This window comes from Oryx dammah, unplaced genomic scaffold, assembly GCF_014754425.2.
Source record: "Oryx dammah isolate SB20612 unplaced genomic scaffold, SCBI_Odam_1.1 HiC_scaffold_3, whole genome shotgun sequence".
Taxonomy (NCBI): Eukaryota; Metazoa; Chordata; class Mammalia; order Artiodactyla; family Bovidae; genus Oryx; species Oryx dammah.
Window position 1 is genome coordinate 82,471,188 of NW_024070187.1, and position 121,896 is coordinate 82,593,083.

A 121,896-nucleotide genomic window follows, 5' to 3' on the forward strand; every position below is an offset into this window, starting at 1 on the left:
TTAAGGTAACTGTTGCTTCATTTTATGCCATTTCAGCTTAAAAGGGTTTCAAAGGAACACTCAACTTTTCAACAACGGGAAACCTGTCCTCTGGTTAGATTTCTATTACCAAAAATCAAAACAATACAATTTAATTTCAGAACAAAAATAATTAATGAACACAAAAATGTGTTCATCCTTTTCCTGAGATCATTCAAAACCTTCTAAGGAAAAAAAAAAAAAAAAACTGAACTCAGAGTTAGAAAACCCAGCTCTACCAATTTCTAGCCAGGAGATGATGTACGAGTATTTAACATCACTGAGCCTCAGGTTTCTAATCCATAAAAAATTGTTCTGGATGAAACAAGGTGACACAGCATGCTGACAAAGGAAGCAAACTTGCTGAAATTTGAGAAGTGAAAGTAGAATGAGGAATTTACTCACGTTGATCCCTAGTCCTGCAAGATAAGATCTGCGGTTAGTTGGAGAAAGAGAAGAAGGTACTGGTAAGAGGATCAATGACATCATACAATGGATATAGCCTGATGGGGAAAAACCAAAACCTAGACTTGGAAAAAAGATGAAAAGACAAGAGACCAGAGATCATAATGAAGTGAAAGAAAAGGTAAACTGTAAATAGGGGAGAGAAAGTTCCAGAAGGATGGAAGATGATGGTCAGTGGTTCATCCCAGAGTGTCCAGAGGATGACAATGTCACAAATGTGAATAAAGGTAAATGTCACAGGATTACAGGTACCACAAGACTGGGTGTTGGCTATGTTGTCCAGTGGATGTTGATAGCAGCAGGAAGACAAGACCATCAGCAGGAGTCAACGTCCTTATGAAAAACAAGGGAGAGACTAATTCAAGAAGGAGCAATAGAGAATGATGCAAGACACACACACACCCATATATATATGTATATATATGACCAAATACACATATATGACTTAATAGAAAGACTTCCTGACAGGAAGTCTTACAGTTGTTTTAAGCTTTACTAATTCCAAAATTATAAATGCTACCAACTTCCAAAACACATCATTTAAGGGTTTAACTATTTAAATTTTATTCATCCCTATTAAGTTCTGTGGTTTTTTAATACAAACTCCTAATTTTAATCTGCGATTTCAGTCAGCATTTGCCACCTTCAATAAGAGGGACTGAATACATTTATTCAGCCAAGGTGATTAAGACCATCAGACCTTCTAAGATTAACAAGAGTCCCTGTAATGGCAGAGGTGACTGTGGTCCCTACTTCATTTGATACAGGAAGGCTGAGTCTCCTTTACTTCTCAGTATGACCATCTTCATTTAGCAACACATTTTCACACCTTCACATATACACAAATATACAGAGACCAATTCAAAAGCCTGGAACATGGGAAGGCTTCCAAGTTTGTTCCTGGAGGTGCATAAAACAGCTCATCAGCTATTAAGATGCAGCACCATTTCAATTTCCAAAAATAAGGTTCTACTCCTGGAAAAATGCTGCTAAATGTCCCAGGAAATAGCATAGATTCCCTGGCTTTCAACTTGTCCTTTCTCCCTTGTAAAAGAAGTCAACTGTGTTAAAAAAAAAACAAAAACATATTTTAATAAAATTGCAGTCAATTTTACTGTATATAATGCATACGTTAGGTTGTGTCAGTATATTGTTCATATGTTATGCTAGGTATGAAACAAATTTTCTTATAAAAGTACAAAAACTGTGGGTATGCTATTTTTAGCTTGTGTTCAGGAGTGGAAGAGTAGAATAGCTGAAAGCAAGTACTCTGGACACTACCTGGGTTTAAAATGTTTCTTTTACTTATTGAACTAGGTAATCTCTGGCTAATTAAACACTTGAGCTCCAGTTTCTTCTACAGCAAAATGAGGATGGTAATAATACTCCTGGTAATAATAACCTGGCCTGGTTCAGCAATAATTTGAAGTGGAAAGTTAAACCTAACTTACTCTTGAATCTTTTCTTTCAAATCCACTCAAGAAAGAGTTATTCCCTTTCCCTTGATCTCTTCTCCCTATATATGAATTTGGGGCTAGAATGTAAGACAATTAACTTCGTATGAATTTCAGGGAGATCTTAGCATGTTTGAGCTCTGTGTCTACTCACTGTAATCAACTTAAAATGTTAGATTCTAACATAAGAATGTCAAATTCTCTTTAAACCAAAAAGAAATGTGGATTTATTCTCAGCAAGCCAAATCTTCATTCCTTGGTGTTCCTTGAACACAGACAAACTGGAGATTTTTCAAAGGTTAAAATATCTTTGGAAACTGTAACTATTATGCCCTGCTTTAACTAATTAACCTTCCCATTGAACTAATGACAGGGTTAATTAGCTCAAACAGATAAACAATTTAGATTGGAGAAGGAAAAAAGTGTAGGAGAATAGAATCATTCTTTTGCCATCTAGTGGTTTCACTCTGGTAAATAGATCTCTATAAAAGCTAGATGATACATTGTTCATCTATATAATTATTGTGTCTCCTCATGGTAAAAGAGCCTCTTGATGAGAATGAAAGTGGAGAGTGTAAAAGCAGGCTTGAAACTCAACACTCAAAAAGTTAAGATCATGGCAGCCAGTCCCATGACTTCATGGCAAATAGAAAAAGTGGAAACAGTGACAGATTTGGTGGTGGCGGGGAAGGCTTCAAAATCACTGTGGACAGTGACCACAGCCATGAAATTCAAAGATGCTTGCTCCTTGGAAGGAAAGCCATGACAAACCTAGACAGCATATTGGGAAAGCAGAGACATCACTTTGCCAACAAAGGTCCATAGAGTCAGAGATATGGTTTCTCCAGTAGTCATGTAGGGATGTGAGAGTTGAACCATAAGGATGAGCACCAAAAAATTGATGCTTTTGGATTGTGGTGCTGGAGAATACTCTTGAGAGTCCCTCGGACTGTGAGGAGATCAAACCAGTCAATCCCAAAGGAAAACAACCCTGAATATTCATTGGAAGAACTGATGCTTGAAGCTGAAGCTCCAATACTTTGGCCACCTGATGCAAAGAGCCGACTCACTGGAAAAGACCCTGATGCAACCTTGAAGGCAGGAGGAGAAGAGGGCAACAGAGGATGAGATTGTTAGATGGCATCACCAAGTCAATGGACATGAATTTGAGGAAACCCTGGGAGACAGTGGAGGACAGAGGAGCCTGGCGTGTTGAAGTCCATGGAGTCAGAGTTATCGGACATGACTTACCAGCTGAACAACAACAACAAAATAGTATTTAAAGCTGCCATTTAAAACTGCTAGATGGTTGCATTTGGTCCTTTTTCTAAACATGTAAGATACTCAAATGCTCACCATTAATATCCCTCTGAAGAAGAGAATGTTTTCATATACAATGGGTAATAAATGAGACAAGATGATGTGAAGAATAGCTCAGTTCACAAAGAAAGACTGAAAGGTGCTCAGTTCTGTGGACATCTTACTAGTAAGCTACATCCTCTGCAAGTGTATCATTTCTAGTTTTTATCAGGACAATTAAGGGTATCCTTGGAAAACACAGTGAACACAATTTAGACTATTTAACTTGCAGACAAAGTATTCTTGTTGTGTTACTGCTGTTAACTTTCCATTCTCACCCCATGATGGCCACTTCCTTCACATCCCCCACTTCTTTCTGTTAACAAGGAGAGAACCAGGAGTTACCCTTGTCTACAGAGACCTCTGCATTAACTCAGAAGACACAGCCTCAGGGTATCAGTGGAAGGTCAAGAAAAACATTAGATTCTCTAAATAGTGGTTCAATTTTATTTCTACCAGAGACTTGAAACATCCTCTTATTTACATAGCACATATAAAACAAAATTCTCCTGTTTCCATGGCTTCATAAAAGGACTACCAGAGATAAGCTTTGAAGCTAAAATAGAACCCACAGCTAAAACAAGCAAATCTATTATTCCGCCAAAACTCTAAATGCACATTGGATTACAGGCACATCTATCCTTAAATAACGACTTGGTTTATCTCATAGATAATGTTACAAGTGAATTCACTAGAAAAGACTTCCTAACTTGCACTAAAGAAAATGGTCATTACTTAGCTACTAAAGTAAATGATCAAGCCACTTATGATTGCCTAAGACTATTCATGACAAAACCTAAGGACTATATAATTATCTGAATTCATAAATTCCATTGAAACAAATAAAAGAAAGTGCTGAAGAGAGGAGAGGTAGAGATGGTGCTAGAGAGGAATAAGGCAAATGATTTTCCTGAAATACTTGCTGGGAGGTAGCCTGATAGAACTGAAAGAGCACCTGGGCTCTGTTACCAGCTCTAACACTTATTTGTTGGTTACCTTAGGAAAGAACCTCATATTTGAAGGGCAGTGCTTGCTCATGAAGTTATGACCAACCTAGATAGCATATTGAAAAGCAGAGACATTACTTTGCCAACAAAGGTCCATCTAGTCAAGGCTATGGTTTTTCCATTGGTCATGTATGGATGTGAGAGTTGGACTGTGAAGAAAGCTGAGCACCAAAGAATTGATGCTTTTGAACTGTGGTGTTGGAGAAGACTCTTGAGATCCAACCAGTCTATTCTAAAGGAGATCAGCCCTGGGTGTTCTTTGGAAGGAATGATGCTAAAGCTGAAACTCCAGTACTTTGGCCACCTCATGCAAAGAGTTGACTCATTGGAAAAGAGTCTGATGCTGGGAGGGATTGGGGGCAGGAGGAGAAGGGGACAACAGAGGATGAGATGGCTGGATGGCATCACTGACTCAATGGATGTGAGTTTGAGTGAACTCCGGGAGATGGTCATGGACAGGGAGGCCTGGCGTGCTGCGATTCATGGGGTCATAAAAAGTTGGACACAACTGAGTGACTGAACTGAACTGTTTGCTCATTTCTGTAAATTTTTTAAAAATGGATCTCAAAAATCCCCACCAAATCTTAAAAAAACAAGCAAACAAAAAAGTATGTGCTGACTGTGGAAGATCCTGATTTCATCATATAATAACTATGCATAATCCCCATCTTTCCCAACCCTCCCACTGCCCCGATTTCTCACCTATTCTGGAAAAAACTTTCCAAAAATATGTATGCATACACGATGGAATATTACTCAACCATTAAAAAGAATACATTTGAATTAGTTTTAATGAAGTGGATGAAACTGGAGCCTATTATACAGAGTGAAATAAGTCAGAAAGAAAAATACCAATACAGTATACTAATGCATATATAGGGAATTTAGAATGAAAGTAATGATTTTTACCCTGTATGCAAGACAGCAAAAGAGACACAGATGTATTAAACAGTCTTTTGGACTCTGTGGAAGAGGGTGAGGGCAGGATGATATGGGAGAATGGCTTTGAAACATATAAAATATCATATGTGAAATAAATCGCCAGTCCAGGTTTGATGCATGATACAGGGTGCTCAGGGCTGGAGAACTGCGATGACCTAGAGGGATGGGGTGGGGAGGGAGGTGGGAGGGGGGTTCAGGATGGGGAACATATATACTCTCATGGCAGATTCAAGTCAATGTATGGCAAAACCAATACAATATTGTAAAGTGAAATAAATGTTTTTTTTTTTTAAAGAAAGAAAACAAAAAATGAAAAATCCAGTTGAGCTAAGAGTGGTTGAAACATAAATGGGAGGATTCACTATGCTAATATTGGTAGTGAGTGAAAGTTGTCAGATTACAGAAAGACAGGCTGCCAATGGCAACAGTGTGGGTGAGGGAGGGGGCGGGGCTGGGCAGTGTAGGCAGGGTAGGAAGAGTGAAGAATGACAGCAACATGAAGGAAATAGTCTTCTCAGAAAATAGATGAGAATAAAAATGAAGAAAGTCAGTAAGACTTCTAGATAAACTCTTTGAATGGCTAATTAACTTCCTTGAATAGGGATTAGTGATTAGAAAAGGTTTGAAAGTCAGAATAGGAAAACAGAGCATTATATAGTTATCCTCTTCCTCCACCCCCACCGCAGGGAGCTGAACCAGGTTGAGTGCCAGAAAAGAAGCAATTCAGAGAAGTTTCTAGAAATAAAATTCCAGGAAAGAACCAATACTATTCTATTCAATAAATTCAACAAGTGTGTGTTAAGAGCCTACTTTATACCAAGAAATATTCTTGCAGTAAAAGAAAAAATTTAAAACACGTTTCTTTGTCCTCATGGAGCATTTTAGTACAAATTTTTAAAATTCACATGTGAATTAGAAAGTGCTATGGGGATTGAGAATTCTCTGGCGGTCTAGCGGTTAGGACTCCACACTTTCACTGCTGAGGGCCTGGGCTCAGTCTCTGCTCTGGGAACTAAGATCCCGCAAGCTATGTGACACAACCTAATTAATTAAATAGGTTGTATGGGGATACATAAAGCAGGAAAGGGGTTCCTGGGTGGGACTGGATAGACTCAAGTTTTTAACTGGGAAGTCAAGACTGGAAGGTTTCAAGAAGGTGGCATCTGAACAAAGACTAAGTGGTGGGAGTGGGGGTGGTTTCTGAGGCTGGCCCTCTAGGGAAACATGTTGAAAGCAGAGCATGCCACATGTCTTCCAGGACCTGCAAAGAAGCCAGGGTGGCTGGAATGGAATGAGCAGAGAGGAGAAATGTAAGAGAAAGGCGAGAGCTGGTGTAGGGAAATGTTGGAAGGCCACTGGAAGGACTTACACTTTCACTTGGAGCACCTGGAAAATGAGCAGATTGTTTGAGCAAAAATTTGACTTGATTGTTTTAGGGCTTTGGGTTCAGTCTGGCTTGGTTTGTTTCATAAAACTCTTTGTATACAAGAAGAGCAAACATAAAACAAAACTGAGATCTCCAAATCAGTTCACTCTTCATTCAATTAACGAATAACTGTTGACTGATCACAACAGTTCCAGGTGACACAGTGGTCAAGAATCCACCTGCCAATACAGAAGACACAGATATGGGTTTGATCCTTGGGTCAGGAAGATCCCTTGGAGTAGGAAATGGCAACAGACTCCAGTATTCTTGCTGGGAAATCCCATGGACAGAGGAGCCTGGCGGGCTACAGTCCATGGGGTTGCAAAGAGTCAGACCCAACTGAGCAATAACACTTTTACCAGTGAATTTAATGAAAATTTAGAAGTTAGAAATTGAAATTGTATTACTAATAATATCACTTTTTGCATTGTTAAGTTTATGATAGTTTACATTATAATCTGTAACTAAAATTACATCTCTGGGACTTTTACATAGATTTATTTTAAAACCAACAACAATCATCCCTTAGAAAATAATTGTAATAAATATCATAATTTGCAGTATAGAACCAAGAATAACAACCAGAGAACTGTATGACTTGAGACATACTGATCCATACTATTTCTTCTATCTTCTGTGTTCATCTTTGCAATTTTTTTTTCAGTAGTACTTCACATGTTTCTTCACATGATGAAGAAACTCAGTTTTCTTCACATGATGTCTATTGGTCATAAACTTTTTGACTGTTTTCATTCTAACAGTCTATCTTATCTTCACTTGACTGTGTGACTGGGATAGATTCTAAGTTCAAAAATCCTTTTATCTCAGACTTGGAAGGAATTTCCTTGGTCTTACACTGCAAAGTATTGCTGATGAGCTGTCTGAAGCTGATTCTTCTTCCTTTGTAAGGATCTTTTATTTGTCTCTGAAAGCTTTTAGAATTTCCTTTTTATCCTTAAGAGTTCAGAAAGTGTTATCAAAATGTTTCTAGATATATCTTTAATTTTTTTTCTCCTTGCCTCTTAGAGGATTCTTGCAATTTGAAGACTTTCTTCAGCTCAAGAAAATTGTCTCCTGTTGTTGCTTTTCTCCTTTCTACTATGTTCCTTCCTTACAGAATTTCTATTAATGCTGTTACCCACTGAATCTTCCTTCTCTGTCCCTTAGCTTGTCTATCATACTTAACATCTTTTTATGTATCTCTATCTTTCAGAATGCCAATTACTTTGTTGACTATGTTCTAGTATTTACTATACCTATTGAAGTTTAAATTTCTAACAACTGACTTTTCCCAATTGCTTCTTTCTTTTTTTTCCCCACCAATAGCCATGCTTGTTTTATGGATCAAATTTCTTCTTTCATAATTCTGAAGACATCAGCTGAATTTATTTTTACTTTTTTTATGTTTTCTTCTCTTGTCTAATAGGTTATTTCTGTCTCTTCCAAGATGGTTGTTGGATCAGTTCATCTTGATCTTTCTTTTTCGGGCTGTATTTTTTCCTCCTTAGATGGGTTTATTCTGCAGTTTGGCTGTCCATTCTCCCTAAAAATCCATTCATTTGAAGAGGAAGGTAGGTGTCACGTAAGGGCATGGCATTTATTATTAGGCAGGCTTCTCTGGATACCCTGGGAACAGCCAGCAGGCCAACAGGGCTGCCATTTGACAAAACAAGGACATGAAGTATTTTAGAATTTTGTACCCATGGATGCAGCTGTCTATCCTTTAAACTCTCCTCAAATCTATTTTTGAAGACTTAAGCTCTGTTCTACATCTTTCTCAGGACCCAACCAGGAACCTGTTCAAGAACTGACTCCATAATATTGAGATATTCTGCCTGGTATGTAACAGAAATACCAAAATTACCTAGCTGATTATTATTATGACAATTTTTTTAAGTAGCTTTAGGTTTACAGAAGAGTGTAAAGTACAAAGAATTTCCATATGCCTGTTCCCCTCCTGATATATATACCAATTTCCTCTATTATTAATGTCTTGTGTGGTGTATTTGTTATCATTGATGAACTATTTATTACCTTGCATTTTTAATTGAGCAGTTATTGTCTATGTTTGACACTATATTAGTTTTAAGTGTACAATATAATGATTTGATATTGGTTCAGTTCAGTTCTATTCAGTTGCTCAGTCATCTCTGACTCTTTGCAACCCCACGGACTGCAGCATGCCGGGCTTCCCTATCCATCACCAACTCCCCGAGATTGCTCAAACTCATGTCCATCAAGTCGGTGATGACAACCAACCATCTCATCCTCTACTATCCCTTCCTGCCTTCAATCTTTCCCAGCATCATGGTCTTTTCCAATGAGTCAGTTCTTTGCATCAGGTGGCCAAAGGACTGGAGTTTCAGCTTCAGCATCAGTCCTTCCAATGAATATCCAGGACTGATTTCCTTTAGAATTGATGGGTTTGATCTCTTTGCAGTCCAGAGACTCTCAAGAGTATTCTCCACCACAATTCAAAAGCATCAATTCTTCAGTGCTCAGCTTTCTTTATGGTTCAACTCTCACATCCATACATGACTACTGGAAAAACCATAGCTTTGACTAGACAGACCTTTGTCGGCAAAGTAATGTCTCTGCTTTTTAATATGTGGTCTAGGTTGATCATAGCTTTTCTTCCAAGGAGCAAGCATCTTTTAATTTCATGGCTGCAGTCACCATCTGCAGTGATTTTGGAGCCCAAGAAAAGAAAGTCTGTCACTGTTTCCATTGTTTCCCCATCTATTTGCCAGGAAGCTTACTCCTTGGAAAAAAAGTTATGACCAACCTAGATGGCATATTCAAAAGCAGAGACATTATTTTGCCAACAAAGGTCCGTCTAGTCAAGGCTCTGGTTTTTCCAGTAGTCATGTATGGATGTGAGAGTTGGACTGTGAAGGAAGCTGAGCGCTGAAGAATTGATGTTTTTGAAGTGTGGTGTTGGAGAAGACTCTTGAGAGTCCCTTGGACTACAAGGAGATCCAACCAGTCCATTCTGAAGGAGATCAGCCCTGGGATTTCTTTGGAGGAAATGATGCTGAAGCTGAAACTCCAGTACTTTGGCCACCTCATGTGAAGAGTTGACTCATTGGAAAAGACTCTGATGCTGGGAGGGATTGGGGGCAGGAGGAGAAGGGGGAACAGAGGATGAGATGGCTGGATGGCATCACTGACTCGATGGATGTGAGTCTGAGTGAACTCCGGGGGATGGTGATGGACAGGGAGGCCTGGCGTGCTGCGATTCATGGGGTCGCAAAGAGTCGGACATGACTGAGCAACTAAAATGAACTGAACTGAACTGAACTGAACTGAATAGGACCAGATGCCATGATCTTAGTTTTTTGAATGTTGAGTTTTAAGCTAGCTTTTTCACTCTCCTCTTTTACTGTCATCAAGAGGCTATATTTGTATATATTGGAAAATGATCACCTCAGTAAGTCTAGTAAACATCTGTCATCATACACTTACAATTTTCTTATGTTAAGAACATAAGATTTACTCAGAAAATTTCAAACATGCAATACAGTATTATTAACTATAGACACCATTCAGTACATTATATTCCCAGGACTTATTTATAACTGGAAATTTTTACCTTTTGACTCTCTTCACTCATCTGCCATCCCCTACCTCTGGCTATTACCAATTTCTTATCAATGGATTTTATTTTTGCTTTAGATTCTACATATAAGTGAAATCACACTGTATTCATCTTTCTCTACCACACTTATTTTATTTAGCATAACGCCTTCAAGGTCCATGTTGTCACAGCAAGATTTCCTTCTTTTCTACCTCTGAATAATATTCCATTTTATATATAGATGCATGTGTGTGTGTGTGTGTGTACCTCTCACATCTTCTTTAGTAACTCAGTAAAGAATCTGCCTGCAATGCAGGAGACATGTGTTTAATCCCTGGGTTCAAAAGATTCCCTGGTAAAGGGAATGGCTACCACCTCATGCGAAGAGTTGACTCATTGAAAAAGACTCTGATGCTGGGAGGGATTGGGGGCAGGAGGAGAAGGGGATGGCAGAGGATGAGATGGCTGGATGGCATCACCGACTCAATGGACATGAGTTTGGGTGAGCTCCAGGAGTTGGTGATGGACAGGGAGGCCTGGCGTGCTGCAATTTATGAGGTCGCAAAGAGTCGGACATGACTGAATGACTGAACTGAACTGAACCCCCTCTAGTATTCTGCCTGGAAAAGTCCATGGACAGAGGAGTCTGGCTGACTATAGGCCACAGGGTAGTCAAGAGGTAGATACAAATGAATGACTAACACACACACACACACACACACACACACACACACACACAGATTACATCATCTTTATTCATCCACCAATAGACACTGAGTTTGGCTCTATAGCTTGAACCTTGTAAATTATGCTGCAATGAACATGGGAGTGCAGATATCTCTTTGAGCTGGTGTTTTATTTCCTCAGATAAATATTCAGAAGCAGAATTTCTGAATCATATGTAGTTTTATTTTTAATTTTTTGAGGAGTCTTCACACTGCTTTCCATAGTGCCTACATCAATTTACTTTCCTATGAATAGTCAAATAAGGAAACTAACAATTTTCTCTCCATTTATGTTCCACGTGTTGACTTGATTACAGAGTAATCAGGATGCCTGAAAAAATAACTACCTATGAGTCCAGAAGGGCAAGGAATATCATCATAATAATAATATCAGAAGGCTGGAAAGATTGAAGAATTAAAATTGTGTCTCATCTATCATAAACTTGGCAAAGGAACATAAAACAATTTGGTAGGCATGAAATGAGCTTGTCAACTTCACATGCCAACTACTGTCCTAATGCTTTATACAGTGATTTTTTACTTATTAAACTTAATATAAACCAAGAACTATGACATAATATTTAGACCCACTTTCCTAACAAATCCTTTAAAATTGAGAACAGAAGACTATTTCCTTAACAATGTAAAGAATATGAAGAATATTTAATCTTAAATCAGCATCCCCCTTAACAATGTAAAACTAGATACTTAACTTTTGAAATCAGGAACAAAACTTTGCTCTGAAGCTTCTGGCCAAAGCATTGAAATAGAAAACCTAAATAAATGTAAAACTTTTTTATAAAAGAGAGCAAATACACAGATATGCACACATACAGACACACACACACATATATATACATGTATATAAATATTCTTTGCAAGTAACTTATAGACTGAATTTATATTTACTATATAAGTCTAAGAAAAGCAGCTGAAAGTTTATCAGAATTAACAAGTTCAAGAAAGTGATTAGATATTAAATATGGGAAATCAATTTTCTCTACTATCTTAGCATTAGCATTAAAATATTTTATGAGAAAGAGTAATTTTTTTCCAGCTTTATTGAGTTGCATTCAATTGTACAACCTAATGATTTAATACCCAGCACCTCACACAGTTACACATTTTTTTCTTGTAATAAGAACTTTTAAGATCTACCTTCTTAGCAACTTGTAAATATATATAATAAACTATTAATAACTATAGTCACCATGCTGTATATTATATCCTCAGAACTTGTTTATCTTATAACCAGAAATCTGTACTTTTGATTGCCCTCACCCATTTTGTTAAGCCTTCACTTCCCCCTCTCCACCTTCCCTCATCCTCTACCCTGCCTTTGGCAACCACCAGTCTGTTCTCTATGAGTCTGACTTTTTAGATTCTACATAAAAGTGAGATCTTGTAAAATTTGTCTGTCAGTTTTATTTTACTTCGCATAAAAATAATCTCTTAATAAAAGCAACAACAAAAAACAAAATTAAGTATCAAATGGTAAACTGCTAATAAGGCTCCAATTATTTAACCTTCCTGTATCCATGCCGTTTGCCATTTGACTTCACAGCTCCTCTTACCAAAGAGGTGGAGGCACTGTATTTCCCCTCATAAAATCTGGACTGCCCTTGGTGACTTGCTTTGGCCAAAAAAATAAGTCTAGGAGTTTTAGAAACTAAATATTTTTTCTTGCTTGCTCTTTTCCCTTTACCACTGCTAAAAGAACATACCTGGGACAGCTATCTACACTGCTAGAAGAAGAAATATATACAGAATGGCCAAGTTGTACTGATCACCCAGGCAAAGTCATCCTAGATCAGATAACATTCCAGGGACATCCCACTTCAGATGCAAGTGGCCAGCCAAGACTAGCAAATTTACCTAAAGTTGCTCAGTAGTGTCTGACTCTTTGTGACCCCATGGACTGTAGCCTACCAGGCTCCTCTGTCCATGGGATTTTCCAGGCAAGAGTACTGGAGTGGGTTGCTATTTCCTTCTCCAGGAGATCTTCCTGACCCAGGGATCAAACCCCAGTCTCCAGCATTGCAGACAGGCGCTTTACTGTCTGAGTCACCAGGGAAGCCCTGGTGGTTAGCAAATTTACCTAACCAACCAACAACTAACCATAGACAAATACGAAAACTCAGTCAAGACCATTCAAGTCAGGTCCCAATTAGCCAATCAATGAATATGCATAAGATAAATGTCACTGAAGTTTTGCAGTTTTTACAACAGTGCTATGATGACAATAGATAATACATACTATTTTAAAATATTACTAACATAGAAGCAAAGCCACTGGCTATGCTATTAACTGCCTCTCTTGAGACTCTGACCCTGTGTCCTGAAGGATGAGTATTTAGAGAATTCTTGCCTCTTGGGAAAGAGTTGCCAAAAAGAGGCATTCCGAAAAAGATCACCTTGGGACTTTGCATGAACAAAAATAAAATTTTACTATATTATTATTGATATTTTGTGGTTTTTGTTATAGCAGATAGCTTATCCTAAATAATATAATGTGTGTGTTCAGTCACATTCAACTCTTTGCGACCCCCATGGACCCGTAGCCCTCCAGACTCCTCTGTCCATGGGATTTTACAGACAAGAATACTGGAATGGGTTGCCATTTCCTTCTCCAGGGGATCTTCCCAACCCAGGGATTGAAACCACATCTTCTGCATCTCCTGCACTGGCATGCAGATTCTTTACTGCTGAATCACCGAGGAAGCTCCAAATAATACAATACCTAAGACCAAATTGACTTTCACAATCTTCTACTTACTTAAATTCAGTAACAAAACACTCTGAGCTTAATTATTCCCTGCCTTGCTTATATTCATCATGTCCTCCTTGATTCAGACCTTTCAATACATAATGAATTATATACAATATATACATAGAGGTTATATCCATATCATAAATATATTAACTATACAGATGTATGTGCCTTGAAAATAGATAATTTATATACTGAATTTATATTTATAATAAATATAACAATAATATAATAATTAATAATGTGTTCTTGAGCTTACACATTCTAATGTATCACCTAACAATAATAGTTGGTAAATCATTAAGTCCTTTGGGTCAAGGGGACTGATAAGTACCAACTTAAGCCAAAAGAGTGGGTGTCTAGGTCAAACCAAAGATAATTTTACTGAGAAAGTTGCTATTGTACACTTACTAGATGCCCAGGCATAAAATGAACATTATTGGAAGATACAAAGAACTATGCAGAAATGTCCTTATGTTGGCACATATATAGGTTATTTTCCTAAAAAGATGTAAGCTTCTTATAAGCAGTTACTGGGTCTTCTATATCATTTGTTTCATAGTTCTAAGCATTAGGCAGTAAACCACTAGCAAGCACCTGTGTGTACAGTTTTTCACTAGATATAGTATCTCCTACAAATCCTTAGAGTGGCTTTCATTAGTTTTGAATCAACTGCAAATAATCACAAAACATTTAAAATTTAAGCTAATTAAAACTACTCATTAGGAAAGAAAGTAAATTGAAAGAACATTTGGATTGCAATTTATAATGTGCAAATTCAAATCAAAATAAGTAGAGAAAAAGAATCTGTGGCTTTTTTGACACTGCATTGGCTATGATTTCTTGGATATGACACCAAAAGCATACATAATAAAAGCAAAAATAAACAAGTGGGACTATTTCAAACTAATATTCAAAATACATAAAGAACTCATATAACTCAATAACAAAAAAATGGACAAAAGACTCAAGAAGGCAAATGGCCAACGAGTATATGAAAAGATGTTCAGTAACACCAGTCATCAAGAAAATATAAATCAAAACCACAATGAAGTATCACCTCTCACCTCTTAGAATTGTTTTTATCAAAAAACAAAAGACAACAAGCCTTACAACAATGTGGACAAATTGGAACCCTTGTACACTGCTGGCAGGAATATAATATGGTGCAGTTGCTATGGAAAGCAATATAAAATTCCTGAAAAAATAAAAAAACAGAACTACCATATGATCCAGCACTTATTTGTATATATCTTAAGGAAATGAAAGTAGGATCTCAAAGAGATATCTGCCCTCCTTGAAGAATTATGTTCCTTGAAGAATTATTTACAATAGCTAAGATATGGAAACAAAGAGCCATCAGTGATGAATGGATAAGGAATATATAGTATATACATTAAAATGGAATACTATTTAGTCTTTAAAAAGAAGGAAATCCTTCCATATGCAACAATGCAAATGAATCTAGAAGACATTATGCTAAGTGAGATAAGCCAGTCACAAAAGGACAAATACTACATGACTCCACTCATTAGACGTCTGAAGTAGTAGTGGATTTTGCCACGATCTTATAGGTGAAACAGGGAGTTGTGGTTCAATGAATATAAAGTTTTACTTATACAAGATAAATATGTTGTGGAGATATACTGTACAACACAATGTTATTAATATGTCAACAAAATTATACTGTGCACTTAACATTTTGTTAAGAGGGTACATATCATGTTAAATGTTCTTACCACACAAAACAAATGGGCATAAGGAAACTTTTGGGGGTGATGGATATGTTTATTACCTTGATTATTGTGAATTTATGGGCATGCATATTGTGTCCAAACTCATCAACTGTATACATTAAATATGTGTAGTTTTTTAATATTACAACTCAATGTTGTTGTTGTTGTTGTTGTTGTTATTGTTCAGTCACCAAGTCATGTCTGACTGTTCATGACCCCATGGACTGCAGCACACCAGGCTTCCCTGTCCGTCACCATCTCCCCGAGTTTGCCCAAGTTAATGTCCATTGAATCGGGAATATCATCCAACCATCTCATCCTCTGTCACCCCCTTCTCCTCCAGCCCTCAGTCTTTCCCAGCACCAGGCTCTTTTCCAATGAGTTGGCTGTTTGCATCAGGTGACTAAGTATTGGAGCTTCAGCTTCAGCATCAGTCCTTTCAAAGAGTATTCAGGGTTGATTTCCTTTAAGATGCACTGGTTTGACCTCCTTACTTTCCAAGGAACTCTAAAGATTCTCTAGCACCACAGTTCAAAAGTGTCAATTCTTCGGCACTCTGCCTTTTTTATTGTTCAGCTCTCACATCCATACATGACTAGTGGGAAGACCATAGCCTTGACCATACAGAACTTTGTCAGGGAACTGATGTCTTTGCTTTATAATACTGTCTAGGGTTGTCATAGCTTTCCTGCCAAGAAGCTATCATCTTCTAATTTCATGGCTACAGTCACCATCTGCAGTGACTTTGAAAGTGTTAGTTGCTCAGTCGTGTCCGACTCTTTACGACTCCATGGACTGTAGCCTGCCAGGCTCCTCTGTCCATGGAATTCTCTAGGCAAGAATACTGGAGTGGGTAGCCATTTCCTTCTCCAGGGGCTCTTCCAGACCCAGGGCTCGAACCCAGGTCTCCCACATTGCAGGCAGATTCTTTACCATCCAAGCCACTAGGGAACCAGTGACTTTCGAGCCCAACAAGAGGAAATCTGTCACTGTTTCCAACTTTTCTCCTTCTATTTGCCATGAAGTGATGGGACTGGATGACATGATCTTAGTTTTTTTAATATTGAGTTTTAAGTCAGCTTTTTCACTCTCCTTCTTCATCCTCAAGAGGCTCTTTGCTTTCTGTCTTTAGAGTGGTAACATTCACATATCTTAAGTTGTTGATATTTCTCCCAGCAACCTTGATTCCAGCTTGTAATTCATCCAGCCTGGCATTTTGCATGATGTACTTTGCATATAAACAAGCTGACAATAACAGCCTTGTTGTACTCCTTGCTCAATCCTGAACCAGTCAGTTGTTCCATACGGGGTTCTAACTATTGCTTCTTGACCTGCATCCCAGGTTCTCAGGTGACAGGTAGGATGGTCTGGTACTCCCATCTCTTTAAGAGTTTTCCAGTTTTTCATGATCCATACAGTCAAAGGCTTAGCATGGATAACCATGACAGTGTAATCTCTCAGAGCCAGGCATTCTGGAGTGTGAAGTCCAGACATTCTGGAATGTGAAGTGGGCTTTAGGAAGCACTGTTGCCAATAAAGCTAGTGGAAGTTTTGGAGTTCCAGCAGAGCTATTTAAAATCTAAAAAGATGATGCTATTACAAGTTGATAAAGTTTTTTTTAAAAGTGAAAAAGATTCTCCTGTCATCCAATTAACCTGGAGTGTCTTATTAACCTAGGGTGGTTGAAACTGAAGAGGCAAGGGACTGCAATAGCTGATAAGTCATACGTATTTTTAAAAGGCTCAGATAAATGAATTTATCTAAACTATTAACAGGTGGCAGAAAAAAATATTGAGGAAAAATAAAATAATAAATGTAAAAGGCTGTAAAGGTTATAAAAGACAGAGTCAAAGGAGAATATATGTTGTATGTGTTGCCAATGGTGAAAGCAACATTAATGCAAGGGTTGAGAAGATAAATGGAAAGACAAGGACAAGCTGTTTTCAGATTATAAAGTATCCTAAGGCAGTTTTATAAAACAACATTTGGCAGTTTTACAAAGCGGAAATGACACTCAGCTGTGGAAGGGTCTGGTGGTGAAAGTAAAGTCTGATGCTGTAAAGAACAATATCACACAAGAATCTGGAATGTTAGGTCAATGATCAAGGTAAACTGGATGTGGTCAAGCAGGAAATGGTAAGAGTGAACATCAATGTCTTTGGAATCAGTGAACTAAAATGGACAGGAATGAGTGAATTTAATTCAGATACTACTGTGCACAGGAATCCCTTAGAAGAAATGGAATACCATTCATAGTCAACAAGAGTCCAAAATGCAGTATTTGGTGCAACCTCAAAAATGACAGAATGTTCTCAGTTTGTTTATGAGGCAAACAATTCAACAAGACAGTAATTCAAGTCTATGACTCAACAACTGATGCCAAAGCAGCTGAAGTTATTACCAGTTTTGTAAAGACCTATAACACCTTCTAGAATTAACAGAAAAACAAGAAGTTCTTTTCATCATAGGAGACTATAATGCAAAAGTAGGAAATCAAGAGATACCTGAAAAAACAAGCCAGTTTGGCCTTGGAGTGAAAAACGAAGCAGGGCAAAGGCTAACAGGGTTTTTTCAGAACACGCTGGTCATAGCAAACTTCCTTTTCCAACAACCCAAGAGACAATTCTATACATAGACATCACTAGATGATGAATACCTAAGTCAGATTTATTATGTGCTTTGCAGACAAAGATGGAGTTCTATACAGTCAGCAAAAACAAGGCATGGAGCTAACTGTGGCTCAGATCATCAGCTCCTTATTGCAAAATTCAGGCTTAAATTGAAAAAAGTAAAGAAAACCACTAGGCCATTCAGTTCAGTTCAGTCACTCATTCACGCCCAACTCTTTGCAACCCCATGGACTGCAGCATGCCAGGCCTCCCATCCATCACCAACTCCCAGAGCTTGCTCAAAGGTATGACCTAAATCAAATCCCTAATAACTATATAGTGGAGGTGACAAGTATTAATATAATCAAGGATTAAGTCTGGTAGAGGAAGCATCTGAAGAACTATCGACAAAGGTTTGTAACACTGTAGAGGAGGCACTGACTTAAACCATCCCAAAGAAACAGAAATGCTAGAAGGCAAAGTGGTTGTCTGAGGAGTCTTTACAAATAGTTGAGGGACGAAGAGAAGCAAAAGGCAAGAGAGATAGGGAAAGATATAACCAACTGAATGTAGTTCCAGAGAATAGCAAGGAGAGTTAAGAAGGCCTTTTGAGATGAAAAATGGAAAGAAACAGAAGAAAACAATAGAATGGGAAGGACTAGAGATATCTTCAAGAAAATTGGAGATATCAAGGGAACATTTTGTGTAAGAATGGGCATGACACAGGACAGAAAAAGTAAGGACCTACTAAAAGCAGAAGAAACTATGAAGAGGTGGCAAGAATACACAGAACTATACAACGTGTTAAGGACCTGAATAACTATGATGGTATGGTCACTCACCTAGTCTGACATTCTGGAATCTGAAGTCAAGTGGGCCTTAGGAAACATCACTACGAATAAAGCTAGTGGAGGTGATGGAATTCCAGCTGAGCTATTTAAAATCCTATGATGATGCTGTCAAAGTGCTGCACTCAGTGTGTCAGTAAATTTGGAAGACTCATCAGTGGTCACAGGACTGGAAAAGGTCAGTTTGTATTTCAGTCCCAAAGAAGGGCAATAACAAAGAATGTTCAAAGTACTGTACAATGCACTTATTTTACACACTAGCAAGGTTATGCTCAATATCCTTCAAGCTAGGCTTCAGCAGTATGCAAACCAAGAACTTCCAGATGTACAAGCTGGGTTTCAAAGAGGTAGAGAAATCAGAGTTCAAATTGCCAACATTTGTGAGATCATGGAGAAAGCAAAGGAGTTACAGAAAAAACTACTTCTGCTTCACTGACTATGCAAAAGTCTTTGACTATGTGGATTACAACAATCTATGGAAAATTCTTGAAAAGATGGGAATATTAGACCACCTTAACTCTTTCCTGAAAAAACTGTGAGTCAAGAAGCAACAATTAGAACTGGACATAGAACAATTGAGTGGTTCAAAATTGAGAAAAAGAGTACAAGGCTGTAGATTGCCACCCTGCTTATTTAACTTTTATGTCAAGTACATCATGAGAAATGAAAGGGTAGATGAATCACAAGCTAGAATCAAGAATGCCAGGCGAAACATGAACAAATTCAGATATGCAGATAATACCACTCTAACAGGAGGAAATGAAGATGAACTAAAGATCCTCTTGATGAGGGTGAAAGAGGAGATTGAAAAAGTTGGTTTGAAACACAACATTCAGAAAACTAAGATCATGGCATCCAGTCTCATCACTTCACGATAAACAAAAGGGTAAAAAGTGGAAGCAGTGAGAGATTTTATTTTCCTGGGCTACAAAATCACTGCCAACAGTGAGAGGAGCCATGAAATTAAGACACTTGCTTCTTTTATGGAAACCTATGACCAATGTACACAGCATATTAAGAAGCAGAGGCATCAATTTTCTGATGAAGTCAAAGCTATGATTTTTCCAGCAGCCATGTATAGAAGTGAGAGTAGGACCATAAAGAAGACTGAGCACCAAAGAACTGAAGGTTTTGGAATTCAGAGAAGAAAGTGTTCTCAGTGAATTTAGACAAAATGTAAGTTGAACTTTGATAACAGCCAGATGGGCTTTAACTTTCATTCATGCTTAAATTTCCACAGCTAAGAAAACTATGAGAAGTGCAATGCCTTATTCCATTTCTGACTGATTGTGAGCATGTGAAATGAGTGCAACTGTACGTTAGTTTGAACATTCTTTGGCATTGCCCTTCTTTGGGACTTGAATGAAAATTGACCTTTTCCAGTCCTGTGGCCACTATTTTTCCAAATTTACTGACATACTGAGTGAAGCACCAGGTATATTGTTACCCTGCTTACTTAACTTCCATGCAGAGTATATCATGCAAAATGAAATTGTGGATGAAACACAATCTGGAACCAAGGTTGCCAAGAGAAAGACCAACAACCTCAGACATGCAGATGATACCAGTCTAATGACAGAAAATGAAGAGCCTCTTGGTGAGGGTGAAAGAGGAGAGTGAAAAAGCTCACTGGAAACCCAAAATTCAAAAAAGTAAGATTATGGCATCCAGTCCTATCACTTCATGACAAACAGAAGTGTAAAACAGTGACAGATTTTATTTTCCTGAGCTCCAAAAGTCACTACTGACAGAAGACATGAAATTAAAATATAAAAAATTTGTCCCCTTTCCTCTCTTTCTCCAACTCCCATTACACTTGTTGGAATGCGTGTAATTTTATCATGGGTTTTCAGGGTTCTGTTCATTTTTTCAATCTGTTTAAATTCTTTGTATACTTTCTATTGATATACCTTCATAGAAATGATTTCTGCTATCTCAGAGTATCTCTATTTGCTGTTGAGCCCATAATTTTTAATTTAGCCATGCTTAACTCTATAATTTAAATCTGATTACTATTTAGTTTATATTTCTCTATGGATTATGTTATTTATATATTTTTTTGTTGACTCACTTTTAAATTTTTAGTTTTCTTTGAGCTTATCTATTGAAGTCTTTTCTAGTCTATCATCAAGGCCCATACAGTCTGTTTCCATTAATTGCTGCCTCTTTCTCTTAGTACGATTCACACTTTCTATTTCTTTCAATTTGTGGTTGAAAACTGGACAGTTTAGTTAATTTATTATAGCAACTCTACACTGTGTATCAAAGTAATGCTCAAAATTCTCCAAGCCAGGCTTCAGCAATACGTTTACGATGAACTTCCAGATGTTCAAGCTGGTTTTAGAAAAGGCAGAGAAACCAGAGATCAAATTGTCAACATCCGGTGGATCATTGAAAAAGCAAGAGAGTTTCAAAAAAACATCTATTTCTGCTTTATTGACTATGCCAAAGCCTTTGACTGTGTGGATCACAATAAACTGTGGAAAATTATTCAAGGGATGGGAATATCAGACCACCTGACCTCCCTCTTGAGAAACCTGTATGGAGATCAGGAAGCATCAGTTAGAACTGGACATGGAACAGACTGGTTCCAAATAGGAAAAGGAGTACGTCAAGGCTGTATATTGTCCCCCTGCTTATTTAACTTACATGCAGAGTACATCATGAGAAACACTAGGCTTGAGGAAGTGCAAGCTGGAATCGAGATTGCCAGGAGAAATATCAATAACCTCAGAGATGCAAATACCACCACCCTTATGGCAGAAAGTGAAGAACTAAAGAGCCTCTTGATGAAAGAGAGTGAAAAAGTTGACTTAAAGCTCAACATTCAGAAAACGAAGATCATGGCATCCAGTCCGATCACTTCATGGGAAATAGATGGGGAAAGAGTGGAAACAGTGTCAGACTTTATTTTTGGGGGCTCCAGAATCACTGCAGATGGTGACTGCAGCCATGAAATTAAAAGACGCTTACTCCTTGGAAGAAAAGTTATGACCAACCTAGATAGCACATTCAAAAGCAGAGACATTACTTTGCCAACAAAGGTCCGTCTAGTCAGGGCTATGGTTTTTCCAGTAGTCACGTATGGATGTGAGAGTTGCACTATAAAGAGAGCTGAGCACCGAAGAATTGATGCTTTTGAACTGTGGTGTTGGAGAAGACTCTTGAGAGTCCCTTGGACTTCAAGGAGATCCAACCAGCCATTCAAAAGGAAATCAGTCCTGGGGTTCTTTGGAAGGACTGATGTTGAAGCTGAAATTCCAATATTTTGGCCACCTGATGCAAAGAGCTGACTCATTTGAAAACACCCTGATGTTGAGGAAGATTGAAGGCAAGAAGAGAAGGGGACGAAAGAGGATGAGATGGTTAGATGGCATCATCGACTCAATGGACATGTGTCTGGATAAACTCTGGGAGTTGATGATGGACAGAGAGGCCTGGCATGCTGCAGTTCATGGGGTCACAAAGAGTAGAACACAACTGAGCGACTGAACTGACTGTGTATCAAGATGCTAAACAGTGTATTGAAAAGCAGAGACATCACTTTGCCAACAAAGGTCCATCTAGTCAAAGATACGGTTTTTCCAGTAGTCATGTATGGATGTGAGAGCTGGATCATAATGCAGGCTGAGTGCTGAAGAACTAATGCTTTCAAACTATGGTGCTGGAGAAGACTCTTAAGAGTTCCTTGGACAGCAAGGAAATCAAACCAGTCAATCCTGAAGGAAATCAACCATGAATCTTCATTGGAAGGACTGATGGTGAAGCTCCAATACTTTGGCCACCTGATGCAAAGAGCCAACTCACTGGAAAAGACCCTGAAGTTGGGCAAGATTGAGGGCAGGAGGAGGAGGAGGCAGCAGAGGATGAGATGGCTGGATGGCATCACTGACTCAATGGACATGAGTTTGATCAAATTCCAGAAGAAAATGAAGGACAGGGAAGCCTGGTGGGCTGCAGTCCATGGGGTCACAAAGAATTGGACACAACTTAGCTACTGAACAATAGCTGCCATAGTGAATTCTCCAATGGATCTGAGCAAAACAATTTGAAAACCTTCTGGAAAGGATGCCATTAAGAACATTTGTGATTCATGGTAAGAGGTCAAAATATCAACCTGAACACAGAAGTCTGAAAGAAATTGATCACAACCCTCATGGATCACTGAATGGTTCAAGATTTTAGTGGAGGAAGGAACTGAAGATGTGGTGGAAACAGCAAGAGAACTAGAATCAAAAGTGGAGTCTGAAGCAATGTGACAACTGCTACAATATCCTAAGATATCCTAAGATCAAGGCTGCTTAAGGATGAGAACAGAAGGTTGTTTCTTGACATGGAATTTATTCCAGGTGAAAATGTCAGAAAGACTGTCAAAATGACAGGACTGTTTAAAATGACAACAAAGAATTCAGAATTTTATCACTGATAAAGCAACAGCAAGATTTGACAGGATTCAGTACAATTTTGTGAGTTCTTCTATATGGAAAACTATCAAAAAACACTGGCATGTTACAGAGAAATCATTTGTGAAAGGAAGTTAATAGATGCAGCAATTGATCACTGTTGTCTTTTTTTTTTTTTTTAATGGTGGCAGTATCGTTAAGCTGTGCCTTAGTACAGATGCTGGGGCTTGCCTATGATGCTCTTTACAAAGACTGGACATTCTGCTAGTTTTTCTTGTGCAATGACATCAGAAAGTTAAGAGCTAAGTGGATGTTGTACACAAGCTCATCATCCATCATCTTCACATGGCCAACAGCCACTGACAGACACAGCATCTTCTTCATCTGAAACTTGATCATGGATTTAATGTCATCAGCTTTGGCCATCATGTTCTCATTGTGGGTTAGCAAGGAAGGGAATTTGCCAATGTTATTCAGGCGTCGGCCCAGGATTTGTGGGACCTGCTTAAACAGAGATTCTGAGGCCAAAAAGTCATACTTGTTAGCTAGCTTCTTGACCCGTTTTCTATTCTTGAGTTTCTTCAGTGCCTTGATATTCATGTGGGAGATTTATCCACAGCCTTAGCCTCATCACAGTGCTGCTGGTCTCCCAGAACATATACGGAGAACTTGGTAAGGGGAATGAACTTAAGCCTGACAGTGCTGAGAAGTGTTTGTCCTTCTGAGGTCACAGTTCTTCAGGCTGATCTGAAGATCCACCATTTCCAGAACATTTTGGCACTTGTGTTGATTCCCATGCAGAACTTCCTGCACTGTCTCATACAGGTGTCACAGGAGACTTCACTGCTCATGATGCCTCGTGCCACAGTAACTAGAAAAAAGTTGCTGTCTTATTTTTAAAAACTGCCACAGCCACTCCAAACTTCAGCAACCACTACCTTGATCAGTCAGCAGCCATCAACATCAAGCTAAGACCCACCACCAGAAAAATGATGACGACTCAATGAAGGAATCAATAATGGTTAGCTCCCTTAAGGTACATGCATTAATTTTTAGACATAAAACTACTGTACACCTAACAGATGATAGCATAATGTAAACATAACTTTTATATACACTGGGAAATCAGAAAATTCATGACTCACTTTATTACAATATCTGCTTTATTGTGGTTGTCTGGAATCAAACCCATCACATTTCCGAGGTTTGTCTGTATATCCCCGAGAGCAGTGATTTTGGTATTCCTTTCATGTTATTAAAAACTATGAATACGGGCATCACTACAGGTTATGTGCATATTTGTGGAAAAATTAGAAGATACATATGGAAGTCTGATGTTTATTGAAGCAAATATACAACACAGAAACTTTAAAACTTAACAATTACAAATATATCCACCTCAACTGCACGATGTGTTTTATACGTATGTATGTTTATATATATACACATGTACTTAAACTTTGCTTCATCTTTCAACTTTTTATCTGAGTAAAAAGAAGAACACTTTCCTCATTCAGGAGATTTTTGATGTTGTAATAATTACCTAGAAATAAAATAAGAAAATTAAAAATTACTTCCATAGGAATCATTTCCTTTTGATTAAATATTTAGTCATCATGTCAGTAATGATATATAGTGTTGAAAAAATTAACTCATCTAACCTCAAGTAACTCTTATCTAATTGTACAAACTGAAAAATCTAATAGTTAACCACTACCTATGATCTAGATAAAGCTTGAAAAAACACAAACTTCACATCATTCTAATAATGAATATAAAAACAAATTAGACAAAGGTGTAGGTAGGAAAAAAAATCTCCCTCTGAGCCCAATCATGTTTTAGGGTTGTTGTTGTTTTTAATTGAAATATAGGTGATTTAGGTGACTTCCAAAGTTATATTAGTTTCAAGTATACAACAGTGATTCAATTATTTTTGTAGACTATACTCCATTTAAAATTATAAAATATTTTCTATATTCCCTGTGCTGTACATTACATCCTTGTATCTTTTGATTTTTTCCTAGTAGTGTGTACCTCATTACTCTTCATCTGTCTTGTCCCTTCCCTTTATCCCTCTCTCTGCTGGTAACCACTAGTTTGTTCTCTATGACTCTTGTTCTTGCTTTGTTATATTTGTTTATTTTTTAGATTCCACATATAAATGAAAACAAACGGTACCTATCTTTGTCGGTCTAACTTACTAAACACAATTATTAGGTCTTTGAAACCACTATGGATTCCTCTAAATAAGATATAGACAATATATAAATAAGTATAAAAGATACTTATAAAAGATAAATAAAAAAGTATAAAAGTAAAATAAAATTTCAAAGTTAAAAGGCAGCAAATGTAACTCAAATAAATTAGATAACAAGTAACAGCAAATGCAAAATACACATGGACAGCTGCACATAAGGCAAATTTATAGTGCTGTGTACAATCCTGTGACTTTTATTAGACTTTTTATTAGAAATTCATACATATTAGGATTAACTTAATGAGTTTAAACTGTTCACAACAGTGTTGGCACATATAAAGGACTATATAAACTTAGCTATTATTATAGCTTTGTTTTTTCATTAGAATGTAAGCTACACAGGGCAGGGATTTTTGCCTGTTTGTTCATTGATGTATCCCACTTTCAAAGCACTGTTTGGTAGACTCTTAATCACATTTATTGAATGAACAAATTAAAATTCCTACCTTCAAAGACTTTTGCTCTTCAATAGCTGATGAAGGACACTATTCTGTATGTTTAAAATAACCAACTAAAAATTGTTTGATTACATAATGTCTTTGCAATAACATAGGGGAAATAATTTTACTTCCACACTGGATACAACATATCTCCTAACTAAGTATTTTTATATTCAGCAATTAGCAACTCATTCAATTTTCATGTACCAAAATACTAATATACCAACATTTATCTAAACAAAAAAATTACAATATGCACCAAAATGTTTGACATCAGTTGCATCATGCTTCATTTTGACCATTGTGGTTTCCATTTTCATGGTGTTCATGAGCAACTATACAAGTATTTAACTATGTGAAAGAAAAAGTTTGTAATTACTCTTACCTGAAGGAACATAGAATGAATCCCCAGTTGTTACTATATAAGGTGTTTCATGTAAGGTACATAAAAGGTAACCAAGATTAACATAAAAAACCTGTAAAATTAAAAATTAAAAACTCATTTTCAAATTGTAATACCACAACAACTATACTCCAAAAAACTTGAAGTACACATTGAAGGCAGAATAATGGTCCAATCTAATCACATAAACTTTACGTGAAAGTGGATAACTTTCCTGCTAGAAGTAGAGGGGGAAGATGAAGCAGAGGAGAAGTCAGAGAAATCTGAAGCATGAAAAGTTCTTTCACTGTTGCTAGTGCTGAAGATAAGACAACCATGAACCAAGGAGTGTAACCTATTTCTAGACACCCTGGCCAACAGCCAGTAAAGAAACAGGAACCTAAGTCTTACAATGACAAGTAACTGAATTCTGCCAACAAACTGAATGAATTTGAAAGCGGATTCATTCTAAGGGCATTCAGAGAGGAATACAGATCTTTGGACATCTTGATTCTAGCCTAGTGATACTCTAAGCAGAGACCTCAGTCAAGCTCACTCAATTTCTAACTTATACAACTGTGAGATAATACATGAATATTGTTTAAATTGTGTAGCAATTAAGTAAAGCAGTAATACAGAAAACTAATACAAGAAATTTCTTTTGTTATTATTTACTGTTTTTTTGGAAGAAAAGTTATGACCTTACTCCTTGGAAGGAAAGTTATGACCAACCTAGATAGCATATTCAAAAGCAGAGACATTACTTTGCCAACAAAGGTCCGTCTAGTCAAGGCTATGGTTTTTCCAGTGGTCATGTATGGATGTGAGAGTTGGACTGTGAAGAAAACTGAGCACCAAAGAATTGATGCTTTTGAAGTGTGGTTTTGGAGAAGACTCTTGAGAGTCCCTTGGACTACAAGGAGATCCAACCAGTCCATTCTGAAGGAGATCAGCCCTGGGATTTCTTTGGAAGGAATGATGCTAAAGCTGAAGCTCCAGTACTTTGGCCACCTCACGAGAAGAGTTGACTCATTGGAAAAGACTCTGATGCTGGGAGGGATTGGGGGCAGGAGGAGAAGGGGATGACAGAGGATGAGGTGGCTGGATGGCATCACTGACTCGATGGACGTGAGTCTGAGTGAACTCCGGGAATTGGTGATGGACAGGGAAGCCTGGCAACGTGACAGGAGGCCTGCTGCAATTCATGGGGTTGCAAAGAGTCGGACATGACTGAGCAACTGAACTGAACTGAACTGTTTTTTTAAAATTCAGAACCATTGTAAAGAACATCACTTAACTATATTAGAAGAGTAGCTAGGTTTTATGTATACCTCTATAAAGGTTACATGCTTGCTATATGTAACAATCTGAGGAATCTAAGAGAACAAAATTTTTTTTTAAAAAAAGTACATTTAAAGCATCAACATTAAGAAAGCAAAAGGGGATAAATGTAGTGCTCAACTGTACAGGCTTTCATAGTCAAGCAGGGCAAATTTTACATTTTACAGAGATACCACTTGACAATAATGTTTTATTTTGACAACTAAATACAAAATGTAGGGCCCTCAAACTTTGATGTTCAAATTCTGAGATAAAGCCATCAAGAATATTTGCTTCAGAGAATTATGCCTCCTGTTTCCTTTTCTTACCACTTTTGTAAAATGAGCCTAAAATACCAGAAAAAGAGCAGCTAGAGCTTATATAGTATCCACACCATGCAAGACACTGTTCTAAGCACTTCATTTTTATTCATTTAATGTATGCATCTATCAGTGAGATGGCACTATATTAAGAGCTTTTCACAGATGAAGAAGATGAGGCATGGAACAGTGTAAATTTCCAAGGTCACAATGTAAATGGAAGAGCAGGCATTTGAACTCAGGTACTTTGACTCCAGAATCCATGTTCTTAGTCACTACAATATACTCCCTCAAAGGAAAAAAAAAAGTTCTTAAAGTAGTTCTAAAGGTACTTTTATAATTTAATAAAAGAAATAAATATTTTTATTATATACCAAAAATAGCCTTTTAAAAAAAAAAGGTAACACATACTGTACCCAGAGGTCAAGTATACGTTTCTAAGTGTTGTTTGCTTATCTATTCAATTTGGCTCTCTAAGCATACCTCTCCCATTTCTGTAAATGTCCACGGAGATAAACACTGTCCTGAATTTTATATTTATTATTCTCTTGTTTTCATTACAGTTCTTACCAGGCAAAAATGGATCTTTAAAAAATAACTTTAATTTTGTATATTTCTGAATTTATATAAATGAAATTAGATTGAATGTATAACTCCTTGATTTGTTTTTCACTCAAGAGTATGGGCATTTTTAGTACAAGTTTATTTGCTTCTTATGTTTTTGCTTCTGTAAAATTTTTTTTCAATAACGTATCTTCTTTCCTATTGAGTTATCATTTTCTTTGAAATTTTAAAACATTTACATTCTGGATACTAAACACTTGTTGGTTATCTTTATAGCAAGTATTCTGTCCTAGTTTTAGCTTAAGCTTTCTTTGCTTAAGCTTTTTTGGTAGTCTTTTGAATAAGAGCTGTTGATATTAATTTAATCAAATAAAATTTTCTTTTTCATTTGTTAAAAAAAAAAAGAAATAAGGGTTTGTCTCAACTGGGATCCAACTAAGAGTCAGTGCTTGATCTATGGTCAGTGCTTGATCTATCTTTTAAAACACTCAGTCTATGGCATGGTTCTCAATTTGGGGGTGATTTTGCCCCTATGGGGACAATTGGCACTGTCTGTGGACATTTTTAATTGTCACAACTAGAGTATTACTGGAATCTAGTGCAGAGAGGCCTGAGATGCCTGTAAACATCTTACAAGGCACAGGATAACAAATAATAGTGCCATGGTTGAGAACCCTGATCTCTGTACATTCCACTTGGTTGTCTTTTTTATTCCTTGCATCCTATTTAGTAAGTAAATCAAGCAGCAACATTTGTTTTAAAAATCTTTACACAGCTGGATTTTGCTGGGCCCAGGGTGTCATTTGTAAAGTCTGCTATTCTTTACTTTCTATAAATTGGTTGTTAGATCCAAGGATTTAACTTCAGGCGGTATTATGTGCAGGTTTTGTTTTGTTTTTTAAAGGAGGTGGGGAAGACATGACTACTTCATATGCAGTGTTGTATTCTTCCATAGGAGGCACATAATGTTTGGCTGTGTTCTTTTTAGATGTTAGTGTATGATGATGCTAGATCCAACAGTTTATTGGGTGTTGTAAAATGGTAAGATTCCATCCTAACACTCCTTCTTTTACTAACTGGAATATTTCTAAAAGGGTAAACTTCCCTTCCTCTATTATTTGGTTACCTAGTAATATAGTTTATATGAGAACAGCAGAATAAATGTTTAATTATTTCCCTTTATTTGCCATATTTGTTGTTAAAGCGAGTTGGTGTCACAGTATTTGCCAACAGTGATGAAATAAGTTTTCCTTTTTGTAGTAGTCTTACAAATGCATGGATTTAGATATAACTGATATCTATCAACCCAATGAAGTTATTCTTATTGATACTCAAGTTTTCACATCTTTGTCCAGAGAAAGCAATTCTAATGGTTTTTGATAGTTTACTATTGGGTATGATAAAATATTCCAAGCTTAGTCCCAGGCCTGGGATCAGACATTTCTTGAGGAACTCTGGTTCCTTTAAGCGTGTTGTGTCCCCTTTTTGTTTTTTAGTTCTGGAACAATTATTGCCTACTTCTTCAAATATTTCTCCCTTTTGCTCATTTGGTTTTTTTCTCGATTCTGTTTTCATCTGTTCTTCCATATCATCTAACTTTAATATTTTCCATTTCTTAATATCCCCTTGTCTTCTAGGAAAGCCCCACAACAAACTCCCACAGTTAATTTGTTAATTTCTCTGTGGTGTGATTTTAATAAATCTACCACTACTACTTTATCCCTTATTAGTGGTTCTCCATCTTGCCCTTTTGCTTCTCAAAAGCATGTATTTAAAAGTGTACTTCATTCTTTCAAAAATGTAAAAATACTCCTGTTATTAAAAAATTTAACTCTGATTTTCATTATAAAAAGTTAAAGTCAATATTTAGAAGAAATAAAAATAAACTATAATCACTTACTAACATGTTATTTTTCTATAGTTCCTTCAAATTTCTGTCATTTTCACTTTTTATTTTAGTCAGAAAAAAACAAAAACTATTTTCTATCTTGCAATTTGTAAGATTAACATTTAAGGATAAACATTTAACCAAACTGCAGACAGAAAATCCTTCCAATACAGCTATTCTTCAAAATGTTTCATACAATACCTGGGATACATGTTATATAACTGATTATTATATGTGTGTGTGCTAAGCTGCCTCAGTCGTGTCTGACTCTTTGAGACCCCATGGACTGTAGCTCACCAGGCTCCTCTGTCCAGGGGATTCTCCTGGCAAGAATACTAGAGTGGGTTGCCATTTCCTCCTCCAGATTATTATATACAATGGTTTATTTCATTACTAAGTCAAAAGATAAATATAAGCATTTTCTTCCCACAGCACATTTCAGTGTTTTCCAATTTCAGAAATTACTCTCAATGTTAAAATAAGTAACTACCTATGTTCAGGGCTCCCTAGCTTTTATTTTCCAAGGAAAAAAATGTGAAATGATATTCATAAGTGAAAGTCTACAGATCAGTAATAGATTATAGTTATAACTCTACAAATTATAAATCAATAATTTCTACTAACTCAGTAATTATAAAGTATGCCTTATTTTTAATATGGATTACTTTGAATGTTAGGTTAAACATTTTCAAATATTTACTAGATATTCAATATTCCTTCCTCCTAAAGGAATAAAAACATATCTTATTAATACTATTAACAGTATTAATACTATTAGTTTAATGATGACATTTCATAATGCTTATTTTCATTATTAACTGTTTCTTAATTACTACACAGGGATTATCTATTACTTCAGTTAGTTTAATATGTTACTTTTATTCTTTTAATATGACCTGGAGATCTACAACATTTTAAGACTGGATTAAAGAAAACTTTTAAATACTTTAGATCTGGATTCTACATACTATGTGGTGGTGGTGGTGGTTTAGTTGCTAAGTTGTGTCCAACTCTTGTGACCCAGTGGACTGTAGCCCACTAGACTCCTTTGTCCATGGGATTTCCCAGGCAAGAATACAGAAGCGGGTTGCCATTTCCTTCTCCAGGGGTTCTTCCTGACCCAGGGATCGAATTCATGTCTCTCGCACTGCAGGCAATCTCCTGCACTGTAAGCAATTCTTTATCACTAAGCCACCAGGGAAGCCCAACATTGCTATATACAGTAATACACTGAAAGTGAAAGTCACTCAGTCATGTCCACTCTTTGCAACTCCATGGACTGTAGCCTGCCAGGCTCCTCTGTCCATGGAATTCTCCAGGCCAGAATACTGGAGTGGGCAGCCATTCCATTCTCAAGGGGATCTTCCTAACCCAGGGATAGAACTCAAGTCTCCACATTGCAGGCAGATTCTCTACTGTCTGAGCCACCAGGGAAATCCAAGAATAGTGGAGTGGGTAGCCTATCCCTCCTCTAGTGGATCTTCCCAACCCAGGAAGCCAAGAGGGGTCTGCTGCATTGCAGGCGGATTCTTTACTAGCTGAGCTACCAGGGAAGCCCCAAGTAATAGTAGTAACTAGTTCCCAGTTGTCAATCTGCTGTTAATCAGTTACATGATTTTGAAGTCTTTTAAATTCTTTATTTCTAAACTTCAAGATTAGAGAAATGAGATTTAGACTTAATCTCAATAATCCTCTCCAGCTCTAAAATTCTAATGACTTGTTTGCAAATCTAATTTTGAAGATACTTTTAAGACCATTCCCTAAACTTCTAAATCTCAAGGCTACACTTCTATGCACAGAGTCAGTACTTTTAAATAGCCTTCGGTTGACTGACTTTAAACAGATGAAAAAAACTAAAAAATTACCTATGTACTATAGTAACAGAATATCACTTCCGAGAAAATAAATTTTTAATGCTTCATCAAGTCCAATAACTCAGAGTTGTGCCAAGATCAAAACATATATATCAATATATGGAGAAATATACTCACCAATGTATCTAGGCCTACATGCTGCTTTCCCTTTTCTTGAAGTGGTCCTATTATCAATTTTCCACTAGAAAAAAACGGCGTATCCAATGTTTTGTATACTTTCAACTCATCATGTTCCACACAAAATTGGTATGTATCTCGTGGCCTTATAAGATCTAAAGGGAAAAAATTAATATAAGTATAAAGTAACAGCAATGACATTGCTCATTGATATAGCATATACACACATGTGTGTGCATTCTAAGTCACTTCAGTCAACCAACTTTTTGCGACCTTGTGGACTGTAGTAGCTCGCCAGGCTCTTCGGTCCACGGGATTCTCCAGGCAATAATACTAGAGTGAGTTGCCATTCCCTTCTCCAGGGGATCTTCTCAAACCAGGGATCAAACCTGCATCTCTTATACACATTCATAAATAAAAACATAAACCTGTCCTAGAAAGATAGATATGATTAAGAGCACTGACTCTGGACCTAAAAAGGTCACATCAAGTCTTTGTCTTGCAAGCTGAATGACCTTGGCCAAGTTGCTTATCCTCCATCTCATTTTCTTTTCTATAAAATGTGATAGCAATAGTTTGTTAGAGTTGGGAATATCAAATGAGTTAATGTGTAAGTATTTAAAACACTGGTACAAAGTAAGCATTCAGTAAGCTTTGTTAATAATATTATTTTATTATTTATTATTAACAATGGCAGTATTATTATTTCCCCTATAATAACTCAGATGGAAAACAAAATCAGCTAAGAGACAAGAAAAGATTCCTTATCCTTAAAAAGTTCAATATAACATAGCCACACTACAAATGTATCATCATCATGCCAATAAATACCTTTGTGACTGATTAATAATATTTTTTATTTATCAGGTAGAGGCTCTAAATAACCAATTCTAACTGTAGCTCCCAAATTACTATATCATTTTTTAAATTTCCCTTTTACTTACAAACTTTTCCAGACCTGTAATTAATACATTTTATCATCAGCTTCTGACTATACTCCCACAGACAATAGGATATAGACAATACATATGCCCAGGAAACAAAAAGTGATGAATTCTTGATAACACAACTTTTTTACTAATACAGTACAGCAACGTTTTCAGATCAGACACTTTGCTAAAAAAAATATTCTCTGTACTTTTCTCTCTATAGCCAAATCAACAACTGAATATAGAATATCTCTGTTACTTAAGATATCAATGGAGCCTATTCCACAGTCAAAATTTTAAGTGTAAACACTGTCTCTCTGCTTTGACTTATTTATCTTTTGATTTAGGCTAAATAGTCCTCAGTACTCACTAGTACAGTCATGACAGTTTTTAAAACACTTAAATATTTCCTGTATGTAAATATTGCGTGGTTGGGAAGTAGCTGAGTATCCACTACTTAACCCCACCACTCTATAATCCATCTCTTGGGACCTCCAATGGTATCCTAGAAACTAAATTTTTAATACATGTTAAGTGTAGGAGGAGGCTTACAGGACCCTATGCCAGCCTTAAACATGACACTTGTTTGACTGACTGATGTCCTTGCTCCACAGCACCAAAGGCTGTCTAAACCCAGCCACAATTCCTACCTGATCTCATAGTAAGACTGTATCCAGGAGTCTGCCAGTTAATTTGCTACAATTCCCCCTGAACAGGCTTCCTGATAATTCAGTTGGTAAAGAACCTGCCTGCAAGGCAGGAGACCCCAGTTCAATTCCTGGCTTGGGAAGATCTGCTGGAGAAGGGAAAGGCTACCCACTCTGGTATTCTGGCCTGAAGAATTCCATGGACTACAGTCCATGGAGTTGCAGAGAGTTGGACACAACTGAGCAACTTTCACTTTCCCCCTCAACAGCCCTTGTCCCCAAGTGTCCTCCTGATCAAAGAAGGCCTGGATCCTACTGGAGGAGGCAACATTCCTGATGGTAGCACTTGTATCATAGAGGACAAATGCATGGTACTGTATGTCCCTGGAGGTTGTCTACCATCAATTCCCTCACAGTAGTCCTCATACAGGCTACTTATTTGAATCAGACTAGCTATTGGACTTTGGCTCTGAAAGATCTGGGGAGAGAAAGGAAAAGTAGAAAAGCCAGCCTTCAAGCAAACAGTTTGTCCTTGCTGCTGCTGCTGCTAAGTCGCTTCAGTCATGTCCGACTCTGTGCGACCCCATAAATGGCAGCCCTCCAGGCTCCCCCATCCCTGGAATTCTCCAGGCAAGAACACTGGAGAGGGTTGCCATTTCCTTCTCCAATGCAGGAAAGTGAAAAGTGAAAGTGAAATCACTCCGTCGTTTCCGACTCTTTGCGACCCCATGGACCGTAGCCCATCAGGCTCCTCCGTCCATGGGATTTTCCAGGCAAGAGTACTGGAGTGGGGTGCCATCGCCTTCTCCGAGTTTGTCCTTACAAGATGTTAAATTAAGCATTTTCAGAATCAACACTGAGCTTACCCATAAGAACAGTCTCTTGTGTTTCTGGGTCCTTCACCCTTGTTGGCTGCAGAGGATCTCCCAGAGGTATATTCAGATTTATCATGAATTTATTCTCTGCAAAAGAAGTACCACTGAAATACTATTTATTTAAAACTCTTTTCCATTAAAAAAAAATCTAGTATGAAATAGAGCTAAGGACAAGTTGAAAAGGAAAATGGAAGAGGCATATTTCTTCCTGTTTATCAATGACCACTTTGATGCATGGAAGAGATAAGTTTCATTTGACAGTACAATTTACCCATGTGGAAATGTTTTACACTATGATATTAATGATTTTTTTTAAAGAATAAAATTAGTTTACTTTCAAAATCTGAAGAAAAGTTGACATTAAAAAGAGAATTGACCCTTAAGTACTATTATATTCTGAAGCCTTTAGAGGTATATTTCAAAATCTGCAAAGAGCTATTTTTCAAAATACTGTTATTTAAAATAAGGGAAAAGTTCATACTTCTTTCTTCATTTTCAAGACAGATTCTTTTCCTATTAGCTGTTGTAATGATTCTTCCCAAGTTTCCTTTTGCTTTCCTTTTAGATGATACTGTGTCTGGGGACAGTATTCCACCAATAACAAATCCTCCTGAAATTTAACCCCAAAAAAGGTAAATTATCATACCTAGCAAAGTAAAAATCTTGAAACAAAATTCATTACATTAATACAGCACACTTCCTTTCAAAGCACAGAATACATTATTATTACTACTCTACAGCTAATTCAAGTAACACAAATAGCAACCAATTTCACTTAAGTCTCTCTGCTATCCTAAATCTGGTGGCTCAGTCGGTAAAAAATCTACCTGCAATGCTGGAGACCCGGGTTCAATTCCTGGGTCAGGAAGATCCCCTGGAGAAGGAAATGGTAACCCACTCTAGTAATCTTGCCTGAGAGGATCCTAGTGGGCTACAATCCACGGGGTCACAAGAGTCAGCCACAACTTAGCAACTAAACCATCACCACTATCCTAAATCTAGACACACTGATGAAACATAACTGAATGATCTCTATTGCTTGAAATATAGTCATCAGTGGAGGTATAAAAAATGAAAGACACAAAGATTAGCAAAGAACTATTTATAGTAATCCACATGTCAGTTTAGTCCTTGTCTCAGAAATATTGATTAAAAAAAAGGAAGTAACTTTAATATAACTCTATTTTCTTTCCCATCCTCTATAATTTTTGTAGAGAAATAGAACAAGAAAATGGAATGAGAATAATAATGGGGAATATTTAATCTTTGCCAGTTAAAATTTTCTCATGTTCTGATCTAAGGTTTCATTTTATGCAATTAGAAATCTTATTGGATTGTATAAAAATAATGTGCTCCATGCTCAGTCGTATCTGACTCTTTGCTACCCTATGGACTGTGGCTTGCTAGGCTCCTCTGTCCATGGAATTTTCCAGGCAAGAATACTGGAGTGGGTTACCATTTCCTTCTCCAAGAGATCTTCTTGAATCAGAGACTGAACCTGCTGCATCTCTTGGGCTTCCTGCTTTGGCGGGCAGATTCTTTACCACCAGGCCACCGCGGTTAAGTGTTAGTCACACAGTCGTGTCCAACTCTTTGTGATCCCACAGACTGTAGGCCACCAGGCTCCTCTGTCCACTGAATTCTCCAAGCAAGAATACTGGAGTGGGTTGCCATTTCCTTCTCCCAGGGACAGAACCTGGGTCTCTTGCATGGCAGGCAAATTCTTTACCGTCCAAGCCACTAGGAAAGCCACCTGGGAACACTCTATAAAACTACAAAATCACTTCAAATTGCTAGCAAAGAGAAAAAAAAATCAGCATCTCTATAGTACTCAGAGAAACCTGCACTTGAACCTATTCTTGTCACACTGTTGGAGGATGATGATTAAATAAGGTAATGTTATAAATATGTAAGACAGTACTTGGCTTCCCTGGTGGTTCTGCCTGCAATGCGGGAGACCTGGGTTCGATCCTCAGGTCAAGAAGATCCCCTGGTGGGCTACAGTCCATGGGGTCGCAAAGAGTTAGACACAACTGAGCAAGTTTCACTTTCTTGGCACATCACGTATCTAAATAAATTACAGCAATTATCATTATTTTTTATTTTGAGACATTAGAACATAAATTTTACCTGATGGCCTTGCCTGATAATCTATTCGTTCCCCTCGCCAGTATTCCAAAGGTTTTGATCGTGTTCTCATAGTTCTGCGAACATTTGGTGTACAGGAGGGCAATACTGTAAAAGACATCAGACAAAAATATACACATATGTTGAGTTGGACAAAACTCTGCAGTGAAAAGACTGATATTACTTTCTAGAATAGGAATGCTTCTAGACGAAACAATAGAGAAACAAATTTTAAGACATATTTGGGCTAGTAAAGAAATGCCAATGGAAAAAATACTAGATTGGAAAGATTTAAAAATTTGGTAACATTCATGGTTAATGATGTTAAAGGTACACTGAAATTTTCATATATTCCTGATAGAAATATAAGCTGAAGACAATCTGACAATGGCTATAATTGTAATACTCTGAGGTGGCAATTTCATTTTTAGAAAATGAATTTGTAAAATATTCATAAAAATAGGCAAAGATCTAGGTATAAAAACATTCATAGTAGTACTGTTTATCATAGGAACCAAAAACAGATGTCAAATTGAAAACCATCTAAATGTTCCCAATAGGAAATGTGTTAATCAGGGGTAGTCTATACGCATGTGTTTATGTGTATACACACATATCTACTCATTTTATCTGACCAATGCAAAGTTCTATATGCTAAGTTTTCTGGCTATATAATCAACTTCCTATGTTCTTTCTTATTTCTGGTTTGCTGGATTTCTCCAATTCTGAAAGTGGTTTATCAAAATCTCTAACTGTATTGCTTAAAATCTCCTTGCTTTTCCTCAGGTTTTTTTATTTTTTTCTTTATACATTTTAGTTGCTAGGCTGTTTGGTACATAGTAGTTTATGATTTTTCTATTTTCTTCATAAATTGCTTATTTTATTATTATGAGTCCTTTATTCTGTTCACATTTGTAACTTTAAATTTCACTTTACCCAATATTAAAAATGCCTACTTCCTTCTGTTTATATTACTCTACTTAATTCTTTTTTATTTTAAAACCTGTTTTAAGTGTTTCTTATAAATATATAGGTCAGTTTGTATTGTTTAACCAAATCTGTTAGTCTCTATCTTACTCGAGGAATTCAATCCATTCATGCTTATTTAGTATAACAAATATGGTTCTTTTTATTCCTTCCATTTTACTTTATATTTACTTGTTATTTTACATCAATGATTTTTTTTTTCCCCTCCTTTTCATTGGTTTGGTCAGAATATCATTTCTTTCCCCATACTCCAAACCTTGGTCATTTCAAAGTTTTACTGTGCTTTTTCAGTCTAGTTTACCTTCCTATTCCTGACATTCAAATCATATTCATTTCTCTATGATTATATTAAAAACTATATTCCTTACCAAGATATCATCTTTCTTCTCTCACTTAGTAAAACAGAACTTTTAGACTACTTTTATCACCCTTCTGCCACTCCTACTCTCCTCCCCATTATACCAAGTTTTGTTAAGATAATGCAGATTTCAAACTATCATTGCAAAAATTCTTACTTAGTACTTATAAATCCTCAATCATATTAGCATTAAGCAGTAGACACACCCTTGGGTGTGAGCAATGAGACACCCCTTCCCTAGGATACATGTGGAACCTATGATATACTCAACTGAATATGGCAAAAGCAATGGGACGTCACTCCTGTGACTATGTCATCATTCTACACATAAGACACTATCTAGCAGAAGCAGAGAAAAATTATTCCTTGCTCACTTTGAAGAAGCAAGCTGCCACAATGAGAAAAGAGTCTATGAAAAGGGTCATGTGGCAAGGAACTGCAGGTGACCTCTAGAAATTAAGAGTAGAGGCCCATGGCTCACAGACACCAAGAAAACAGGTATCTCAGCCCTACAATTCCAAGGACCTGAATTCACCTAACAACCACATGAGCTTGAAAGAAGATCTTGAGCTCAGATAAGACCATGGTCCAGCCTGACACTTTTGACTGAAGCCTGTGAAACCCTTTAACAGAGAACCCAGCTAATTTATACCTGAACTTCTGTCCCATGGAAACCACAGGATAACAAACATGTCTGAACCACTAAATCTGTAGTAATTTGGCACATGGCAACAGAAAATGTATACATTATTTAAATTTAACCATATGTTGAGAATCATTCCTAATTCTCTCCTCTCTCTGAACGCAGTACTGATTTATATGCTACTTGGTAAAATAACCTCACATGGCTATTTTCCATGGAGGATGATAATCTTGCATTATGTGCAAAATAGATTCAGTTATCAAGAAGATATCTTGGCTAGTTATAACATGGATTGTAATACATTTCTGAAAGTAGGCTATTTTATTTTTCCAGAGTTACACAGATGAATAATGCTAGTCTTTTTTTTTTTTTTCTCTCCTTTGTATGTAACTTCTATCTGGAAGCTTTCCTCTATCCTTGAAATTTAGGAATTTTATTCAATTCTGTCTAGAGATGTATATTTTTCATTACTTTTTACTGGCAGCTGATAAACTCTCTCAAATTGCAGATCAAGCCTATCTTTATTCCAGGAAAGTTTTAAGTAGTATTTTAATTTTTCTTTTTTCTGAAAATTCTATTATTTGCATTTTTTATATGTTGTCTCCATGTTATTTCCATTGCCTATTTTTTCCTCATGGTTTCAATCTCTTTTGTATTTCTGTTCTGATAAATTTCTTCCATGTCAACACCAGCTACTAATTTAGCACTCAACAGTATTCATCTTTATTTATCAGTTGATGTACTGATTTTTTAAACTGAAAAATTATGCTTTACCAACCAGAAAGCCTTCTGTGATATAACTAAATTTCTGAAAATACTCATATTTCCTTCATTGTTAAAACTGTTATTTATCTACAAAGGTTCTGGCTTACTATAATTTGTGTACTGTTGATTTTTCTCTCTTGTGTGGTTGCAGACCCTCTCGGGGACAATTTTATTTCTCTTTGCCTACTCTGACTCACAGCATATTCCACTCCAAGTCAAGCAAGTGTGCGTTTGAGTGCACGCATGCAATTAGTTGTGTCTGACTCTTTGTGACCTCATGGACTGCAGCCCACCAGGCTCCTCTGTCCATGACATTTTCCAGGCAAGAATCCTGGAGTGGGTTGACATTTCCTACTCCAGGGGACCTTTCCGACCGGGAGAGAGAAGCTGCATCTTTTGCATCATCTGCATTGGCAGGTGGATTCTTCACCACTGCACCACCTAGGAAGCTAAGCATTAAACATTAAGAAGTACAGCAGTCTCTCTTCACACGGACCCACAAAATACTAACTGACAAGATGTGAGGTTCTAGTGGAAGCAATTAGAGAAAGCTTCATCCCTATAGGTTCTCACCAAGTATAAATGCAGAAGCCTTAAGTACAGGGAGAAAAACAAAAAGCCACTCCAATTCTGCAAACATGAGAGGTCGCATGAATCTTAATCCCCAAGTGGGCCTCTCCATGGGTTCCTTAGCTCCTGGCTTACTTATCCTACTTACTGTTTTGTTTAGGTGTGAGCTGGAAAAAATGAGAGAAGTTGTCATGGATGCCATCTATCCAGAAGTTACATTTTATAGAATTCTCTACCATTGCTTTCTTACATTAGGTAAGATCAGCTCCCTACTACTGGGCAATGAGTGAGTGGATTACAAGATTTATAAATGGACAATAAAGAAACTCTGTGGCATGTGATGATTTACCATGAATTAATGAAATGAAATATGAAGTTTTACATTACCTGACAATCCAAATAATATTTCCCCCACTTGAGAAAAAATTAAACTATATTTAGAAACAGAGGTCTTATAATAATATGAAAATATTAAGGGAAAAATAATCTTACCTAATTTGTGATGCATCTTGCTCTCTGGTGTTGAATCAGATATTTCTCCTCTTGAATCATCTGTAAATTGCAAAAGAAATATCATGAGCAATGGCTCCTAATTTCATGTTGAGTTAAAGTATGTACGAGGTCAACTTCAGAATAAATATTTAAAAAAAAATTCAACCCAATAATACATTTTATTACTCCCTTTGCTTTCCACTGTTAAGGATGAAAAGCTAATAAAACGATAATAACATGTCTAAAGGTTTTGTTACAATGAATATATCTTAAGAGGAAAATGGTTACAAGTAACGAAAACAAACAGGTTTTAAATTGCTTGTGGACTTCAAGTAAAATAAGCCACTGGGTGGGTAAAAATGCTGGGTGTGATTATGAACAACTGCTGAGTTAATACTGCAATCTATGATTCTTAAAGTTCTAAAACAGCACAAGTGTACTGAATTTAGTTGGCAGGGTGACAATTAGGTCAAGGGTTCATAACTTTAGTGTGGCAAACAGCATATAAACATAGCAGTCATTAATTCTTTTCCTTATCAACAAAGTTTAATTGTCTTCTCCTTCAAACTCCACTGGCCTCAGTGAGTTGCTTCACTAATGAAATGCAGCAGAAGTGACATTCTGGGGCTTTGAAGGCTAATTCCTCAGGTGACATTCAGGTTCCACCTAGATCTCTTGGAACTTCAGTCTGGGGAAAGACAATCACAATTATGAAGATTGACTAACCCAAGACTGCTGTTTTGTGAGGAAACCCAAAACAACCATGTGGAAAGGCCAAGTGAAGGAAAAAAGATGCTTGGCCAACCCTCAGTTATTTCAGCCACCCTAGCTGAGTATCAAATATATAAGTAAATAAGTCACTGTGGACTTCCAGCCCAGCTGACCTTTCATATGATTCCAGCCCCAGTGGCTTGCATCTAACTATAAAAGTATGAAAGAGCCAAAATGAGAACTGCCCAGCTAAGTCACCCCACAGAACTATGAGAGATAAATTGTTAAACTAAGGCACTAAGATTTGGATAGTAAGTTATGCAGCAATCTGAAACTAGTAACAGTGAACATACAATGAATTACCTGAGATTTTTAACACAATTTTTATATAGCATACATTTCCTGAAAAGCAGGTCTAAGCTTTCATTTTATTCCCAGCTAAAGAGTAGAAGGCTTCTTTTTGGGGGGATCATGAAAATGTTCTAATATTTACTGTTTTTTTTAATTTTTTTGCATGTGTGCTCAGTCATGCCCACCTCTTTACAACCCTATGTAGCCCATCAGGCTCCTCTGTCCATGGGATTTCCCAGGCAAGAATACTGGAGTGGGTTGCCATTTCCTTCTCTAGGGGAAATTCCTGACCCAGGGATCAAACTTGCATATCCTGCATCTCCTACATCCACAAGCAGATTCTTTACCACTGACCCATCAGGGGAGTCCAAATCTACTGTGGTGATAGTTATAAATTACTGAACTACATATACTATAAATGGATTAACTGTATGCTATATGAAATATATCTTAATAAGAGAGCCCTATCTTAATAAAGCCACAAGGGAAACTCTATCTTAATAAAGCTATTACCAAAAAGAAAAAAGAAAAATCCAGTCTCCCATGTAATTCCCACTAGAATAAGTAGAGAGCTAGTAATTCTTGGAAACCTACTAAAGCAGTTTGCCTTGGAGGCAGCTGTTGGGGCCAGAGAAGGAACAAAGCAAATGAGCAAATATACTGAAGATAATGGGAGTCAGGCTTCTCAGTATCTTTGAGAAAGGGTTTATTAAAATGGAAAAGGAAAAGTCTTTCAAATGTGTTGGACTGGAGTTGGAGGTACTGATGTGCATGCATGGTTTTTAAATACAGACACACCTCAGAGATATTGAGAGTGTGCTTCCAGTGTGTGCACGCTTAGTCACTCAGTCCTGTCCCACTCTTTGCGACTCCATGGACTGTAGCCCATCAGGCTCCTCTGTCCATGGAATTCTCCAGGCAAGAGTACTGGAGTGGGTTGCCATTTCCTTCTCCAGGGGATCTTCTCGACCAAGGGATTGGACACTCATCTCTTGCATCTTCTGCATTGGCATGCAAGTTCTTTACCACAGAGCCACTGCAATAAAACAAATTTGGCAATAAAGCGAGTCACATGAATTTTTTGTTTCCCAATACATTATGTTTACACTATTTCCCCGCCAGTATTTCCCAATACACTATATTTGTTTCCTAATACATTATGTTTACACTATAATGTAGTCTGTTAAGTCTGTAAAAGTGTCATGTCTAAAAAAAGTCAATGTATTTTAAATACCTTATTGCTAAAAAATGCTAAACATCATCCCGAGTCCTCTCTAAGTCAGAATTTTTTACAATAGTAACAAAGACCACTGATCATGGGTCACCATAATAATAATGAAATATCACATGAATTATCAAAACGTGACACAGACATAATAAATGAGCAAATGCCACTGGAAAAATGGTGCTGATAGACTTGTTTGATATGGAGTTGCCATAAAACTTCAATTTGTAAAAAATGCAAATCTGTGAAGTACAATGAAACAAAGAGCAGTAGAGCCAGGGATGCCTGAATAAATACAAAAATAGATATAGATGCTTATGTATGTACAGTGTACATATATGTGTGTATCTATTGCCTATCTCAGTCCACTGAGAGCCTAGAAGCAGTAATATCCCAGTAACAATGAGTACACCTAGTACCCAGATCTAAGTTTCTAAATGTCATCCCTCCACCAGGTACTTTTGGAGAAATAACTGATTCCAGAGTAGAGACAGGGAAAAGAGTCTGGAACATCTTATGCTAAAACATAAAAACATTAAAAAAAAAAGAAACATGACAAAAGATCACAAGGGCCAGCTGAAGAGATGCTTCCTCCTAGCCAAATCTGGCACAATTTGAGTACCGGAACAAATGATAAAGATTACAACCCACTGAATAAAATAGGAACCTAGTAATAGTCTGTAATAATATAAATAAATGAATAATGAATAAATGTTTAACATGCAAACTAATTAATAGAGAAAGAATTAGGAAAATATAGTAATTTGGTACCATCATTAGTGAATTCAGGTGGGATTTTTCAAAAGATATGAATATTGGTAAGTTTGAAAGGGACAAGTTATTAAAATAATATCACAATATCATTCCACAAAATACTTACAAATTACCAAAGAGAAAAACCCTATCTGAGTGGAGAAACCTGGAAGACAGTATCTTGAACAGGTGATGAAGATTAAAATCACCAGTAGAAGATAGGTCAGCCAGCACTGCTGCTGCTGCTGCTGCTGCTAAGTTGCTTCAGTTGTGTCCAACTCTGTGTGACTCCAGAGATGGCAGCCCACCAGGCTCCCCCGCCCCTGGGATCCTCCAGGCAAGAACACTGGAGTGGGTTGCCATTTCCTTCTCCAATGCATGAAAGTGAAAAGTTGAAAGTGAAGTTGCTCAGTCGTGTCCAACTCTTAGCGACCCAAACAGTCCAGAAAAAGACTAATAAACATATATAAACATTTGTGTAGAGGTGACAGAGAGAAAGATGAAACAAATATTATAAAATGTTGACAACTGTGGAATCTGAATGAAGACAATATGGTATTTGAGTAGATCTGAAATTATTTCCCAAAAAAGTATAAGAGAAAAAAAAAAGAAGAGAGAGATAATTCCAGAATTTCAAAGACTAACAAAGCCTAACAAGCATGAAAATTAAAGAAACAGGTTATCTACAAAGGAAAAAAGAAGTAAGGCTGGTTTAAAATATCTACTCATAAGCATTAACTATCATGAGGGAAAAAGAGCAATAGCCAAATAGCTTAAAGGAAAAAAGACTGACTCAAGACTTTCACTATTTGACTAGTTGTTTCTTGTATTTAAAAAAGAAAATTTTTGAGTGCCTGCTTGCTAGCACATGAGACTGTCTACCAACTTTACAAAGAAGTAACAAAGCATATTCATTAAACATTTATTAAAAGAAAAAAATACTGACAGAAAAAAAGTAAAAGGAAGAATGAAAATCTAAGAAACAAACCAAAAGAAAGTAGGGAGTCACAATGTTAATATTAAAAAACAAAAACACTACAAAGTAAAAAACATCAAGAAGGCAAATTTGAGTAAAATAGGTACATTCCATATGCAAATTTATATGCTCAGTAATAGCACTGAAACGTACATAGCAATGACTGCAGGAAATACCAGAGACAGACAGACCATTGCAAAGGGAAGATTTTAACTCTGGCAGTCCTTAATGGACCTCACAAGTGGTAAGGATACAAAGAATCAGAGTAATATAAAACATAGAATGTCCATATTTAAAATCCTGTTGTTTTCTACCCTAATCTGCTCCTTCCCTAGTGGTCTCCAAATCAAGAAATGATGTCATTTTTTCAGGGGTCCAGGCCCCAAAATTTAAAGTTCTTTATCCTTGACACCTCACTTTTTTTACACCCTACGTCCCATCCATCAGGAAATCATGTTGACTCTACCACCAAAAATACCTAAAATCCTACTTCTGCTCTCTCCACCTTCCACTACCACCCTAGTCCAAGCTACCACCTCACACAGGAATTAAAAAGAAAAGCTGAAGAAGATGTAGATGACACAGCACCCCCCAAAAGGGGAAAGAAGAGGAAGGCACAGAGCGAAGAGGAGCAGCCAGACAAAACTCAGAGGACACTTACATCCAAGGAGAGGAGGCGAGAAGCACGGCAGCAGCGATCTAGAAAAGTCGGCGTACACTACTATGAAACACATAACGTGAAAAACAGGAACAGGAAGAAAAAGAAGACCACCGATTCAGAAGGGCAGAGACACAGACACAAGAAAGCCAAACATAAGCAGTAATGTGTTAAAAGTTGTTTATTAAATTATGTAAAAATTAAAAAAAAAAAAAGGAATTACAAGTTTCACCAACTGGTCTTCCTGCTTCCAACCTTAGACCTGACTCCTTGAACTCATTAGTCCACCCCTAACATGCAGTCTATAGTAGCCACAATGATTGTTTATAGGTTAGTCACGTCTCTCCACTGCTCAAAATCCTCCAGTGGTTTCCCATACCCCTTGGTAAAGCCCAAACCCTTATAGTAGTCTTCACCATTGTATAAGATCTTTCATTCTTGTTCCCTCTGTGACATCATCTCCTACTACTTTCTCCTTTGATTCTCTTCCTCCTCCCCCTCCTTCCCAGCCTCCTTGGTGTTTTTCAATCAGAACTGAGTCTTTACCATATCAAAACCTTTGTCCTTATCTTCTGTCTGCATGGAGCACTATTTTCCCATACAGCTGCATCATTTGATTTCTCACCTCTCTCATATCTCTGCTCAAATTATCACTTCTTCAGTAAGACTTTTTCTGCCCATCTACTTAAAAATCTAACTCCTATTTTCTACCCCAAAAATATGTACTTTATTTTCTTACTCTTAATATCCCAACAAACCACAAATTTTGATATCTTTTTCCTGTAGAAGAATGTACAGTAAGTATTCCATAATATTCCATAAATATTTAAGAATATTTAATATCAAAGTATACTAAAATATATATTCACTTACATTAATAATGAGTGTATATACATAATTTCATCCACATCTGTACACAAAAAGGGGTTTCCCAGGTGGCACTAGTGGTAAAGAACCCTCCTGCCAATGTAGGAGACATAACAGATGCGGGTTCAACCCGAGTTGGGAAGATGCCATGGGAAAGGGCATGGCAACCCACTCCAGTATTCTTGCCTGGAGAATTCATAGACGGAGAAGGCTGGTGGGCTACAGTCTGAAGAGTCACAAAGAGTCAGACACAAGTGAAAACACTTAGCACACATGCATGTACACAAAAAGTAGCAGTATTTTTTTTAAGCATCCACAGAAGAATTATGAAATTCTTCCATGAGTTATGTGTTCTAAGCATATTCAAAGAATTAATAATATAGGCCAAAGTTATCTAGAACAATGAATCAAAACTAGAAACTATAAACAAAGAAACAAAACAAAACACAACTTCTTAGGATAACAGTGAACACTGCATATTTAACATACATCAGTGTTAAAACTAAGCAGAGGACTTCCCTGGAGACCCAGTGGTTCAGAATCTGCCTTCCTAGGCAGCAAATGCAGTTTCAAGCCCTGGTCAGAGATCTAAGATTCCATATACTGCGAAGCAACAAGCCTGCACACCCCAACTACTGAGCCCGTGGGCCACAACTAGAGATCATGTGCCACAACAAAAGATTGCCCATGACTCAATGAAGATCCAACGTGCCGCAACTAAGGCTCGACAAAGCCAAATAAAATAATATATTAAAAAAGAAACTAAGCAAAGAATGTATATTCATCTTTGGATCAATTCATATGATGAGAATTGGTATCATCATTTTATAAATAAGGAAGCTGAAGCTAAGAACACTTAAAAACCTTACTCAAGATAACATAGCTAAGGGTAAAGCTAGACTCACTTCTAGGTTCCTGACTATGGAGACCAAGCTCTTGATTAATGTACTCTTTTAAAAAACATTTGGGTCAAAGAAAAATCACCACTGAAATTTTGAGTATACAACAGTAAAAACACTCTATTAAAAAAAATTTTTTTTTAACTAAAACTATACTCCAGAAAATTCAAACTCTTTACCAAATTAAAAGTAGAAAAATAAATATAAAAAGCATTCCACTTAGTAGAGAAAAATAATAAAAGTAAATCTAAATAGAGGGAGAAAAAACTATTTAAAAGGAAAAAGAGTTAGTGAATTAGGAAAGAAAAAAATATATAAAAGATCATATGTCAAGCACATTCTTTAGGGGTATAAAAAATTATAAAACTATAAAGAGGCATTTTTTAAAACTTCAACATTTAGCTTCAGTAATCATCAATATATGGCGAATCTTTCTTCATTTATACTTTATCAGCCTGACATTTTAAAATACTGGAGTAGGCACCTTAAATGCCAATTATATTATGTTCTACTTCAAAGAAAGGACTGTCACTCATCTTACTCTTTCTCTTTCTCTTTCCCTCCCTCCCTCTTGCACCCAGTTGTAAGGTTTTACAAATCTCTAACCATAAAATAAGGCTCTTAACAGTAGGTACTCAATACATTTTTGCCATAAAAATGTCAATGGTGATAATTTAAATGAAACACAGCAAAGGGATTTCCCTGGTGGTTAGTGGCTAAGTGTCCGGCTTCCAATGCAAGGGGCCCAGCTTCAATCCCTGGTCAGGAACTAGACCCCACATGCTGCAACTAAGCGTTCACATGCTGCAACTAAGGCCCGGTTCAGCCAAATAAATAAATAAAATAAAAGATATTTAAAACAAAATACAGCACAACTTACTCCATATCCATAATGCTATAAAAATCAAGACAGTAGAAAATAAATCATAACTTACTCAAATTTTCTTGAACTACATTATCATCCACATCTGAATTGTTCTTTCCAGACGTTAAATAATTCTTGAGCCGAAAAGGTCCACTTAAGAAAAAAAAGGAAACCACAAAATTTGTGCTTGTAATATATGTATTTAATATAGCTATCTTTATGGTCATTTTTCTCCTAAAACTGCAAAAGATTTTTTTTCTTATAAAACCAGTAATGATGTTATAGGACATTAAGAATATACCTACTTGATTCATAAAACAAAGTCTAAAAATCTACAATTTAATCCCACGTTTGATTTAAACAAAATAACACTGAATTTTACAACCTTTAAACTCATATGAGTCAGAGTTACACACTCAAGTTAACTCAATAACACACTTTGATAAAAATCAAATCATTAAAAATAAAAATTAGAAATAAATCAGCTTATTTTAATTTTTTTTCAACTACTGGCAAAAACAAGTAATTTAAAATTGTTCAGCGATGACTTGGTTTATCCCAGTCCTAGATCCTCGTCCTCCTATTATGAGCCCAGGACAGGCCTAGTAATCAAGGGCTCTCAAACAGTAAAGAAATCTTAGTTATCCCTTTAAAGTCTGAAAATTTGCTATTATTTACCATTCCTTCATTTTGAAAAAGGGTTTATGACTTCAGTTATTATGAGAGTAGGGTAATTTGGTTTACTCGCTGAGTATGCTCTCTTTAAACATACATCAACAAATTCTTAGATAATGCTTCTTTCAAGAATATAAAAATAATATATATATATATGTATGAATCACTTTGCTGTACACCTGATACTAATCCAACATTGTAAATCAACTAATTTCAATAAAAAATTTTTAAAGAAAAAAAAAAAGTACAGCCCAATTCTAACTCCCTTCTGAGTATGATATAAACTGAGTGACTTGTTTCTAAACAGAATAAAATCCAAGACTTTAAAGACTAGGTTATTAAAAGACTATGACCTCTGTCACAGTCACACTTTCACTTGGATCATCTGCTTCGTGGGAAGCCAGCTGCCTTATTGAATACCCCAATGGAGACAGCCACATGACAAAGAAACTCTGGCCTCCAGCTAATAACCTGTGAGCAAGCCACTTGATAAGTGGATCCTCTATGCTCTAACCACGCAAAGGACTGCAAACTAGATAGATATCTTGATTGCTATACCTCATAAGAATCCCTGAGCCAGAACTAGCCAGCTAAGTCACTCTCAGACTTCTACCACAGAAACTGTGAAACAATGTTTGCAAGGCACTAACAAAATTAAAACGAACCTTTGGGAGTACTTTGTTATACTCAATGGGTCACAAATATAGTGAGTAAATCCTATTATCCTTAGGACACATGCATACCTTCCTTCCAAAACTGAAGTCCCAGGCTCTCCAGAATCCAAGTTTGACTTTGTTGGTGTTGTGCATGTATATACACTCATTTGAGACTTCTGATGAACATTTTGTGCAGCCATACTATCTTGATTCTTTGAGCTTCCTGTATCTCTATGAAAATGAAAAGTATGTAACTGTTCACATTTCTTCAAAAATTAGTTCTTCCATAAACATAACACAGGTGAGTAGACAATACAATACTCACAAATATCAGATAATCTTGTTCAGGTTCTAAAACTTAACAACTAGTCCAGAAAGGAAATCTGATTTTAGAATCTACTAAAAGTTTTAATTAAAAAAAACCTGATATAAGAAATGATAAAGACCTGACCTAACTAAGACAGAAGTGACTAACTGGGAGTAATTACCTACAGGCAGCTTATGATGTAGGAAATGGCAAGTCGCTCAGGGGTGTCCAACTCTTTGCAACCCCATGTCCATGGAATTCTCTAGGCCAGAATACTGGAGTAGGTAGCCTTTTCCTTCTCCAAGGGATCCTCCCAACCCAGGGATCAAAACTGGTCTCCCGCACTGCAGGTGGATTCTTCACCAGGTGAGCCACAAGGGAAGCCCAAGAATACTGAAGTGGGTAGTCTATCCCTTCTTCAGCAGATCTTCCCAAGCCAGGAATGGAACTGGAGTCTCATGCATTGCAGGTAGATTCTTTACCAACTGAGCTATCAGGTAGTTAATCTATCACAGTTTTTGTTGAAAATCCTTTAAGAACTGAAATTGTTTTCTTTGATATCTCTACCCAGCCTCCTGACAAACAGTACTGTTCAGAGGAACACAGGCTCACCTCTTTGGTAGCTGCCAACTAGTTAGGTTACTGCAAATACATGCAAACAAGATACATTGTTCCTAGATTATATAATCCTCTTCTCTCACATCTCCCTTACAAATCCCATGTTTCCTTTCTTAACTCAGTCTACCAGCTTATTCTTATCATTTGTGGGGATAAAACTGCAACATAACTAAAGAACATGCAAACTTCTGAGTATTCTTTGATAATTTATTTTTTGAGTTTCTAGTCTCCCTCTAGGTCCTACCATCAGTCAAAACAAAACAAAAGGACTGTTAGAGAATACTATAAACAACTGTATACCAACAAATTAGATAACTAGAATGGAATGGACAAATTCCTAGAAACACAAGAATTGCCAACACTGATTCAAGAAAAAAATAATCAATTTCAAAAGACTTAATTAGAGAATAAATCAGTAGAAAGAAAACTGCCCAGATGATTTCACCACTGAATTCTACCACCTTTCAAAGACTTAACAGGACTTCTTCACAAACTCTTCCAAAATAATAGAAAAGCACTTCCCAACTCATTTTATGAGGTCAGTGTTATCCAAACACCAAAACTGCACCCAAAAAATCACAAGAAAACTAAAGACCAAAAGAAAACAAAACCCCTCAACAAAATGCCAGCAACATAAAAACAGAATTATGTGTCATGATCAAATAGGATTTATACCAGAGATGCATGTTTGGTTTAAGCCAAAAATCAATTAATGTAGTACATTTTATCAATAATTAAAAAAAAGTATCACATGGTCATCTCAATATACTGATGCAAAAAAAAAGGCATTTGACAAAACACATTTTTTCACTATAAAAAACACTCAACAAACTAGGAATAAAAAGGAATTTCCTCAACCTGATAAAAGGACATCTGCAAAAACCCCACAGCTAAAAACATACTGAACGGTGAAAGACTGGATGTGCTCCTGTTAAGATTAAGAATGAGACAAAGAAGTCTACCATGCCACTCTTACTGAGCCCAGTATTAAAGACTTTAGCCAGAGCTATAATGCAAGAAAAAGCATCCGGATTGTAAAACACAAATAAAACTATCACTATTCACAAATGACATTCAAGACCTTTTACTTAGAAAAGTCCTATAAAATCTACTTTTAAAAGCTATCAGAACTAATACAAGAGTTTAGCAAGATTGCAGGATAAAGATCAACATAAAAATATCAAATGTATTTCTATACATTTGCACTGATCAATCCAAAAGTAATATTTAAAAAGCAATTCCATTCACAACAGCATGAAAAGGGATACTTAGGAGTGAAATTAACAACAGGAAATATAAAACTTATATTACAAAATGCTGTTCAGAGACATTTAAAAAGTCCTAACTAATAGGAAAAACAACCCTGTTCATGGATCAATAGACACTGTTAAGACAGCAATATTCCTTAAACCAACAGATTCAAAGCAATCCATATCAGAATTCTGACATCTTTGCAGAAACTGACATGCTGATTCTAAAACTTATATGGAATTGCAAGATTCAGAATAGCCAAAATATTCCTAAAAAAAGAAAACTCACACTTCCCAATTTCAAAACTTACCTCTAACCAATGATTATCAAGACAGTGTGGTTCTAGAACAATTGATATGTAAACAACAGAATAAAATTGAAAATTCAGAAATAAGCCCATATATCTATGGTCAGTTGATCTACAAAAAGGGTTCTAAGACTATTCAATGGGGGAAAAAAATGTCTTTCCAACAAACAGTTATGGGACAACTGAACAGGGTTGGACTCTTTACAGCATATAGAAAACTTAACTCAAACTGGATCAAAGAATTAAATTTAAGAGCTAAAACTACAAAACTCTTAGAAAAAAACACAGGGGTAAATCTTCATGAACTTGAATTGGACAAAGAATTCATAGATGTGACACCAAAATACCAACAGCAATAAAAGCAATGACAGACAAAACAGATAAATGGGATTTTATCAAAATTAAAAACTTTTGTGCTTCTGGTAGTAAGAAAGCTTTTGTGTGTGTGTATATATATACAGTATGTATAACATTTTAGAAAATTTATGAATTTTTACCAAACCAAAAAAATTTATGACATTTTGATTCCACTTGTTTGACTTAGTATGAATAGAATGCTAAATTTCGAATTTGTATTCACTCAAAACTTTGATATAGTTCCACGTATTTTGGCATCTAGTATTACTGCTAAAAGTCTAGAAAATTTATTATCTTAGTGATTTAAAAAAAAAAATTTGAATGAGGATTGAAACTTCTAATCCAATTCTGAATACTGTGTTATTAAAAAAAACCAGAAAATTAACAAGTGATACAGTATTATTAACTAAAGTACAGATTTTGTTCAAATTCACAAAACTTTATGCTACTGCCCATTATTTGTTTTCATAGCTTATTTAAGGCTCCACACTGTATTTAATTGCACTGAGTAGCTTCAGCTGTATGCAACAAATTCTGGTAAAATCTGTTTTCATTTTTATTCTATTGCAAATATTTCCTAATTTTCCTTGTTATGGCCTTTTAGATACACTCATCATTTAAAAGTGGACATTTAATTTCCAAATACATAGGATTCTGTCCAAAGTATGAATGAATGAAAGTCGCTCAGTTGTGTCCGACTTTTTGCGACCCCATGGACTACACAGTCCATGGAATTTTCCAAGCCAGAATACTGGAGTGGGTAGCCTTTCCCTTCTCCAGGGGATCTTCCCAACCGAGGGATCAAACCCAGGTCTCCTGCATTGCAGGCGGATTCTTTACCAGCTGAGCCACATGGGAAGCCCACAAGGGAAGGGAAGTTTAAAGTATCCTTAACATTAATTTCTTATTTTTATACTAATTTCCCACTTAAATGCTTTCTTCTCTGCAATCATCTTCTGTGTTTTTTTTCAGTCTAACTTTATTGAGGCTTTCAATGGCTAAGTTGAAGATCTCTTTTGGTAAATGTCTCCCTGTACTTGTGACATCATACTTGAAGATATGTGGGTTATTTTCAAGTATCTTTTGATATTGATTTCTAATATAATTCCACAGGAATAAAAGAATGGACTGTATGATTTCAATAACTTTAGACCATGAAATTTTTGCACTTTGTTTTACATCCCTGGATATGTTTCTGTGTCTCCTAGTTTACAGCCTATAGGAACTTGAATAGAATTTGTATCCTGCTGTTGTGTGAAAATTGTATAAATCTTAATTATGTTGAATTGGTTCACAGTGGTTTTCAGGTCTACTATATCCTACTTCTCTATATACTCATTCTATTAATTTTTGAGTTTTTATTGAAATGCCAACTAAAAATCTTAATTTATCTACTTAAAAAAATGTAATATATAGTGGAACTGTATGTAACCTTGCTCCATATTTTCTAAGTTTTCTGTAAATGTGTTAGCATACTTCCATATATTAAAAAATAAAAATTAAAAAGGAAAAAACAACTTTCATGCTTCAAAGAACACCATCAAGAAAATGAGACAACCCAAAGAATGACAGATTATCAAATATCACTTATTTGAAAAGAGACTTATATCTGGAATAAATAAAAACCTCTCAATACAATTCAATTTTTAAAAAAGACAATCCAATTAAAAATCCACAAAGGATCTTAGTCTTCACAGAATGAAAATAGAAATCACAATGAGATACAACTTCATACCAATTAGGATGGCTAGAATCAAAAAGCCAACAAATGTTGACAAGGATGTGGAGTCACTGAAGCCAACTGCTGATAGGAATATGAAATAGTGTAGATGCTTTGGAAAATGATCCTGCAGTTCCTCAAAGGATTAATGTAAAGTTATCATGTGACTCCAGCTTCTCTAATGGCTCAGTGGTAAAGAATATGCCTGCAATGCAGGAGACATGAGTTCAATCCCTGGGTCGGGAAAATCCCCTGGCGAAGGAAATGACAACTCACTCCAGTATTCTTGCTTTCTTGATGGTGTTCTTTGAAGCACATTCTGTTATATTTTGATTATCCATTCATCTATTGCTGGCCATCTGGGAAACTACCTTTTGACTATTATGAATAATGCTGATAAAAACATCTGTGTACAAGTGAAATTGCGTGACTCCGTGCATTATAGCCTGCCAGGCTCCTCTGTCCACAGGATTTTCCACCTTATGACAAGTAAAATATCAAGACAATTATGTGTTTGATCTTCTACATGTAGTAAGTAGACTATACAAATGTCTCAAAGATCTTCCTTTCTATGAATCCAGATACCCAATAGGTTTCCTAAGCAGATACTGTAATAACTATCAACTTTGGATGTTTCTAAATAGTCCCATTATATGTAAGATAGGGATACTAGATCAAATTCAGAAACTCAACATAAAAACTTTATTTTTATACCTTAGTATTTCTCTCAACCCATAACTAAGGCTTATCTGCTTTGTTTAATAAGACTGATTTATTATTATTAACACATTCAAGTAAAAGCAATTAGGTTAATAGAAGACCTAGGTACACTTATTTAAGTATACCTTCCTTACACGTAAAAATAGAGCTAATACATATCCTCTCAACCTCTCAAGATTCTTAACAAAAACCAAATGATACAAAGAATGCTGCTGCTACTAAGTCGATTCAGTCGTGTCCAACTCTGTGTGACTCCATAGACGGCAGCCCACCAGGCCCCCTCCCTGGGATCCTCCAGGTAAGAACACTGGAGTGGGTTGCCATTTCCTTCTCCAATGCATGAAAGTGAGAAGTGAAAGTGAAGTCGCTCAGTCGTGTCCGACTCCTAGCGACCCCATGGACTGCAGCCCACCAGGCTCCTCTGCCCACGGGATTTTCCAGGCAAGAGTACTAGAGTGGGTTGCCATTGTCTTCTCCTGATATAAAGAATAAGTTACTATAAATATGGAAGTCTGACGTAAGACAGAGGGAGTACTGCAAATCATTGGGGGTAAACGTACAACTCAGTGAACTATTTTTATAGATAGTATGCACCATAATGCCATATAGTAATGTATTTTAGAGTATTCTAATCATGTATTCACTACATCCCCAGCACCTGCAATTTCTCATACATAATATGCATTAAGTATTTTTTGAATGAATGAATAAGCAAATGCTATACCAAAAAGCAAAAATGCATAAGAGCAGTATTTACTAGGTTGTCAGGACTGATGAGAATTCATTGAAAGCATCTAGCAAACACTTGATAATAATAAACACTAAAATGTTAAATATTATCATCTTATTGGAAAAAAAATAATGCATTCCCAATTACTAAAATTATATTAATCTCACTTAAAAGAAAGCAACTTGGACTTCCCTAGTGGTCCAGTGATTAAGAATCAGTCTGCCAAAGCAGGGGACATAGGTTCAATCCCTGATCTGGCAAGATCTCACACGACGCAGGACAATGAAGACCTTGCACCAGAACTACTGAGCCTGCATTGTAGAACCCTAAAGCCACAACTACTGAAGCCTGCTCACCCTAGATGAGGTGTTCTGCAACAAGAGAAGCCACCACAATGGGACAACTGTGCATGGCAACTAGAGAGTAGTTGTCCCTGTTTGCTGCAGCTAGAAAAAGCCCACACACAGGACTAAAGACCCACTACAGCCAAAAATTAATTAATTAATTAAAGAAAATAAAAAAGAAAGCAACTCAAACAGGTACACTTAAAAACAAGATGGGGACTTCCCTGGTGGTCCAGTGGTTAAGAATCCAACTTGCAGTGCAGGGGACATGGGTTCAATCCTTAGTTGCAGCACTAATATCCCACATCTTGCAGAGTAACTAAGCCAAAGCACCATAACTACTGAGCCCACATGCCACACCTAGAAAGTCTGTACACCACAACTTTGATGCAAAGAAGATATGACCAAACATCTCCTGTGCCACAACTAAGACCCAATGCAGCCAAATAAATTAATTTTTTTAATTTAATGATTAAGATGATAAATTTTATCTGTTTATATCACAATTTAAAAAAAGGGATTGTTAGGTGACAATAACACCTACCTTATTAAATTTATCATCATACCTCATGTGCTATATATTATTCCCCATTTTAATATGAGTAAACAAATTCAGAGTACTATTTAGCCTGAGGGGTCATGCAGCTAATGACACACCATGGATTTACTACCAGGTCTGTCAGACTGTAGACTCCTTTATGCTAATATTGCTTTCTATAAATGAATGAATAACAGAGACATTTATTAAGTGTCGAACAAAAATAATTACTTTGTACATATAAGAGACATTACCCAGAAGGATTAGGATTTTTCTTCTTAGCCAGGTCTGCTTCATTGCTTCCCAATGACTCATTCTGGGAACCACCAGAATCTTTAGCATATAAAACCTCTGCTCCTGAGCTGCCTTTGTTAGCTCTCTTCTGCTTTTTAAATGGAGCAGCTTTTTTTCCAATATTCTTAGATGATTGGTTTGTTTTTTCAGCAGGTGGTTTTTGTCTACTGTTATGATACACTGACAGTTCATTTCTTACTGAAGAACTGCTAGAAAAAGAACCTACAGGATTAAATGATAACATAAAGTAAGTATACATTTGATTATCTGGCTCACTAAAATATCATTTATATTTTTTCATGTAAACATATACATGCACCCCAATCTCATAGTAATCTATATTTGTTTTCAAGTTAAATTCATAAACTATTCAGCTCTTCACTTTATAGATTGTTGTTGTTGTTAGTCTCTAAGTCTTGTGTGACTCATTCCCAAGATTAGGGTCTTTTCCAATGAGATGCCTCTCTGCATCAGGTGGCCAAAGTACTAGAGCTTCAACTTTAGTGTCAATGAATATTTGAGGTTGATTTCCTTTAAAACTGACTGGCTTGATCTGCTTGCAATTTACAGATACATGGACCAAATCTTTTAAATTGATCACAAGTTTTCAAAACCATCCTCTCTGGCTCTGCCCACTATTCTTCTTAACATCCTGGAATTTCCCCCAAGGTCCCAGTTTCATCTTCTCACTCTCTGTGTACTTTCTTTGAAGGATCTATCTATACAGAACTTTAATTACTATCTATATTCTGATATAATTATTATCTGCATGCTGATATCTATAATATTGAACTACCACTCTTCCCCAAATCTGCCACTCTAGTTTTATTTCCTATCTTAATGAAAAGTGTCACTATCTCAGATATATGAGTCATCTGAGACTCCTGCCCCCAACCACAAGCAATCCTAAATCCTGTCACTCTACTTTCTTTAGAATTGAAGTCGCTCAGTCGTGTCCAACTCTTGTGACCCTATGGACTATAGCCCGCCAGGTTCTTTCATCCATGGGATTTTCCAGGCAAGAATACTGGAGTGGCTTGTCATTTCCTTCTCCAAAGGATCTTCCCAACCCAGGGATTTAACCTGGGTTTCCAGCATTGAAGGCAGATTCTTTACCACTGGGCCACAAGGGAAGAATGCTTCTCAGATCCTCCTCTTTTAAGCACTGCTGCCTGTCATTAGCAGAGACCTTTATCATTTCTTTTCTGGATCCTTAAAACAGCCTCTAAACTGATATCCTTTCTCTATCCATGCCATTCTTCGATCCATCCTTTACACTGTTTTAAGAATCATCCTTAGAAAACACAAATGGAATCACTACAATCTGGTTAAAAATTTTTAGTGATTACCCATAGCTTAAGGATTAAGTTCAAATATGTTTGAGTGAAAGTGAGTGAAAAGTCGCTCAGTCATGTCCAACTCTTTGCGACCCTATATGGACTATAGCCCACCAGGCTTCTCCATCCATGGAATTTTCTAGGCAAGAGTACTGGAGTGGGTTGCCATTTCCTTCTCCACAGTATCATCTTGACCCGGGGAACGAAACCAGGTCTCCCGCATTGCAGGCAGATGCTTTACCATCTGAGCCACCAGGGAATCTCCAAATACGTTTAATTCCAATTTATTACAGAGTTGGACTGTGAAGAAGGCTGAGTGTCGAAGAATTGATGCTTGTGAACTGTGGTGTTGGGAGAAGACTCTTGAGAGTCCCTTGGACTGCAAGGAGACCCAACCAGTCCATTCTGAAGGAGATCAGCCCTGGGATTTCTTTGGAAGGAATGATGCTAAAGCTGAAACTCCAGTACTTTGGCCACCTCATGTGAAGAGTTGACTCACTGGAAAAGACTCTGATGCTGGGAGGGATTGGGGGCAGGAGGAGAAGGGGATGACAGAGGATGAGATGGCTGGATGGCATCACTGACTCAATGGATGTGAGTTTGAGTGAACTCCGGGAGTTGGTGATGGACAGGGAGGCCTGGCGTGCTGGGATTCATGGGGTCGCAAAGAGTCAGACACGACTGACTGAACTGAACTGAACTGAAGTGCTTTTTCATTAAGTGTAACTCAACACTCTTCTCCTAATAGACAAATCAAAAAAGGCAGCAGTACTGAACTATTTTCATTTTTCCAAAGCACTGATCTTAGTAGTCCAGCATTACCTGGGAATCTGTTTGAAATGCAAATTCTCAGGCCTTAGCTTAGACCTACTAAAATTTTCAGAGTAAGATCCTGTAATTTATGTTTTAACAACTCCCCCAGATAATTTTAACAAAACAATTTTAAAAGGTTAAACTCTCAGCACCAGATCTCTACACATGATACTTCTGCTTCAAACATTCTTTCCTCACCATAGCCAATCACTTAGCTTGCTCCTAATCATCCCATCATCAGGAAGCCTTCTCTACACCCCAAGGCTAAATTAAGCAGCTCCTCTCAGTCCTTTTCCCTGGGTCTGGAAGATCCCCTGGAGAAGGAAATGGCAACCCACTCCAGTATTCCTGCCTGGAGAATCCCATGGGCAGAGAAGCCTGGTGGGCTACAGTCCATGGCGTCGCAAAGAGTTGGACACAACTGAGCGACTTCACTTCACTCAGTCCTGTGATAATGTTTATCATACATCTTGATACATGTGAAGAGCCAACTCATTGGAAAAGACCCTGATGCTGCGAAAGAGGGCAGGAGGAGAAGTGGGCAGAGGATGAAATGGTTGGAAAGCATCATCAACTCAATGGACAGAAGTTTGAGCAAACTCTGGGAGACAGGGAAGGACAGGGAAGCCTGGTGTGCTGCAATCCCCGGAGTCACAATGAGTGAGACACGAATGAGCGACTGAACAACAACATACAGCTCATGTTTACTTACCACTCTCTTCCAGCAGACTGACACTCATTTAGACCAAGACCTATCTTTATATTCCTAATGTCTAACAGCAGGGGCAGGATTGTTATAAAGCAAGAGTAGCCTAGAGTAGTAAATAATTTTTCCCAGTTTTATTGATATACAACTGACAGATATCAGTTTTATCAATATATAACTGACATATATCATAACTGACTATGCAAGTTTAAGGTGCAAAACACAATAATCTTATATAGTATATATTGCAAAATAATTATCAGAGGGTACAACTTAAAAGTTCTCATAAAGAAAAAAAAAAATTCTAACTAGGGTGTAAAATTTAAGAAGGTGCTTACTCCAAGTTGGGCTTACATGATAGCTCAGTTGGTAAAGAATCTGCCTGCAATACGGGATACCTGGGTTCATTCCCTGGGTTGGGAAGATCCCCTGGAGAAGGGAAAGGCTACCCACTCCAGTATTCTGGCCTGGAGAATTCCATGGACTGTATAGTCCATGGAGTAGCAAAGAGTCCGACACAACTGTGCAACTTTCACTTCACTTTACTCCAAGTCAGTCACACAGCCCTAAGATCAAGTGTCTTCTTAAATTTCCCATTCTAGGTTGCTCATTTGATGGGCTCAGCCTAACACCATTCCTGCCTCACCATGGGTACACAATAAATGTTTCTTGCATGTACTACAGGCTGATCAAGAGTAAAGAAATATGGGTTCTGTTGTTTCAAATTCTAGCACAAAAGTCTCTGACCTTAAGGAGAACTTATGCTGCTTTTCTATGCTTCAGACTTAGTTTCTTCTTCCATCAGATGAAGGAGTTTGGACCAGGTGATCTGTAAGCATTCCTCCACTTTTGTGACTACCTACTTGACCCCAACATGTCTCAGGACTAATACATGTTTCAAGTCTTTTTTGGTAAATTATGGAGCTCAAGAATGCTTATCCCAGCTTTGTAAGAATTTTATTAATGCATATAATTACATCTTCATTTACCATAGTACAGTTTCCAGCAACCTGGGGCAAAAAGATGAGTTCTTGAAAGCAGTAACAGTAGTATTTAACATTTTAATACTAAATATATGCCATTTAATACGTATAACTTAATGAGATAGAAGTAATGGTAGTCACATTTTAAAGAGTAATAAACTAAACAAAGTAATCTACTCAAAGTTTACCTTCAACATTTATCCTCCCACCATCAATCCCACCAACCTACTTCTAAGTGTTGCCACATACTCTGCCTTTACCTTTTCACATTTAATGTCCCTGATTCAATCTAGAGCTAACCCTTTTATTCTAGGGTAGCCCACACTAATTCCTTGCCTACACAAGGACTGTGATCCTGTACCTTTCTACACAGTCATTTTAAAGAGCAGATGAGCTGATTTAATATCCTGCATATTATAAAAGAGAGACCGACCTTCTCTTGACCCCACATCTGTCACATCCCTTTATTTTACTGTCTCTTTGGTCTCACTTCCAAACTCCCTTGAACCCACCTCAATCAGAGATGTTTGGTCTCATCATTCTACAAAAATCAATTTTATCAAGGTGATAACCTCCATGTTGTCAAAATCACACTGTAAATTCTTAGCTCTCACCTAATTCACATCATGAAAGTGAAGTGAAAGCGAAGTCCCTCAGTCGTGTCCAACTCTTTGCGAACCCATGAACTGTAGCCTACCAGGCTTCTCCCTCCATGGGATTCTCCAGGCAAGAATACTGGAGTGGGTTACCATTTCCTTCTCCAGGGGATCTTCCCGACCCAGGGATCAAACCCAGGTCTCCCGCATTGGAGGCAGATGCTTTAACCTCTCAGCCACCAGGGATAGTTCCTCACCTCATCCAATATATCTATACTGCTGGTCTTCCTTCTGTAGAATGTAAGTCATATAACAGCAGCAATTTTTCATTTTTGGTTTTATTTTTCCACAGTTGTATCTCTATACCTAAAATACTATATATGATAAAGCTTCATGAATATCTTTATAATTAATTGATTTAATATTTCTGTCGGCGATCCAATTTAATTTTTTCCTCATGAGATTTTTCTCAAGGGGACAGGAATATAAATCAAACACAGAGCCTCTCATAGAATGAATATGATTTAAATAAAAATACTTACTCTGCTCTGATTTTACCACCCACCAATCAGATGGGCATCTAGAAATTCTTTGACTTCTTCTGACAGTTGAAGTTAATTCTTCAGGTTCAATTTTGTTCTTCTTGGACCCACTTGAAAAATGCTTCTTTTTGCATTCCTTATCTTTTTTCTGATTCTTTTTATGAGGAACATTGGTGCTACCTTTCTTGCTTCCTAAAATAAAGAATAAAAATAAAAATCTACTGAACCAAAGAATATTCAGAAAACCACAGCCAATTAAAAAACAAACAAAAAAGACCTCTCAATTATAGAAACTTCTTAAATTTATCCTATGGACTTCTTTTTTCTTCTATTTTTTAAAAGTCACGCATTCTCAAAATCTACAACTTCCTCTCAGCTAAATGCAAACTTTGCACATTGCTTGATAAGCAACATATACTCCTGAGTCAAAAAGAAAAGTATAGTATGTAAAGGAAAAATGCAATATATGACTCCTTCCACTACTTAAGAAAGTCCCACGTAAGAAAAGGTTAACCACTTCTTTTCTGTTTTAAAATAATTCATGACTTTAGTCAATCTAATTTATGGAAGAGAATACTTAAAGGAAGTTTTCAACAAAGATGTATTTCCTACCTGAAGGAAAAAAGAATGCTTCTTTGAATAGAATTTAAAGAGGAAAAAGAATTTAAACCAAGAATGAATATGGAAAGCAACAAAAATTTAAAGGTGTCAATAGTAGTTTTACTACAAAAGCAGGTAGAGAAGAAAAGATCTAACAAAAAGGAAAGATGAATTCTAATTTCATTTTTGAGACTGACAACCAGGAAGAAGGGGAAATCAGAAATACAGGCTATTTTAATACAAACATTGCATCTACAATAAAATGTGTACAATCACCAACATGAGTTTAACAATGGAAATATTTTTTTTCAGAAAGAGATTAAAACATTAGATGTTATATAATGAAAAATTTTCTTGACCACCAAGTCAGTCAAGAAACCTGCATTTTTAAGTTTCTGACACAAATATTTCTACGAGATCCAAAGAAATTAAAATCATTATCAAGTAGGAAACTCATATGGTAAATAACCTGGAAGATCCTGAGCTCACCTCCTCCCACAGGCATACTAAAATTACAACTACTATTTACAGAGTAAATATTGATGAGAACAATTTGAAGGCTAGCAGAAAAGACCGTCTACAACTAAAGACATAAAGAGTCACAAGACAGGTAGGAAAGGCAGAGACAAGAGACAATCAAGACCCAGGGTGGGAAACCTATACACAGAAGAATAATTACAACTGCATGGTTCTCCTCAGGGAGCCACACAGGTCTGAGTCCCACACTGGGCTCCCCTGCTTAGGGTTCCTGCACCAGGAAGACAAGCCCCCCTGAAGTTTGACTTTGAAGGCTAGTGAGGCTTACTTGCAGGAGAATCTGAGGGCTATATAAATACAGACACCACTCTTAACAGGCAAACACATTGTAATTAAAAAGGCAAAATCTCAAACACTCCAATGCCCAAGGCAGAAGCAGTAGTTTGGAAGGAGCCTGGGTCAGAACCATTTGCTGATCTTGGAGAGCCTCCCAGAGAGGCAGGTAATTAAGTGGAGCTCACTGGGGACCCAGATGCTTGTTGCAGTCATTGTTCTACCACAAGGACACTGCTGTCGGCAACCACAATTTTGGATTTTCGGAATCTTCTATCTAGCTTACTAGAGCTTCCCAGTGGTCAGTGGTAAAGAACCCACTTGCCAATGCAGGAGACGTGGGTTTGATCCCTGGGACAGAAAGATCCCCTGGAGAACAAAATGGTAACCAGTATTGGCAACTCCAGTATTCTTGCCTGGGAAATCCCACGAGCAGAGGAGCCTGAAGAGCTATAGTCCATAGGCTCACAAAACAGTCAGATATGACATAGCAACTATTAATAAAACAACAACATCTAGCTTACTCATGCCAGAACCCCCTCCACCCACCAGTAGGTCAACATCAGTCCTGGGACAACCCAGGTCAAGAAGCCAACCTACTTGGGACCCAGCCCTACTTATCAGTGGGACAGCATTAGCCTCTGGACCTCTGGAACCCACGGCCAACCATCAGGACTCAGTCCTACCCACCATCAGTCTGATACCAGCTCCAGGAATCCCAGGGCCTTAGTAGCCAGAAATCCCAGGATCCAGCTCTACCCACCCGTGAATTTACACCAGCTCCAAAACACCCTGGACCTCACAGCCACCGGTGTAAGGAACAGGTCCTGCCCACAAGCAGGCAACATCAGCCCCAGCCCACAGCTCTGCCCACCAGCAGACCAACATTAGCTCCCAGACCCCAGGCACCACAACCAACCACCCCAGGACCTGGCTGAGCCAACCAGCAGCAGCAGCTTCCACACTATACAAGGGCAAAGAATTGAGTAGGGTACAGCCTTCCTACCAGCACTTTAAGTCATCTTTATCACCTATAGCATATTAACACTATTTGGTATCAGTTCAGTTCAGTTGCTGTCGTGTCCAACTCTTTGTAACCCCATGAATCGCAGTATGCCAAGCCTCCCTGTTCATCACCAACTCCCGGAGTTCACTCAGATTCACATCCATCGAGTCAGTGATGCCATCCAGCCATCTCATCCTCTGTCATCCCCTTCTGCTCCTGGCCCCAATCCCTCCCAACATCAGAGTATTTTCCAATGAGCCAACTTTTCACATGAGGTGGCCAAAGTACTGGAGTTTCAGCTTTAGCATCATTCCTTCCAAAGAAATCCGAGGGCTGATCTCCTTCAGAACGGACTGGTTGGATTTCCTTGCAGTCCAAGGGACTCTCGAGAGTCTTCTCCAACACCACAGTTCAAAAGCATCAATTCTTCGGGCAACCCACTCCAGTACTCTTGCCTGGAAAATCCCATGGATGGAGGAGCCTGGTAGGCTGCAGTCCATGGGGTCCCTGAGAGTTGGACATGACCAAGCGACTTCACTTTCACGCATTGGAAAAGGAAATGGCAACCCACTCCAGTGTTCCTACCTGGAGAATCCCAGGGACGGAGGAGCCTGGTGGGCTGCTGTCTATGGGGTTGCACAGAGTCGGACATGACTGAAGCGACTTAGCAGCAGCAGCAGTCTTCTTCACAGTCCAACTCTCACATCCATACATGACCACAGGAAAAACCATAGCCTTGACTAGATGGACCTTAGTCAGCAAAGTAACGTCTCTGATTTTGAATATGCTATCTAGGTTGGTCATAACTTTTCTTCCAAGGAGTAAGTGTCTTTTAATTTCATGGCTGCAGTCACCATCTGCAGTGATTTGGGAGCCCAAATAAATAAAGGCTGACACTGTTTCCACTGTTTCCCCATCTATTTCCCATGAAGTGATGTGACCAGATGCCATGATCTTAGTTTTCTGAATGTTGAGCTTTAAGCCAACTTTTTCACTCTCCTCTTTCACTTTCATCAAGAGGCTTTTTAGTTCCTCTTCACTTTCTGCCATAAGAGTGGTGTCATCTGCTTATCTGAGGTTATTGGTATTTCTCCCAGCAATCTTGATTCCAGCTTGTGTTTCTTCCAGTCCAGCGTTTCTCATGATGTACTCTGCATAGAAGTTAAATAAGCAGGGTGACTTGACGGACTCCTTTTCCTATCTGGAACCAGTCTGTTACTCCATGTCCAGTTCTAACTGTTGCTTCCTGACCTGTATACAGATTTCAACAGACACCAAAATAACTTCAGCTTAAAGCCTATATTTCACTAGGCAATGATACTGATTAAACTGCTACCAAGCATGAGCAATTTTAGATACTACCTAAATTTTGATACTTAAAAGTGTGGCTCACATCAACTACACTAGCGTCACGTGGGATATACTGTTTAGAACAACAGAATCTTGGGTCCCACCCCAGACCCACTAAATCAGTTTATTAATCAATATTTTAACAAGAGCCTCAGTGAATTCAAATGCACATGCAAATATGAAAAACGCTATTCTAGGTGCTTTAGTCATTCTCCCAGTTAAATGTGATTAGAAAGTAGAGGGATAGAGGAAAAAATGAGTGAAATTCTGTCATGAAACCTTAGCAACATCACTCTCTGATTCTATTTTCAGAAAGTTATAGGATTTGGGAATACTTTCGGAATGAAGAGAACTGATTGATAGTGATAAAGAGAACTGATTTGTGCTTATAAAGGAGTAAAAGAAGACTATTTGCCTTAATTATACTGTTGCTGTTCAGTTGCTAAGTCATGTCCACCACTTTGGGACCTTATGGGCTGCAGCACGCCAGGCTTCCCTGTCCTTCGCTATCTCCTGGAGTTTGCTCAAATTCATGTCCACTGAGTCAGTGATGCCATTCAACTATCTCATCCTCTGCCTCTCCTCCTGCCCTTAATCTTTGCCAGCATCAGGGTCTTTTACAATGAGCTGGCTACTGGCATCAGGCAGCCAAAGTTTTGGAGCTTCAGCTTCAGAATCACTCCATCCAATGAATATTCAGGGCTGATTTCCTGTAAGACTGACTGGTTCAATCTCCTTGCTGTCCAAGGGACTCTCCAAGAGTTTTTTCCAGCACCAGAGTTGAAAAGCATCAATTCTTTGGCGCTTAGCTTCTTTATGGTCCAACTCATATCCATACATGACTACAGGAAAAACCATAGATTTGACTAGATGGAACACTGTCGGCAAAGTGATGTCTCTGCTTTACAATACACTTAAAATACTATTAAAATTTGTCATAGCTTTTCTTTCAAGGTGCAAGTGTCTTTTAATTTTGTGGCTCCACAGTGATTTGGGAGTCCAAGAAAATAAAATCTGCCACTATTTCCACTTTTGCTCCATCTATTTGCCATAAAAGTGATGGCACTGGATGCCATGATTTTAGTTTTTTGAATGCTGAGTTTTAAGCCAGGTTTTTCACTCTCCTCTTTCACCCTCCTCAAGAGTTTCTTTAGTTCCTCTTCACTTTCTGCCATTAGAGTGGTATCATCTGCATATCTGAGGTTGTTGTTATTTCTCAGCAATATTGATTCCAGCTTGGGATTCATCTAGCTTGACATTTTGCATGATGTACTCTGCACGTAAGTTTAAAAAATACACTGAGAGTATACAATCTTGATGCACTCCTTTCCCAACTTGGAACCAATCCAAGGCTCCAGATGCGGTTCTAACTGTTGTTTCTTGACCTGTATACAAGTTTCTCAGGTAGCAGGTAAGATGCTCTGGTATTCCCATCTCTTTAAGAATTTTCCATTTTGCTGTGATCCACACTAAGGCTTTAGTGTAGTCAATGAAACAGAAATAGATGATTTTCTGGAACTCCCTTGCTTTTCTATGTTCCAATTTGTTGTACAGTTGCACAGTTATATCCAACTCTTTTCGACCCCATGGACTGCAGCACACCAGGCTTCCCAGTCTTTCACCATCTCCTGGAGCTTGCTCAAACTTATGTCCACTGAGTCAGTGATGCCATCCAACCATCTCGTCCTCTATCATCCTTTCCTCCTCCTGCCTTCAATCTTTCCCAGCATCAGTCTTTTTCAATGAGTTGGCTCTTCTCATCAGGTGGCCAAAGTACTGAAGCATCAGCTTCAGCATGAGTCTTTCCAATGAATACCCAGGGTTATGTCCTTAGGATTGACTAATTTGATCTCCTGGCAGTCCAAGGGACTCTCAAGAGTCTTCTCCAAAACCACCGTTTGAAGGCATCAATTCTTCAGTGCTCAGCCTTTTTTATTGTTCATCTCTCACACCTATACATGACTACTGGAAAAACCATAGCTTTCATTATATGACCCGGATGTTGGCAATCTCTGGTTCTTCTGCCTTTACTAAATCCAGCTTGAACAACAAGAAGGTCTCGGATCACATACTGTTGAAACCTAGCTTGAAGGATTTTGAGCATTACCTTGCTAGCATGTGAAATGAGCACAATTCTATGGAAGTGTGAACTTTCTTTGGCATTGCCTTTCCTTGAGATTGGAATAAAATCTGATCTCTTCCAGTCCTGTGGCCATTGCTGATATTCCAAATTTGATGGCATATTGAGTGCAGCACTTTATCACCATCATCTTTAACCAACTAAAATAGCTCAGCTGGAATTCCATCACCTCCACTAGCTTTGTTCATAATAATGCTTCCTCAGGCCCACTTGACTTCAGTTGACTCCATACTCCAAGATGTCTGGCTCTAGGTGAGTGACACACCTTCATGGTTTTCCAGGTAACTAAGGCTTTTTTTCTACACTTCTTCTGTGCATTCTTGCCACCTCTTCTTAATCTCTTCTCCTTATGTTTGGTCCTTCACTTCTGCATTTACACTGTTCTGTAATTATACTGGATCAGGCACAAAAATTTTTATTTAAAAAAATAGAAATAATCTACTGTACCAATATTATGCTTAATAAGAGTATCAACCAATACTTTCAAGATGATGACAACAGGAAACACTACAAGCTACCACAAAGAAAACCCTGTAAATAAATAACATATTTTAGGAAGTATGTATAGAGAATAATAGAGTCAATTTACAAAACACCAAAGCAAGAATGAGAACTTTCAACATAGTTGCCACTATTAGTTTGAAAAAGTATTTGCACAATAGCAAGAATTTTCACTAATGAGCATCATTTTCCAGCCCCCAAGATTTCCATCCACATCGCTCTTCTCTAATTCCTTTTATTTATGTCTTTCCTTCTTGTTTTTCCCTTATGCTTCTCAAAAATATCCTCAGGAACTGCTTCAATAAATGAGAGGTACTCAATATGACAGAGATTACTGTCCAATTTCATTAAATTGATTCAAAAAAAGCAAAAAAACACGAATGTGAACGATGATTTAAAGCAAAAGAATATGAAGAAGAAAATGCTACCATCAAAGATCTATTCAGACAATGATACAAAAAAAAAAAAATCACACAAAGTAAAAAAGAAACGAATTAAGAACACCATTTTCGATTCCAGCTCCAGATCAAGAAAGATTAGAGAATGAATGACATAAAAAGGAACGTATACAGACCATTAAGCTGATATATGAAACATCTGATAATAGAAAAACAGGTGACTTAGAACCGTGGGGACACAAGTTCTAAGTACGGCAATTACTAGGGGAAAAAAGTAACTACTGTAGAAAATTTTGTATATTTACATCTATAGGAATAGGATGCTGAAGATGGGGCAGTTCAGTTCTGTCACTGAGTCATGTCTGACTTTTTGCGACCCCATGAATTACAGCACGTCAGGCCTCCCTGTCCATCACCAACTCCCAGAGTTCACTCAGACTCACTTCCATCGAGTCAGTGATGCCAACCAGCCATCTCATCCTCGGTTGTCCCCTTCTCCTTCTGCCCCCAATCCCTCCCAGCATCAGAGTATTTTCCAATGAGTCAACTCTTCTCATGAGGTGGCCAAAGTACTGGAGTTTCAGCTTTAGCATCATTCCTTCCAAAGAAATCCCAGGGCTGATCTCCTTCAGAATGGACTGGTTGGGTCTCCTTGCAGTCCAAGGGACTCTAAAGAGTCTTCTCCAACACCACAGTTCAAAAGCATCAATTCTTTGGCGCTGAGCCTTCTTCACAGTCCAACTCTTGCATCCATACATGACTACTGGAAAAACCATAGACTTGACTACATGGACCTTAGTCAGCAAAGTAACGTCTCTGCTTTTGAATATGCTATCTAGGTTGGTCATAACTTTTCTTCCAAGGAGTAAGCGTCTTTTAATTTCATGGCTGCAGTCACCATCTGCAGTGATTTGGGAGCCCAGAAAAATAAAGTCTGACACTGTTTCTACTATTTCCCCATCTATTTCCCATGAAGTGATGGTACCAAATGCCATGATCTTCGTTTTCTGAATGTTGAGCTTTAAGCCAACTTTTTCACTCTCCTCTTTCACTTTCATCAAGAGGCTTTTGAGTTCCTCTTTACTTTCTGCCGTAAGGGTGGTGTCATCTGCATAGATTCCAGCTTGTGCTTCTTCCATCCCAGCGTTTCTCATGTACTCTGCATAGAAGTTAAATAAGCAGGGTGACAATATACAACCTTGTCGCACTCCTTTTCCTACTGGGAACAAGTCTGTTGTTTCATGTCCATTTCTAACTGTTGCTTCCTGACCTGCATACAGATTTCTCAAGAGGCAGGTCAGGTGGTCTGGTATTCCCATCTCTTGGGCTTCCCTGGTGGCTCAGAGGTTAAGGCGTCTGCCTTCAATGCAGGAGACCTGGGTTTGATCCCTGGATCGGGAAGATCCCCTGGAGAAGGCAATGGTAACCCACTCCAGTATTCTTGCCTGGAGAATCCCATGGACGGAGAGCCTGTTAGGTTATAGTACACGAGGTCACAAAGAGTCGGACACGACTGAGCGATTTCACTTCAGCATTTTCCACAGTTTATTGTGATCCACAAAATCAAAGTCTTTGGCATAGTCAATAAAGCAGAAAGAGATGTTTTTCTGCAACTCTCTTGCTTTTTCCATGATCCAGCGAATGTTGGAAATTTGATCTGTGGTTCCTCTGCCTTTTCTAAAACCAGCTTGAACATCTGGAAGTTCATGGTTCATGTATTGCTGAAGCTTGGCATGGAGAATTTGGAGCATTACTTTACTAGCGTGTGAGATGAGTGCAATTGTGTGATAGTCTGAGCATTCTTTGGCATTGCCTTTCTTTGGGATTGGAATGAAAACTGACCTTTCCAGTCCTGTGGCCACTGCTGAGTTTTCAAATTTGCTGGCATATTGAGTGTAGCACTTTCACAGCATCATCTTTCAGGATTTGAAAGAGCTCAACTGGAATTCCATCACCTCCACTAGCTTTGTTCATAGTGATGCTTTCTAAGGCCCACTTGACTTCACATTCCAGGATGTCTGGCTCTAGGTGAGTAATCACACCATCATGATTATCTGGGTCGTGAAGAACTTTTTTGTACAGTTCTTCTGTCTATTCTTGCCACCTCTTCTTAATATCTTCTGCTTCTGTTAGGTCCATACTATTTCTGTCCTTGATCGAGCCCATCTTTGCATGAAATGTTCCCTTGGTATCTCTAATTTTCTTGAAGAGATCTCTAGTCTTTCCCATTCTGTTGTTTTCCTCTTTTTCTTTGCATTGACTGCTGAGGAAGGCTTTCTTATCTCTTCTTGCTATTCTTTGCAACTCTGCATTCAGATGCTTATATATTTCCTTTTCGCTTCTCTTCTTTTCACAGCTATTTGTAAGACCTCCCCAGACAGCCATTTTGCTTTTTTGCATTTCTTTTCCATGGGGATAGTCTTCATCCCTGTCTCCTGTACAATGTCATGAACCTCTGTCCACAGTTCATCAGGCACTCTATCTATCAGATCTAGTTCCTTAAATCTATTTCTCACTTCCACTATATAATCATAAGGGATTTGATTTAGGTCATACCTGAATGGTCTAGTGGTTTTCCCTACTTTCTTCTATTTAAGTCTGAATTTGGCAATATATGAGTTCATGATCTGAGCCACACTCAGCTCCTGGTCTTGTTTTTGCTGACTGTATAGAGATTCTCCATCGATGGCTGCAAAGAATATAATCAATCTGATTTCACTGTTGACCTCTGGTGATGTCCATGTGTAGAGTCTTCTCTTGTGTTGTTGGAAGAGGGTGTTTGCTATGAGCAGTACATTTTCTTGGCAAAACTCTATTATTCCTTGCCCTGCTTCATTCTGCATTCCACGGCCAAATTTGCCTGTTACTCCAGGTGTTTCTCGACTTCCTACTTTTGCATTCCAGTCCCCTATAATGAAAAGGACATCTTTTTGGGGTGTTAGTTCTAAAAGGTCTTGTAGGTCTTCATAGAACCGTTCAACTTCAGCTTCTTCAGCGTTACTGGTTGGGGCACAGACTTGGATTACTGTGATATTGAACGGTTTGCTTTGGAAACGAACAGAGATCATTCTGTCAGTTTTGAGATTGCATCCAAATACTGCATTTCAGACTCTTTTGTTGACCATGATGGCTATTCCATTTCTTCTAAGGGATTCCTGCCTGAAGTAGTAGATATAATGGTCATCTGAGTTAAATTCACCCATTCCAGTCCATTTTAGTCCGCTGATTTCTAGAATGTCGACGTTCACTCTTGCCATCTCTTATCTGTCCACTTCCAATTTGCCTTGATTTATGGATCTACCATTCCACCAGGCTGCGATGGCGCAGGCCGAAAGGAGCTACCCCACATCTGATGTTAGGGGAGGCGCTGGGATGAGCTACCCAACGTCTGAGGTCGGGGTGGCTGCCGAGTGCCAGGCTGCGACTGCGCAGGAGCAGCCAGGAGGAGCAACCCCACGTCAGAGGTCAGAGGAGGCGGCTGGAAGGAGCTACCCACATCTGAGGTCAGGGGCAGCAGCCGAAAGGAGTTACACTGTGTCCGAGGTCAGGGGCAGCGGCCGAGAGGAGCAACCCCCGTCCAAGGTCAGGGGCAGTGGCCGGGAGGAGCTACCCCCCGCCCAAGGCCAGGGGCAGCAGCCAGGCAGAGCTACCCCACACCCGAGGTCAGGGGTGGTGGCCAAGAGGAGCAACCCCACATCCAAGAGGCAGTGGCTGCGCGGGGACAGGAGGGCTGAGAGGAGCTCGACGTTCAAGGTCAGGAGGGGTGGCGGTGAGGAGATACCCCTCGTCCAAGATAAGGAGCAGTGGCTGTACTCTGCTGGAGCAGCCGTGAAGAGATACTCCACGTCCAAGGTAAGAGAAACCCAAGTAAGATGGTAGGTGTTGCAAGAGGGCATCAGAGGGCAGACACACTGAAACCATAATCACAGAAAACTAGTCAATCTAATTACATGGACCACAGCCTTGTCTAACTCAGTGAAACTAAGCCATGTCATGTGGGGCCACCCAAGATGGGCGGGTCATGGTGGAGAGGTCTGACAGAATGTGGTCCACTGGAGAAGGTAACCACTTCAGTATTCTTGCCTTGAGAACCCTATGAACAGTATGAAAAGGCAAAATGATAGGATACTGAAAGAGGAACTCCCCAGGTTGGTAGGTGCTCAATATGCTACTGGAGATCAGTGGAGAAATAACTCCAGAAAGAATGAAGATAGGGCATGTTCATATAAACACAGCAAAAGTATTCATACAAAACAGAGAAATATTTCTGTCACTGCTGATAATATAATCCAGTGAGCCACAGAAATGCTACAGCAAAGTGGTTTTAGGAACAGGAAAGATATAGTTCCTATTCTTCTGGAGTTTTCAGTACAGACTCTAGAGTACAAGGCAAATTCAGCATTTTCTTATTATGTTTTAAAATGAAAAGTGCTTTGGAGCAGATGTAGGAACATACAGGGTGAGTGATAATAGTCAAGCAAAGTAATATTTAAACTTAATACACAGCTTGGTAGGGAACCCAGAGTATATTTTATTTTCTAAGTAAAAGGAAGAGCATACAAAAAGCCCCACAGCTGAGAAAGTGGTCTATTCTGTTGTTTCTTGTTCATCCTGAAAAAAGCTCATTGTAAACCAGCCCAGGAGACAAATCTAGAGAGGAAAGAAAGGCAAGGGTATGTGCATAAAATCTAAAATAATATAATAGATTAATGTAACTTGGCCAAGGAGAGCAGCAGTAGCAATGGAGGAAAATAATAGATTTGAAAGCTATATATTTTTCGGCTCCAAAATCACTGCAGATGGTGACTGCAGCCATGAAATTAAAAGACGCTCACTCCTTGGAAGAAAAGTTATGACCAACCTAGATAGCATATTCAAAAGCAGAGACATTAGTTTGCTGACTAAGGTCCGTCTAGTCAAGGCTATGGTTTTTCCTGTGGTCATGTTTAGATGTGAGAGTTGGACTGTGAAGAAGGCTGAGCGCCGAAGAATTGATGCTTTTGAACTGTGGTGTTGGAGAAGACTCTTGAGAGTCCCTTGGACTGCAAGGAGATCCAACCAGTGCATTCTAAAGGAGATCAGCCCTGGGATTTCTTTGGAAGGAATGATGCTAAAGCTGAAACTCCAGTACTTTGGCCACCTCATGAGAAGAGTTGACTCATTGGAAAGACTTTGATGCTGGAAGGGATTGGGGGCAGGAGGAGAAGGGGACGACAGAGGATGAGATGGCTGGATGGCATCACGGACTCGATGGATGTGAGTCTGAGTGAACTCCGGGAGTTACTGATGGACAGGGAGGCCTGGTGTGCTGCGATTCATGGGGTCGCAAAGAGTCGGACGCAACTGAGCAACTGAACTGAACTGAATTGAAGGAAGAAGTCAAAAGACTTACTGACTTTATACAGTATGCCAGGTAAAGAAAACAGGAGCTAAAGATGAATCAGATTTCCTTCTTATTATGACTCTGTTTATGAAGATACTGAAAACTGGCAGAGGAAGAAGTTGGAAGGAATTTAGTTCTCAATATGTTGAGTTTGAGAAGCCTGTGGGACAACAAAAGTAGAAAAGTTAATTTGCTCAATCCAAGTCATCAGTTTAGGCAATACAATTATGTCAAGTGCCTTGTGAATCAAAGGAAAATCATTTTCAGAATTAGAATTAACTCCATATTTTTAGTCTTTGAAAATAATATGGTTGGTCGAATAATGACTTCCTAAAGATTCACCTGCTCTAATCACAAAATCTGTGAAAATGTTACATTACATGGCAAGAAAGTTTAGAGACATGATTAAGGTAATAAACCTTAAAATAAGGAGATATCCTGAATTATCCCAGTTGGCTGAATCCAATTACAATGAGAAGGCTGGCATTGCTGGTTTTGAGACTGTAAGCGGACAGCCATAATTGAAGGAATACAGGCGATTTCAGGAAGGCAGAAAAAGCAAGGAAACAGGTCCTCTTCTAGAACAACCAAAAAGGAACAAAAACCTGGTAACACCTGTATTTTGATCCAGTAAAATCCATTTCAGACTCCTTACTCACAGAATGGGAAGATAATGTGTGCTGTTTTAAACCACTAAGTATGTAGTAAGTTGTTATGAGAGCAAAAGAAAATTAATCCAGAATGCTATGTTAATTAAGCAATCTGGATAAATACAAGTTTTATATACACTAAAACTAGTGTACAAAATATAGCAGGTACTCAATACAGGTTTAACATTTATAACTTAAGAGTATTGTGCAAGTACACTTTCTTGAAGAGTATTGTGCAAGTACACTTTCTTGATGCAATGTTTTTTACTAAGATATTATAAATATGCACCTTTCAAATTTTGTGAATTCATATTCTACTAGTTTTTAAAAATATGCGTTCTTGTAATGTTAACTATCACCCTCAGTTTAGTCAGATTCTCCATATAGTGTTTTCTTAAAATGACCAAATACTGATTAGAAACTGAAGGAAACAAAAAAATAAAGAATAATTCCAATAAAAAGCATATGGTACACGTCTAACATTTATAAGAGATCCATTAATACGTCATTTTTCCTTCTACTATAAGCAGAACTTGTCAAATATGCAAAGGCATATATAGGCAAAACTGAAGTCTGCAACTATTATTTCATGTGATATAAAGTCTATGTTATAGACAATATAAAAAGAAAGTTAAAATAACTGGGTGTATGCATGAGCTTAGTCGTGTCCAAGTCTTTGCAACCCCATGGACTGTAGCCCACCAGGCTTCTCTGTCCATGGGATTTCCCAAGTAAGAATACTGGAGTGGTTTGTCATGCCCTCCTCCAGGGGATCTTCCTGGCCCAGGGATAGAACCCTTGTCTCCTGCAATGCCAGGCCGAGTCTTTACCACTGAGCCACCAGTAATAACTATATTAAAGAGGATTAAAAAAAAAAGATTAGCATAAATATTGAGCTTTTAATATAGTCTCTTTCCTCTATACTAGCAATAGAGTACAGAAAATTCAGGCACAAAAACAATTCCACTTAAGCATTAAAAACTTTCACCTTTTCAAAACTTTTTGATGTAACAAAATATGGGCTCTAGGTTGAGACAGATCTTAAGACTAATATTTAACTTCTTTTGAGTGTTATCTCTTATTGGATAGGATTGTCAAAGATTAAGCTATATTTCACACATATAAAGTGTAAATAAATCTGGTAAGTGTTTTCTAGTCCACTAACTATTCTGGAGAAAGTTCTTTCTGTAAAAAATACCTTTTCTCTCTATTATGGAAAAAGTGATACACTTCATCCATTTACGATCAAAACTCTTCAAAAACATGGGCACAAAGGGAACACACCTCAGCATAATAAAGGCCATATATGACACATATGACAAAGCCACAGTAACATCATACTCAATGGTGAAAAGCTAAAAACCAACTCTAAGAGCAACTCTCGCCACTTTTATTCAACACAGTTTTAGAAGTCTTAGCCACAGCAATCAGGGAAGGAAAAGAACAAAAGAAGTCCAAACTGGAAAAGAAGAAATAAAACTGTCACTGTCTGCAGATGACAAGATACTATTAGGTTGGTGCAAAAGTAACTGCAGTTTTTACATTGTTAAAATTTGCTATTTGATATTGGAATATAGTCTTAAATAAACATATTTATGTTATTTATCATTTTAATGCACATTTCTATGTTTTTTTGCTAACGACTTATTACTAGTTGCTGATTACAGTATTTAAATAGACTATGGAAATGATGTTAGACAAAAAGCAAATTCAAGCAATTTTCTTATTCAAGTTCAAAATGAGCTGCAAAGCAGCAGAGACTACTCGCAACATCCTCAACATATCTGGCCGAGGAACTGCTAATGAACATACAGTGTGATGGTGCCTCAAAAAGTTTGGCAAAGGAGATGAGAGTCTTGAAGATGAGGAATGCAGTGGCCAGACATCAGAAGCTGACAATGACCAACTGAGAGCCATCATCAAAGCTGATTCTCTTACAAGTATATGAGAAGTTGCCAAAGAACGCAATGTCGACCACTCTATGATCATTTGACATTTGAAACAAATTGAAAAGGTGCAAAAGCTCAATAAATGGGTGCCTCATAAGCTGACTGAAAATTAAAAAAAAAAAATCATACTTTGAAGCATCACCTTCTCCTATTCTACACAATAATTAACCTTCTCGATCAGATTGTGACATGTGATGAGAAGCAGATTTTCTACAACAACCGGCAACAAACAGCTCAGTGGCTGGACCAAGAAGAAGCTCCAAAGCACTTCCCAAAGTGAAACTTGTACCAAAAAAAGGATCATGGTCCATGTTTGGTAGTCTGCTGCCCGTTTGATCCACTACAGCTTTCTGAAGCCCGACAACATCAATACATCTGAGAAGTAAGCTCAACAAATTGATGAGATGCATGGAAAACTGCAATGCCTACTGCTGGCATTAGTTAACAGAAAGGGTCCAGTGCTTCTCTACAAAAACGCCTGACCTCATGTTGCACAAGTAACAATTTAAAAGTTGAATGTATTAGGCTACAAAGTTTTGCTTCATCTGCCATATTCACCTGATCTCTTGCCAACCAACTATCACTTCTTCAAGCATCTTGACAACTTTTTGCAGGGAAAAAGCTTCCCCAATCAGCAGGAGGCAGAAAATGGTTTCCAAGAGTTCATCAAATCCTGAAGCACTGATTTTTTTTTTTCTTGAAACACAGAATTTTATTTAGAAACTGTTTAAAGTAGAAAAACCCCTGTTAAGAAAGACCAGGTGGAAAATGGTTTCCCAATAAAATGGAATTTTAGGACAATGAAAGTCTAAAAGGCCACGAAAGAGAAAGGGCACCGCTGTTATTTGGAAAATGGCTAGTTACTTGCATTTTATGGCATTGTTATTCACTGAATCTGAGTTTTCCTTCACTACACAACAGTTTTATCATAAAATACCTGCTTGCTACACACATTTCAGGACAAGCTACCACCAAAAACAAATCAATACAAATACATCAGGGGCTAAACAATCTCAGCAGTGGGTGACACAAATTTGTAGAATTCTGCCAAATAAAGGAACTGAGTCAGCTGTGAGTAAAGTAAATGAGGGAGTTAAGGAATAAAATGTTTTAAATATTAATAATTAATTCAGACGTGGTACTATATTTTCTGCAAAATAAATTAACATTTGGCAACATGCTAACATTCTTATCTCCAAAGAGATTAGTGCACTGGCAAAGTATTCTGATAAAAGCAGAGGGCTGTGGACAGCAGATACCAAACACACCCAGTCTTACAGATCCCAAGAGAGCAGTGGCCTTCATTGATCACTCCCTTTGCCAGAGGTCCGGAAAGAACTTGCAGCATGATCAACTACCACTGAACTTTCACTCTAAGCAGCAAATTTTAAGGAGCCAAAGAGGAGTCCCCAGTGGGCAAGGGGAGCAGAGAAGAGAAACATGTTCAATGTAAACTTAAAAGAGAGTAAAACAGTACATAACCCTCATTCAAATCCCAGAGATGCAGGCAAGTCCCCAAAAGTAGATGTTAGGTTTAAAAACTGGACACATCTCATTTCCCCCCAACCCCCATCCAAAAAAAAAAAAAAAAAATCAATACACAGAATTATCAGGGATAACTGGAAAAATCACCAGAGAAATGCTCAAAGAAAATCAAGCTCTTTGAACCTAACGTCTCAGGTCTGAAACACATCCTATATTCATCCAGGCAACAAAGCCTCTTGCCAAAGCATGTACTACACAACAGTTTTATCATAAAATATATCATAATATATTCCTGTAGCTTAAAAATATCATGGATTTTTAAGCTACAGGAATAAAACTTATTACTCACTGGCAAAAAAGTATTGACTGTAATGATTCATATTTTCATTAATAAAGATGTGTTTCAGGTTTGTTGTAATGATTTAAAAGTTCAAAACAGTCCAAAACTGCAATTATGTTTGCACCAACCTAATACACATAGAATGCAGAATGGCACCCCACTCCAGTACTCTTGCCTGGAATGGAAAATCCCATGGACGGAGGAGCCTGGTAGGCTGCAGTCCATGGGGTCGCTAAGAGTCGGGCACAACTGAGCGACTTCACTTTCACTTTTCACTTTCATGCATTGGAGAAGGAAACGGCAACCCACTCCAGTGTTCTTGCCTGGAGAATCTCAGAGACGGGGGAGCCTCGTGGGCTGCCGTCTATGGGGTCGCAGAGTTGGACACAACTGAACCAACTTAGCAGCAGCAATACACATAGAAAATCCTAAAGATGCTACTGAAAAATTATGAGAAGTCTTCAGTGAAAAACAAAATTAGCAGGATACAAAATTAACATACAAATCTGCTACATTTCTATACACTAACAACAAAAGATTAGAAAGAGAAGTTAAGGACAATCCCATTCATCACGGCATCAAGTATAAAATACTGAAACCACTTAAGGAGGCGGAAAACCTGTACTCCAAAACTATAAGATGCTGACAAAAGAAATCAAAGGTGACACAAACAGATGGAAAGATATATCATGCTCTTGAAATGGAAAAATCAGATTTCTCAAAATGACTATCCTACCCAAGCAATCTACAGATTCAATACAATCCCTATTAAATCACCATGGCATTTTTTGCAGAACTATAACAAAAACACTTTAAATTTGCATGGAAACACAGAAGACTGTGACTAGGCAAAACAATCTTGAAAAAGAAAAACAGAGCTGGAGGAATCAGTTACCCTGACTTCAGACTATACTACAAAGCTACAGCAATCAAAACAGTATGGTACTGAAACAAAAACAGACATACAGACCAATGGATCAGGATAGAAATTCTAGAAATAAACCCATGCACCTATGGTCAATTAATGTACAACAAAGGAGACAAGAATATACAGTAAAAAAAAAAAAAAAAAAGGAAGAAGACACTCTCTTGAATAATTAGTGCTGGGAAAACTGGATAGCCACATGTAAAAGAATGAAATTAGAACATTCTCTAACACTACACACAAAAATAAACTTAAAATAGATTACAGATCTAAATGTAAGACCAGATACTATAAAACTGCTAGAGGAAAATATAGGCAGGACCCACTTTCACAAAAATTACAGCAGTATCTTTCTGGATTCACCTCCCAGGATAATGCAAATAAAAACAAAAATAAACAAACATGACCTAATTAAACTTAAATGATTTTGTATAGTAAAAGGGAAGACATATACAAAATGAAAAAGACAACTCACAGAAGGGAAGAAAATATTTGCAAATGAAGTGACTGATAAGAGATTCATTTCCAAAATATACAAATAGCTCATACAGCTCAATATAAGAAACAAACAAAAATACCCCAAAGAAAAATGGGCATAAGATCTAAATAGACATTTCTCCAAGAAGACATACAGATGGCCAATAGGCACACGAGAAGATGTTCAATATTGCTAATTATTTGAAAAATGCAAATCAAAACTACAAGGAAGTATCACCTCATACTGGTCAGAAGGGCCAACATCAAAGGTCTACAAATAATAAATGATGGAGAGGAAGTAAAGGAAAAAGAACCCTCCTACATTGTTGCTGGGAATGTAAACTGGTGCACCCACTTAGAGTACAATATGGTAGTTCCTTAAAAAACTAACAATAGGATAAGCCCTGCAACAAAGAGGGCAGGCAGTGAGACGGAACAACTGCACACAAACCCCACAATGCAGAGAATGGGCAGGGGGAGCCAGAACAAGTCCACACTAGCCCTGCAATGCAGCACAAGTGTGGGGCCCTAAATGGGAAACCTTAAAAAAGAAGGGCTAGCTTTGCGGTTTAGAGCTAAGATGGAGCCTGGCTGAAGAGATGAGGGCGCGGCCTAAGTTGTCTGTCAAAACTCTTGATTGGTTTTCTTGATTTCTGTGCATGTAGACAGCACGTGATCACCATAGACTCCTGTTATAATGATGGCACAAGATGATTTGACCTTTAATGTGATTGGTGCAACTATGGAAAGTCCCTCACAAACCCCTCCCTGCTTACCTTTATAAACCAAGAGCTTACAACAATAAACCGGAACTGCTTAGACGGAACCCCTGTCGCGTCTGATTGTCTCTCGCTCGCTGAGGGGCTGGGTTGGCGGACAGCAGGCTCACCTCTCCTCGGGACCCCTCAGCTTTGCTGAGGGAAGTTCCACTGCCTCTCTCTTTCTGCGGAGCGATCCCCGCACACAAGGGCCCCAGAAGCCGAGAGCAGTGCACACAAACCCCCCAGTGCAGAGGGCAGACCAGGGAGCCAAGATATGGGCACACAAGCCCCGTGAAGCAAAGGGCAAGCCAGGGGAGCCAAAACAGGTGCACATAAGCCCCGCAACACAGAGGGAGGGCCTTGGGAACCGAGACAAGTGCACACAAGCCCTGTGACACAGAGGTTGAGCTCAGGGGGCTGAGGGAAGCCCACACAAGTCTCTGTGACACAGAAGGCACAAGAAAAGATCCACATAAGCCCCTACCTAGCAAGCTTTGGCCAGCAGTGCAGGGCAGGACGGGAGAATGATCCCAGGGATAAGCAGGGGTCTGGTGGCACTGAAGATATCCTGAGAGAGCCTGCAGAAATAGACACGTCTAACACTTCCCTCATAGCTCAGTTGGTAAAGAATCTGCCTGCAGTGCAAGAGACCTGGGTTTTATCCCTGGGTCAGGAAACTCTCCTGGAGAAGGAAATGGCAACCCATTCCAGTATCCTTGCCTGGAAAATCCCATTAACAGAGAAGCCTGGTGGGCTGCAGTCCATGGAGTCGCAAAGAGTCAGGTGTGTAAGCAACTAACACACACACAACACTGCCAAAGCCAGAAGGACTGCCCAAAGGCATACTGAACCCATTGACACTCCAAAACCTACTAATCTACACTGCACTGCCCTTCAGAGACAAGATCTAGTTCCATAAACCAGAACACAGGCACAAGCTCCCCTAACCAGGAAAACATCACAGGACACTAACCCAATCCCATGCACAGGAGTAGATTCCACAACCAAAGAGAACTACGACCTTGAAAACCTTTTTTTTCCTTATAAATCACACTGTTTATTCCCCCTACATATTTCCACCTTCACATTAGCCTTCTGTGGTGCTATGGAACTTTCCTCTTTACTTTTCTAGTCAAAAAAAAATCATTTTAAGATTTTTTTTTCTCTTTTTCACCCTCTTTTTTAATGAGTTTTTCCATTTTGTTTTTTTATATATTCAACTGCTTTCCCTATAGTTCTTTACTGGCTATATCTATTTCTAAATATACATATAAATCTTCTCCACATATGTCTATTGTTCTTTGCTTTTCTATTTTTTCTATCGATCTTTTTTTAAACTTCTTTTCCACCCCCTCCTTTTCTCTTTTGCTTCCCTTCTTCTCTTTGTCTTTTTTCCTTCTCCCTGTTTTCCTTCACTCTTTCTTTTCTCACCAAGTAGGTTAAATAGCTGAGCTCTCTTTGTTATATTCCCCAGCTGGCCCTCCGCTGATACAGTTTTCCAGATTGAGCATTACCTAGTTCTGCTTTTAATTGGTTGATATCACTTTTGACTTTCCTTGTTCACCAAGTCAATCTACTGTACTCTTTTCTTTAGAACACTTTGGTTATAACTGTATGTGTGGAAGTATGTGTATACGTCCCATTATCTCTCTAATTACCTGCTTGATCCGCTTGATCTCCTCCAACTAGAACACAGGCACAGGTCACCCCTAAGAAATCAACACAAAACCCCAACCAACATTTCCCTCCAAGGACACAAAACAAAAGGAAGAAGTAATACAACCCTAAAGCCAGGGGAAAAGGAGACCTCAATAAAGCAAGTTAGAAAAATAAAATGACAAAAAGACAGAGAATACAGCACAAATGAAACAGCAAGGTAGAAACGCAGTAACACCAAATAAAGAAGAAATAAGCAATCTCCTTGAAAGACATTTCAAAATAATGATAGCAAAGATGCTCTGAAGACTTGAAAATAGAATGGAGAAAATACAAGAAACATCTAACACAGTTAATACAATCACCCAAGACATAGAAGAAATAAAGAATAAGCAAACAGATGAATAACACAATTACTGAAATTAAAAATATCTTCCTCTAGAAGGAACCAATAGCAGAATAACTGAGGCAGAGGAACAGATAAGTGAGCTGGAGGATAGAATGGTGCAAATAACTGATGAAGTGCAGAATAAAGGGAAAGGCAGGAAAAGAATTGAGGATATCATCAGAGACCTTCAGGACAATAGTAAATACACCAATTTTTGAGTTATAGGGGTCACAGAAGAAGAAGAAAAAAAAGAAAGCACTGAGAAAACTTTTGAAAAAATTATAGTATGCAGGTTAAGAAGTAACAGTTAAGTAGCATAACTTAAGGTATAGTAAAGTTATGTAAGTAGTAGTATAACTACATAACAGTATAGTATGCAGTTAAGAAGTAAAATGAGACATGGCCCAATGGACTGGCTCCAGGTTGGTAAAGAAGTACATCAAAGCTGTATATTGTCACCCTGCTTAGCTTGTTTAAACAGAAAGCAAAGAGGAACTTAGGAGCCTCTTGATGAAAGTGAAAGAAGAAAGTGAAAAAGCTGACTTAAAACTCAACATTCAAACAAATGAAGATCATGGCATCTGGTCCCATCACTTCATGGAAAATAGATAGGGAAACAATGGAAACAGTGAGACTTTTCTTTTCTTGGGCTCCAAACTCACTGCAGGTGGTAACTGCAGCCACAAAATTAAAAGACACTTGCTCCTTGGAAGAAAAGCTATGACCAACCTAGACAGCATATTAAAAAGCAAAGACATTACTTTGCTGACAAAGGTCCATCTAGTCAAAGCCATGGTTTTTCCAGTGGTCATGTATGGATGTGAGAAAATAAAGAAAGCTGAGCACAAAGAATTGATGCTTTTGAATTGTGGTGCTGGAGAAAACTCTTGAGAGTCCCTTGGACTGTGAGAAGATCCAACCAGTCCATTCTAAAGGAGATCAGTCCTGGGTGTTCATTGGAAGGACTGATGCTGAAGCTGAAGCTCCATTACTTTTGCCACAGGATGTGAAGAAATGTCTCACTAGAAAAGATCCTGATGCTGGGAAAGATTGAAGGCAGGAGGAGAAGGGGAACAGAGGATGAGATGGTTGGATGGCATCCACAACTTGATGGACATGAGTTTGAGCAGGCTCCGGGAGTTGGTAATGGACAGGGAAGCCTGGCAAGCTGCAGCCCCAGGTCAAAGAGTCAGACACGACTGAGCGACTAAACTGAGAGCTGAAAACTTTCCCAATATGGGAAAGGAAACAGTCAATCAGTCCAAGTGTAGAGAGTCCCTTACAGGAGAAACACAATGAGACATATATTAATCAAGCTAACTGAGATTAAGTACAAAGAAAGAATTTTAAAAGCACCAAGGGAAAAGTAACAGGTAACATACAAGAGAAAACCCATACAATTAACAGCAGATCTTTCAACAGAAACTCTACAGGTAATGGCAGTATATATTTAAAGTAATGAAACAGAAAAATCTATAACCAAGATTACTGTATCCCACAAAGATCTCACTCAAAATTGATAGAGAAATCAAAAGCTTCACAGACAAGCAGAAGTTAAGAGAATTCAGTACCACCAAACCAGCCTTGCAACAAATACTAAAGGGACTTGCATAGCCACTAAACATAAGAGAATGGAACGACCTACAAAACAAACCCAAAACAATCAAGAAAATGCCAATAGGAACATATGTATCACTAATTACCTTAAATGTAAATGGATTAAATGTACCACCCAAAAGACAGAGACTGACTGAACGGACATAAAAAAAAAAAGATCCATATATATATATATATGTTGCCTACAGGAGATCATTTCAGACCTAGAGAAACATACAGAATGAAAATAAAAGGATGCAGAAAGATATTCCATGCAAATAGAAACCAAAAGAAAGCCGGAGTGGCAATCCTTATCAGACAAAATAAGACTTTAAAGAATATTATCAGAGACAAAGAAGGACACTACATAATGATCAAGGGATCAATCCAAGAAGAAGATATAACAATTGTAAATATTTATCCACCCAACATAGGAACACCTCAATACATAAGGCAAACACTAACAGGCATAAAAGGAGAAATCAACAGTAACACAATAGTAGGGGACTTTAAAAACCCACTTACACCAACAGACAGATCATCAAAACAGAGAATCAAGAAGGAAACACAAACCTTAAATGAAACATTAGACCAAATGGACCTCACTGAAATCTTCAGGACTTTCCATCCTAATGCAGAATAATACACTTTTCAAGTGCACATGGAACATTCTCCAGGACAGATCACATATTGGGCCACAAATCAAGCCTCAGTAAATTTAAGAAAACTGAAATTGTATCAAGTATCTTCTCTGACCACAAAGGTATGAGACTAGATATCAACTACAGGAAAAACATTGCAAAAAACACGAACTCATGGAGATTAAATGAGACATTAATAAATAATGAAGAGGTTACTGAAAATAAGAAAGGGAATCAAAAGATTACTAGAAACAAATAACAATGAAAACATGACAACCCAAATCCTATGGGATTCAGCAAAAGCAGTTCTAAGAGGGAAGTTTATAGCAATACAATCATACCTCAAAAAACAGCAAAAGCACTGAACAGACAACCTAACTCTACTTCTAAAGCAGCTGGAAAAAGAAAAACAAAAAACCCCCAAAAGTCAACATAAGGAAAGGGATCATAAAGATGTGAGTAGAAATAAATGAAAAAGAAATGAAGGAAACAATAGCAAAGATCAATAAAACTAAGAGCTGGTTCTTTGAGAAGATAAACAAAACTGACAAACCACTAGCTAGACTCACCAAGCAAAAAAGGGAGAAAAATCAAATCAACAAAATTAGAAATGAAAAAGGAGAGGTTACAACAGATAACACAGAAATACAAAGAATCATAAGAGAATATGAGTAACTATATGCTAATAAAATAGACAACCTAGAAGAAATGGACAGATTCTTAGGAAAGATCAATCTCCCAGGACTGAACCAGGAAGAAATAGAAATGATAAACAACACAGTTACAAACACTGAAATTGAAACAGTGATCAAAAATCTCCCCAAAACCAGATGGCTTCACAGGGAAATTCTATCAAACATTTAGAGAATAGCTAATGCTTATTCTTCTAAAACTCTTAGAACATCTCCAAACTCATTCAACAAGATCATAATCACCCTGATACCAAAACCAGGCAAAGACAACATGAAAAAAGAAAATTACAGGCCAATATAATTGATGAAGATAGATGCAAAAATCCTCAACAAAATTCAAGCAAACAGAATTCAACAACACATTAAAAAGCTCATATACTATGATCAAGTTGGGTTTATTCCAGGGATGCAAGGATTCTTCATTATATGCAAATCAATCATTATACACCATATTAACAAACTGAAAGATAAAAACCATATGATCATCTCAATAGATGCAGAAAAAACCTTCAACAAAATTCAGCATCCATTTATGATAAAAACGCTTCAAAAAATGGGCATAGAAGGAACCTACCTAAACATAGTAAAGGCCATATAAGAAAAGCCCACAGCAAACATTATTCTCAATGGTGAAAAACTAAAAGCATTCTCTCTAAGATCAGGAACATAACAAGGGTGTCCACTCCCACCACTATTATTCAACATCATTTTGGAAGTCATAGCCATGGCAATCAGAGAAGAAAAAGAAATAAAAGGAGTACAGACTGGAAATGAAGTAAAACTCTCACTGTTTAGAGATGACATGATACTATACATAGAAAACCCAAAAGAAACTGCTTAAAATCAGAAAATTACTAGAGCTAATCAGTGAATTCAGCAAAGTCATGGGATACAAGGTCAAAGCACAGAAATTACTTGCATTCTTATACACTAACAATGAAAAATCAGAACGAGAAAGTAAGGAATCAATCCCATTTACCATTGCAACAAAAAGAATAAAATAGGAATAAACCTACATAAGGAGACAAAACCTGTATATGGAAAATTATGACACTGATGAATAAATCAAAGACATCATAACAGATGAAGAGATATTCCATGCTCCTGCACAGGAAGAATCAATATTGTGAAAATGACTATACTACTAAATGCAATCTACAGATGCAATGCGATCCCCGTCAAATTACCAATGGCATTTTTCACAGAACTAGAACAAAAAAATTCACAATTCATATGAAAACAAAGACCCCAAAGAGCCAAAGCAGTCTTGAGAAAAAAGAATGGAGCTGGAGGAGGCAACCTTCCTGACTTCAGATTACACGACAAAGCTATAGTCATCAAGACAGTATGGTAGTTGCACAAAAACAGAAATATAGACAAATGGAACAAGATAGAGAAACCATAGATTAACCCATGCACCTATGGGTACCTTCTTTTTGACAAAGGAGACAAGAATATACTATGGGGCAAAGATAGCCTCTTGAATAAGTGGTGCTGGGACAACTGGACAGCTACATGCAAACGAATGAAAAATTAGAAAACTACCTGATGCCACACACAAAGACAAACTCAAAATGGCTTAAAGACCTAAATGTAAGACCAGAAACTGTAAAACTCTTAGAAGAAAACAGGTAAAACACTCGATGACATAAATCAAAGCAAGATCTTCTATGACCCATTGCCTAGTGCAGTGCAGTGCAAGTCGCTCAGTTGTGTCCAACTCTTTGCAACCCCATGGCCTATACAGTCCATGGAATTCTCCAGACAAAAATACTGGAGTGTGTAGCCTTTCCCTTCTCCAGGGAAGCTTCCCAACCCAGGGCTCAAACCCAGGTCTCCCACATTGCAGGTGGATTCTATACCAGCTGAGCCACAAGGGAAGCTCCACCTCCTAGAGTAATGGAAATAAAAACAAAAATAAACAAGTAGGACCTAATTAAACTTTAAAGCTTTTGCATAGCAAAGGAAACTATAAGCAAAGTGAAAAGCAACCCTCAGAATAGGAGAAAATAATAGCAAAGGGAAAAACTCACAAAGAATTAATTTCCAAAATATACAAGCAGCTCATATAATTCAATACCAGAAAAACAAACGACCCAATCAAAAAATGGAAAGGGACTTGAAGAGACATTTCTCCAAAGACGACATACAGATAGATGGCCAACAAGCACATGAAAAGATGTTCAACATCACTCATTATTAGACATGCAAATCAAAACTACAATGAGATACCACTTCAGACCAGTGGCCATCATCAAAAAGTCTACAAACAATAAATGCTGGAGAGGGTGCAGAGAAAAGGGAACACTCTTGCATTGCTGGTAGGAATGTAAACTGATACAGCCACTACGGAAGATGGTATGGAGATTCCTTAAAAAGCCAGGAATAAAACTACCATATGACCCAGCAATCCCACTCCTAGGCATACAACCTGAGGAAAGAAAAACTGAAAAAGACACATGCAACCCAATGTTCACTGCAGCACCATTTACAGTAGCTAGAACATGGAAGCAACCTAGACGTCCATCGACAGATGAATGGATAAAGTTGTGGTACGTATACAATGGAATACTACTCGGCCATAAAGGGAACACATTTGAGTCAGTTCTAATGAGGGAGATGAACCTAGAGCCCGTTATACAGAGAGCAGTTAAGTCAGGAATAGAAATATAAATATCATATACTGACACATACATTTGCAATCTAAAAAGATGGAACTGATGAATTTATTTTCAGGGCAGCAATGGAGAAACAGACACAGAGAACAGACCTATGGACATGGAGGGACAGGAGGAGGGAGAAGGGGAGATGTATGGAGAGAGTAACATGGAAATTTAAAATACCATATGTAAAATAGACAGCCAATGGGAATTTGCTGTATGACTCAGGGAACTCAAACAGGGGCTCTGTGACAGGCTGGGATGTGAAAGGTGGGATGCGGAGGTAGACAGGAGGGAGGTTCACGAGGAAGGGTACATGGGTGTACCTATGGCTGATTCTTGTTGATATATGACAAAAAAACACAAAATTCTGTAAAGTAACTTTCCTTCAATTAAAAAATTAAAAAAAAAAAAAACAACTAAAAATAGCATTACCATATGATCTGTAAACCCACTCCTGGGCATGGATCTGGAGAAAACCATAATTCAAAAAGATACATGCACCTCAATGTTCATTGCAGCACTACTTACTGTAGCCAAGACGTGGAAGTAAATGAAATGTCCACCCACAGATGAATAGATAAAGAAGGTGTGGTAATTATATACATACATACATACACAATACACACATACACACACACACACACACACACACACACACACACACACACTGGAATAATACTCAGCCATAAAAAAGAATGAAATTAGGTCATTTGCAGCAACAGGGATGGATTTAGAGATTAGCATACTTAGTGATGTAAGCCACACAGAGAAAAACAAGTATCATATGATATCCCTTATTGTGGAACCTACAGAAAAAATAAAAGATACGAACAGGGGATGGAGGTAAATTAGGAATTGAGATTAACATATACACACTACTATAAATGAAACAGACAACCAATAAAGACCTTCTATACTGCACAAGGAACTATACAGAGTACTTTGTAATAACCTGTAAGAGAAAAGAATTTGAAGAAGAATGTGTGTGTGTGTGTCTATGTGTAACTCATTCAGTTTGCCATACACCTAAAACTAACACAACATTGTAAGTCAACTATACTTCAGTTTTAAAAAGTGATACAAAAAAGCACAAGTCAATCTTTTCTTCATGATACTGTCACTATTATAAACCTCAATTACTATACAGAGAGATGACATAAAGAGAGTGGTTATATTTCAGGTTTCACTGGGACAATCCGAGTTAATGCTTACTGTCATGACATCCTCTCCCATTTTTATGTGTCCCAGTTTATATAATAAATGATATACTGTCCTAAAATAAAAATTAGTTAGCTGATTATTCTCTGTGCTTCCAATATCATCCTGTGGATGTATGTATATTTATCTGTTGGTCTACAGACATTACCAGATGGATCTTTTTTAATGATGAAAATTATTTATTAGCAATCTTTGTAAGTTCAGAGCCTAATACAATGTCTGACATTCAATAATTTTTAGATAAATGAGTAAATAATTTAACAGAGGAGTATTAATTTTTATCTGTAAGAACTAGCCCCACTAGCTGATTTCTTATCTAAATTTATATTTTAATAAGCCTCAAGAATATATGATGCCATCTTATTTGTGTTCTGTTAACTACCTGGTTTACTAAGCATTTGCCTTTTACTTCACCCTTTAAATATGCTGTAATCTTAGAAGCTACCCCAAAATCAAGTGACCTGGAGCTGAAGTACAATGTAAAATAAAGGGACTCTAGAAAACAGCTTGCAGGCTTTCAAGGCTTTGTATAGATTTAATGCCTACTTCCTAAAGCTACACAGGAATATTATAAAGAGCAAAGTGGTAGATTAATATTCATAGTTACATTTAATATAAACACTTACCCACAGAAAGCAACTGATTCTTGGAAATGCTAATGCTTATCTCTTCACCCTCTTCCATATGTTTGTCTGAATTTCTTTGTAACTTGTCTTGGACAGTATGTGATATATTTATATTTTTATCTTTAGATTGCCTCACATCAACTTCTTCTTCAGGTACATTGGCCTCAGATTTTGTTCTCTGTTTTTGTTTTATAGTCCTTTTGTCTCCAGATGATTTTTTTGCATTCTCAGAATATATTTCATATTTTGTAGATTTACAGTTATTTTCTACATTATCTGACAAAGCACAACACCCACCCGGTATTTTTGGTTCAGAAGGCTGAGATTTCTCTACTGGGTGAGCTTTGCCAGGATGCTTGTTACTTGTCGAAGCTGCAGATGATACATTGTCATGTTTTTCTCTTGACTTCTTCCTCTGAAGGACAGTGCTCTCAGCAGGGGATGCTGTGTGCTGCTTCAGAGGCCCAGTCTTTCTTGGTATAGTAATCCAAGGTTGACTGACAAAACTTTTATCTGATTCATCAATTATAAATTCTTCTTCCAATAACTTCGTATTATTTGCAGGAGATAAATGAGGTGGAACAGTTGCTATATGCCTAACAACAGAACTAAAACAGAATGTTAAATAAACAATAGCTCAAGAAAATAAAGTTTATATATCTTTGCTTTAAAGAGCAGTTGATGTGTCTCTTCAATTTTTCCTTACACTTTAAAATCTTTCCCTCCTTTTAAATTTCTATAATATCTGAGCATACTCATTTATAACATAGATGGGAGCACAGAAATTTAAAGCTGGAAGCATCTCTATAGACTTCATCAACTAATTTCTGGTTCCCCATTCAACAGAAATATTAAACAAATGAAATCCAGAGATGTATAAATACTGCCCAGATATACTCAAAATACATGCCATTATTATAATGTTAAATTAAATTTTGTTTTTATAGATGTCTCATGGGCATGAATTTCTTACCATCCAAAACAAGATTATTTCTGAGACACCTTCTAGTTTAACAATTTAAGAAAACACTACTAAATTATAGACTAAATTATATAAAAATTCATTCCAAGTTTGAAAGTTCACACACATTTTCATACATGTTTATTCTGATGGAATAATTTTGCATTTCCTTCCTCTTTATGACAACAGCCTTGAGCAAACCATATCCTTCAATGCAAAAATAAATAGGGCAAACATCCAAATTCTGAAGGCAGTACAAGTACTCCTTTTTTTGCCTTTTTCACTTGAGTAAGGATGCTTAACCATTTTCATACACAGTAGAGGAAAAGCTATGATGGAAAAACGACTATCATGTCTATATTTTTTCCCTTTATAAAAAGATTACAAGATGAAAATGCCTTCTATACTTCTCTAATCTCAAATACCTAATAAATCTTCCAATATAAAAAACATATACATATATATGCTAAGAAATATATCTTCTAATTAGCAGACTTACAAGTTTATATAATCAGAAAAATCTAGAAAATCTAATAACAGTATAAATAGGAGACTATATAATATATAAATAGAAGATTATGTTTAAACAAATATTATTTTTCAGCACTTAATTAGCCAATCTGATAGAAATATGTTTAATTTGCTTTATTGTGTATTATCTGTAGGGCTTCCCAGGTGGTTCAGTGGTAAAGACTCTGCCTGCCAATGCAGGAGAGGGTACGATCCCCTGGAGAAGAAAATGGCAATCCACTCCAGCATTCTTGCCAGGGAAATTATGTGGACAAAGGAGTCTGGTGGGCTATAGTTTTTGGGGTCGCAAAAGAGTGGACACAACTTAGGGACTAAAGAACAACAAATATTTCCTGCAGTATCTATTAATTCCACACATTAAAGAAGTAATCCTAGGGACTTCTTGGAGGTCCAGTGGTTAGAACTCTGCATTCCCTCTGCAGGGGACATAGGTTCAATCCCTGGACAGGGAACTAGGATCCCACATGCCAGGCAGCCAGAAAAACAAAAAATAATGCTATGTATTTAAAGATAAAAGTTTTCCCAAACCAGCTAATAAAAACTCTCTATATCCCTCCTTTATTCTATTTCAAGAGACTTTCATAACTTTAAGGTTATTCAAACCAAAGATATCCTTTGGAAATAACCTTCACACTTACTATAGATCAAATGTTTATATCCCTCTGATATTAATAAAGTAAAACCTAATCCCCAATATGATGGTATTTTAGGGTGGAGTCTTTAGGTAGTGATGAGGTAATTAGGGTGCAATGGCTCATGAATGGAATTAGCACCTTTATAAGAGAAACCCCAGAAAACTCCCTCACTACCTTTTATCATTTGAGGTTATAGCAATAAGATAGCCATCATGAACCAGGAAGCAGGTCTCACCAGACATTGAAACTACTTGAGCCTTGATCTTGAACTTCTCAGCCTCTAGCATTGTGAAATAAATTTCTGTTGCTTATAAGCCATCCAGACTATACTGGTCTCTTTAGCAGCCCAAATTAAAAATAAAATTTTAATTAAATATTAAAATTCAGAATACAGAAAGATGACTTCTGGCTCAGTGGAAAAATGCCATTTGAGTTGGATCTTGAAGAATGGATATGATTTGGCCATGAGGACATGTAAGAAAGAATCAGAAGGAAAAGCATAAGCAGAACAAAGAAGCAAGAAAACATGAGGAACAGTGAAGTTACACCTGGTTATAGCAATTAAACTATACTCAGTAGTTTATCAAAAAACTGACACATTAAAAAATAATTACTCTTTTAGACACAAATATAATTAGTCCATAAATGTAACATATTTGTATCAGATAGCAGGGACAATATGCAAACAGGGGTAAAAATGCCATATGTACCTATGTGTACACACACACACACACACATACAGAAAGGGAAAGAGAGATGGGAGAGAAGGAGCAAGACTATGGAGGTGGAGGGAGGAAGGAGTCAACTATGGAACAGAGACTGAACCTAAGAGGAATTTCATTCATTCAATGTTTTTATAAAATCTTCCTAATAGATTTGTGAGCACTCTGACAGATCTCATAGAAAATACAAAAGAAACTAAACTTCCAGAAAGATGGGCTTATGTCTTAATCTACATAAGAAAGATATACATAAAATAGTTAAACTGTAATACAAGGTAAGAAATTATTTTAAAAAACACTGGAGTGAAACTTTTAGAAGAAAATATAAATTGGCATATGACAAGGGGAAAGGGTGTGCCAAAGCCACGTGGGTGGGTTAGTCGCCCAGTCGTGTCCGACTCTTTGAGACCCCAAGAACTGTAGCCTGTCAGGCTCCTCTATCTGTGTGATTCTCCAAGCAAAAATACTGGAGTGGATTGCCAATCCCTTCTCCAGAGGATCTTCCTGACCCAGGGATCAAACCCAGGTCTCCTGCGTTGCAGGCAGATTCTTTACCATCTGAGCTACAGGGAAGATCTAGGACTACTGCAAATACATATGACAGAAACAGTTCACTAGTGAGAGTGAAAGCCTTAAATATCAACTATAAAGTGAAAGTGATAGTCACTCAATCGTGTCCGACTCCCTGCAACCCCATGGACCATAGCCCACCAGGCTCTTCTGTCCGTGGAATTCTCCAGGGAACAATACTGGAGTGGGCTGCCATTCCCTTCTCCAGGGGATCATCCAGACTCAGCAATTGAACCTGAGTTCCTACACTGCAAGCAAATTCTTTACTGTCTGAGTCACCAGGGAAGCCCCAAATACCAGTTGACAACTCTGAAACACATTCTGTAGACCACTGACAACTCTGAAATTTATTCTGTAGACCAGTGGTTCTCAACCCTAGCTGCTGTTAATTCCAGTTAACTCTACGTGCAGCCAGTTAAAAATCACTGAATGGACACTGTGGAACTACTGAAGGTTTTTAAGTAGGCAAGAACAGATTAAAACTTATTTTAGGACTACCATTTTACTAACACAATCAAAAGAAATAGAAAAAAATATTTAAAACACAAAGACCCTTGACAATTTTACTTCTAAATATTGCCTTTATTTTTTGATATCATACATACTAGAAAGTGTTGATGAACAGAAGTAATAAAAGCTGAAGAAACTTATTTTCTTTCACATTTAATTTAGAATCCATTAAACGATGGCTTTGTGGTTAGTTTACTGGTAAGAAATTCACTCTATGGGTTAAACATAATTTCAATTAAAAATTATGTTAATTAAGATTAACTTCTGGTTAAATGTCATTAAGAATCCTTAGGTACTATTCAAAGAATCTAAAACAAAAATGTGGACCATTTCTTAATAACTTACCTGGATTCACTTTTTCTTTTTACAGTTTCTAAAAACAACGTTGAAAAACTCTTCCTAGCTTGCAGTTGATTTTCATATTCTGAATCTTGTATTCTTTTTTGAGATGTTCCTGACTGTTTCCTTTCTTGTAGTCCTTCTGATACTTTATCCTCTATTTCTGATACTTCATTCGTTATTTCTACTTTCTTTAAAACATCTTCATCTTCAAAGCTTAACCTGAAAGGTCAGAAGGACGACAAGCTGAATATTTCCACCATTTGCTGAGTTATAAGTTTTCTTGAACTTCCCTACAGTGGTAATACCACCACTTACAAAATTTTCCAATGGGCCTTTATTTAAACTTTATAAATGCTGATGTGTTTCTCTCACACAAATTACACAAGATGAATTGTTCAGAAAAATTAAATTTTGTATTTGCTGATAGAAAAAACAGAGAAAGGATGGTTAAATCATGTAACAAGGCAAATTGTAGCTTAAAATACTAGTTCTCAAACATTTCATATGAATCTGAATCCTCTGGGGAATCTTATTAAAATGTAGATTTTGATTCAATAGGTCTAGCATAGAGTTTGAGATTATGCATTTCTAACAGGCTTCCAGATCGTACCATTTCTCTTGATCCTGAGCTGCAGATCACACTTTGGACTGCAAAATCTTAAAAGTGTACTTAACTCCTCAGCTCCAAGAATCAAACAAGAAAGACCCTATACAGATATACTTATGGCAGAGGTTTTCCAAGGACCTTGAACAATCAATTGTGCTTCTTAAAGACCAAAGGGAAAGAAAGCCCCAGGAAATGGATGTGGGTTTACCACAATTATCTTCAACAATACTTATTGTTTGCTACCCCTCAAAGTGACCTGATATATACCTACCCTGGTGATTAAAAATAACATATGGAAAATACAAATTATTTCTCTTAGGAAGCTATAGAAAATTTATTATGAGGAAAAAAAATATCCTGTGATAAACCATAATGAAAAAGAATATTAAAAAGAATGTGTATATATACATATATATATGCATAACAGTCAATTTGCTATACAGCAGCAATTAATACTTTTAATTCAACTATATGACACTCAAAAATGTTTTTAAAAAGTATCTGAATATAAAAAAATATAAACGTCAAATTTGAATATTTGAGTGCCTGTGTTATTTTCTATATGTCAATAGTATTTTTTTTTAGATCTTAAAAGAAAAAGAAAAAAAGTATGCTTTTCCATAGACCATACAAAAGTTTACCCCCAGACTTTTCAGAAGTACAGTTTAAGGCCTTCCATAATAAATATAAATTGAATATATACCCAACATATGTCTACTTTTCCCATACATGTAAATATTCAATACTTACTGTAAAATACATAAAAGACTAAATTACCCATTTTAACATAAAAAATGAAATTGTTACAGAAAGATTAATATTTCATAAATAAATAAAACTTCACCTTTTTCTGGTTTTATGAGAAATCTCTGTACTTGAAGACAGCATATTTACTGAATTTTTGGAAGTGTGAGTCTCTCTCTTTTGGGCAACAGATGGACTACCCTTTTGCAATGAAGATGCTTTAATAACCAGGTCAGAAGGTGAGCCAACAGATAAGTAACAATCCTCATCAGCTTCACTGTGATTATCTTTTAGTTTTTTACTTGACATTTTTCTCAAGTCAGATGTATTTTTAGAATGAACATCAGTTGCCAAAATTTTCTGAGGAACCTCATGGTCCTGAACTGGAAAAAAAATTATATGAAGATATTAAAAACTCTTTAAATAATATTAGAACAAAATGTGCTTTCCGAAGTTCAGCAACAATTTAATTAGAAAGTTTTCAGAAGACTCACAAATCTTCAAGTTTATAATCAAAGATCTAGGAATAAAATATTCAAGTACTTTAAAAATTCTAAGCTATGAAATTAATAAACTGAAAGATGTATTTGGTCCATGCTCCACAGTTTTGAAATGAGTAAAACCTTCAAACATAGAAAATTCACAGTTCTATTGATACATTAAATTTATTCAAGATTTGAATACAGTCAAACTCATAGAAGGAGAGATTAGAAAAGTAGATGGCAGGGACTGGGAGGAGGGAGAAATTCAGAGTTGTTGATTAACAGATGCAAAGTTTCAGTTGTATAAGATAAATAAATTAGGTATCTAGTGTACAACATTGTGTCTATAGGTAACAATACTCTACTTTACACTTAAAAATCTGTTGAGAGAGATCTCACTTAAAACATTCTTACCACAACAAAACAAAAAATGTTTTAAAGATTTGAATAAATCTATACATAGCTAAGGGCTTCCCAGGTGACTCAGTGGTAATGAATCTGCCTGCTCAGCAAGAGACCTGGGTTTGATCCCTCGGTTGGGAAGATGCCCTGGAGAAGGAAATGGCACCCCACTCCAATATTCTTGCCTAGGAAACCCCATGGATAGAGGAGCCTGGCAAATGGAGTTGGAAGAGTCAGACACTACTTAGTGACTAAACAACAACACACATAGCTAAAATAAGTAATAGGTAATCCTAGAGAAATTATGAGATTCAATCTTCAGGTTAAAAGTTGAGTAACCTAGGGCAGCTTAATGAGAGCACACTTTTGCACATATGTATACATATGTACATACAGAACAGATATATATAGAGATATACATGTCTATATAGAGAATATTAATATATATGTGTATATATATATGTATTTAAAGAGATGACACTTTGGACTTCAAAATCTAAGAATGTGTAAATTTTAAAAAATAAGTTAAAAAACCAATTTAAGAATGTACTTAACCAGTGGGAGATATTATCTCATTACAGCTTTGATTTGCTATAAAAATAATAATATCTCATAATGAGTGATGTTAAACATCTTTTCATGTGTTTATGAGCCATCTACATGTCTTTTTGGAGAAATGTTTGTTTAGGTCTTTTTCCCACTTTTTGATTGGATTTGTTTTTCTGGTATTGACTTATGTGAGCTACTTGTGTATTTTCTAAATTAATCCTTTGTCAGTTGTTTCATTTCTATTATTTTCTCCCATTCTGAGGTTGTCTTTCCACCTTGTTTAGTTTCCTTTGCTGTGCAAAGCGTTTATAGTTTTCTGTCTTACATTTAGGTCCTTAATCCATTTTGAGTTTATCTATGTGTATGGCATCAATTATGTCCGACTCTTTTGCAATCCCATGGTCTATATACAGTCCATGGAATTCTCCAGGCCAGAACACTGTAGTAGGAAGCCTTTCCCTTCTCCAGGGGATCTTCCCAACCCAGGGATCAAATCCAGGTCTCCTGCATTGCAGGCACATTCTTTACCAGCTGAGACACAAGGGAAGCCCACATGGTGCTAGGAAGTGTTGTAACTTCATTCTTTTACATGTAGCTGTCCAGTTTTCCCAGTACCACTTATTCAAGAGGCTATTTTTGCCCCACTGTATAGTCTTCCCTTCTTTGTCAAAAAGAAGGTACCCATAGATGCATGGGTTTATTTGTGGGCTTTCTATCTTGTTCCATTGGTCTACATTTTCTGTTTTGTGTCTGGGTAAGTCTTCATAAAAACATACAACTTCAGCTTCTTCAGCGTTACTGGCTGGGGCATAGACTTGGATTACTGTGATACTGAATGGTTTGCCTTGGAAACGAACAGAGATCATTCTTTCATTTTTGAGATTGCATCCAAGTACTGCATTTCAGACTCTTTTGTTGACCATGATGGCTACTCCATTTCTTTTGAGGGATTCCTGCCTGCAGTGGTAGATATAATGGTCATCTGAGTTAAATTCACCCATTCCAGTCCAGTTTAGTTCGCTGATTCCTAGAATCTTCACGATCACTCGTGCCATCTCTTGTATGATCACTTCCAATTTGCCTTGATTCATGGACCTGACATTCCAGGTTCCTATGCACAGAAATCCAAGTCTATGCCCCAACTAGTAACTCTGAAGAAGCTGAAGTTGAACGGTTCTATGAAGACCTATAAGACCTTTCAGAACTAACACTCACAAAAGATGTCCTTTTCATTAGAGGGGACTGGAATGCAAAAGTAGGAAGTCGAGAAACACCTGGAGTAACAGGCAAATTTGGCCTTGGAATGCAGAATGAAGCAATACAAAGACTAATAGAGCTTTGCCAAGAAAATGCACTGGTCATAGCAAACACCCTCTTCCAACAACACAAGAGAAGACTCTACATATGGACATCACCATATGGTCAATCCACACGGAAATCAGACTGATTATATTCTTTGCAGCCAAAGATGGAGAAGCTCTATACAGTCAACAAAAACAAGACCAGGAGCTGACTGTGGCTCAGATCATGAACTCCTTATTACCAAATTCAGAGTTAAATTGAAGAAAACAGGGAAAACCACTAGACCATTTAGGTATAACCTAAATCAAATCCCTTATGATTATACAGTATAAGTGAGTAATAGATTCAAGGGCCTAGATCTGATACATAGAGTGCCTGATGAACTACGGAATGAGATTCGTGACACTGAATAGGAGACAGGGATCAACACCATCCCCATGGAAAAGAAATGCAAAAAAGCAAAATGGCTGTCTGAGGAGGCCTTACAAATAGCTATGAAAAGAAGAGAGGTGAAAAACTAAGGAGAAAAGGAAAGACATAAGCATCTGAATGTAGAGTTCCAAAGAATAGCAAGAAGAGATAAGAAAGCCTTCTTCAGCGACCAATGCAAAGAAATAGAGGAAAACAACAGAATGGGAAAGACTAGAGATCTCTTCAAGAAAATTAGAGACACCAAGGGAACATCTCATGCAAAGATGGGCTCGATAAAGGACAGAAATGATATGGACCTAACAGAAGCAGAAGATATTAAGAGGAGGTGGTAAGAATACAGAGAAGAACTGTACAAAAAAGAGCTTCACGACGCAGATAATAATGATGGTACGATCACTCACCTAGAGCCAGACATCCTGGAATGTGAAGTCAAGTGGGCCTTAGAAAGCATCACTATGAACAAAGCTGGTGGAGGTGATAGAATTCCAGTTGAGCTATTTGAAATCCTGGAAGATGATGCTGTGAAAGTTCTGCACTCAATAAGCCAGCAAATTTGGAAAACTCAGCAGTGGCCACAGGACTGGAAAAGGTACTTTCATTCCAATCCCAAAGAAAGGCAATGCCAAAGAATGCTAAATCTACCGCACAATTGCACTCATCTCACACACTAGTAAAGTAATGCTCAAAATTCTCCAAGCCAGGCTTTAGCAATACGTGAACCGTGAACTCCCTGATGTTCAAGCTGGTTTTAGAAAAGACAGAGGAACCAGAGATCAAATTGCCAACATCCAATGGATCATGGAAAAAGCAAGAGAGTTCCAGAAAAACATCTATTTCTGCTTTATTGACTATGCCAAAGTCTTTGACTGTGTGGCTCACAAGAAACTGTGGAAAATTCTGAAAGAGAAGGGAATACCAGACCACCTGACCTGCCTCTTGAGAAATCTGTATGCAGGTCAGGAAGCAACAGTTAGAACTGGACATGGAACCACAGACTGGTTCCAAATAGGAAAAGGAGTACGTCCAGGCTGTATATTGTCACCCTGCTTATTTAACTTATATGCAAAGTACATCATGAGAAATGCTGGACTGGAAGAAACACAAGCTGGAATCAAGATTGCCGGGAGAAATATCAAGAACCTCAGAGATGCAGATGACACCACCCTTACGGCAGAAAGTGAAGAGGAACTAAAAAGCCTCTTGATGAAAGTGAAAGTGGAGAGTGAAAAAGTTGGCTTAAAGCTCAACATTCAGAAAACGAAGATCATGGCATCTGGTCCCATCACTTCATGGGAAATAGATGGGGAAACAGTGGAAACAGTGTCAGACTTTATTGTTTTGGGCTCCAAAATCACTGCAGATGGTGACTGCAGCCATGAAATTAAAAGACGCTTACTCATTGGAAGAAAAGTTATGACCAACCTAGATAGCATATTCAAAAGCAGAGACATTACTTTGCCAACAAAGCTCCGTCTAGTCAAGGCTATGGTTTTTCCTGTGGTCATGTATGGATGTGAGAGTTGGACTGTGAAGGCGGCTGAGCATCAAAGAATTGATGCTTTTGAACTGTGGTGTTGGAGAAGACTCTTGAGAGTCCCTTGGACTGCAAGGAGATCCAACCAGTCCATTCCAAAGGAGATCAGTCCTGGGTGTTCATTGGAAGGAATGATGCTAAAGCTGAAACTGCAGTACTTTGGCCACCTCATGTGAAGAGTTGACTCATTGGAAAAGACTCTGATGCTGGGAGGGATTGGGGGCAGGAGGAGAAGGGGACGACAGAGGATGAGATGGCTGGATGGCATCACTGACTCGATGGACGTGAATCTGAGTGAACTCTGGGAGTTGGTGATGGACAGGGAGGCCTGGCGTGCTGCCATTCATTGGGTCGCAAAGAGTCGGACACGACTGAGCGACTGAACTGAACCATACTGTCTTGATGACTGTAGCTTTGCAGTATAATCTGAAGTCAGAAAATTCACCTCCTTCAGCTCCATTCTTCTTTCTGAAGACTGTATTGGCTATTCAGGGTCTTTTGTGCTTCCATATGAATTGTTAAATTTTTTGTTCTAGTTCTGTGAAAAATGCCACTGGTAATTTCATAGGTATCACATTCAATCTATAGATTGCATTTGGTAGTATAGTCATTTTCACAATATTGATTCTTCCTACCCAGGAACATGGAATATCTCTCTGTTTATGTCATCTGATTTCTTCATCCGTGTCTTAAAATTTTCTGTATACAGTTCTTTTGTCCCCTTAGGTAGGTTTATTCCTAGATATTTTATTCTTTTTGTTGCAATGGTGAAAGCAATTTATTCCTTAAATATGAGATTTTTCATTATTAGTATATAGGAATGCAAGTGATTTCTGTGTACTGATTTTGTATCCCAAAATTTTGCTAAGTTCAGTGATTAGCTCTAGTAATTTTCTGACAGTATCTTTAGAGTTTTCTGTGTATAGATTCATATCATCTGGAAACAGTAGGAGCTTTACTTCTTTTCCAATCTGGACTATTTTATTTCTTTTACTTCTCTGAGTGCCATTCAGAAAACGAAGAACACAGCATCAGGTCCCATCACTTCATGGGAAATAGATGGGGAAACAGTGGAAACAGTGTCAGACTTTATTTTTTTGGGCTCCAAAATCACTGCAGATGGTGACTGCAGCCATGAAATTAAAAGACGCTTACTCCCTGGAAGGAAAGTTACAACCAACCTAGATAGCATATTGAAAAGCAGAGACATTTCTTTGCCAACAAAGGTCCGTCTAGTCAAGGCTATGGTTTTTCCTGTGGTCATGTATGGATGGGAGAATTGGACTGTGAAGAAGGCTGAGCACCGAAGAACTGATGCTTTTGAACTGTGGTGTTGGAGAAGACTCTTGAGAGTCCCTTGGACTGTAAGGAGATCCAACCAGCCTCCTTGCAATAGTTTGGCCACCTCGTGAGTCACTGGAAAAGACTCTGATGCTGGGAGGGATTGGGGGCAGGAGGAGAAGGGGACAACAGAGGATGAGATGGCTGGATGGCATCACCGACTCGATGCACGTGAGTTTGGGTGAGCTCTGGGAGTTGGCAGTGGACAGGGAGGCCTGGCGTGCTGCGATTCATGGGGTTTCAAAGAATAGGACATGACTGAGCGACTGAACTATCTCAACTGATTTTGAGGGAGGTTCCTTCTATGCCCATTTTTTGAAGAGTTTTAATCATAAATGGGTGATGAATTCTGTCATAGGCTTTTTCTGCATCTATTGAGAGGCTCATGTGGTGTTTTCTTTCTATTTGTTAATATGGTGTGTCACACTGATTGATTTGCATATAATGAAGCATCCTTGCATCCATGGATAAACCCAACTTAATCATCATATATGAGCTTTTTAATGTGTTGTTGAATTCTGTTTGCTAGAGTTTTGTTGAGGATTCTTGCATCTATGTTCATCAGTGATACTAGTTTGAATGACATAAATATATATGTTTGTATATACAAAAGCTAAATGATAGAAAAATAAGAATTTTCACAAAATTCCTATACAAATCAATCCAACTTCAGTGTAAATCATAACAAAATTTTACTGTAAACAATAAATAAAGTTCATAGAAAGTAAAAACTTCTATGAGTGGCAAAATAGTGACTATAAACACCTTTATATCATCATATTGCTATAAAAATACTATTATTAAAGCAGTATTGACATTAAGAATAAACAAATGGACCAAAATTCAAAAGTACATTGAGGGACCTCCCTGGTGGTATAGTGGATAAGAATCCATCTGCCAATGCAGGGGACACATCCACATGCCATGGAGCAATTAAGCCAGTGCACCACAGTAGAGCCTGTGACCTGCAACAAGAGAAGACACTGCAAGGAGCAGTCTGCACACCACAGTGAAGAGTAGCCCCCACTCAGTGTAACTAAAGAAAGCATGCACCTAGTAATGAAGACCCAGCACAGCCAAAAATAATAAATAAAAATTATTTTTTTAAAGCTTATTGAATAATATATGATAAAAGTAGCCCACTGAGATGAGAATGGATCAAGTAACTAATGAACGTACCTAGCACAAATGACCATCATGAAGAAAGTATTTAATAAAATTTTAACATTATGTCACATTATGTACCAAAACACATTCCAGACGGATTAAAAGTTTAAGAATAAAGATGCTAAGATGAAAATCTAAGTATTATATATACTTTCAGGATAAAACAAATCTTTTAACAAAAATAGGAAATGGGAAAAAGAAATCCAACGTTTGACAAGTCAAATAAAAAATGTTACTTACCATATAAGATACTATAACCAAAATCTGTAATAGTTAAGGGATCATTTGGAAAAATACCTGTCACACATATTATAGGTATTTAATTACATATATTCAATTTAAAGACTTCTCATAAACCGAAGAAACAAATGGGCAAAGAATATGGACAAACAACTAAGATAAAGAGAAATTCAAATAGCCAGTAAACTTATAAAAAGGTGTTCAAACTCAGTGGTAATCACAGAAATACACTAAGATAACAGATTGCTTAATACTGATCAAACTGGCAAAAAAAGTAGAATAAAAATCTATCAGGTGAAAGGTACATTCTTACATTCCTGGTAAAAAGTAAATTGTGAAAGTCTCTTTCACAAGTGTGTGTACACATGCACACATAAACACACACGTTTCTCTATGTATTCATTAAGGAGCACCAATGAAGATACAGAAGGATTCAAGGTTACCTCAGCAGGATGAGGGAAATAAGGATTAGTAGTTTTTTCTTTTAAATCTTTTGACTCTTACCTTAAATGAAGAACTTTTCTAACTTGAAAAATAAAAATAACACTTTAAAAAGCAGTACCACATATAACTGACTAAAAGAAATGGAACAAAAGGAGGAGAGAGAAAAATACTAACCACATATAGTCAAACAGCACACACACGCACACGCCCACACACACACACACACATGCACACGTGCATGTGGACTGGAATATCACTAACCATTAAAAAGAATTCCATTTGTAGTAAATGGACAGACCTAGAGATAAAGGTCCATCTTAGCAAAGTAAATCAGAAAGAGAAAGGCAAATACTATGTGATATCACTTATATGTGGAATTTAAAATATGACATAAATGAATGTATCTATGAAACAGAAACAGACTCATAGAGAACAGACTTGCAGTTGCCAAGGGGTGGGAGGTTGGGAAGGGAAGGGAAGGATAGGGATCTTGGGATTAGCAGACGTAAACTATTGTATACAGGATGGATAAATAACGGTCTTACTGTAGAGCACAAGGAACTATCCTGTCTATCCTGTGATAAACCATAACGGAAAAGAATATTAAAAAGAATATATGTATGTATATATGTATAACATATATGTACATATATATGTATATGTATAACATATATATACATATGTATATGTATATGTATAACATATATATACATATATATATGTATATGTATAACGTATATATGTATAACATATGTATATATGAGTCACTTTGCTGTACAGCAGAAATTAAACACAACATTGTAAATCAACTATATTTCAATAAAAATTTTAAAACTTATTCACATTAAACACACACACACACACCAACAATGGACTTGAGAGAGACTCAAAAACAACTTCACAATTCTGTCTAGGCTGACCCTGACCTTGTCCCACCAAAACAATATATGTGCTACCTAAAGTACTTTTACCTTTTAAAATATACTGAGGCAAGTATTACCCATGGGGATGCTACCAACCTGATTTGTTGACAGCTTCATTTAGTTCTACAGTTAACTGCAGAGGGGCTTCTTTCTTCCTTGAAGAAACTGGACCTGACTTTGGATGTGATTTCTGGCTCTGAGTCTAAAAGAGATACAGCATTAGATCTACTCTATTTAATTACCAATTCTGATTAAACATATTTGTTTTAAAATTGAAAAAAAATTGTAAAACATGAAACAAGCTGGTAAAGTTGCATACTTAAATAACACTGTAGAAACCAAATTCATATAACCTATCATAGAAACAATGAATAGCTTTTAAAAACCTAAAGAAGATTAGACAAATAAATTGCTATATAGGCATTTAACATCACAAATACAAGAGAAATGAATAAAGTACAGCAACATGAATGATTATGTTAAAAAAAAAAAAAAAGCAAGGTGCAGAAGACTGTGAGATCAGAGACATGAAGATCAGAAACTGAAGGTAAGAATAACACACTGAAAACAGAGACATTAAATAGAAGTATTCAAAATCCATCTTCCTCCTTGCCCCCACTAGGCTGAGAACACTCACTGTTAAAATCAGACACCCAAGCAGTAGAGATTTCTTTGTCAGAAAAACTTATCAGGTCAAGAGAAGAAAGCCTGCAGATATTAACAAGAAGCTTTTCACAATGACGTGGCCATAGAGATCACACTACAGCAAAATCTAAAAACGTACAACTCTTAAGCATGCAGAGTTTCCAATTACCACTTTAGTTTTACACTCCTAAATGTGAGGAGACCAATAAGGATCACTGGAACATTTTTTTTTTTTCTTTTTTTGAATCCAGAATGTATTTTGAAAACTTTTACACTGTTATCAAAGCCAGGCAAACAAATATCCTTCACAAATATTAACATAAAAATCCTAAACAAAATACGAGCAAACAAAAGCAGTACATTAAAAGGGTTATATACCATGACCAAGTGGAATCCACTCCTGGAATTTTAGAATGGGTCAACAGACAAAAATCAATGTGATATGTCACCTTAACAGAATGAAGGAAAAAAAGACCCAAAGGTTCTAGTGTAAGCATTTGACTCAGACGGTAAAGAATCTGCCTGCAATGCAGGAGACCCAAGTTCAATCCCTGAGTCAGGAAGATCCCCTAAAGAAGGGAATGGCTACCCACTCCAGTATTCTTGGCTACCCACTCCTGACCTTGTCCCACCAAGACAACATACGTGCTACCTTAAACATTTTTTTACCTTTTAAAATATACCGAGGCAAATATTACCCATGGACAGAGAATTCCATGGACAGAGGAGTCTGGAGGGATACAGTCCATGGAGTTGCAAAGAGTAGGACCCAACTGAGTGACTAATGTTAAATTAAAATTATCTCTCCAAAAAGAAATAAAATTCTCTCTCCAAACTAGGGCTTATCAAGTGGTACAGTGGTAAAGAACCCATCTGCCAATGCAGGAGATGCAGGTTTGATCCTTGGTCTGGAAAGATCCCCTGGAGAAGGAAATGGCAACCCACCCCAGTATTCTTGCCAGGAGAACCTCATGGACAAAGGAGTGTGGCGGGCTACAGTCCATGGGGTTGCAAAGTGTCAGACATGACTTAGTGACTGAACAACAACAAAGTTATCCATTTGGGGAACCTCCAGGATTCCAATATGTCATGCCATCCCTGCACAAGTGTCAAAAGCTCTGCTTTCCCTCAGTGGACTCACTCTGGGCCAGCCTAAAATCTTCAGTTTTTGCCCCAAATCAGCAAATACTCTCAGGGAAGAAAATGACGAACAATCATCAACTCCTATTCTAAGGATTCATTTTCTTTTTTAGTTCATCTAGTCCTTGTTGCTTCCACAACTCCCATGTCTCTAAAAAACTTGAGTTCTTTTGCATTTTATTCTTTTTTTAAACTAGCTGTTGCAGCAGAAGCACTGACCTACTGCAATCTGTTACATCCTACCTGAAAGTAGAACCTCTACTCTTGATATCAAAGCCCCACAAGAACATTGTGAGAAAAGAAAAAGAAAATATTGTTCATGAACACAGATGCAATCATCTTAAAATATTAGCAAACCAAATCAGAACAAGTTAATACTTCATGACCAAGCCAAGATTATCCCAGGATACTTAGTTGATTTAACTGTCAAAGATTAATATAATTTATCACATTAAAAAAAAGTCTCTCAATTATGACAACAATGGATGTCTTCATTCCTTGGAACCAAAAGGCTATATGTGGTTAATTATTTGTTTATACAAGTTTCTAGTGAATGCTATTTCTAGCATTACAGGTCTTCCTCTCAGATACTGCAAATTCCATTTCAGACCACCCCAATAAAGAGAGTACTACAATAAAGCAAGGCACATGAATTTTTTGATTTCCCAGTGTATATAAAAACTGTTTCCACTAAACTGTAGTACAGTTTGGAGAAGGAAATGACAACCCACTCCAGTATTCTTGCCTGGAAAATTCCATGGAGGGAGGAGCCTAGTAGGCTACAGTCCATGGGGTCGCAAAGAGTTGGACACGACTGAGCGACTTCAATGTCAATGTAGTACAGTAAGTGTGCAATAGCATTATGTCTAAAAAAATTTGCATACCTTAATTAAAAAATATTTATTGCTAAAAAATGTTAACCATTGTCTGAGCCTTCTAGAAGTCATAATTTTTTTGCAACAGTAACTTCAAAGGTCTCTGATCATACATAGATCATGACAAATATAATAATAATAAAAATGTTTGAAATATAGTGAGAAATTACCAAAACATGACATAGAGACATGAAGCAAACAAATGCTGTCAGAAAAAACAGCAGAGAGACTTGCTTGACACAGGGTTACCACAAACCTTCAATTTGTAAAAAATGAACTATCTGTGAAGGGCAACAGGCAAAGCACAATCTACAATGTATGTCTATATACAATTTTTCTCTTCAATTACTATTGTGCTTTTGAATAATTTGTCCTCAATCATTAGCTTCAAAATCTCTATTTCAAAGGTGGCTATTTTGTAGAGTTAGGCCAATGTATCCTCTTAAGATATATAATGAATAAAAGACTGATTTCCCTGTTTAGCAATAAACTGCCTTCAGTAAGAGTGAAAAATAATTGTGTTATAATTTGATGATTCTAATTCCCAGACCTCCAATTTCAACCACAGGAAATGTAGGACCAAAATTTTCATAAAATATCTCTAAATTTCATGTAAACTCAATGGAAATATAGGATTCCTTTTAAAGAATAAGACTTACAAACAACTCAAATGTATCTAATTTTGTGTATTGAGCTTTACTCATGAAGCTCTCCTTTTAGACCTACCTCTTTGCTTGATGACTGAACACAAATATCTTTTGTTTTAGGTGTTGAATAAAGCACTGATTTTGTGGCATTTTTGCTAACATCATTGGCAAGACCTAAAAAGTCAAAAAAAAATTTAAACGTATAAAAATTTGTGGTTACAATTAAAAGAAGCCCTATATTATACATGAAGAATTCTTTTGATTCTTTTAAGCACAATTAGTTTAACTGAAGTACAGACATCAACTTAATATTCAAATGTACCTAGAAGGCATCAGGAACTGATAAAGACAGACAAGATTCCTGAAGAAGTATGTGCCAATTCATCTTTCAGAACTTAAAAAGAAGAGATACCTTTCCACTATGTGTGCTTTTCTTTGGTTGGCTTTTTTTCGTTTTGCTTTGTTTGTTTGTTTTGGTTGGCTTTTATTCCAAATCCTTCTGATATTAATCAGCACTTAGAAAAGTTTGCTAAAACTTGCCATAATATATTTTTTCTTTAGGAAGGGGTGCAAATCACCAAATGTTATTACAAGCTCTTCAGAGATCTCAAGAATTCTGCACATTATTTCCATTAATAAGATATTTCCTCTAGTGTATAATAATTATTTACAGAATTCCAGACTATAGGAATCTAGTGTGAACTAAAGGGAATAACAAATTATTCTCATTTCTGCCAGTATTATCTTCAGTATGGAGAAGGAAATGGCCACCCACTCCAGTATTCCTGCTGGGAAAACCCCATGGATGGAGGAGCCTGGCGGGCTATAGGCCATGGGATGGCAAACAGCTGGATATGACTGAACAATTAACACACATCTTCAGTATACCAGAAGGTACATGAAGGACTGCACATGTACTCAAAATTCCTGGGAGAATATATACTGAAATGCTGGAACATATTTGCTGAATTTGATGTCAATGGACAAATTTATATTTCAGTCATCCCAAACCACAAAGTAAAACCTTACTTTTTTCTTCAAAACAGTCTAGTAAGACTTCCAGTATATTCTGGCCATGCTCTGTATTAATGTCAGGTGCCCTAGTAAGAAACAAAGAACAGAAAATGTTAATGTATCATTTCTAAAAGGTATTTGCTAATTATTAACATCTATCTTGAAAATTCCATATCTCCTTATTACAAAATGCTCATTTTTACTTAATGAGAAAAATATCACAATTAAAATCTGAGGATAAAACAAGTATTTGAGAGACCAAGAGTTCCCAAAAAGTATATGAAGCCGTATTTATTGTCTACATTAACAATTATATTCCCTGATTGAATAGCCATGTCTAAAGCTATTTTTGACTACTGCTGTACCTAAAAAAGAACATAAAACTTTTTTGAACAAAGGCTATGGTTTTTCCTGTGGTCATGTATGGATGTGAGAGTTGGACTGTGAAGAAGGCTGAGCGCTGAAGAACTGATGCTTTTGAACTGTGGTGTTGGAGAAGACTCGAGAGTCCCTTGGACTGCAAGGAGATCCAACCAGTCCGTTCTGAAGGAGATCAGCCCTGGGATTTCTTTGGAAGGAATGATGCTGAAGCTGAAGCTCCAGTACTTTGGCCACCTCATGTGAAGAGTTGACTCACTGGAAAAGACTCTGATGCTGGGAGGGATTAGGGGCAGGAGGAGAAGGGGACGACAGAGGATGAGATGGCTGGATGGCATCACTGACTCACTGGACCTGAGTCTGAGTGAACTCCGGGAGTTGGTGATGGGACAGGGAGGCCTGGCGTGCTGCGATTCATGGGGTCGCAAAGAGTCGGACACGACTGAGCGACTGAACTAAGAACTAATCATTCTTGAAATACTTCTTTAATAAAGACTCTATAGTCACAGGTCCTAACAGCTCCAAGTAACATAGTCTTCCCTACATTTCAAATGCACTTTTGATTCAATACCCTTAATCTGAAGGAACTAGTTTTAGATTCACATGCAGTTATAAAAATAATATAAAAGAGATCCCCTGTTCACTTTATCCAGTTTCCTTCAATGGGAACAGTTCACCTAATACAATATACTATCAAAACCATGATATGGATATTGACAAAACCACCAATTTTATTCAGATTTTTCCAGTTCTACATGTACTCATTTGCATGTTTATGTTTGTGTATGTACTAAGTTCTATGCAATTTATCATATTTGAAGATTCAGTTATGACCACAATAGTCAAGGTACTGAACAGTTCTGTCACCACAAAGATCCTTCTACTGCCCATTAGGATCACACCCACCTTTTCTTTTTCTTAGCCCCACAGAATAAACTGCACCTTTCTGTTAGTACCATTCAAAGTCTAGAGTGGTTTATCCATAGCTGTCATTTAGTCAAAACTGAAACTGCCTCTTCCTGATCCATCACTCATCAGGCGAATTTATTTTATGACTGCCATTTAGCCAATGTTCTGTTTGCACTAATATTTCTCTGTTAATATAAAATAACTAAGATGATTATACTTAACCAATGAGCATATAAATCATTATTTTAGTCAGAGGTTAATAGTTTTTCCTTTCTGCATTTAAAAATTCCACTTTCTAAAGATGGGAATAAAAATCATCTTAAAAGCTTAAGTACACAGATCACCTGGAAGGTCGGCAAAATCTTCTTCTATAGTCATTTTTGAGATGATCCTGAAAGAAAAGTAAATATCAGTTTGGTGAAAAGTTAAGTTCTTCATTTATCCATTCAGCAAGTATCTGCTGACTGCCTACTATAATACTATAAAGAGGAATTCTTCTGGATCAAGTGAAAAACAACTTGGCTCACATCCACTGTTTCCAAACCTTTTTTATATTATTTCCTTACCCTGGATTTTTTTATCGTCTTCTTCCTCTTCCTACTCCTCCATTTCCCCCTACACCTCTTCCGTAATCAAAATCATACTATCTGGGCTTCCAGTAACTCAAGTTAGTCCATCAACAGTATCTATCTATCTTCTTTCCTTGTAGATCAATCCCTCTAAATAATAGTAAAGAATAGACTGCCATAAAACTACAATGAAAAAGAGAATGGAACAGAGGACCATCTGCAGACAAACACATACAACAAATTTCTGAAAGATGGAAACAAATGAAACATGATAATTGATGAAACAGAAAAAAGCAGAAACAGCCTAACGTAAGCTCAGAGGATATTGTCCTGGATGAGGAGTAAATGACCAACATAATGAAAATGCAAGAAGATTCATACCTAGGAAACTAAGAGTGAAATATCAGAAAAACTGAGGATTAAAAAGTGGTAGAATGTCTCCAAATGAGAAATTAGGTAACCCAACAAAGAAGAGGGGTTTCTCACATGGTGCTAGTGGTAAAGAACCTGCCTGCCAATACAGGAGACATAAGAAATGCAGGTTCAATCCCAAAGCTGGGAAGATCCCCTAGAGGAGGGCATGGCAACCCACTCCAATATTCTTGCCTGGAAAATTCCATGGATAGAGAAGCCTGGCGGGCTACAGTCCATAAGGTCACAAAGGGTCAGACATGACTGAAATGACTTAGCAACAAAGAAGAAGCCCCTATCAATGGAAACGACAGGAAAAAATAAAACACATGGACATGTTGAAACTGGAAGTGGAAAACATATTTGTGATAATCTGGGTCCTATCTTTTTAGTGTAAAATCTATAAAGTTAACTTTTCAAGTTGAAAATTGGATAGTAACAGGACAAGTAGTATGCTTTTAAAAATAAATAAATTATTATCAACATAAAATGTTCAGTAAGCTGTACTCTTCCTTGGCCCTATGGGATATAAATAATCCCACTTCATGTGAACACTTTCTTTACCCCACTCATGCTCTGACATTCTGACTCTCCTAATGCTCTTTATGCACAACTCTAAGCCACTGTAGTTTCTACTCACAGGGACTATTACCTTGCTTCACTTTTGAATTGAATTGTTCAGAAAGATGAAGACATCTCTTAAGAGTTTAAGAAACCTGAGAGTAGAGAGTTTGTCTTAAGCTAGCTTATACTCTTCCCAGAGCTTTGCCAGTGTTGTATACCACAAAAACATGTTTTGTTATTTTGACATGTCAAATAAATAAGACTAAAATTTATTAGATAAAAGTGTTTTTCTTTAAAGAAAATTAGTGTTTCACAAACCCTATTAATTTCAGGAGGTACCTAAGGAGCAAAAGATTAAATCTATTTTACAGATAGCAAACTAAGGAACAAAGACATCTAACGAGTCTGCATTTTATCACAAGATACAAAATTAATGCAAGCACTCAGGTCTCTCATCAGCACTCACCATTTGAAACACTTAAGCAAATCCTTGATAATTAATGTTAGTTAACTCCCTTCCAAGGTCTAATTTAAGGTCATTCTTCTAATTTAACACAATAAAATGAAAAAGTCAAATTTTCACACTGAATGTTTCTGAACATTAAATAACACCTGTAAAGTACTCTGTTACTCTTTTAAATAGAAAAAATTTAAGGCTAAGACAATACATGCCTTCAGCAAATATGAATCAAGCACCTACTAGAGGCCAAATGCTATTTTGGCACAGTAGAAAACAAGACAGACACGGTCTTTTAATTTTAAATTAAAAGTTAGAATACAAAAATTATTAATTTTCAAACACATTCAAAAACTTTCACATTCAACTCATCTTCATTCAATTTCAGATTCTTTCATTCACTATGAGATTGTTTCTCAAAGAAAATAATATGCATCACAGCTGCTGCTGCTGCTAAGATGCATTAGTCGTGTCCAACTCTGTATGAACCCACAGACGGCAGCCCACCAGGCTACCCCGTCCCTGGGATTCTCCAGGCAAGAACACTGGAGTGGGTTGCCATTTCCTTCTCCAATGCATGAAAGTGAAAAGTGAAAGTGAAGTCGCTCAGTCGTGTCCGACTCTTCGCGATTCCATGGACTGCAGCCTACCAGGCTCCTCTGTCCATGGGATTTTCCAGGCAAGAGTACTGGAGTGCGTTGCCATTGCCTTCTCTGATACGTCACAGCAGAGTTTCTCAAATCTAGCATTGATGACATTTTGGGCTGAATGACTCATGAGGGCCTGTCCCATGCATTGGTAGGATACTTGCAGCATCCCTGGCCTCCATCCACTGGATGCCCTTATACCCCTCACCCACACCTTTTTAAGACAACCAGAAATTTTCCCAGGCAACACCAAACACCTCCTGCAGGGCAAAATTACACCCAGTCTGAAATCACTAAAGTACAGGAATGACTGAGGATAATCTCTCAACTCCTTTCTCCTTTTGTCTTTTAAATGAGTTATGATGCAAAGTCAGATACTAGAACTAAAAGGGTCAAAACAATTCTGACTTTGGGGGGACTTTCCCAGTAGTCCAATGATTATGACTTCAGGCTTCCAATGCAGAAGTCGGGTAGTGGATTGGATCCCTTGTCAGGAAACTAAGATCCCACATGCCACATGGCACAGCTAAGGGGTGGAGGTGGAGTGAACTGTGGCATTTGCTTCCAGCCAAATCTTCTCAACAAACTTTCATGATCAAGTGATTCCTGGACAAGAAACAAAAGTAGAATCATCCCATTCCCCAGTGGATTTGAATAAAACTGGTAATAAAATCAGGTGCAAACACAAAAGATGACACTGGAGAAGAACCAAACTGGATCTATAAGGCGTCCTGCACATGAGGTGGCACACATACTCATACTGTGCCAAGAGCACTTGCATCTTATCATCAACTCTGAAAAATCAATACTATATGAACAGCTGGATGTGTTTTACTGGGAAAAAGATTTATGATTTTTGTCGTGTCAGTGTTTCTGCACTAGTGCTTTGGCTCAGTAATAAACACGAGACTTTTTCTTGAAAAATAATAAAAGTGAACTGCGATCAAAAGAATAAAACACAGCAAACTGAACCAGCAGCTGCTCTTCCAGTTTTAGTGTTGTCTCTCTCTCTCCTCCTTAATCTGAGAAGCCAAGTGCAGTCAATGGGGAGGACCATTACAAAGAGAAGGAAAGAGAACTTTGAAAGGAGACACAAGGGCAACATTTAAAGAAGACTGACAGAAAAAGCAGGCAGCAGGAAAAGCAGTCAATGTGAGAACTAAGACAAGCTTCAACCAGTCTAAGCTTTCCATATTCTGAAGGGCATCATCCTAAAACTAGGAGAAATTTGTAAGGTGAGATTATAGGGAGGAAAGAAGTTGCTTATTAATAATATCATTGATATTATTATTATTGATCATAGATTTTAAACACATGCCAACATCAATATAAATAAAACACTGATCATGGTTTCTAAAAGAGAAAGAATGAGAAGATAAGCCACAGACAAGGAGAAAATATTTGCAAAAGGCACATCTGATAAGCGCTGCTATCCAAAATATACAAAGAACACTTAAAACGCAATAAAAAGAGCGGACTCCCCTGGAGGTCCAGTGGTTAAGGCTCCAGTTTCCAATGCAGAAGGTGCGGGTTCAATCCCTGGTCAGGGAACTAAGATCCCACATGCCTCCCAGCACCATCAACAAATAAAAATGAATAAAATAGTTTTTAATCTCAATTAAAAAACAAATGGTCCAAAGACCTTAAAAGATACCTAAGAAGATATACAGATGGCAAGTAAGCTTGTGAAAAGATGCTCTACATCATACATCAATGGGAAATGCAAACTAAAGCCAGATACTACTATATATCTGACTGTGTGTCCAAAATCTGGAAAAATGACAATGCCAATTGTGGAACAATGCGAACTCTCATTTTGGAAGGCAAAATGGTACAGCCACTTTTTGGTGGTTTCTTACAAAAGTAAACATACTCTTACCAAATGACCCAGCAACCGTGCATTTTTCTTTAGTCAACAGTATGAAAGTGTTGGTATAGACAGTACTTTTTACCATGAGCACATGCATTATTTACATTGTATATAATTGTGGGCTGAAAAAAATGCACAACTTAAAATTTATAATTTCTATTTGGTGACCTTACTTAGGACCATAGCTCAGGAGACGGACTCTCAGAACTCCTCTGAAGAGGTAAGGGAGGACCTAGGATATACAGGAGTTTGGGCTGGGGGGAAAAAGAAATCAAGTATCAAAACTACTGCTAATCACGAAAAAAGACACCTCAAGCTAATAATTTTAATACTTCTCTCTAAATGCGAAGACGCTAGAGTCCAGACTCACATAAGTTTCTTTAACTATCTAGGGCCAGTAGCCTGTTTCCTACATCCTGAAGTCCCCTCAGGCACACTTAGACGCAGCTGCAGTTTCGGGTGGCCTGAAGGTGGGCTACTGCTACTGCTACTTGCTAAGTCACTTCAGTCGTGCCCGACTCTGTGCGACCCCATAGACAGCAGCCCACCAGGCTCCCCCGTCCCTGGGATTTTCCAGGCAAGAGTACTGGAGTGGGGTGCCATTGTCACATTCTGTTTACTTAAGTGGAGGGAAATAATTTTTTTCCACAATAAACTTCTTTATGCATGAAAGTGAAGTCGCTCAGTCGTGCCCGACTCTTTGCGACCCCATGGACAATGAGTGGCCTGCACCAAGCTCCTCCGTCCATAGGATTTTCCAGGCAAGAGTACTGGTATGGGTTGCCATTTCCTTCGCCAGGGAATCTTCCGGACCCAGGGATCGAACCCAGGTCTCCCGCACTGTAGACAGACGCTTTACCGTCTGAGCCACCATGGAAGTCCTACTTTATGCATACAAGCATATGTATACAACAATATAAATGGGAGTTCATCAATGCTTAAGATCTTAAACGGGGAGATAAAGGAGAAACTAGGAGTTGAGGATAGGGGCTGCTAAGGGTTGTATAACGTATAATAACCATAACAGGCTACGGGGTCGCCAATAGTCGGATACGAGACTCAGCAGCTAAAATAACAAAACCGTAAACCTAAAGTACAAAAAAGGGAATACCAAGGAGTTCAGAAACTGTCCAATAAAAATGAGTTTCCGTCCCCTCAGTCATTCACCGCTTACACTTTTAACCAGTAGCTGCCTCTCAGAAACCTGTCAGAAACCTGCCTCTTTACATCAGCAATTCTGAAAGAAACGGTCAATTTCAAGGCTTCCCAACACTACCAAGGACAGAAAATTATTGGGAGGACTAAAAACTGAAAGCTCAGTCGCTCAGTGGTGTCCGATTCTTTGCGACCTCATGGACTGTAGTCCGCCAGTACCCTCTGATTCTCCAGGCAAGAACACTGTAGTGTGTTGCCATTTCTTCCTCCAGGGAATCTTCCCCACCCAAGGATCGAACCCTCCCCTCTTACATCTCCTTGCATTGGCAGGCAGATTCTTTACCACTGAGCCACCTGCTGAATTCCTAGAACTGAAGTTAGGCTCAAAAGTAGAAATCACAAGATTCTCAAAAGAGAAAGCTACCCGTCACAACTGGACTACAAAAAGCCTGAGGAAACACTGCAAGTAAAGTAACTCTGAATAGTGGCACCCGCTCACTTCCCAACTCAAAAAATTCGCGCTGCTTTCCATCAAAATCCTCCAGAAGCGACGACACCGGCCCGAAGCTTCATTCTCGCCGCCTCACCCGGTCCCAGGCCTGCACTTACCAGCCCCCATGCAGCCATGTTCCGGCCCGGCTCCGACCGGGCAGGGTTTTAGGGCGTAAGTCTACCCGGGTCAAAGCTCTGGGCAGCCCAGCGAGGATTCAGTCACCCCAAAACCAGCCAGAAGGAAACCCAGCAGCGCCCTTAGGCGAGAGACAAAGTGAGGGAGAGGGCAGGCTCCGAGAAGCCCCAGGCTACCGAGCAAGCGCGCCCAGCAGCGCGCCGCGTCCTACGCAATTTAAAACGGACTGCACATGCGCAATATGGGCTTGCCGACTCCAAAGGAAGAGAGACGTTGTGTGCCCGCCCCCTCACTTGTACTCCCGTCTCCGCCTTTTCGTAGCCCCGCCCACCCGCCGTGGCCCCGGCCGCCCACCCAGCAGCGCCACCCCATCCTCCCAAAGACTTAACCTCTCTGGCTCCCACAGCTTCCTCGTTCCTTTCTGGCTCACGCTCCCTCTTTCCCACGTGGAGGAGGTGTAAAACTTCTTGATGGTAACATTACAAAGTAAACAGTAATATTTGGAAGGATACAAGGTAAAAAAATTGCTGAAAACAGTTCAAGAGTAATGTTTTACTGTGCTAGCCACACCCTAGCTCACATATGCATCATCTCTGAAAGGAATAATGGTATATTAATAATAGTGATGGTAATGGGAGGGGGGGGGAAATTACTATTTCTGTGAGGCAGTGCCAACAAAATGATCTATGTAAGTACATACCATTTAAGTTTGATGTCCTGAAAAGAATCCTAAATCAGAAGTCTTGAAACCTGCTCAGTGGACTAGCTATGTCATGTATGACAAGCTCTGGCACCATTTTGGCAGGTTCCTTATTTACATAATGGGAAAGTTAAGTTAGATGCTCTGAAGACTGACTGCTGCTGCTGCTATATCGCGTCAGTCGTGTCCGACTCTGTGCGACCCCATAGGCGGCAGCCCAACAGGCTACTCTGTCTCTGGGATTCTCCAGGCAAGAACACTGGAGTGTGTTGCCATTTCCTTCTCCAATGCGTGAAAGTGAAGTCGCTCAGTCGTGTCCGACTCTTAGGGACCCCATGGACTATAGCCTACCAGGCTCCTCCATCCATGAGATTCTCCAGGCAAGAGTACTGGAGTGGGTTGCCATTGCCTTCTCCAAGACTGACTAGACCTGACCATTTTATGAGTCTATGACCTTTTTTTATGATTTAATAAAAAATGTATCAGGGAATTCAAATCAGAAAATGGATTACCTTCCCTTAGGCAAGGGAAACAAAAGCAAAAATGAATAAATGGGGCTTTATCAAGCTAAAAATATTTTGCATGTTGGAGGAAATTATCAACAAAATGAAAAGGCCACCTATCAAAGGGGAGAAGCTATTTGCAAGTGGTACATACAATAAGGAGTAAATACCCAAAATATACAAAGCATTCATATAATTTAACATCAAAAAGCTAAAGAACCCAATTGAGAGTGGGCAGAGGAGCTGAATAGACATTTTCTGAGGAGATCCAACCAGTCCATTCTAAAGATCAGTCCTGGGTGTTCTTTGGAAGGAATGATGCTAAAGCTGAAACTCCAGTACTCTGGCCACCTCATGCAAAGAGCTGACTCACTGGAAAAGACTCTGATGCTGGGATTGGGGGCAGGAGGAGAAGGGGACAACAGAGGATGAGATGGCTGGATGGCATCACTGACTCGATGGACATGAGTTTGGGTGAACTCTGGGAGATGGTGATGGACAGGGAGGCTTGGCATGCTGCAATTCATGGGGTCACAAAGAGTCGGACACGACTGAGCAACTAAACTGAACTGAAAGAAGTCATACAGATAACTAATAGGTACATTAAAAGATGCTCAACATGAAAAGGGACCCCTCCTACATTGTTGGTAGAATGTAAACTGGTACAGCCACTACAGAGAACAGTATGGAGGTTCCTTAAAAAACTAAAAATAGAGCTCCTATATGATCCAACAATCACTCTCTAGGGCATATATCTGGAAAAAGCCATAATTCAAAAGGATATGTACATCCCAATGTTTATTACAGCTCTGTTTACAGTAGCCAAGACATGGAAGAAATCTAAATATCCATCAACAGAGGAATGGATAAAGAAGGTGTGGTACATATATATAATGGAATATTACTCAATAGTTAAAAAGATGAAATAATGCCATGTGGAGCAACATCAGATCTGGAAATTATCAGACTTAATTATTCACTAAGTGAATTAAGTCAGAAAAAGACAATTATCTTATGATATCACTTATAGACACAATCTAAAAAAAAAAAAGATACAAATGAACTAATTTATGAACAGAAACAGACTCACTTAGAAAACTCACTATGATTACCAGAAAGGAAGAGGGGAGTGGGGAGGGATAGATTGGATGTTGGGGATTGACATGTACACACTGCTATATTTCAATTGGTAATCAACAAAGACCTACTATATAACACAGGGATGCTGCTCAATATTCTGTAGTAACCTAACTGGGAAAAGAATTAGAAAAAGAATAGAAAAAAAAAGTGTTCAATATCTCTAATTATCAGAGAAGTGTAAATCAAAACCGTAAAGACAAGTCACTTCATATGTCTGTCAGATGGCTATTATTAAAAAGACAACAAATAACATGTGTTGGCTAATATATGGAGAAAAGGAAACACTTGTGCACTGTTGGTGGAACTGTAGATAAGTATAGCCACTATGAAGAACAATATGGAAATAAATTTTAAATAGAACTGTCATATGATTCAGCAATTCCATTGCTGTGTACTTAATCCAAGGAAAAAAAATTCAAAAAAATACTAATTCATAAATATTTATGCATCCCTATATTCATAGCAGCACTGTCTACAACAGCCAAGAATGGACACTACCTAAGTGTCCATCAACAGATGAATGAATTAGGAATACTATTGGATCATAGTAGTAGCAGTAGTATTCTATTTATGAATATTTATGAATTAGTATTTTTTTGAATTTTGTTTTCCTTGGATTAAATACACAGCAATGGAATCATAAAAAAGAATAAAATCTTCCCATTTCTGACCACATGGATGGATCTAGAGGGTAATATGCTATGTGAAATAAGTATGACAAGAGAAAGGCAAATACTGAATGATTTCACTTTTATGTTTAGTCTAAGAAACAAAAGAACAAATTTAACAAGATCAAAACAGTTATAGATATGGAGAACAAACAGGTGGTTATGGGGGGGATGGGGGAGGCAAGAAATAGGTGAGGAAGATTAAGAGGTACAAACTTCTAGTTTCAAAATAAATGAGTCACAGATATGAAATGTATAGTGTAGGGAATATAGTCAATAACTATGTAATAAAATATATTATTTATTGAATAAATTCATTAATCAAGAGTTGAACAAATATTTTTTTAATTTGTAATGTTTTAACAAATGTTGTTACCAGAAAGTACTTTTTTTTTTTTTGTAGGAAAGAAGCACTGAAAAATCAGACAAGTCTGAGTTTCACTCTACTTCACTAATTCTGCGATAATGAACAAGTTAAACTGTAAGTTTCTCAATTCTCCTGTCTGTAAAATAGGAATGATGTTAAAGTTGTTGAAATCTGGATTAATTTGTTTTGAGATCTAGTTGAAATGCCTAAAACATAGCAAGAATTCAATAAATGATGCTACTGGTATTATTATGGTGCTTTTTAGACTTGGTCTAGCAGAAGTTTTGCCAACCAGACTATATTATATAATTTGGTCTCACACTTGAAATAGTAACACATACAATTATTTACTTAGTGCATACTGTATGGCAAGTTCTATCCTAAATGTTCTCCATGCAATAACTTATTTAATTCTTAGAACATTCCTATGAGAAAAAACAATTAATATTGACACTTTATAGTCAACAGAAATGGAACAGTCTTTAAGTAACTGCCCAAGATCACACTACCATTAAACAGCAGAGCTGGGCATGAACCCATGTGCATAACTATGTAAAACTACGTGAACAGAAATGAGATCAGTGGTTACCAGAGGATGATGTCATGGGGGAAGAAGACACTGACTACAGAGAATCAGGAGAGAAATTTTTGCAATGGTGGAAATAATAATTTATGTCTTGATTATAGTGGTGGTTATATGTAAAAATACATATGTGACCTCTTAAAACTGTGCTCATTTTTAAAAGGATGAACTTTGTTGTAAATTATATTTCAATGGGGTCACACAGAGTAGAAGGCAACTGAAGCGACTTAGCAGCAGCAGCAGCAGGAGCAGGGATTTCTCTGGTCACTCAGTGGTAAAGAATCTGCCTGCAATCTCCCCTGGAGAAGGAAATGGCAACTCACTCCAGTATTCTTGCCTGGGAAATCTCATGGACAGAGGAGCCTGGCAGGCTACAGTCACAAAAGAGTGGGACACGACTTAGCGACTAAATAATACCTCAGAACAACAGACTGGTTCCAAATAGGAAAAGGAGTACATCAAGACTGTATATTGTCATCCTGCTTATTTAACTTATATGCAGAGTACATCATGAGGAAACGCTGGACTGGAAGAAACACAAGCTGGGATCAAGATTGCTGGGAGAAATATCAATAACCTCAGATATGCAGATGACACCACCCTTACGGCAGAAAGTGAAGAGGAACTAAAAAGCCTCTTGATGAAAATGAAAGAGGAGAGCAAAAAAGTTGGCTTAAAGCTCAACATTCAGAAAATGAAGATCCTGGCATCTGGTCCCATCACTTCATGGGAAATAGATGGGGAAACAGTGGAAACAGTGTCAGACTTTATTGTTTTGGGCTCCAAAATCACTGCAGATGGTGACTGCAGCCATGAAATTAAAAGACGCTTACTCCTTGGAAGAAAAGTTACGACCAACCTAGATAGTATATTCAAAAGCAGAGACATTATTTTGCCGTCTAAGGTCCGTCTAGTCAAGGCTATGGTTTTTCCTGTGGTCATGTATGGATGTGAGAGTTGGACTGTGAAGAAGGCTGAGTGCTGAAGAATTGATGCTTTTGAACTGTGGTGTTGGAGAAGACTCTTGAGAATCCCTTGGACTGCAAGGAGATCCAACCAGTCCATTCTGAAGGAGATCAACCCTGGGATTTCTTTGGAAGGAATGATGCTAAAGCTGAAACTCCAGTACTTTGGCCACATCATGAGAAGAGTTGACTCATTGGAAAAGACTCTGATGCTGGGAGGGATTGGGGGCAGGAGGAGAAGGGGACGACAGAGGATGAGATGGCTGGATGGCATCATGGACTCGATGGAGGTGAGTCTGAGTGAACTCCGGGAGTTGGTGATGGACAAGGAGGCCTGGCATGCTGTGATTCATGGGGTCACAAAGAGTCGGACACGACTGAGCGACTGAACTGAACTGAACTGAACTGAAACTTAACTTGAAAAATTAAGAACATGAGAGAGAGAGACATACAAACCAAATGCAATGTGTGAGCTTTGATCAGAGTCTTCAGATCAAAGAAGCTATATTAGAGCATTAAGCAACAGTGGAAAAGTAAAACATTGACCACTGTATGACTGAGAATTGTAAATTTTCTTAGATATTATACTGCTATTGTTAATATAAGAGAATGTCCTTACCTCATTTGTTAAGTATATTCACTTAGCTTTTTCTGACACAATTGTTTTCAGATTCA

At 37.7% G+C, this 121,896-nt stretch overlaps 1 protein-coding gene and 1 pseudogene across 3 annotated transcripts; both read right to left on the minus strand.

The window, feature by feature from the left end:
* Nucleotides 1-22,886: 22,886 nt before the first annotated feature.
* On the minus strand, nt 22,887-24,368 carry LOC120862177 (annotated as a pseudogene).
* A 96-nt stretch (nt 24,369-24,464) lies between these two features.
* On the minus strand, nt 24,465-116,533 carry CENPC (centromere protein C). 3 transcript variants are annotated; one of them, XM_040238292.1, is made up of 19 exons: nt 116,277-116,533; nt 110,339-110,385; nt 108,723-108,793; nt 107,773-107,867; nt 104,483-104,588; nt 95,671-95,953; nt 94,223-94,438; nt 89,949-90,544; nt 61,694-61,885; nt 56,677-56,938; nt 49,618-49,761; nt 48,270-48,352; nt 40,895-40,954; nt 37,083-37,187; nt 35,434-35,562; nt 34,944-35,039; nt 32,502-32,656; nt 26,422-26,512; nt 24,465-24,882 (listed from the first exon to the last, which is right to left on the minus strand). In XM_040238292.1, exons 1-19 carry the CDS (start codon nt 116,292-116,294, stop codon nt 24,812-24,814), a joined length of 2,820 nt encoding a protein of 939 aa, XP_040094226.1. In that variant the 5' UTR covers nt 116,295-116,533; the 3' UTR covers nt 24,465-24,811. The 3 variants fall into 3 exon arrangements, with proteins under 3 accessions (XP_040094226.1, XP_040094225.1, XP_040094227.1); XM_040238291.1 differs by having other exon boundaries at nt 89,949-90,556; XM_040238293.1 differs by lacking the exon at nt 110,339-110,385 and having other exon boundaries at nt 89,949-90,556; nt 116,277-116,507.
* Nucleotides 116,534-121,896: the final 5,363 nt, after the last annotated feature.

Excerpts from the sequence above, each read along its gene's own strand:
- CENPC (XM_040238291.1), bottom strand. Across the intron at positions 90,557-94,222 it reads AAAAGAAAAAGTGAATCCAG|TTCTGTTGTTAGGCATATAG; the intron begins GTAAGTTATTAA and ends ATTCTGTTTTAG. Across the intron at positions 35,563-37,082 it reads TTATCAGGCAAGGCCATCAG|GAGGATTTGTTATTGGTGGA; the intron begins GTAAAATTTATG and ends GTTAAATTTCAG.